Source organism: Bufo bufo, chromosome 2 (genome assembly GCF_905171765.1).
Source record: "Bufo bufo chromosome 2, aBufBuf1.1, whole genome shotgun sequence".
In the NCBI taxonomy this organism is placed as follows: domain Eukaryota; kingdom Metazoa; phylum Chordata; class Amphibia; order Anura; family Bufonidae; genus Bufo; species Bufo bufo.
In genome coordinates this window covers 70,297,149-70,441,327 of record NC_053390.1, presented here as the reverse complement: position 1 = coordinate 70,441,327, position 144,179 = coordinate 70,297,149, and the positions used below count along the sequence as shown (strand labels likewise).

General features: G+C 44.6%; 1 protein-coding gene and 2 non-coding genes across 12 annotated transcripts; all 3 read left to right on the top strand.

The window, feature by feature from the left end:
- The first annotated feature begins 26,718 nt into the window (after window positions 1–26,718).
- Window positions 26,719–123,751, top strand: UBAP2 (ubiquitin associated protein 2). Of its 10 annotated transcripts, none has more exons than XM_040421168.1 (28): window positions 26,719–26,751; window positions 52,517–52,650; window positions 60,003–60,080; window positions 70,711–70,821; window positions 71,296–71,449; window positions 71,526–71,603; window positions 72,131–72,188; window positions 72,272–72,375; window positions 75,646–75,698; window positions 77,267–77,334; window positions 77,422–77,608; window positions 77,737–77,938; window positions 80,290–80,615; window positions 85,238–85,407; window positions 87,271–87,487; window positions 90,800–90,839; window positions 105,421–105,613; window positions 105,790–105,856; window positions 108,009–108,210; window positions 109,322–109,413; window positions 111,666–111,716; window positions 112,567–112,645; window positions 120,112–120,326; window positions 120,667–120,766; window positions 120,842–120,964; window positions 121,843–121,910; window positions 122,001–122,192; window positions 123,359–123,751. In XM_040421168.1, exons 2-28 carry the CDS (start codon window positions 52,558–52,560, stop codon window positions 123,452–123,454), a joined length of 3,417 nt encoding a protein of 1,138 aa, XP_040277102.1. In that variant the 5' UTR covers window positions 26,719–26,751; window positions 52,517–52,557; the 3' UTR covers window positions 123,455–123,751. The 10 variants fall into 10 exon arrangements, with proteins under 10 accessions (XP_040277102.1, XP_040277105.1, XP_040277109.1 ...); XM_040421171.1 differs by lacking the exon at window positions 26,719–26,751 and adding an exon at window positions 26,828–26,930 and having other exon boundaries at window positions 52,517–52,644; XM_040421175.1 differs by lacking the exon at window positions 26,719–26,751 and adding an exon at window positions 26,828–26,930 and having other exon boundaries at window positions 80,290–80,564; window positions 111,669–111,716; window positions 120,857–120,964.
- LOC120992698 lies at window positions 80,979–81,059 on the top strand. Its single transcript, XR_005777087.1, has one exon. It is a non-coding gene; the product is annotated as a small nucleolar RNA SNORD121A (small nucleolar RNA).
- Window positions 91,002–91,081, top strand: LOC120992699. Its single transcript, XR_005777088.1, has one exon. It is a non-coding gene; the product is annotated as a small nucleolar RNA SNORD121A (small nucleolar RNA).
- Window positions 123,752–144,179: the final 20,428 nt, after the last annotated feature.

Sequence of the window (144,179 nt, the reverse complement as noted above, 5' to 3'; positions counted from 1 at the left end):
TGGCATCTTTCGTCCACCTGAAAGGTAAGGAGCCCGCCAGTTCCGTCTCTAGGGAGTTTGGAATGGGATATATTAAGAGCCTTGGATTTTTGTAAGTTAATTTTCAGATTGGACAAGTTGTGGAACTTCTGAAATTCCGCAATAAGGTTGGGGAAGGTGATCCTGGGATTTGTAATCATAACATCAGATCATCTGCGTAAGCTGCTATTTTAATTTCCTGACTCCCCACTACCAGACCAGAGATGTCAGGGTTTTCCTAATTGATCTCAGAAGGGGTTCTAAAGTAAGGATGAAAATTAAGGGTGATAGGGGGGCAACCTTGACGGGTGCCATTTCCTAATTTCAAAGGGAGGCGAGAGCACTCATTCACCTTTGTGGACGCCGAGGGGGAGGTGTAAAGAGAAGCGTATCCATGATAACAAGGACCCTTGATTCCACATGGCTAAGTACTTGGCATATAACCAAGGCCAACCCACACTGTGAAATGCCTTTTCGGCGTCAGTAGATAGGAGACATAGGGGGGAGCGTTGTAATTTGGCATGATGGATCAAGTTCAGCACTTTCGTGGTATTGTCTCTCGCCTCCCTTAAAGGGATAAATCCAACTTGATCCGTATGTATGAGATCAGATAGGAAAGGGGACAAACGTGTAGCCAAAACTTTTGCAAATAGCTTGATGTCCACATTAAGCAGAGATATAGGGCGGTAACTAGCGCAGGCGGTCGGGTCCTTACCTTCCTTGTGGATCACTGTAATGTGAGCGTGCGACATATCCCTAGGGAGGGGAGTACCTGAGCTCACACTGTTCAGGGCATTAGTAAGAGGTGTTTGAAGAAGGGGAAGATATCTCTTATAGTATGAGGCCGGAAGGCCATCAGGACCCGGAGCCTTACTAGGTTGCATTGACTTTAGGGCTACACCTATCTCCTCAGTAGTAATCGGGCTACTCAAACCCTCAAGGGCCTCACTCGGTAGTTTAGGTAAACTGAAGCAGACAGATATGTACTCATGACTGAATCCAAGGATGAACTAGCTTTGGGTTAGACTGTGGGAGATTATAAAGGTTTTGATAAAAGTGGGCAAAAGCCTCCGTTATGGAGTTAGATTACTCAGGGCGTGACCTCGTGGAGGAGTGATACGGGGGATGTAATTCCTAGCTCTCTGTTCTCTCAATGATCTGGCTAGTAATCTACCACATTTATTTCCATACTCGAAGAAATGTCTTCTACCCTTGGATAAAAGAAAGTTCGTACGGGTGTCTAACTTATCCTTGAGTTTACATCTGGCTAGTAAAAGAGCTGAACGAGCCGATTGCGCATGAGAGCGTTTATGCAACTGCTCCAGTTCCGAAATTTCCTTTAGGATTTGAGAAATTTCCATTGCCCTTTCCTTCTTACGTCGAGCTCCATGTCTAATGAACTCCCCTCTTATCACACACTTGTGGGGCGGCCCACACCGTCAGAGGTGAGGTGTCATTAACCTGGTTTTCCTCGAAATAGCGGGAGAGAGCCAGGTCAATGTCTTGTTAGATTACCAATCCTGCAATAACGACTCATTAAGGCGCCACTGCCACGATCTAGCCATAGGAAGAGGGGATTTCTAGAGTACACATCTCTAGGGGCCGAATAAAACGTATAATCCCTAGTTTCTGGATTAACTGTTTCGCCAAACATCCACCAACTGATGAGTATGGAGAAGGCTTCTAATGCGGCGGATATAGGAGTAGGCCAAGTGAGAGGAACCTTTAGAAACATCTACAAGTGGATCCAGTGCGACATTCAGATCTCCTCCGACCAATAGAGTGCCTTCCGCAAAATCATCTAATTTAGATAGAATTCCAGTCAAGGCTCTCAATTGTTTTGTGTTAGGAAGGTATATGTTAGCCAAAGTATAAGTAGATGGTTTTGTATGAGGGGGAGAGAGACCATGGGGTTTATGGTCATAACCATGACATCGTCAGCAAAGACCGCCAATTTATGTTCCTGTTCTCCCAGCTTAACGCCACTGATGTTGGTGTCATTTCTCAACAATACCAGAAGGGGCTCTAGAGCTAAAACAAATAGTAAGGGTGACAGGGGGCACCCCTGTCTAGTGCCATTGCAGATGCGAAGGGGGGAGGACAGGAACACCATTGACCATTACCTTAGCAGTAGCAAGAGAGTACATAGCAAAAATAGCTTGTACATAGAGACCAGGGAGTCCGAAACTCAGCAGAGCTTCTCTCAAATAAGTCCAATTGATCCTATCAAACGCTTTATCTGTGTCAGTACTTAAAAAGAGTAGAGGTTTTGAGGACGCTGAGGCATTGCATAATACATTTATGACTCTAGAAGTATTGTCTCTGTCTTCCCTATTGCGAACAAAACCCACCTGGTCTCTATGTATCAAAAGGGGGAGTAAATTGGCCAAACGGTTGGCCAACATTTTAGCCAGTAGCTTTAGGTCTAAGTTGAATAAAGAAATTGGCACATTGATTTGGATCCTTCCCCTCTTTAGCTATTTAAGTGATGTGTGCTACCGTCATGTCCCTGGAGAGAAGGCTACCCTTTAGGGTGAGATTGCAAACCTCCAGAAGATGGGGTAAGAGTTGGCTCTGAAAAGTTTATAATATGAGGCGGAAGACCGTCTGGGCCTGGGCATTTGCCCACTGGTAACTGATGGAGAGCAGCGGGCAGTTCCTCTAAGGTAAAGGGGAAGACCAAAACCAGTTTTTTGTGAATCTTTCAGAGATGGGAGGGTCATTGAGGCTAGAAAGGAAGAAATGAGAGACTTATGGGTGTCTGGATCATTGGTGGGGGGCAAGTTGTAGAGGGCTTCATAAAAATCTAGAAACTGAGCAGCAATTTGAGTGGAGGAAAACAATGAGTCACCTAAAGGGGAGGTTAACTGATGTATAGAATTGTTGGCTCTCCTGTTTTTTATTTTGTACATCATGAATTTAGAGGCCTTGTCCCCATGGGCAAAATATTTGTGTTGAGAGTTGAAATAATATTTGGCTACTTTGATTTGTAAGAGGGCTTTCAATTCTGCTCTTAGCTTCGACAATTCCTCAAGTTGTAGGTCGGAAAAGGAGCGTTTGTGAAGCGTCTCAAGGGCCTGGATTTTTTTGCTGGATAGACTCTATTTTTTCTCCTCTGATTTTCTTCAGGAACGCTCCTATACTAATAAAGTGTCCCCTAATGTATGGCTTGTGGGCATCCCAAAGAGATTGGGGTGACGTAGAGGGTTGTTTGTTTAATAGAAAGTATTCTTTCAGGAGGGCCTCAATTTAGTTTTTAGTTTCTGTGTTGCCCAGCAAGGATTCGTTGAGTCACCAGCTAAAGGCCCTCGGATGCTGTGAAGGTGCCAGGATGGAGAGAAAGATGAGGGCATGGTCGGATAGGTGGATGGATCCAATACTAGCTTCCGAACAAAGCTGGAGATGTTCATATAAGTTGATAAACGTGTATACTTGAGAGCCTATGTGACCCTTGACTAGAATGTACCTTCCCTCTGGGTCTTGGAGGTGACTAAGGTATTTAAAGGGGATTCTTTTCTGGAATCCTATGCTCACTCCCCCCGAGGCAGAAGAACTCCCCCCACAATGGTACCACTGAGGGTAATATGAGAAAGTCAGATTAGGGTAGTGATTAAATCTGAAATACTGTACGTCTCCTGGAGAAATAGAACGGTCACACCTGACTTGCGTATCAAGGAGAATATCTGACTACGTTTGGAAGGACAATTGAATCCTTTAACATTGTAGGAAGCTATATGTAAGTCAGCCATAATGGTTTGAATGTGTGGGGTTACCTTTATAAAGCTCTCGGATTCTCCAGCAAGAGGCACTAATCACAAGGAACATACTCTGCCACCTCGGGAGGGGGGCCAGGAGACCAGGAAAGTCCCGCCACATCTGAGTAAGCAAATGGATAAAAAACCTGTACCATAAGTATAACAAAATATAATAAGAAAGGCGGAAAAAGAAAATTAGAACATGAGGTAAACAAAACCTACGTAGTTCTGCATTAGGGTAGGAACAGAGGAAAGACATTTGGGGGAGAAAAGGTCTGTAGACCTGAGATTAGATCTCCAGCACTAATATATGCGAGCCTGAACATATGTAGAGATGACCTGGGTAGACATGAAGGTAAAAGGGGAACAGTAGCAACCCTATCAAGGTGAGGGAGAAGTTGGAAAGGACAGGAAGAGATAGGGTCTGTTACAAGTTAAAGAGCATCACAACCTCGGTTGAACTTTAAGCTAAATGTAGCATGGCAGACTCAATATACATGAAAGTAAGAGGGACACAACTAAAGAGGTGTCTCATGGAGCTTGAGCGAGTCTCTTCGGAGTTAGCTGTCGGCTTCTTTTCCCGGTTCTTTGTGCTTTAGGGGTCCGCTGGTAAGTAAACAGGATGACTGTTGGGACAGCTGGGAGGGCAGCAAGGTCCTGGTATAGTTCCCAGTTCTCCACTTTCAAGGGAGGGATTTGCAGCTGTTCATATAAATCTTCCAATTCCGAGTAAGCCTAAATGTTGAAGCCGCGTCCAGCCTGGGAGAAGGAAAGTCCAAAAGTTCCATTTATATTAAATCTTGTTGGATCTCAGCCATTCCGTCAGTTTTCATGGCTCTGCGTTTCCTGAGCGTGGACGGTGCTAGATCTTGGTAGATTGTAACTTGCGCCCCCTCATAAGAAAAATCAGGGCGATTTCTTGCAGCCTCTTGAACCGCAGCTTTAACCTGAAAGTTGAGGAACTTGCAGATCACGTCCCTGGGGGGTTCTTCTGGTTTGGGCTTAGGACGTAGAGCCCTGTGCGCTCGCTCTATGACTATATCAGGCTCATAATCTGGGCCTAGGAGCAAGGAGCAAATGGTTTTCACTGTAGAGGGGACCTCTCTGGGTTGTACGGATTCTGGGATCCCTCTGAGGCGCAGGTTGTTACGGCGCCCCCTGTTTTCCTGTTCTTCCAGGGCATTGTGCAGGTCATTAAGGTAAGCGCTGCATTTTTGAAGTTAGTTAGTGGTGGCCAACTGGTGATCCAGTATTAATGCCTGGTGAGTTTCAAGTGTCTCTACCCCGATCCCCCACTTGCCTCATCTCCTGACCGAGTGCAGATATTTTGTCGATGACCGGCTCCATGGCTTTGCAGAGGGCTTGCTTCAGGTAGTGCCTAGTGATGGGTAGCGCACCTTTACCCTGTGGCTCCTCTGCGTCGCTTTCTTCCTCCGATCTATCCATAGTGCGCTCAGAAGCCCTCTGTGAGTGAGCCGGCGCCATCTTGGATTCTCGCGCCACAAACGAGGAGGCAGCTTTTTTTATGAATTTATCCATTTCTCCGGTGGCAATTTGTGTTTTGTTGGTGGTCGGATGTTCTCCAGCCTTAGAGTTCCCGATTTTCAGCATTATCAGGCAGTTTCAGGCAGTTTGCTGACAGTAGCAGGTGCTAATGTAGATCTGTGTAGCGGAGCTCAAGAACGTGCAGCCCCCGTGTTTTGTGTTTTAATCTAGATTATGCACATGGAAAATTGCATTATTGCACTAACAATGAATTATTAATGGATATTTAACCACCTCCGGACCGCCTAACGCAGGATCGCGTTCCGGAGGTGGCAGCGCTGCGCACAGTCACGCATATACGCGTCATCTCGCGAGACGCGAGACTTCCTGTGAACGCGCGCCACAGGAACGGAAGGTAAGAGAGTTGATCTCCAGCCTGCCAGCGATCGTTCGCTGGCAGGCTGGAGATGTGTTTTTTTTAACCCCTAACAGGTATATTAGACGCTGTTTTGATAACAGCGTCTAATATACCTGCTACCTGGTCCTCTGGTGGTCCCCTTTGTTTGGATCGACCACCAGAGGACACAGGTAGCTCAGTAAAGTAGCACCAAGCACCACTACACTACACTACACCCCCCCCCCCCGTCACTTATTAACCCCTTATTAGCCCCTGATCACCCCTAATCACCCCTGATCACCCCATATAAACTCCCTGATCACCCCCCTGTCATTGATTTCCCCCCTGTCATTGATCAACCCCCTGTAAAGCTCCATTCAGACGTCCGCATGATTTTTACGGATCCACTGATAGATGGATCGGATCCGCAAAACGCATCCGGACGTCTGAATGAAGCCTTACAGGGGCGTGATCAATGACTGTGGTGATCACCCATATAGACTCCCTGATCACCCCCCTGTCATTGATTACCCCCCTGTCATTGATTACCCCCCTGTAAAGCTCCATTCAGATGTCCGCATGATTTTTACGGATGCACTGATACATGGATCGGATCCGCAAAACGCATCCGGACGTCTGAATGAAGCCTTACAGGGGCATGATCAATGACTGTGGTGATCACCCCCCTGTCATTGATTACCCCCCTGTAAAGCTCCATTCAGATGTCCGCATGATTTTTACGGATGCACTGATAGATGGATCGGATCCGCAAAACACATCCGGACGTCTGAATGAAGCCTTACAGGGGCATGATCAATGACTGTGGTGATCACCCCATATAGACTCCCTGATCACCCCCCTGTCATTGATTACCCCCTGTCATTGATTACCCCCCTGTAAAGCTCCATTCAGATGTCCGCATGATTTTTACGGATGCACTGATAGATGGATCGGATCCGCAAAACGCATCCGGACGTCTGAATGAAGCCTTACAGGGGCGTGATCAATGACTGTGGTGATCACCCCATATAGACTCCCTGATTACCCCCCTGTCATTGATTACCCCCCTGTAAAGCTCCATTCAGATGTCCGCATGATTTTTACGGATGCACTGATAGATGGATCGGATCCGCAAAACGCATCCGGACGTCTGAATGAAGCCTTACACGGGCGTGATCAATGACTGTGGTTATCACCCCATATAGACTCCCTGATCACCCCCCTGTCATTGATCACCCCCCTGTCATTGATCACCCCCCTGTCATTGATCACCACCCCTGTCATTAATCACCCCCCCTGTCATTGATCACCCCCCCTGTCATTGATCACCCCTCTGTAAGGCTCAATTCAGATATTTTTTTGGCCCAAGTTAGCGGAATTTTATTTTTTTTTTCTTACAAAGTCTCATATTCCACTAACTTGTGTCAAAAAATAAAATCTCACATGAACTCACCATACCCCTCACGGAATCCAAATGCGTAAAATTTTTTAGACATTTATATTCCAGACTTCTTCTCACGCTTTAGGGCCCCTAGAATGCCAGGGCAGTATAAATACCCCACATGTGACCCCATTTCGGAAAGAAGACACCCCCAGGTATTCCGTGAGGGGCATATTGAGTCCATGAAAGATTGAAATTTTTGTCCCAAGTTAGCGGAACGGGAGACTTTGTGAGAAAAAAATTAAAAATATCAATTTCCGCTAACTTGTGCCAAAAAAAAAAAATTTCTATGAACTCGCCATGCCCCTCATTGAATACCTTGGGGTGTCTTCTTTCCAAAATGGGGTCACATGTGGGGTATTTATACTGCCCTGGCATTCTAGGGGCCCCAAAGCGTGAGAAGAAGTCTGGTATCCAAATGTCTAAAAATGCCCTCCTAAAAGGAATTTGGGCACCTTTGCGCATCTAGGCTGCAAAAAAGTGTCACACATCTGGTATCGCCGTACTCAGGAGAGGTTGGGGAATGTGTTTTGGGGTGTCATTTTACATATACCCATGCTGGGTGAGAGAAATATCTTGGTCAAATGCCAACTTTGTATAAAAAAATGGGAAAAGTTGTCTTTTGCCAAGATATTTCTCTCACCCAGCATGGGTATATGTAAAATGACACCCCAAAACACATTCCCCAACTTCTCCTGAATACGGCGATACCACATGTGTGACACTTTTTTGCAGCCTAGGTGGGCAAAGGGGCCCATATTCCAAAGAGCACCTTTAGGATTTCACAGGTCATTTACCTACTTACCACACATTAGGGCCCCTGGAAAATGCCAGGGCAGTATAACTACCCCACAAGTGACCCCATTTTGGAAAGAAGACACCCCAAGGTATTCGCTGATGGGCATAGTGAGTTCCTAGAATTTTTTATTTTTTGTCACAAGTTAGTGGAAAATGCTTATTTTTTTTTTTTTTTTTTTTCATACAAAGTCTCATATTCCACTAACTTGTGACAAAAAATAAAAACTTCCATGAACTCACTATGCCCATCAGCGAATACCTTGGGGTCTCTTCTTTCCAAAATGGGGTCACTTGTGGGGTAGTTATACTGCCCTGGCATTCTAGGGGCCCAAATGTGTGGTAAGGAGTTTGAAATCAAATTCTGTAAAAAATGACCTGTGAATTCCGAAAGGTGCTCTTTTGAATATGGGCCCCTTTGCCCACCTCGGCTGCAAAAAAGTGTCACACATCTGGTATCTCCGTAATCGGGAGAAGTTGGGGAATGTGTTTTGGGGTGTCATTTTACATATACCCATGCTGGGTGAGAGAAATATCTTGGCAAAAGACAACTTTTCCCATTTTTTTATACAAAGTTGGCATTTGACCAAGATATTTATCTCTCCAGCATGGGTATATGTAAAAAGACACCCCAAAACACATTCCTCAACTTCTCCTGAATACAGAGATACCAGATGTGTGACACTTTTTTGCAGCCTAGGTGGGCAAAGGGGCCCACATTCCAAAGAGCACCTTTCGGATTTCACAGGTCATTTACCTACTTACCACACATTTGGGCCCCTAGAATGCCAGGGCAGTATAACTACCCCACAAGTGACCCCATTTTGGAAAGAAGAGACCCCAAGGTATTCGCTGATGGGCATAGTGAGTTCATGGAAGTTTTTATTTTTTGTCACAAGTTTGTGGAATATGAGACTTTGTTTGAAAAAAAAAAAAAAAAAAAAAATCATCATTTTCCACTAACTTGTGACAAAAAATAAAAAATTCTAGGAACTCGCCATGCCCCTCACGGAATACCTTGGGGTGTCTTCTTTCCAAAATGGGGTCACTTGTGGGGTAGTTATACTGCCCTGGTATTCTAGGGGCCCAAATGTGTGGTAAGGAGTTTGAAATCAAATTCAGGAAAAAATGAGGAGTGAAATCCGAAAGGTGCTCTTTGGAATATGGGCCCCTTTGCCCACCTAGGCTGCAAAAAAGTGTCACACATCTGGTATCCCCGTACTCAGGAGAAGTTGAGGAATGTGTTTTGGGGTGTCTTTTTACATATACCCATGCTGGGTGAGATAAATATCTTGGTCAAATGACAACTTTGTATAAAAAAATGGGAAAAGTTGTCTTTTGCCAAGATATTTCTCTCACCCAGCATGGGTATATATAAAATGACACCCCAAAACACATCCCCCACCTTCTCCTGAGTACGGAGATACCAGATGTGTGACACTTTTTTGCAGCCTAGGTGGGCAAAGGGGCCCATATTCCAAAGAGCACCTTTCGGATTTCACAGGTCATTTTTTACAGAATTTGATTTCAAACTCTTTACCACACATTTGGGCCCCTAGAATGCCAGGGCAGTATAACTACCCCACAAGTGACCCCATTTTGGAAAGAAGAGACCCCAAGGTATTCGCTGATGGGCATAGTGAGTTCATAGAACTTTTTATTTTTTGTCACAAGTTAGTGGAATATGAGACTTTGTAAGAAAAAAAAAAAAAAGAAAAAAAATCATCATTTTCCGCTAACTTGTGACAAAAAATAAAAAGTTCTATGAACTCACTATGCCCATCAGCGAATACCTTAGGGTGTGTACTTTCAGAAATGGGGTCATTTGTGGGGTGTTTGTACTGTCTGGGCATTGTAGAACCTCAGGAAACATGACAGGTGCTCAGAAAGTCAGAGCTGCTTCAAAAAGCGGAAATTCACATTTTTGTACCATAGTTTGTAAACGCTATAACTTTTACCCAAACCATTTTTTTTTTACCCAAACATTTTTTTTTTATCAAAGACATGTAGAACTATAAATTTAGAGCAAAATTTCTATATGGATGTCGTTTTTTTTTGCAAAATTTTACAACTGAAAGTGAAAAATGTCATTTTTTTGCAAAAAAATCGTTAAATTTCGATTAATAACAAAAAAAGTAAAAATGTCAGCAGCAATGAAATACCACCAAATGAAAGCTCTATTAGTGAGAAGAAAAGGAGGTAAAATTCATTTGGGTGGTAAGTTGCATGACCGAGCAATAAACGGTGAAAGTAGTGTAGGTCAGAAGTGTAAAAAGTGGCCTGGTCTTTCAGGGTGTTTAAGCTATAGGGGCTGAAGTGGTTAATTTAGTTTAGTATAGCACGTTTAGCACTTTAACACTATTAATGCACTTTAGAAGGTATAAACCCCTTTCACAGAGATATCTATATATATATATATATATATTTTTCTTTTTAAAATGAACTTGAGGATAATATATATAGTTTTAATAACTGTTTTCTTTTTTAGGCCTCTTTCACACAAGCGTGACGGATTAGGTCCAGATGTGTTCAGGGTGTGTTCAGTGATAATTGTGCGATTTTGCTTGCGTGTGCAGTCCGTTTTGTATGCGATTGCTTTGCGTTATTGCGTTTTTTTACATGCGGGTGACATGCGAATTGCATGAGTTTTTCATGTGCATGAAAAAAAAAAGATCCATCCTCTAGATTTGCCTTTTACTGTAAACACATATACAGTCAGGTCCATAAATATTGGGACATCAACACAATTCGAACATTTTTGGCTCTATACACCACCACAATGGATTTGAAATGAAACGAACAAGATGTGCTTTAACTGCAGACTGTCAGCTTTAATTTGAGGGTATTTACATCCAAATCAGGTGAACGGTGTAGGAATTACAACAGTTTGCATATGTGCCTCCCACTTGTTAAGGAACCAAAAGTAATGGGACAGAATAATAATCATAAATCAAACTTTTACTTTTTAATACTTGGTTGCAAATCCTTTGCAGTCAATTACAGCCTGAAGTCTGGAACGCATAGACATCACCAGACGCTGGGTTTCATCCCTGGTGATGCTCTGCCAGGTCTCTACTGCAACTGTCTTCAGTTCCTGCTTGTTCTTGGGGCATTTTCCCTTCAGTTTTGTCTTCAGCAAGTGAAATGCATGCTCAATCGGATTCAGGTCAGGTGAGTGACTTGGCTATTGCATAACATTCCACTTCTTTCCCTTAAAAAACTCTTTGGTTGCTTTTGCAGTATTAAAATTTACAGTTATGGTGGCTCACTTCTAGTAGCAGAATTGAGGCTGTGCTCAGTCCGAAGAAGCTAACCCAAAGCTTCGGGGTAGTAGAATTAAAAATGGAATAAATGGACGGCACTCGCAACAAATGGGATCTATGGATATTATTTATTAGGTTATAAGGATAAGGGAGTTTAAAAATACCAGATGGTAATTAACATATAGTTGTATATCTATTCTGTATGGTTTTAGTAAAAGTTAGGATGTGCGCACTCCTTAGAGAATAAATAATTAGTAAATAGATAAATAAATATTGGTTCCTATAAAAGATGTTAATTTATGTCCATAAAAAGATGTAAATTAATGTCCATATAAAAGGAAGATAAATATTAATTAATGTCCATATGTGAATTTATGTCCATATAAGAATTCATATAGTCCATGTAAAAAAGTCCATATAATCGAGAATTCATAAAATCAGGAGTTCATATAATCAAAAAAGGGACCTTAAAAAAATTCATAAAAAATTCATATAGTTAAAAAATTATAAAAAGTTCATATAGTTAAAAAATTATAAAGAGAAGCAAAATTGGATTAAATATATAAGAAAATCACGAAAGGCAGTTCATATAAATGGTTGGATGGTCCCAATATTGGTCTCTTTGAATATAAAATGATTGGTGATCCCTTATAATAAAAGGGTGAATAGGAGTAGTTGTAAATACAAGTAAATAGTTTCTGTATATGCTCCTATATGGGAGCTTGCATTTGTATTGAGGCCGGATCTCCACCTGGAAGATAAAGATTTCACATGGGTACGTTACCACTCCTATGTGCTTCTGCGGCCGTCCGGGTGGGTTTCACGAGTATCGCCGTTGCACTCTTTCTTTCTTTCAGTGACGTCACTTCCGGGTGATGAAGATTTTTGCGGTTGGCGTGTCACGTGTTCTGTTGAGTGGGATCTTTGAAAAAATTGAGTTTTTTTTCTATAATCCGCAATCCTTCAGTGTACTGGCCAGTATAATTAGAAATATGGGACTTATGGCTGCTCTCTCCCCATACGCGTTTCAGAGCCTTCAGCTCCTTCTCCTCCGAATGCAAGCTCCCATACAGAAACTATTTACTTGTATTTACAACTGCTCCTATTCACCCTTTTATTATAAGGGATCACCAATCATTTTATATTCAAAGAGACCAATATTGGGACATCCAACAATTTATATGAACTGCCTTTCGTGATTTTCTTATATATTTAATCCAGTTTTGCTTCTCTTTATAATTCTTGAACTATATAAATTTTTTATGAATTTTTTTAAGGTCCCTTTTTTGATTATATTAACTCCTGATTTTATGAATTCTCGATTATATGGACTTTTTTACATGGACTATATGAATTCTTATATGGACATAAATTCACATATGGACATTAATTAATATTTATCTTCCTTTTATATGGACATTAATTTACATCTTTTTATGGACATAAATTAACATCTTTTATGGGAACCAATATTTATTTATTTATTTACTAATTATTTATTCTCTAAGGAGTGCGCACATCCTAACTTTTACTAAAACCATACAGAATAGATATACAACTATATGTTAATTACCATCTGGTATTTTTAAACTCCCTTATCCTTATAACCTAATAAATAATATCCATAGATCCCATTTGTTGCGAGTGCCGTCCATTTATTCCATTTTTTATTCTGCTTTTGCAGTATGCTTTGGGTCATTGTCCATCTGCACTGTGAAGCGCCGTCCAATGAGTTCTGAAGCATTTGGCTGAATATGAGCAGATAATATTGCCCGAAACACTTCAGAATTCATCCTGCTGCTTTTGTCAGCAGTCACATCATCAATAAATACAAGAGAACCAGTTCCATTGGCAGCCATACATTCCCACGCCATGACACTACCACCAGCATGCTTCACTGATGAAGAGATATGCTTAGGATCATGAGCAGTTGGCTTTCTTCTCCATACTCTTCTCTTCCCATCTCTCTGGTACAAGTTGATCTTGATCTCATCTGTCCATAGAATGTTGTTCCAGAACTGTGAAGGCTTTTTTAGATGTCGTTTGGCAAACTCTAATCTGGCCTTTCTGTTTTTGAGGCTCACCAATGGTTTACATCTTGTGGTGAACCCTCTGTATTCACTCTGGTGAAGTCTTCTCTTGATTGTTGACTTTGACACACATACACCTACCTCCTGGAGAGTGTTCTTGATCTGACCAACTGTTGTGAAGGGTGTTTTCTTCACCAGGGAAAGAATTCTTCAGTCATCCACCACAGTTGTTTTCCGTGTCTTTTGGTGTTGCTTAGCTCACCTTCTTTTTAAGAATGTTCCAAACTGTTGTTTTGGCCACGCCTAATGTTTTTTCTATCTCTCTGATGGGTTTGTTTTGTTTTTTTTCAGCCTAATGATGGCTTGCTTCACTGATAGTGACAGCTCTTTGGATCTCATCTTGAGAGTTGACAGCAACAGATTCCAAATGCAAATAGCAAACTTGAAATGAACTCTGGACCTTTTATCTGCTCATTGTAATTGGGATAATGAGGGAATAACACACACCTGGCCATGGAACAGCTGAGAAGCCAATTGTCCCATTACTTTTGGTTCCTTAACAAGTGGGAGGCACATATGCAAACTGTTGTAATTCCTACACCGTTCACCCGATTTGGATGTAAATACCCTCAAATTAAAGCTGACAGTCTGCAGTTAAAGCACATCTTGTTCGTTTCATTTCAAATCCATTGTGGTCGTGTATAGAGCCAAAAATGTTACAATTGTGTCGATGTCCCAATATTTATGGACCTAACTGTAAATACCCCCAGCATACATAGGTTTTTCGGACAGGTCTATTTTTTTTTTATGGAGAGTAGGTAGTTTGGCTGGTTTTTGTGTTAGGTATTTGGATTTTTTATATATAGATAATGAGGACCCTTGAAGTGGGTTGTGAGCTTACATATTTTGAACGATCTGGGAAATACCGGTATGTACTAATACCTCATTAAGATGTAGTATCTAGCACTAAATGTATGCATTTTTCACCATAATCATTAATAAAGATGGCCTGATTATGACTTACGGTAATAAAAACTATCATTACAGGTATCATGTCACTAAACTCCATCTGTATTGTGTTTAATATCGTGTGCTTAATGGACATTATATTTTTTTACCTTTTTGTTGGTAGATATGCATTATAAATAAAAATATGTTGAATAAAGTTTTTAAATTTGTTGATATAGTTTATAACCAAATACATTTTCGTGTGTGTAAAGGTTAGAGAAATCATGTTTATATAGTATAAGTGTATTTGGCTTTTATTAATGTATATTAACCCTTTTAGGCCCAGGCCATTTTGCGTTTTCGTTTTTCACTCCCCGTCTCCCCATAGTCCTAACTTTTTTATTTTTCCATTCACATATCTATATGAGGGCTTATTTTTTGAGGGACAAGTTGTACTTTCTAATGGCGCCATTTACGGTTGCATACCATGTAGTGGTAAGCGGAAACTTTTTTCCAAATGGGGTAGAATTAGGAAAAAACACAATTCTGATAAAGATTTATATTTTTTATTACACTGTACACTACGCGGTAAAATTGACCTGTTATCTTCATTCTCCAGGTCAGTAAGGTTCCAACGATACCATACTTGTATAATTTTTCTTGCGTTTTAATACAGATTTTTTTTTTAAACCTTTGAGGAAAAAAAAACGAAACATTTTATAACCATATTCTGACCCCTATAACTTTTTTGTAGTTATGTGTACGGGGCTGTTCTTTTCAGTGATACCTATTTGAAGTGTGCGACTTTTTGATCACTTTTTGTAAAAAAATTATTGGGTAGTTGAAGTGACAAAAAATGGCAAATTGGCTATTTTTTTTTCCCGTTACGCCATTTGCCTTTAATATTGTTATATTTTAATAGTATTGGCATTTTCGCACGCGACGATGCCCATGATGTTTATTTTTTTTATTGGTATTTTTATTTTTATTTTAAAGGGCTTCTGTCACCCCCCTACAGTCATTTTTGGGCTACTTAAAATCCTTATACTGCGATTTATCAATATATAGTGCTCTTACTCTTTTTCATTCAATGGACTTTTATAATATGTAAATTACCCCTCTACCGGCAAGTAGGGCGGCTACTTGCTGGTAGCAGCCGCATCCTCCTTTCATAAAGACGCCCCCTCCTCATGTTGATTGACAGGGCAAGCGAGCGCTCTCGTCCTCTGGCTGGCCCAGTCTGCATTCTAAATCTCGCGCCTGTGCCGTACCGGTCTTCAGTTGGCGCAGGCGCACTGAGAGGAGGACGCTCGCTCGGCCGCTCCTTCCTCAATGCGCCTGCGCCGATGACGTCACATCTACACCCGGCGCAGGCGCACTGTGGAAGGAGCGGCCGAGCAAGCGTCCTCCTATCAGTGCGCCTGCGCCGACTAATGACCGGTACTGAGAAGGCGCGAGATTTAAAACGCAGACAGGGCCTGCCAGAGGATGAGAGCGCTCGCTGGCCCTGTCAATCAACATGAGGAGGGGGCGTCATTATGAAAGGAGGATGCGGCTGCTACCAGCAAGTAGCCGCCCTACTTGCTGGTAGAGAGGTAATTTACATATTATAAAAGTCAGTTTTTTTAAGAAACTACTGAACGAAAAAGAGTAAGAGCACTATATATTGATAAATCGCAGTATAAGGATTTTAAGTAGCCAAAAAATGAAAAATGACTGCAGGGGGGTGACAGAAGCCCTTTAAGGAAAGGGGGGAGATTTGAACTTTTATGTTTTTTTTTATATTTGTAAAAACTTTTTTTTTATTTTTTTTAAGTCACCTTGGGTGACAATAACTGGCAATCATTAGATTGCCCATTGTGTTCATTGATGGCTATATAGCCATCATTGAAGACTTCATTTGAACTATACCAATACAATGTTGCCACCTAGTGGCCTGTATTGGTATAGTCCTGAAATAAGCTCCGAAGCCTCATAGATATAACAGGTTCCCCAATCTCAGTCGGGGAACTCTGTTACCGGAGCGAAAGTGCACAACTTCCGCTTCCGGACTGCGAAAATGCCGTGGTCACATTTGACCGCAGCATCTGAAGGGGAAAATGTATGCGATCAGCCTTATGGCTGATCACATACATGTGCCGTGGGTCTCTGCTATTTAAAATAGCAGAAACCCAGCAGTTATAGCGCCCGCCGCGCGTGCGAGCTGGCGCCATGTTTAAAGACCGTGAAAGGGTTAGACGTTTACAATTAGTAATGTGGTCTATGAGTTTGTGCTACATAAATATCATTATGCACTGTATATAATAAAGACAACAAACAAGAAAATGCATCAAAATAAAACTCTGTTTAATAAAACACAGATGAGTCAACTCGAAAAAGTGCACACAATGGCCAGCCTGGAATGAGGAGGGGACAGGCTGCCCATAGGAAGTCTGGGCCTGATATGGTTGGCCATATGGCCAACTTGGTAGGCCATAATGTCTTACTACTGGGGAAATGTGGCGGACCCTGTGAACCCTGTGGAATGGTTATTGGGCGGGGGCCAGACACGTGCCCATGGGTGCACCAATTTTTCAGAGCCACAAAAATGTCTGTCGGATCATTTGGCGGAGTGGCTGCCTCCAGAACGATTCCGAGAGCCACTTTGGTTCTCAGCAATCGTTCTGGAGACAAACTCTGCAAATCCAGGACCTGGCTATTGACCAGAGCTTCGGCAGGAGGCATAGGGCGTCTCCTTTTCCGGCTGGGTAGGAGCTGGGTAGTGCAAAGTGGGAGGGAATCGACCCCCGAAGCAGCGGGATGCCAGGTGCCGGGTCTTTCTGCACTCTCTGAAGGAGGTGGGCCAGAGGGAGTCTCCTCCTCCCAGGTGCTGGAGTGCTGGGGAGCCAACTAGTCTGCTTCCTCCTCAAGGCTGTCCTCCGTTCTTCACAATGTAAAACAATAGAACATGTTAATTATTATATGAACACACTTTTTTTTACAACAATAGTAAAGTCACATATTACTATCATCAGCATAAGACAATGAACACATAGTACTACATTAAGGAGAACCTTTCACCACTCCTGACATGTCTTCTTTATTTACTTAATGTATTTCCCATGTACTAACAATTCTGGAGCATCAATTCTTATGTCTCTATGTTGTACAATTCCTTTATATTATTTCTACTAGAAGTTATGAATGAATTGCTATGAGCCTTCTGTAAGTAGGGGTATAGAGGGGTTTAGAAACGTTGGGGGATGTACCTGCACACATAAACATGGCAGCACTGATTGGATTGAATGAGTCTGTGCATATAAATGTTAAAAAGTATAAATCTGAAGGTGTCGGCCCTTTAAAGAGTAATGAGGGGGGAGTCGCAGAGAGCGACGAGGAGAAAGCAAAGCTGTTAAATATTTTTTTCTCCAATGTATTCACGGAGGAAAATAAACTGTCAGATGAAATGCTGAATGTAAAAATAAATTCCCCATTAAAAGTGTCCTGTCTGACCCAGGAAGAAGTACAACAGCGACTTAAAAAGATTAAAATAGACAAATCGCCAGGACCAGATGGCATACACCCCCTGTTTCCTAAGGGAATTAAGTAATGTCATAGCCAGACCCTTATTTCTGATATTTGCGGACTCTATACTGACAGGGAATGTCCCACAGGATTGGCGCATAGCAAATGTGGTGCCAATATTCAAAAAGGGTCCAAAAACAGAGCCTGGAAACTATAGGCCGGTAAGTTTAACATCAGTTGTGGGTAAACTGTTTGAAGGTTTTCTAAGAGATGTTATCTTAGAGCATCTCAACGGAAATAAGCAAATAACGCCATATTAGCATGGCTTCATGAGGGATCGGTCATGCCAAACTAATTTAATCAGTTTCTATGAGGAGGTAAGTTCTAGACTTAACAGCGGTGAATCAATGGATGTCGTATATCTGGACTTCTCCAAAGCATTTGACACTGTACCGTATAAAAGGTTAGTATATAAAAGGAGAATGCTCGGACTGGGAGAAAACGTCTGTATGTGGGTAAGTAACTGGCTCAGTGATAGAAAACAGAGGGTAGTTATTAATGGTACACACTCAGATTGGGTCACTGTCACTAGTGGAGTACCTCAGGGGTCAGTATTGGGCCCTATTCTCTTTAATATATTTATTAATGATCTTGTAGAAGGCTTGCATAGTAAAGTATCAATTTTCGCAGATGACACTAAACTGTGTAAAGTAATTAACACTGAAGAGGACAGTATACTACTACAGAGGATCTGGATAGATTGGAGGCTTGGGCAGATAAGTGGCAGATGAGGTTTAACACTGATAAATGTAAGGTTATGCACATGGGATGGAATAATGCAAGTCACCCGTACATACTAAATGGTAAAACACTCGGTAACACTGACATGGAAAAGGATCTAGGAATTTTAATAAACAGCAAACTAAGCAGCAAAAACCAGTGTCAGGCAGCTGCTGCCAAGGCCAATAAGATAATGGGTTGCATCAAAAGGGGTATAGATGCCCGTGATGAGAACATATTCCTACCACTTTACGAATCGCTAGTCAGACCACACATGGAGTACTGTGTACAGTTCTGGGCTCCTGTAAACAAGGCAGACATAGCAGAGCTCGAGAGGGTCCAGAGGAGGGCAACTAAAGTAATAACTGGAATGGGGCAACTACAGTACCCTGAAAGATTATCAAAATTAGGGTTATTCACTTTAGAAAAAAGATGACTGAGGGGAGATCTAATTAATATGTATAAATATATCAGGGGTACAGAGATCTGATGTCCCTAGGACTGCCTTACACCTGTTAATCCTCCACCTACCTATATCCTAAAACTTAACCTTTGATGGTATGCTCATAATATACTACTAATAACTAACTATGTGTTTAAAATTTCCAGTACATCCCAGCCATTATGGTATGTCTGATTTTCCCATTAGGAGTCACCTAACTAGGATTGCTCATCCAGGGTGAAACACTATTGCCTTCCTGGCTGCGCGCTGCCAATATAATATGGGCACTGTGTTTCAATTGTCCCTGTATTGTTAGCTGCAACAATGTGCTGTATTAAAACTAGAGCTTCACGCTGCGTGAAGGACCCCTCTCTAGTAGCTATAGCCTGTAATATTATTACACTCCAGAAATACATCCAGGCCCCTCTTGAATTCCTTTATTGTACTCACCATCACCACCTCCTCAGGCAGAGAGTCCATAGTCTCACTGCTCTTACCGTAAAGAATCCTCTTCTATGTTTGTGTACAAACCATCTTTCCTCCAGACGCAGAGGATGTCCCCTCGCCACAGTCACAGTCCTGGGGATAAATAGATGATGGGATAGATCTCTGTACTTCAAAACCTAAACTTTCCCTTATAGTGGTAGGATGCGGTGTTTTATACAATAAACCATAAAAACTGATGTCCCTAGGACTGCCTTACACCTGTTAATCCTCCACCTACCTATATGATCCAAGGAGTTATTCTGATTGCCTTATTGGAGTCGGGAAGGAATTTTTTATTCCCCTAAAGTGGGGAAAATTGGCTTCTACCTCACAGGTTTTTTTTTTGCCTTCCTCTGGATCAACTTGCAGGATGACAGGCCGAACTGGATGGACAAATGTCTTTTTTCGGCCTTATGTACTATGTTACTAGGTACAGTCGTGGCCAAAGGTTTTGAGAATTACATAAATATTGGAAATTGGAAAAGTTGCTGCTTAAGTTTTTATAATAGCAATTTGCATATACTCCAGAATGTTATGAAGAGTGATCAGATGAATTGCATAATCCTTCTTTGCCATGAAAATTAACTTAATCCCCAAAAAACTTTTCCACTGCATTTCATTGCTGTCATTAAAGGACCTGCTGAGATCATTTCAGTAATCGTCTTGTTAACTCAGGTGAGAATGTTGACGAGCACAAGGCTGGAGATCATTATGTCAGGCTGATTGGGTTAAAATGGCAGACTTGACATGTTAAAAGGAGGGTGATGCTTGAAATCATTGTTCTTCCATTGTTAACCATGGTGACCTGCAAAGAAACGCGTGCAGCCATCATTGCGTTGCATAAAAATTGCTTCACAGGCAAGGATATTGTGGCTACTAAGATTGCACCTCAATCAACAATTTATAGGATCATCAAGAACTTCAAGGAAAGAGGTTAAATTCTTGTTAAGAAGGCTTCAGGGCATCCAAGAAAGTCCAGCAAGCGCCAGGATCGTCTCCTAAAGAGGATTCAGCTGCGGGATCGTAGTGCCACCAGTGCAGAGCTTGCTCAGGAATGGCAGCAGGCAGGTGTGAGCGCATCTGCACGCACAGTGAGGCGAAGACTTTTGGAAGATGGCCTAGTGTCAAGAAGGGCAGCAAAGAAGCCACTTCTCTCCAAAAAAAACATCAGGGACAGATTGATCTTCTGCAGAAAGTATGGTGAATGGACTGCTGAGGACTGGGGCAAAGTCATATTCTCCGATGAAGCCTCTTTCCGATTGTTTGGGGCATCTGGAAAAAGGCTTGTCCGGAGAAGAAAAGGTGAGCGCTACCATCCTGTGTCATGCCAACAGTAAAGCATCCTGAGACCATTCATGTGTGGGGTTGCTTCTCATCCAAGGGAGTGGGCTCACTCACAATTTTTTCCCAAAAACACAGCCATGAATAAAGAATGGTACCAAAACACCCTCCAACAGCAACTTCTTCCAACAATCCAACAACAGTTTGGTGAAGAACACGATGGAGCACCGTGCCATAAGGCAAAAGTGATAACTAAGTGGCTCGGGGACCAAAACGTTGACATTTTGGGTCCATGGCCTGGAAACTCCCCAGATCTTAATCCCATTGAGAACTTGTGGTCAATCCTCAAGAGGCGGGTGGACAAACAAAAACCCACTAATTCTGACAAACTCCAAGAAGTGATTATGAAAGAATGGGTTGCTATCAGTCAGGAATTGGCCCAGAAGTTGATTGAGAGCATGCCCAGTGGAATTGCAGAGGTCCTGAAAAAGAAGGGCCAACACTGCAAATACTGACTCTTTGCATAAATGTCATGTAATTGTCGATAAAAGCCTTTGAAACGTATGAAGTGCGTGTAATTATATTTCACTACATCACGGAAACAACTGAAACAAAGATCTAAAAGCAGTTTAGCAGCAAACTTTGTGAAAACTAATATTTGTGTCATTCTCAAAACTTTTGGCCACGACTGTACACACACCCAAATTGTTAACATCCCTCTGTACCCTTTTATTGTAGGCTAATAGCAATTCCATTCTAGCAGGAATAATAAAGGAACAGCATAACATACAGTAAAAATAATAGATGTTTCTTGATTGTTATTACATGGGGAATGCATGAAACTAGTAAAACATGCATGTCAGGATTGGCGAAAGGTCCTCTTTAAGTAACCTACATAATACATATGTGGTCATGTACCAACATTAAGGAAAATAGAAGTAGCATAGCTGGCAATAGCAAATAACCCGATTCCACTTGTAATGTTGTTCACCTACTTTTGCAAATGAAAGGAGGATTCGGCTTGGTTGCTATCGCCAACAATGACATTTTTCATTTACAGATTGTTACTAATTACATTACACACATAGTCAACATACAGTGTGTATTGATAAACATGTAGTGCTCATTGTTTATTATTCACTTATGGACGCAGTTCCATGACCGGACGCAGGAACATCAGCTGCCCCCGAAACATATAGGGCCTTTTCTTGGATTGGCCTGACCCACTGCGGCCTTGATGCTGCATTTCCTTCCGGAATTGGTCCCTGCAGCTCCGCCACTGATTCTTGACTTTATCAACTTTGTAAGAAAAATACCAGAAAAAAATGTTACCAAACAATACAATCCTACAGAGGACAACGTATGCCATGTGCTATGCTAGGGAGGACAGCTAGGAATACACATGTATAGATTGGCCACTTACCATAACTCTGGCCTTTAGTTTTATCCCATATAGCTGTGAACAACTCCTGGGCTATGTCCACCCATGCTGCCTCCTTCTTGTACCGGTCGTGGTACTCCCCCGACCTTGTGTCCCAAATGCAGGGCCTCTCCAGGACAAGGAGAATGAGCGTCTCCACATCCATTGCTTTGGGTGCCTTCGGCATGGCCCAAATTGCTCCGCAAGGGCAGTAATCTTCTCCAAACTCTCCTCTCCCATGCACTGCCGGGAGCCACACGCTGTGAAACACAACTTCCTGTCTTTAAATCCCTTCACTGTTGCTAAGTTACTTGCGTTTACAACGCAACGCAGTGCATTCGGATGTGATGCGTTTTTCACTTAGCCCCATTCACTTCTATGGGGCCAGGGCTGCGTGAAAAACGCAGAATATAGAACATGCTGCGATGTTCACGCAACACACAAGTGATGCGAGAAAAACAACGCTCATGTACACATTGCCATTGAAATGTATGGGTCCGGATTTAGTGCGGGTGCAATGCGTTCACGTCATGCATTGCACCCGCGTGGAAAACTCGCTTGTGTGAAAGGGGCCTTAGAAGTTCTTTCCCAATATGTTAATAAATAAGGCTATGTGCGCATGGTGAGTCACGTAGCCACAGCACTTCGGCCAGTCTCCAAGGAGATGAGACGCCAACGTCAACCTACGTCACCTTGGTGCGGGAGGTTGCCCTTCTTGGCGTAGTTCTCAGGGGAAGGGCGGAAGTAGCATATACGTGGCGGACAGTGATTGGCCATGCGCCGATAAGACGGCTGTAATGATAGACTGATCACATGTAGAAATACGTAGCTTATGATAGGCCATTACCACTTTAAAACCATACCCCGGCATCCCCTAATGCCTCTCCTCCTGTAGAAGCAATAACGCGAAAAGCGCATTGAGGAGACGTCGTCTTTCTCATTTTCTAAGTTCAGGTATGTCACTTATAAGAAGGTCCTAGTACAACCGTATTTGTTTATACAGTACAGACCAAAAGTTTGGACACACCTTCTCATTCAAAGAGTTTTCTTTATTTTCATGACTATGAAAATTGTAGATTCACACTGAAGGCATCAAAACTATGAATTAACACATGTGGTATTATATACATAACAAACAAGTGTGAAACAACTGAAAATATGTCATATTCTAGGTTCTTCAAAGTAGCCACCTTTTGCTTTGATTACTGCTTTGCACACTCTTGGCATTCTCTTGATGAGCTTCAAGAGGTAGTCCCCTGAAATGGTTTTCACTTCACAGGTGTGCCCTGTCAGGTTTAATAAGTGAGATTTCTTGCCTTATAAATGGGGTTGGGACCATCAGTTGCGTTGAGGAGAAGTCAGGTGGATACACAGCTGATAGTTCTACTGAATAGACTGTTAGAATTTGTATTATGGCAAGAAAAAAGCAGCTAAGTAAATAAAAACGAGTGGCCATCATTACTTTAAGAAATGAAGGTCAGTCAGTCAGCCGAAAAATTGGGAAAACTTTGAAAGTAAGGGCTATTTGACCATGAAGGAGAGTGATGGGGTGCTGCGCCAGATGACCTGGCCTCCACAGTCACCGGACCTGAACCCAATTGAGATGGTTTGGGGTGATCTGGACCGCAGAGTGAAGGCAAAAGGGCCAACAAGTGCTAAGCATCTCTGGGAACTCCTTCAAGGCTGTTGGAAGACCATTTCAGGGGACTACCTCTTGAAGCTCATCAAGAGAATGCCAAGAGTGTGCAAAGCAGTAATCAAAGCAAAAGGTGGCTACTTTGGAGAACCTAGAATATGACATATTTTCAGTTGTTTCACACTTGTTTGTTATGTATATAATTCCACATGTGTTAATTCATAGTTTTGATTCCTTCATAGTCATGAAAATAAAGAAAACTCTTTGAATAAGAAGGTGTGTCCAAACTTTTGGTCTGTACTGTATTTATATTATTGACTGGTGGCTGAGACGGCTGGCACTGACTGGTCGCTGAGACTGCGGGCACTGACTGGTGGTGCTGAGACTGCGGCTGTGACTGTTGAGTGCGGCCAATTGTTGAGACTTCTGTCACTATAACTGGTGGTTGAGATGGCTGGCACTGACTGGTGGCTAAGTCTGTGGGCACTGACTGATGGCTGATACAACTGGCACTGACTAGTGGCTGAAACTGTGGGCACTGTGACTGGTGGCTGGCACTAACTGGTGACTGAAACTGCGGGCACTGTGATTGGTGTCTGAGACGGCTGGCACTGACTGGTGCTGCTGAGAATGCAGCTGTGGCTGAGACTGTGGCTAATTGCTGAGACGGCTGGCACTGACTGGTGCTGCTGAGACTGCTGGCACTGACTGATGGCTAAGACGACTGGCACTGACTGGTGGCTGAGAAAGCTGGCACTGACTGGTGGTGCTGAGACTGCTGGCACTGTGACTGGTGGCTGAGACGACTGACACTGACTGGTGGCTGAGACTGGGGGCACTGTGACTGTTGGCTGAGACAGCTGGCACTGACTGGTGGTGCTGAGACTGCTGGCACTGTGACTGGTGGCTGAGACGGCTGGCACTGTGACTGGTGGTGCTGAGACGGTTGGCACTGTGACTGGTGGTGCTGAGACTGTTGGCACTGTGACTGGTGGCAATCACTGATGGCTGAGATGGCTGGCACTGACTGGTGGTGCTCAGACCATGGAAGCAACCAGCGACTGTAATGGTGGCGCTTGTGGGAGATCCGGGAGGCTGTGTGGTGCGCTGCGATCCTATTGGCTGGCGCGCATGCGCATTTAACTCGGCGCATGCATTTAAATTGGCCCATCGCGCATGCGCATTTAACTTTGGCACACATGCATGGACACATCGCAGGTATATGTCCCTTCACCATAGCCACCAAACAGGTATATAAGAGGAAGTTTGTTATACTTCACAAGAATTAAACAGATGTAGGATATTTATTATTTTTTCTGGTACTAATGGCAGGTATCTCAAGTCTCCCGGAGGTTCAGGGAGTCTCCCGCTATTAGATAGCGGCTCCCTGACACCCGCCCGCATGTGAGACAATATATCGGTTCACTGATAGCAGAGCAGAGAGATAAGAGAAGTGACAGGACACCGAGTTTAGATTACAGGTTGAATTAACCCTTTAGGGTCAAATTGGCTTCTCAAGGAGATCTATATGTTAAAGACATCCCTTCTTCTGTCTCATTCAGTATCTATAGAACTATTGAGAGAGATCTATTTTTTTAAATACATTTACACATTTAACCCTCCATTTTAATTATATTATTTACCCCAGTGTTAAATCCTCACCCCCTGGATGCTTGTTTTTTTCCTACAGTGGGGTAGATAATTACACACAGGGTTTTAAAGAATAAACTTCCTGACTCAGACCAAGAGCCGACTCAGCGAGTCAGCAAGTGAATCGAAGCATCCGCGCATGCGCATTGCGCAACCTAAGCTTCGGTTCACTTGCTTCTTGTCAGCTCAGTGAATGAACCGAAGATTTGATTCATGATTCGGTTCATTTGAATGAACTGATTGAAATGAACCGATTCATGTGAAAGATCCGAACTTCCAATCTCTAGTTTACTCGCAGTAAACCTTTCCGGCAACCTGTAGCGGTGTCCCCTTCTCGGCGCGTGCGCACAGTGCAAGAAGCCGCCGATGCCAGCAGTCCGCAACGGCACATCAGGCTGAGCCTGTGCGCACGCGCGGGGTCTCAAAGCGGGAGGAGGGGGAGGGAGGGAGAGGCGGTACTGAGGAGTAGAAGGCGGCGCTGGGCACGAACGGCGATGCGTGCGGCCGGACACCATGCATCCACAGACCTCCCCTGCTTGGGCACCTTAATTCAATGATTGACAGGTTAGTAAAACCTGTTTTTCCGCAGAATAAAGCCACAAATAGCTTTTATAAGGCCACCTTAGAAATCAGAATGCTACCCTGGACATGAGCAGATGTTTAGCTCACAGGGCTTATAGGTGCTGACAGAATCCCTTTAATCATATACATAAATATGATAATTTGGGGCAGGGTAATGAGCCCGGTCCTCCACACCATAGAGCAAAGTGTGCAGATACTGCATATGTCTGGAAAATGTAATAAAAAGTTTGTGAAAGAAAAAAAAGAAAAGAAAACCTCCCTGAAATGAGTTTTTGCAGGTTGGGATGTCTGTAATGGACTATTTTATGAATTAAGTACAGAAGATGAGATACGACGTTGTATATTTGCATCCCTACTGTAATTATAATATAATCTTTTAAAAATGTGTTTAATAAAAAGAGAATTTTTTAAGGAACTCATTTGTTTTTGAGTTTATAGTATTTCATTGAGTATTCCGGTCAGGTGTAGATGTAGTCAAATTGTGGATCTAATATAGTGTGAATCATCATAAAATAAAGACTTTAAACAAGTGACTATTTGGGGAACTATAAGTCCCAGCACACCCAGCCACAGCATGCTGAGACTTCTAGTTCCACAACCCACTTCTGAGCACGTTACTGTGTTGTGCAGGGACACAAAGGGGGGGAGGGAGGCAGGCATTGGCCGGCTCCCCGCACAATCACCCCTAGCAACCAGCACAGCGCAGTCGCTGACGTCATCAGGACGCGCCTCCCCTTTTTCCTCAAACGAGACAGACTGAGAGAAAAAAGGGGGCGGAGCATTGCCGCGACATTTAGTGTTGACTAGAGAAGGCTGAGGACGCGGAGGGACCGGCTCGGTGAGTAGTAACATGGGGGAGGTAAATGTATCCGAAGGCTGTGAGGCGGTTGTCGCCTGCGGATGCCGTCACGGCAGGGAAGATGTCGTCGCAGCCGGGTGACGCTGGGGGAGGAGTCAGGTGACGGCGCCCGTTGCTGCTGCTAGTGCTGCTGCTTTGTGAGGCGCATTGTGCTGCAGGTAAGAGGCGGCGGCGGTGGAGGAAGTCGGCAAGTCACCGGGGGCGTCGTGCACAGGGTTAGTGGTCGGTTTTTATCACCCGCCGGGCGCTGTGGTTATCGTTTCCGCGCTCACCCGGTCGTCTTCCCATCGGGGGGGGAGGGGGGTGGTCACACCGGGCGTGGGGCCGGTGGGGGGGGGGAGCGCGAGGGCCGCATTAGGGTGGGTGGTCTGTCTGCGGCCTAGTGATGGCGGCTGCTCGTCCCTCCCCCGGTCTCTGGACAAAGGGAGCAGGCCGGGGCGGCGCAGTGTGGTCGCCGGAGGGTGGGGGCGCCCCGCATTGTGCCGCATTCCTGCCCGCCGGGCTCTGCCATCCTCTCTGCCTCTTCTTAGAGGTCAGCCAGGAGGAAGAAGCCCTTCAGCGGTGCCCCGGGTGTGATGCGACTGCTGCACTGCAGGGGCCCCTACACCCGCCGGGGGCCACCATCCGACACTATATTGAGCCTCTGGTAATCCTCCAGTCTAAATCCAGGGGCCCCGTGCCTGTCCTTCTATAATGAGGCCTCTGTTACCATGTAACCGACATAGAGGGGCCCCAGAAGCGTTGTGTGGCTGCTAGGTAAGGGGCCACAGTTGCATTTGTAATCTACAGGGGTCACTGTGCTAAATGTCTATGTGGCCCTTTTTGTATTGGCTTTATTTTACATTGGGGCCACAGTTTTTTAGTCTTGTGTGGGATTTCTATGAAGATGACCATTAGGAGCACAGCTGGTAGGTTAAACGTAAAGGGGAACGCAGCACTAAAGGCCCCTTTACACTGCCTGATATCCGGGATGATTATTGCTAATGACTGTTTGTATGAACGCTCGTTACCGAAAATGTCGGTGTAAAGGTGCCGCCGATTACCTGATGAACGAGCCAAACGATCGGTAATAGTATTGCTGGTACAGACACCTAAATCGGCAGCACAATCGAGCCGTCTAAACAGCCTCTGCTGCCTGGAAATAATGGTTCAGTATGGGGACGAGCGATTACATCAGTGTCACAGCCCCCCATACTGTGGAGGAGATGGCTGCATGTAACTGTGTCCCCTCCACTGACGAGCAGGTGATTGTTGGAAAAGAATGCTTCCATCACGACCATCAATGGCAACATAAAGGGTATTCCGGTTGTTCCCTACCCACAGGATAGGAGATAAATATTAGATCGGGACCCCTTACCCCCTGCGGCCCCCTTGAAATGAACATGCGCTTGTTTGCTTTATTCATTTCTATGGGAGTTTCGTAGATAGCGGAGTACAGTGTCAACTGTCTTCAGAGTTCCCATAGAAATGAATGGAGCGGCCGCACGCATGCCCAACCGGCTGCTCTGTTTATTTCTGGTGGGGCCGCAGGGGGTACCGGGCTCTTGTGATCGATTGGTGGGGGTCCCAGCAGAAGGACCCCCACCGATCTAAGGCCTCATGCACGATGTAGGCCGATGCCTGTATTGTGGCCTGCCAACAGCGGATCCACAATATACGGGCCCCTGGAAAGGGTCTGCAATCTGGAGGGCGCGGTGCGGAACAGAGGCATGGAAACCCACAGAAGCACTACATTCTCTACTTTTTCTGCAATGCGCCCATATCATGGACCCGTTCAAGTTGATCCATCTGTGACAGCAGAACAGAAGGTGCCTGCGCAATCAGGACCACAAATTGCGGTACTCAGTGCATGGAACGGTCGTGTTCAGGAGGCCTAATAGTGATCCCCTTTCCTGTGTCATAGATACATGTGCATTTTACAGGTAGAATTTGACTGTGGCCTCTAAATAGGTGAAGGTAACTGGAAGTGGTACAGCAAGCATTCACATTTCACAAACTGTAACGTAAATTATTTTACGGATATGGACTCCTTTTCCGGAATGACGTCTCAGGTGGTTTAGATCCTGGGGCTGGGGAAAGGGGGTTCTTCATGTAGCCTCACAGAAAGAAGTAACATGGTGTTAGAACTGGTGATCTTGGAGACCAGCGCCAGTTGACGAATCGTTTATTCTGGTGCCGCCGCTTCATCCTTCAGGTAGAGTTTCATTCAGGTATAATCAAACATCCAGGGGGAAATGAGGTGCACCATCCTGCTGATAGACTTCGTTCGGCAGATCTGTCCCTAAAGGCTCATGCAGTTGGATTGTCAGTGTTTTGTGGTCAGCAAAACACGGATACCGGCCGAGTGGAACGGACATACAGATGCGGGCAGGACACGGTGTGCAGTTTGCATCTTTTGTGGCCCCATTCAAATGAATTGGTCCAAATCCGATCTGCAAAAAATGCGGATCAGATGCGGACAAAAAACACTGCCATGTGCATGAGCATATTACAAAAAAAGGTGAATCACGCAGTTTTTATTTGTTTATTTTTCTTTCTCGCCTATGACAGCACCCCTGGAGAGACCGCCTCCTCCTCAGGACAGGAACCGGAACCGCCTTTTAAAGGAGGGATCATCCCCTCTATCTCCAGTTCTGTTTCCTAAGAGGCAGGAGGGAATTGGATCTGCCGATAGATTAGGATTAGAGCCCCGGCTATTGTAAATAGTGTGTAGAGTGTTACCTCGTGCGGTGTAAGCCTCCTCCGCTGCAGAAGTCTGGGCTCCCTTCTCTATCCTTACCCCTTCCGTCCTCCTTCCCTGTTCCTGAGACAAGCTTGTCCTTCTGGGGCTCCTGCAAACCTCTGTGGTCGTGTTCGCATGTTCGGCCGCCGATCTGCGCAAAGAAATTGCTGGTTTCGGCCGTGGGAGGAAGCTGACGCTGCAGACCAGAAGGGGAGGAATGCCTGCTAGCGCACAGAGGAGAAAAGCCCAGCCGGCTCACCTGCATGCTGGGTGAAACAAACGAGGCAGGTCCTCCATTAGGCTGGTGTGTGCCGTATGAAATGTGGAGCAGACTCGGCGTGTTGCACCCACTGAGACCACCAATGATGCATCGGTACCAGGGTGGGGTAAGAGGGGTTATACCCCAGCATGAAATCCTCATCTTATGTGCTCATGCGTTCATTTCTTGTGGCTTAGGCTTCAAAGGAGTCTTCTAGGAAGACCTCCAGAGTAAAAGAGAAGGGATGTGCTGTGTGTAAGAAGAAACTTCCTTCTGCCTAGGCAAAGCCCCTATGTCAAGGGTGTATCAGATGGAGGAGGAAGCCCCGTCTTTTATGGGCAGCATTAAACAGATGATATGTGAAGAGGTCAGAGAGTCGGTTAGCGGTTTGATAAAGCATTGTCCCAGTACTTCTTTTGCTGCCGCTACTAAGGACTCCCCCCTCCAGTGACGGATATACTTTCCGGTTTGGAGGAAGGAGGAGAATGGGGGTCATCTGAAGAGTGTTTTGCGAACGAGGCCGCAGAGAGACCATTATTTAATGTGGAGAATACCAACACCCTAGTAAAGGCGTTAGGGCTACTATGGAGTTGGAGGAGCAGAAGCCACAGCATTCTATCCAGGACTCTGTTTGTTTGAGGGTTTAGGCCCCAAAAAGAGAAAAGTGTTTGATGTACATAGGAACATTCAGGAACTAATTGCCAGGGAATGGAAAAGACTGGATAGGATTTTTTTTTTTTTCGTTCCTCCTTCGGTGAAGCGAAAGTATTCGTTTGATGGGGGATTGTTTGCTCCTTGGGATAGGGCCCCAAAACTTGATGCCCCGATAGCAAAAATGTCCAGAAAAACCGCTCTCCCCTTTGATATCGGTTAGCTCAAGCTCCCAATGGACAAGAGGGCACAGGTTTTAAAACCTGCTATTGCTGCTACGTCTGGGGCCAGGTCCATAAAAGTTTGTATGGGAGAGCTAGAAGATTACATTAAAGGGGGTACCCCTAGGGAGCAGTTACTTTCCTCCTTCCCCACTATAAACAATGCCTTGGATTTCTTAGCTGACGCTTTTGCGGATACCTTTAAGATTTTCCGCTAGGGCTTCTCCTTTATCCAACTCTGCCTGGTGGGCTATTTGGTTAAAAGGCTGGAGTGGGGATGCTAGTTCCAAGGCAAAACTTTGTGCTATCCCTTGTCAGACAGAATTTTTGTTTGGGCCTGTACTTGATTTACTAGAAAAGGCCTCGGACAAAAAGAAGGGCTTTCCTTCCGTTAGTCAGGCACCTAAAAAGTCTTTCCGTCCTAGAGTTAATAAAGGAGTCTTTTACCACTTCACATCCAGGCCATTTACCCCATTCCTGACAGAGCCTAATTTTGCAAATCTGGTATGTGTCACTTTATGTGGTAATAAATTTGGAACGCTTTTACTTATCCAAGCCATTCAGAGATTTTCTCGTGACACATTGTACTTCATGACAGTGGTTAATTTGAGTCAATATATTTTACCTTTATGTATAAAATAATCCCAAATTTACCAAACATTTAGAAAAATTCAGAATTAAATTTTTTTTAATTTCTCTGCTTTTAAAACCTAAAGTGATACCTCATAAAATAACATTCCCCTTTATGTCTATTTTTATGTTGGAGTCATTTTGTAAATGTCATTATTTTTTTTTGGATGTTAGATGGCTTAGAATTTTAGAAGCAATTATATTTCAGAATTTCCAAAACCCACTTTTTAAGGGCCATTTCAGGTCTGAAGTCACTTTGTGGGGCTTACATAGTGGAAACCGCCGCCCCCACCTCCATAAATGACCTGGAGATGACATTTCTAAATTACACTTTTTTGGCAGATTTTCCATTTTATTTATTTTTTCTTTAACACATCGAGGGTTAACAGCCAAACAAAACTCAATATTTATTACCCTGATTCTGCGGTTTACAGAAACACCCCACATCTGGTCGTAAACTGCTGTACGGGCACACGGCAGGGCGCAGAAGAGAAGGAATGCCATATGGTTTTTGGAAGGCAGATTTACCTGAACTGGTTTTTAGATGCCATGTCCCATTTGAAGCTCCCCCAATGCACCTTTACAGTAGAAACTCCCAAAAAGTGAGCCTATTTTGGAAACTAGGGGATAAGGTGCCAGTTTTAGTGGTACTATTTTGGGGTACATATAATCTTTAATTGCTCTATATTATGTTTTTTTGTGAGGCAAGATAACCAAAAAATGGCTGTTTTGGCACTTTTTTTTTTTCCAACATTCATCTGACAGGGTAGATCATGTGTTTTTTTTTTTTTTTTTTTTATAGAGCAGATTGTTAAAGATGCAATTATATCAAATATGGCTACTTTATTTCTTTGTTTCAGTTTTACATAATAAAGCATTTTTGAGGGGGGAAAAAGTTGTCTCCATTTTTTGAACGCCATATTTTTTTTTTATTTTCTGTCAATCGTCTTGTGCAGGGGCTCGTTTTTTGCAGAAAGAGTTGATGTTTTTATTGGTACCATATTTGAGTACATATATTATATTTATTTTTATTTTTTTATCTTTCATTATTACACTTTATGGGGCAAGGTGACCAAACAATTGGTTGTTTTAGCACAGTATTTATTTTCACAGCGTTCACTTGAGGGGTTAGGTCATGTGACATTTTTATAGAGCAGGTCGTTAGACATGGCAATACCTAATATGTATACTTTTTATTAAGTTTTACACAATAATAGCATTTAAAAAAAAAAGATGTTTTAGTGTGTCCAGGCTTATTTATCCGGGCTTAGGGTCTCAATTTTTTTTTATTTTTTTTGCAGGATGAGGTGGCGGTTTGGTACTATTTTGGGGGGGGGGGGGTGGCATACGCCTTTTTGATCGCTTCGTTGCAATACCTAATATGTAAAATTTTATTTTACTTTAACACAATAATAGCATTTTTGAAACAATTTTTTTTTGTCTCCATGTTCTGATTTTTTCTTGGTGTTTATTGGGCGGATCATGTGATATATTTATAGAGCCTGTCGTTATGGACGCGGCAATACTTTAAGTTTTTTATTTTACACTTTGCGTCCTCCATAAGGTCATAGAAGACATTTTAACTCTCCCCCACTATTTATTTCTCCTGTGGCTGACATAGTAGCCCCAGTTACAGGGGAAATACACCCCCCCACCTAGAGGCTGTACAGCATAATACAGCGCAGGGCTGATCGAGGTCTGTGGATAACCCGATAGATAGCTCTTGCGATACCGCTTCCTGCTCTGTATACACATCGCTTATTGAGCGCTGTGTATATAGCTATCTAGAAGGCAGGGACACCTGGGAACTGTCCCTGCCTTCTCTCTGGGTTGCTCTGCTGTCACTGACAGCGGGTTCCCCCCTCAGCAAGTGCCATCTCTGAATGGACATTCCAGAACGTCTATTCAGAGATTAACATCCACCCATAGGACTTTTATATCCTATGGGTGGTTGTGAAGTGGTCTGGGTAGGAATAGTAAAGGATTTATTTTCGCTTTCACCCTCCATGACGGCATACCATGAGAGATGACCCACCTTCAACCAGGTAGGGACAGGAAGTATAAAATAGACCCTCCTCCAGGATATCCTCGGTGTCTTCCTGTCCCTCCAGGTGGGAGATGGGTTAACACTCATGGCATTTTCTGTGGGTCCACTTCTGTGTAGGCAGGCAGAGGTGGGGAAGAGTCGAGGATGCCTTATTGCACATGAGGGGGCAGGCAGCACCAACCTCCTATATTGGAGTTGTATTGGTGCTGAAAAGTGGGAGTAAATATCCTGCTCCTTACCTCCTTGCTTGCGCCGGCTTGGAGGGGCCATGTGCTGACCGGACACTTAGTTCCTCCGGTCTCAGAAAGACGTTCCTCATCACAGCGCTTCCTCGGGTGCATAGTGATGACATCACAGGAAGTGCCGATGCGTTCCACAGGGACTCCCAGTTTGCGTGACAGCCGTAAGGGGGCGGAGCTTAATTTGGCGCGGCAGATCAAGACTGAGGTCGTCCACTGATCTGAGGTCTGCAGGTAAGGAGATTTAAAAGAGGGCATGCAGAGCAGCAATATGTCAGATATAGCGACAGGACAGATGGAGACTTCTGGAGGTTCAGCTGCAGTAAGTCACATCCAGTGGGGGAAGACTATGGAATTATATTACCTTACTAATGTCTTCCTCCCTTATTGTGTGTGTCTCTCCCTCTCTTTCCTGTGTGCCTGTAGAGTGAAAAAGATGGGGTTAAAAAAACAAAATCCTCTCAATACAAAAAAATGCGTGAGTTGTTTGACAAAACTGTCAGAAGGGTGCAAAAAACTCTGTAAAACTTGCACGGCTAACATGGCCAAAGATTTAGTTCTATCCATTAGAGATGAACTAAGGGATGTGATTAGAGAGGAGATGCGGTCAGTTTTTGCGGAACAGTCCACATCTAACCCGACAATACATAAAACTAAGTCGCAGGGTAAAAGTTACGAATCTTTTTCCTCAAACCCAGATCAGGATTCAGACTCAGACAGTGATGATTCCATTGATTCTTCAGGCTCAGACACAGAATTTAGAAGCTTTCTATTTTCTTCAGAAGATACAAACGAGCTGATAAAAGCAATTAGGACGACTATGGATCTGTCCGATGAAAAAATTCATAGGTCAGTTCAAGATGAAATGTACGGGGGTCTCGAGCACAGGAAAAAACGGGTCTTCCCAGTACATAAAAATGTTAGAAATGATTAAAAAAGAATGGAAATCTCCTGATGGGAAAATTTTTATTTCCAGAACCATGAGGTGTAGATTTCCCTTTAATGATGAGGATGAAACTCTGTTAACGTCTTGCCCTAAAGTCGGTTTCCCTTTCAGAATTAGTTAACGGATCCAATTCTCTTCCCTTTGAAGATATGGGATCATTAAAAGATCCTATGGACAAGAAAGTAGATTCCACACAACAAAAAAGTATGGGAAGCTGCTACGGCCATATTTAAACCCAATTTAGCTGCAACTTCAGTTTCACGTTCTCTAAAAAAGTGGTTACAGCAGTTAGAAGTCCTGCTTAAAGGGGTATCTTAATGATCACTGTTAAATCTGTCAATGATTTAACAGTGATGATTTTTTTAAATATATTTAATTAACGAATTCCCACCCCTTAGAAGAAAAGAAACCTATACTTACCTGACTGTTGTCTTCCGCCTCCCCTGGTTACAGCCATCTTCTCCCGGCCGCGCGCTGTACTAAACGCGCACGCCAAGACCGCACGTGCGCTATGGTGATTTCTGCCTGGCCAGTATAGTATACTTGCCAGGAAGGAGTCACCAGGGTGCGTGCGCGTTCAGTACAGCGTGCGGCCCGGCCAGGAGAAGACATCAATCAAGATGGAACCCGCCCCGTGCAGAAACCAGGAACTGGACAGCGTGCCGGGAGCAGGTAAGTATTAAACAGCGTGTTGAGAATACCCCTTTAAGGAAGGGAGACCTTACAATACCCTAGAAGATTCCTTTCCCCTTTTATTAAAAGCGGTAGACTTCTTATCTGATGCGACAGCGGAGTCGGTTAGGATAGCTGCCAGAACCTCTAGTCTATCAGTAGTAGCAAGGAGGGCCCTATGGTTAAAATCCTGGACGGGGGATGTTGCATCAAAAATAAAATTGTGTAATTTGCCTTTTCATGGCAGCTTGATGTTCGGGCAGGATTTGGAAACTATATTGGAGAAAGCAGCGGATTCAAAAAAAGTCCTTTCCAAAGGAAACAAAAGAGAATTTCTGTTTTCTAAGGCAAAGAAAAGGGCTCCATTTCAGTCTAAAAGAACAGATAGAGGAGGACAGTGGTCAAAAGGGAAAAATCTAAATATGGGAAGTAACAGAGGTTTCATGTTCACCCCCAAAAATACGGAAGCTTCTAAACAATGACGCCAAGATTCAAGTGGGGGGGGGAGGCTACAATTTTTTTCTAAAAAAACTGGGAAAATATCACCCAAAATGCATGGGTGCTAAACATCATAGCAGAAGGTCTCGATTTATTTCTTTCAGTCTTCTTCCCCCAGAATTTTTTTTCAGGGTAACAGTAACACCCATCCAAAAGACATTCCTCCTTCAGGAATCTCTCGAGGAGGGTATCCGGAATCTTCTGTCTCAAAGAGCCATTATTCCAGTACCCTATTCTCAACAAGAGAAAGGATACTACTCACCAGTGTTTTTGGTGAGAAAACCCAGTGGGCAGTTCCGGTTGATCCTAAATTTAAAAAAATTGAACAAATTCATAAAATACAAAAGGTTCAAGATGGAAACCCTAAGGTCAACCATAAACTTATTGAAAAAAGGCGATTTCTTAGCATCCATAGATCTAAGAGACGCATATTACCATGTACCAATATGCAAAGAAGCTCAGAGATATCTGCGGTTTGAGGTATTTCTGGGGAAGAGGTTGTATCATTTTCGGCTTCTTCCCTTCGGGATCACCTCCGCGCCGAGAGTGTTCACGAAGGTGATGACAGAGGTCATGGCACATTTAAGAAGACAAAATATCTTAATACCCTACTTAGACGACCTTCTTGTGGTAGGGAACTCAAAGGAAGATCTAGAGATAAATATCAAAAACATGTCAGATTCTGTCCCAATTAGGGTGGATCGTAAACTGGGAAAAGTCAAAACTCTCCCCTTCACAGAGACTAATCTTTAGGCGTATGTCTAGACTCCATACTTCAAAAGACGTTTCTCCCGGACAAGAAAGTATCAGAAACAATAAAAAGAGTATCAAGATTCACAGAAATGGCAAGTTGTTGAGTCAGGGAAAGCATGAGACTGTTAGGCTTCCTAACATCGTGCATCCCTGCAGTAAAATGGGCCCAATTCCACACTCGCACTCTGCAACAGTGGTTACTCGTATGTTGGAACAGAAGGCAAGAGGCCTTAGATCTAATAATTCTTATTCCTCCTTGGGTAAAAAACTCACTCCAGTGGTGGTTAAACCCGGACCACCTAAGAGAAGGAGTAGATTGGTTTCCCGATAAGATTCAAACAATCGCCACCGACGCAAGTCTGTGGGGGTGGGGAGCTTACTGCTCCCTCCATACCTGCCAAGGACGATGGTCCATGGATCAGATGAGTCAATCCTCAAATTAGAGGGAACTCTGGGCAGTTTGGGAAGCATTAAAACTCTGTCTCAGGATATAATAGGGAAAGATATACAAATAAGATCCGACAATACAACGGTAGTAGCCTACCTAAATAATCAGGGAGGAACAAGGAGAGAGTCTGGGCCAATTGGCGGAAATTTTTTTCTCGTGGGCAGAACATCACGTAAATTCCTTATCAGCAGTACATCTCAAGGGATCCTTAAACGTAAAAGCGGACTTCTTGAGTCGGGTTCCTCTAAAATCCACAGAATTGAGTCTGGAGAAGCAGGTCTTTACACAAATAACCTCAATGTGGGGGATTCCTCAAGTATACCTTTTTGCCACAGCACAAAATACAAAACTCGAAGTTCTTCTCTTTAAATCCGTTCGACGGAAACATAGGGGTGGATGCGCTAGCACAAAAGTGGGATTTCCGCCTAGCATATGCGTTTCCTCCCCTAGCATTAATTCCTAGATTATTGAGGAAGATCAGACAAGAAAGGGCTCATGTAATACTGATAGCCCCACTATGGCCAAAAAAATCATGGTTCCCTCTGTTGACTCTCTAATGACAGAATTTTCCATGGATTCTTCCCTGGACAAAGAACCTACTAGTCCAAGGTCCAATCTGTCACCCCCGAGTAGAGAAACTACACCTGGCTGCCTGGAATCTGAAAGGTTAACTTTAAAAGCCAAGGGACTTTCAGATCTAATAAATACAATGGCGGCTAGCAGGAAGGTGGTGACCTCAAAGATTTATTCCAGATTCTGGTCAAAATTTTGTGCTTGGTGTTCTCAATCTAAAAATTCATGCCAGTTTTTTTCCATTCAGACGGTATTAGGATTCTTACAATCTGGTTTTGATAAAGGGTTATGTCCTAATACTTTAAGGGTGCATGTAACAGCACTGAGCTCAGTTTTTTTTATATAAAAATCACAGACCACCCTTGGATTATCAGGTTTTTGAAAAGAGCGGATAGATTGAAACCCTTTACTGGACCTTATGTCTCTCCTTGGGATCTTAATCTGGTCCTTTCAGGGTTAACGATGGCACCCTTTGAACCATTGTCAGATGTGTTCTTAAAATATATCACACTAAAGGTCTTGTGTTTAGTGGCTATCACATCAGCCCGTAGGATATGTGAGATTCAGGCACTGAAGATAGTGGAGCCCTTTCTCATTATTTTTCCAGACAGAATGGTGTTTAGGTTGGATGCCTCCTTTCTACCTAAAGTGATTACAAATTTTCATAGACAGGAGGAGATTGTGGTTCCTTCCTTTTTGTCCCAATCCAAAAACTAAAGGTGAAGAAAAATTTCACAAACTGGATGTGTGCAGAGCCATCTCAGTTTATTTGGAGGCCACAAAGGATTTCAGAAAATCAGACTATTTGTTTGTCCAGTTCCAGGGAAAATGTAAAGGCCATAGAGCCACAAAAGACTCCTTAGCCAAGTGGATCAAGTCGGCAATACTAGAAACACAACTCTATGGGGGCTTCTCCGCCAAAAAATTTCAAAGCCCACTCCACAAGATCGATTTCCACTTCATGGGCAGAAAAGGCTAATGTTTCAATAGAACAGATCTGTAGGGCAGCAACATGGTCCAACCCTCACACCATTTAGGCCTCGTTCACACTTCAGTGATTCGTGAGCCAAAACCAGGTGCTGCTCTAAACACAGAACAGGAGCAGATCTTTCCCTTCTACCTCATGTCTGTGGAGGCTCCACTTCTGGTTTTGGCTCACAAATCATTGATGGAAATCACTGACCAAACACTGAAGTGTGAACAAGGCCTTTATAAAGCATTATAGGGTAGATACGCGGTCAAAGCAGGAGCTTTCCTTGGGTAGGAGAATTTTAGAAGCCATCGTCCCTCCCTAGGATAATATTGATCTGATATATCTCATGGTATGCCGTCATGGTGGATATTACTTACCGGTAATTTCCTTTTCAGGAATCCTCCATGACGGCAGGGATTCTCCCCCCCCCCCCCCCCCCCAAAAAAAAAAAACAACTAATACCCTGTTTTCTAGAACGAAGAAAAATCTTTCCTTTAAAGGGGTTGTCCAAGTTTCTAACTAAGCAAATATAAAGGATTTTCGATTCACTTCATTTACAGCGGCCCCTTTCTCCTAGTTAGCTGATGTTACGTGACCTGTGATGTCAGCTTCTTTCCCTGCTCTGATGATCTGTGCACAAGCCTGAGGGAGCAGCTCTGCCTCTGTGCACGGAACGTCACTGTGAAGGCTGTGCTGGTTGGAGCAACACGCACTGCTTAAACTGCTGTCCACACCCCATGCACTGCCCTCTGCTGGCTGAGCGGTCTGCCCTGTGTCTTCCCTCCCACTGGATTCTTCAGGAAAGTTGAATCCCTTCTGCCATCAGCAGCCCAGACTCGGGGTTGGAGGCTCTGCCTCAGGTACTAAGCAGCTACAGGGTTCTTCTCCAGGCAGTGAGGAGACAAATGCTGTACACAGGATCTTCCCTCACCCTGCAGACACAGAGATGACAGAGACTGGAGGAGTTCTCTCCTCTGTACTCTTCTGCTGGCTGTGAAGTGTCTGCAGAGCATTGCACAAGAACAGGTAGGGGTTAAGATCCTGTGTATCAACAGTGTGACTGTACTGTACAGAAGGGACTCTTAGTCTCCCAGAAAGCATTAATTTCCCAGCAGTCAGATTGCAAACAGGGCAGCGCTTTTATTCACTCTTTTCAGAGCAGAGGGAGGGAAGCTCTGCAACTGCATGTAAACAAAGGGGCCAGAACAGAACTAGGTAAATAAGTAAATATATATGTGTATATATATTTAATTTTTTCCCTAACACTAGCATACATATTGTATATATTGCTGACCATCAGATTTAGTGTTTTTATTTAATTTTTTATATAACTGTCAGCCACTTTAATAAAGTATATTACAACATGTTTAAGGCCTCTTTCACACTTGCGTTGTCCGGATCCGGCGTGCACTCCACTTGCCGGAATTACACTCCGGATCCGGAAAAACGCAAGTGTACTAAAAGCATTTGAAGACGGAACCGTCTTCAAAATGCTTTCAGTGTTACTATGGCACCCAGGACGCTATTAAAGTCCTGGTTGCCATAGTAGGAGCGGGGGAGCAGTGTACTTACAGTCCGTGCGGCTCCCGGGGCGCTCCAGAGTGACGTCAGAGCGCCCCATGCGCATGGATGACGTGTCCAATGCGATCACATGATCCATGCGCTTGGGGCGCCCTGACGTCACTCGGGAGCCGCACGGACTGTAAGTATACTGCTCCCCGCTACACTTTACCATGGCTGTCAGGACTTTAGCGTCCCGGCAGCCATGGTAACCATTCAGAAAAAGCTAAATGTCGGCTCCGGCAATGCGCCGAAACGACGTTTAGCCTAAGGCCGGATCCGAATCAATGCCTTTCAATGGGCATTAATTCCAGATCCGGCCTTGCGGCAAGTGTTCCGGATTTTTGGCCGGAGCAAAAAGCGCAGCATGCTGCGGTATTTTCTCCGGCCAAAAAACGTTCCGTTCCGAAACTGAAGACATCCTGATGCATCCTGAACGGATTTCTCTCCATTCAGAATGCATTGGGATAATCCTGATCAGGATTCTTCCGGCATAGAGCCCCGACGACGGAACTCTATGCCGGAAGACAATAACGCAAGTGTGAAAGAGCCCTAACATCCCTGTCCCTATACTGTATTAAAAATAAACTGATATAACCGGTAGACTACAACAATACTTTATGTATTTGCTCTTTGATCAGTTGTTAGGTTAGTAGGCTTCTAGGGGGAGATTTTATCTTTGCTCCTGTAAGGTGGCTTTAAAAAGTTGCAGGTACGACGATCGTCTTTTTACGCCACCTCGCTATTTCTGCTAAAGGGGCATTACTAGACACCCCAACAAATTTATCGTCCTTTACGCCATTTCTATCACAAATAAAGATAAGATAATAAGTTAATTCTGGTATTGAAGATCGGATAGAAGATCTTTATGCCGTAATTAAAAGGATCTGTTTTGATTTTGCACATGAGGCATTCCTTCCATTAGGCTCCATTCACACGTCTGCAAAATGGGTCCACATCCATTCCGCAATTTTGTGGACCCATTCATTTTCAATCGGGCCGGAATGTGCTGTCCAAATCCGCATTTGCGGATACGCACTTCCGTTCCGCCCAAAAAATTAAATTTCCTCTTGTCCGCAATTGCGGACAAGAAAAGGTATTTTCTATCAGTGCCGGCGATGTGCGGTCCGCAAAATGTGGAACGCAAAACGCATACGGGCGTGTGAATGGACCTTAGGATGCGGTTGTGTGAAATCAAAACGGAAAAAATGGATCCGTCACTAAATACATTGAAAGTCAATTGATGACAGATGGCTTTTTTATTTTTAGGCTCCTAAAAAATTGATCCGTCACCATTGACATTGTTTTCAGTGCCAGATCAGTTTTTATGACCGGACACAAAACCGCAGCTTTCAGCGGTTTTGTGTCCGGTCACAAAAAGGCAATGTTGCCGGAACAGAAGATGTCCCGTTGCATCCTGAACGGATCTCTTTCCGTACAGAATGCATGAGCGCCAAATGGAACCGTTTTTTTTTTCCCGGTATTGAGATCCTTCGTGGGATCTCAGTACCGGAAAACAACAACACAAGTGTGAAAGTAGCTTTAGTGTTTTAGCTTTTGATCTGATTTATGTACTTTCCAGTGACTGTCCAGTAATCTAGAATTTTTGATAATCCAGCAGCTGTTAGGTCCCATTAATGCCATGGCTGTAGCAGTTGGGCATCCTTTTGTGTTTGCCGCTTCTGGTTGTCATTCCATGGGCAGATGTCTCACCCACCCTGATGGGCAATGTGACTTCATGTGACCCAAGTGTTCACAGAGAAGGTGGCAGACCCTAGTTCACTTCATGTCGACTTTCAATCATAATTATGTCTTGGGTTTGGTCAGGCGACAGATATATTCTTAGCAGGGCTTTGCGAGATGACATGTAGTGGGTGAGATGTGAAAATCGCATCTGTAAAAAATAAAATAAAAAAGCATGTTTTTTGCTGCAGATTTTATAGATGAGGCTCATTTATTTCATAGTCTTTGGTCATAAAAATGTCAACTGCTTTAAAAACTGTCATGTTCTTTTCACTGGGGCACTTTTTATGTGGTTTTAACCACATCTCAACTGCTACATGTGACTATACCCTTCGGTGTGGTTGTGACACAGCAGAGTACCACGTGGCTGTACAAGCGCTGCAGGATCACATCAACTGATTAGAATCCAATTGTTTATTTGCCGTCCGTTGTTAATGACTGCATGATAATCTGCAGGTCTGCGCTGCCATTTACAGTGACCACCGAATAAATCGGTTCTGCTTAAAGGACATCTGTCAGCAGATATGCACCTATGACACTGGCTGATCTGTTACATGTGCGCTTGGCAGCTGAAGGCATCTGTGTTGGTCCCATGTTCATATGTGACTTCATTGCGGATAAAAATGATGTTTTAATATATGCAAATGAGACTCTAGGAGCAATGGGGGCGTTGCTGTTACACCTAGAGGCTCTGCTCTCTCTGCAACTAGTGCTTCCTCTGCACTTTCAGACAGTGTAAGCATTGTAATGCCTGGCCCTGTCAGTCAGAGTGGAGAGGACGCAGCAGTTACAGAAAGGGCAATGCGGGCACATATGAACATGGGGCCAACACAGATGCCTTCAGCTGCCAAGTGCACATGTAACAGGTCAGCCAGTATCAGGCTCCAGTCACACATCCCTATGTGTTTTTCGGATCCGCAAAATACGGACACCGGCAATGTGCGTTCCGCATTTTGCGAACTGCACATCGCCTGCACTATAATAGAACATGCCTAATCTTGTCCGCAATTGCGGACAAAAATAGGACATGTTCTATTTTTTTTTTTGGGAACGGAAGTGCGGATCCGGACAGCATAGTGTGGCCCTATAGAAATGAACGGGTCCGCAATTCCATTCCACAAAATGTGATACAGAATTGCGGACGTGTGAATGGACCCTCATGGGTTCAAATCTGCTGACAGATGCCCTTTAATTTCATCCCGGTGCAGCTTGTATGGCGATGTGGTGTTCAGCTGCAAGGTACTGCGTCCTAACCATAGCCTGTCTGTGTGACCATACCTTTATAGTTGGAGCAGTAATCTCCATATGTCCAATGAACTATTTATGAATAAGCAATACAATGCCCAGCGTACAGTAGTCCTCACCACTCTATAGTCATGTGCCCGAATAGAAGAGCTATACATTACAATGTATAGAACACCCTTATATACTGGCTGTGTAGAGTCAGAATCTCCTACATAGTGCCCCCTGTAAATGTGCATTAGGTCCAGACTCTTGCCTTGTGTCCTGGGTTACAGGATGGCTAATGTCTATTGCAGCCAGCTCCCAAACTGGGAATTCCAGGAAGTGACTGCTGTGAGGGCCCCAGATCCCTGGAATCTGTCCGCCACCCCAGTTACTGATGATGAGTGCACATAACCTGCACATGTGGCACGCTTTGTGCTTTCAGTTGCTGCTCACACGGTGTGGCTGTGGGGGTCTCCGTCTGGGAGTGAAGTCAGCCTGGGTGGGGTAACAGCTGCGGAGAAATTAGAGCTGAGCGGCAGCAACCAGGAGAAGGATTTTTCCGCTTAAACATATGTGAACAGTCACTTATGAAACCCATGCTCAGATTTCGGCCTTCTGAGACGTGGGGGTGGGGTTATTCCCTTCCTATTGGAGGAGCTGCAATCCCATGTTCTGTGAGGTATATTTTTACCCCCGCACTGAACAAGGCCCTTCAAAGGGGAGGCCAGAACTGACTCCTATGAACAAGCAGGATTTTTTTTTTTTATTGCACCCTGTGCTTTAGTAAATGACAGGCAAGCTGACCCTTGAATTAGTGCAAATTGCTCTTAAAGGGCTTGTGCAGAGCTTTTATATTGTTGACCTATTCTCAGGATGGATCATCAATATCTGATCCGCAGGGGTCCGACACCACTGCCGATCAGCAGTTTAAAGAGGAGGCATTGCTCTGTGCAAGCGCAGCTTCTTTTATTACACTGTCCATCTCCGAAGCGAGTGTGATTACAAGAACTCTGCGCCACCGCTGCACGGGAGACAACGGGCAGTGTAACGGAGAGGAAGCAGCGCTCGCATGGAGTGCCACCTCCTTGCCAAACAGCTGATTGGCTGGGGTGTCGGACCCTTACCTATCAGATATTGATGACCTTTCCTGAGGAGAGGTCATCAGTATAAAAATCTCTTAAAACCCCTTTTAACCAGGACATGGGCATATATCCTTATGAAAATTACTGGAAAAGCCACATCACTGGATAGGTCATCAGTATCTGATGGGTAGGGGGTCAGACACCGTGGACCCCCGTGATCAGCTGTTTAAAAGGGCATTGAAGCTCCTGTGAGCGCCGTGGCCTTTTCCCTGCTCGCTGTACATTGTATAGCGGTTGTGCTGGTATCGCTCTCAGCCCCATTCACTTGTAGGGGGCTGAGCTGCTGCTATGTGTCGTCACTGGACCTAGGAAAAGCTGCCAGAAGGCCACAGCGAATACCCGTGTAGGCTCCTAAAAGGTGTTTGGCCTATGTAAACAATCCCTTTTAAAGCTGTTGGGTTGTTGCAGGGTGGATAAAAATAAAAGAAAGATTTTTTTTTTTTTTTTTTTTTTTTAAATCTGATTATTTTTTATATTTAAAATGCTTTTTGAGGAAAATATATTACCATCCAAAGGTTATTCCATCATGAAATAAAGATTAGTTTTTTTAATTATGTAGAATAAGGCTGTATATATGTTTAATTTTTTTGGTAAATAAATTCCATTAAACCATTCACAATGTCATGCTCTTCCAGAGGTTTTTGTAAGATTATTGGGCAGTTTCTCTGCCTACAAGATATTATCGCAGATGCTTGGTTTACTTTTGCAGTTCTCAAAACTGAATTTGACTCGGCAGAGATCACATGCCGCCTCTTCTTCACAGCAAAAATGTTATAACATGAACAGAGTTGAGAAAAAGACCTTTAATCCTAACTTCTACAAACCTATGAATATAGAATCAAACTAATAAGAAAAGTTGTTCTAAAAATCTTCATCTACTTGCATATTAGAAGTTATACCAGCAAGAATGAGTCTATGTAGAAAACTATGATTTAAATCAAGCCTTAGTGACTAGTGATTTAAATTAAATCCACCCTGGGTTGTTATGAGCTGGGCAGAATTGACAGTGAGGAATATGCCACCCAAACTACACTGCTCAAAAAAATAAAGGGAACTCTTAAACACCACAATGTAACTCCAAGTCAATCGCACTTCTGTGAAATCAAACTGTCCACTTAGGAATCAACACTGAGTGACAATCAATTTCACATGCTGTTGTGCAAATGGGATAGACAACAGGTGGAAATTATAGGCAATTAGCAAGACACCCCCCAATAAAGGAGTGGTTCTGCAGGTGGTGACCTGACCACTTCTCAGTTCCTATGCTTCCTGGCTGATGTTTTGGTCACTTTTGAATGCTGCCGGAGCTTTCACTCTAGTGGTAGCATGAGACGGAGTCTAGAACCCACACAAGTGTCTCAGGTAGTGCAGCTTATCCAGGATGGCACATCAATGCGAGCTGTGGCAAGAAGGTTTGCTGTGTCTGTCAGCGTAGTGTCCAGAGCATGGAGGCGCTACCAGGAGACGTGGAGGAGGCCGTAGGAGGGCAACAACCCAGCAGCAGGACCGCTACCTCCGCCTTTGTGCAAGGAGGAACAGGAGGAGCACTGCCAGAGCCCTGCAAAATGACCTCCAGCAGGCCACAAATGTGCATGTGTCTGCTCAAACGGTCAGAAACAGACTCCATGAGGGTGATATGAGGGCCCGACGTCCACAGGTGGGGGTTGTGCTTACAGCCCAACACCGTGCAGGACGTTTGGCATTTGCCAGAAAACACCAAGATTGGCAAATTCGCCACTGGCGCCCTGTGCTCTTCACAGATGAAAGCAGGTTCACACTGAGCACATGTGACAGACGTGACAGATTCTTGAGACGCCGTGGAGAACGTTCTGCTGCCTGCGACATCCTCCAGCATGACCGGTTTGGCATTGGGTCAGTAATGGTGTGGGGGGGCATTTCTTTGGAGGGCCGCACAGCCCTCCATGTGCTCGCCAGAGGTAGCCTGACTGCCATTAGATACCGAGATGAGCTCCTCAGACCCCTTGTGAGACCATATGCTGGTGCGGTTGGCCCTGGGTTCCTCCTAATGCAAGACAATGCTAGACCTCATGTGGCTGGAGTGTGTCAGCAGTTCCTGCAAGACGAAGGCATTGATGCTATGGACTGGCCCGCCCGTTCCCCAGACCTGAATCCAATTGAGCACATCTGGGACATCATGTCTCGCTCTATCCACCAACGTCACGTTGCACCACAGACTGTCCAGGAGTTGGCAGATGCTTTAGTCCAGGTCTGGGAAGAGATCCCTCAGGAGACCGTCCGCCACCTCATCAGGAGCATGCACAGGCGTTGTAGGGAGGTCATACAGGCACGTGGAGGCCACACACACTACTGAGCCTCATTTTGACTTGTTTTAAGGACATTACATCAAAGTTGGATCAGCCTGTAGTGTGTTTTTCCACTTTAATTTCGAGGGTGACTCCAAATCCAGAACTCCATGGGTTAAACAATTTGATTTCCATTTTTTTTTTTGTGTGATTTTGTTGTCAGCACATTCAACTATGTAAAGAACAAAGTATTTCAGAAGAATGTTTAATTAAATTCAGATCTAGGATGTGTTATTTTTGTGTTCCCTTTATTTTTTTGAGCAGTGTATTTGGGCACACCTACGGCATATGTGCATGGTCATATTGTTTGGTTTTCTATGGAGCCGTAAAGGATATTCAAGTTATGCCCATTGCACAAGATAACGAGTAGATTGGTGGGGTATGAACACTGGGACTGATCGCGAGAATGGGGCCCCATGAATGGAGCAGCAGATTAAGCACGTGGACTGCTGCTCTATGCATCTCTATGGGACAGCCGGAAATAGCTGAGCGCTGCACTCTGCCTTCTCCGGCAGTCTCATAGGGAATGAATGGATTGGCAGTCTACATGATCAACCTGCCACTTTGTTTGTTTTGGGGGGGGGGGGGGGGTGTCCCTTTTTTTTGTGGCTCCGAGCAATCGGACCACCACCAATCTAATGGTTATCCCCTAGTTATAACTGAAATACCCCTTTAGCCGGGATGCCATAGAGGGGCACGAGTCCTGTTCTGTAGTGCTTCCTCTTTTAGGATACATTCACACGACCGTGTGTGTAATCCTTTCTGATTTGTGGTCCACAAATAACGGAACAGTGTGTCCGCAAAAATTTCGCGGACAAATGACTTTCGTATGTCCTTTTTTACGGTCTGCAAAAAATGGAAGGGAAAAGAGGAAAAAATTTTTTTTTAAGGCCTTAAAAAAAACAGAAACTGATCCGCAAAAAACAGATTACATACAGAAACCATTCCGTATGTCATCCGCAATTTGAGGATCCATTGACTTGAATGGTGCTGCGGACCGATCTGTACGGACAATAGTAGGACATGCTTCATATTTTTGCGGAATAGAAATGCGGACAACATACTGAATCTTGTCCGCACATTTTATTCACCTATAGTAATGAATGGGTCCGCTTCTATTCCACAAAATGCGGATCGGACGCAGAAAAAATGTGATTGTACCCTTATATGGTAGAAATGACCCAGTGCACTCTGTGTAGAGGGATACTCTCCCTTAAATGCGATTAGTATCGGAGGCGGTCTGCCGGCACCTGTGCGGAGGCAGTCAGGAGCCACCGTCATGGATGATGGCTGTTTTATCAGTCAGATATAGGTCTTACTTCTGTACTGACGTCTAATGAGAAACATTTGTTCTGCCTGGATGGAAATCACGTATGCATTAGCTTGTCAGTGCCGGGTGTAGGAAGCCATTGGGCTGGTTATTTTGGGATGTCGCCTGTATGTGCCAAGCATTTTATTTCCTGCTTGGGTGAGGACGGGGGAGCTGAGCGGCCTGCACTCATGTGTCACCACAGAGAGGAGTGTATAATGTGGTTTTTAAAGCTGTACCGTATGAATGTGATTTTCTGGGTTTACCATGTCTAACATGATGGCTGAAATCTGCAGCATGTCCATAAATCAGTATGTGTGGACCATTGGATCAAGGGTTAGGGGCCCCTTGTTCTGCTGGTATGATGTGGATCCAGGCTTAAAGGGGTTGTCTCACCTCAAACATTTGTGACATATTGCTAGCATATGCCGCCACCCTTGTGCCCCAAACCTGTCTCTAGATCAGGGCTCCCAAAGTGAAGGCGAGGGCACCATGCATGCTCTGCCCTCCAGTAGCTTCTATGGTGATTCCTCCGAATATAGCTGAGCAACGAGCTCCGCTATTTTTAAAAGTCCCATAGAGATTAATGGAGACAACCCCTAGAATTTCCACCTTTTAGGACTTCTGGCATGCATAGTGTTATTACTATGAATTTCCCCCGCTTTTAGGCCCCTTTCACACGGGCGAGTTTTCCCGCACGGGCGCAATGCGTGACGTGAACGCATTGCACCCGCACTGAATTCTGACCCATTCATTTCAATGGGGCTGTGCACACGAGCAATGTTTTTCACGCATCACTTGCATTGCGTGAAAATCTCAGCATGTTCTATAGGCCTCTTTCACACGGGCGCTGCGGGTGAGGGCCGGATGCGTTCAGGGTGCATTGCGAGTAGGTACGTAATTTCAGTCAGTTTTGTCTGCGATTGCATTCCATTCAGTTTTTTTTCCGTGCGAGTGCAATGCGTTTTGCACGTGCGTGATAAAAAACTGAATGTGGTTCCCAGATCTGAACCCGGACTCTCGCGAGTTTCCCGCACCCTGGATGCATACGGCCCTCACCCGCAACTCCCGTGTGAATTTTGCGAAACAGGTGCGGACCCATTCATTTTCAATGGGGCAGGAATGCGTTATCTGCATTTGTGGATCCGCACTTCCGTTCTGCTAAAAAAATATAACATGTCCTATTGTCCGCAATTGCGGACAAGAAAAGGCATTTTCTATGAGAGTGCCGGCGATGTGCAGTCCGCAACATGCAGAACGCACATTGCCGGTGTCCGTGTTTTGCAGATCCGCAAAACATACGGATGTGCGGTCGACTAAGCTACACAGAGCAGCTGATCGGTGAGTGACCCCCGCCGACCAGCTGGTATTAGCCTATCATTGTGTCAGCAGGGTCTGTGGGCAGCAGATACCATTTGTGTGTGGTTAATTTTTCACTGATTTATTGCGGAGAAATTGATAAAATGCACGGTGCGGTGCCACAGACCCTGGATTTCCAACTCTTAACTCAATTTACGCAAGAGTTTTTGCGCAAATGCAGTTACTACGCTGCCCTCGCCACTTTCTGAAGAGGGGTGGCGTGGGCAGTGCCAAGGTGCCCCAGCAGATCTTTTACACCAGTTTTCTACCTACAAGCTGGTATAGATTTCATTCTAGGCGGAGTACTTACGGTAATTTATGACACGGTGTATGCTTTATCATATATTTAGCGCATCTTCTGGTGGTGCCAGGGATAGCATGTTCTTCATGCTGTTTTTTTTTTTCCTGTATAGTTGATCAAATTTCCTGGGGGAAAAATGGCAAAAGCTACCACATGCTGTTTCTGAAAAGAAGTAAATAGAAAAAACATGACTTAATGAACACCAGGAGCAAAAAAAATAATAAAAAAAATATGGTGCTTGTTTGCCCTTTTTCATACAGTCCTTCCGTTAACGTCAGGAGCTGGCATTTACAGCTGAAAATGCACCATAAAATGCAAAATTGCAAAAAAAAAAGCCAGAAAAAAAACTTGTATGAGCAATTACGCTTCGAGCATTAGCCTCAGTCTTACGTGCTGCTGTGTTTTCTTCCTGCATTTGTGGTGCGTCCATTTCTCTTTGTGTACGGATCAGCCATTGCCTCTAGATTTCCTCCCATAGCAGCTGTCTGAGATCTGATCAGCGCCTTCCATTGAGGTCGCTCACCTGGTTTCTCTGGCTCTCATTAGTAAGACCCTGGGGGGGGGGGGTGTTGACTCAGACATTTAAGTAAAAACGTGAATCCGTCAAAGATCATCAAAAACTCTTCTGTTCTGATAATACAACGGATATGAACGGATCCGGTTGTATTATCTTTAAAATGGCCATGACGAACACAGTTGAAAGTCAATAGGGGATGGATCAGTTTTCAATTGTCTGAGAAAAAAACAGATCCGTCCCCATTGACTTAAATTGTGAGTCCTGACGGATCCGTCATGCTCCCCACCACATCGCGGACAGAAAAACACTGCTTGCAGCGCTATTCTGTCCGCGATGGGGATGCAACCGAACGGAATGCATTCTGGTGCGTTCCGTTGAGTTTTTTTCCTCATTGACAATGAATGGGGACAAAATGGAAGCGGTTTCCTCCGCTATTGAGATACTATGACCTATATCAATAGCAGAAAGGGAAAGCGCAGGTGTGAAAGTAGCCTTAGCTGTTTCACCTGTAAAAACTGCATAACCATTTACTACATTGCAAACCAGTGCCAAATCCCAGTAAACCCACATAGGGTTTTCCAATGTGCCTTTTGGTGTGTTTTTCATTGCAGCATCTGAATGTACCCTTACATTTAGGCTCCATTCACACATCCGCAATTCCATTCCGCATTTTGCGGAACGAAATTGCGGACCCATACATTTCTATGGGGCCGCACGACGTGAGGCCCCGATCCGGAATTGCGGGCCCACACTTCCGGGTCCGCAATTCCGATCCTGAAAAAAATAGAACATGTCCTATTCTTGTCCGCAATAGCAGACAAGAATAGGGCATATTCTAAGTGCCGGCAATGTGCGGTCCGCAAAATGCGGAACACACGTTGCCACTGCCCCTGTTTTGCGGATCCGCAAAACACACACGGATGTGTGAATGGACCCTAAGGGCTCATGCACACGACACTATGGCTTTTTCAGTGTTTTGCGGTCCGTTTTTTTACAGATCCGTTCGTTTTTTTTGTTTCCGTTGTGTTTCCGTTCCGTTTTTCCGTATGCCATATACAGTAATTACATAGAAATTGGGCTGGGCATAACATTTTCAATAGATGGTTCAGCAAGAACGGATACGCAAGACATACGGATGCATTTCCGTATTTGTTCCGTTTTTTTTTTTTGTGGACCCATTGACTTGAATGGAGCCAAGCACCGTGATTTGCGGACAAGAATAGGACATGTTCTATCTTTTCACGGTACGGAAATATGGAAATACTGAAACGGAATGCACACGGAGACACTTCAGTATTTTTTGCTGAACCATTGAAATGAATGGTTCAGTATATGTTCCGTATACTGAACGCAAAATACTGTCATGTGCATGAGCCCTTACAGTGCTGAGGGTTTGTGATTCTCATCAAAGCTGTAAAAAAATAAAAATAAAAAATTCATTGCAGGTGAGTGCTGCAGTCGTGATTTGCATTGTGTGGATTGCAGGCTGGCTCCTGAGAAACTGGTGGACACTTAAGGGCTCATGCACATGACTGTATGTATTTTGCGCTCCGCAAAATGCAGATACACAAAAAATATGGATGACATCTGTGTGACCTTGTTGCATCTGTTTTTTTTTATTTTTTTTATTTTTTTTTGCGAATCCATTGTAACAGTATAGAATAGGACATGTTCGTAGTGGACATACGGACACAGAATGTACACGTCATTGGAAATGGTAAAATCCTCAGCAGAAATCGTTACCATGATCCGCACAGCAGGACAATTTCTGCACGAAAGGAAACGACAAAGTGTACATGAGATTTGTCTGTCGTACAGTTTGCTGCTACTGTATTATACTGCGGTTTTTCTGCACGAAAACCCATGCGTAATCCTCAACTTGTGCAGGTACCTTAAGGGCTTATTTCCAAGACGGTAAAAAACGGCTGTTTTTTTTTCAGAAGCAATTGCAGTCTATGGGGCTATTCACTTAGCATTTATTTTTTTTTTTTTACAACGTTTAATAGCAGTCGTCAAAAAATAGTCCTATTTTTGGCTGTTTTCACTGGTAGATGGACCTCGTTAAAATCAATAGTGCCATTTGGATGTGCAAGAGGCACAATGGGGGGGCATTCTGCATGCTGAGGGAACTGCATGGGTTGGAATTTCTAACCAAAATCCTATGAAATTTATCAATAATTTTTTTTTTTTTTTTTATGGCAGTTAAAAACGGATAAACAGCCAGTAAAAAGGATGCACGCACTGATGCAAAATGGCCATGAAACACTATTTGTTTTTAATGGGTGTTTTAAGTATGTGAGTCCTCCTGTAGTGGACACAGAGTACCTGTTTAATTGAAACCGTAGATGGCACTATAAAGTACTCCTGGAATATCTGCAAAAAAAGGGTACAACTACACTGACAGTCAATCGTGTCCTACTGCATCGCAACAGTTGCACAAAAGTCCAATTTGAACAAAGAAAACCGGTTAAGCGTGATCCCATGGTTGGTCTGTTCCCGGTGTGGAATGGCAAATGGGGGACAATAGGTTTCATTCCTATTAGTACTTTCTTGTATGAATGATATGTTTTGAGCTGGTTTAGTTATTGGACCTTAGGGTAATATCCTCTTTTATCCTTTTCTTTTTGCAGATTTTCTATTTTGTACATACATTGTTTTGTATATACTGTATATGATGACTTCGGTGGGAAATGAACGTACCCGGGGCACTCGGGAAAAAACACAGATTTCAACTCCACAGACGCAACCACAGAAACAGGTACAGGTAAGCTTCCACCGACAGGTTGTTTCTATGCATGATTTCTGTTTTATTCTTAGTAGTAACATTACATTATCTGGTATGAGTGGGTTTATTGAGTATTCTGGGATATGAAAGCATTATAGAAATTACATGTCAATGTGAACCTTCAGGTAGACCAGGATCCAAAGATATATGAAGAATTTCCTTATTTGTTCTCTTATTCCTATTAGGTTTTGATTGGTGGGCATCAAAGTGCTGAGACTGCCACTGATCACTAGAACAAGGCAGAAGAGGGCGTTCTCTCCTTGCAGCAGGGGGTGGGCTCAAAGTTTCTGTTGAGACCCTCTTCTGCAGCAAGTACAGTATCCTGCTTGAGCAACTCTTTCTAGCAATCCGTGGTGGCCCCAACACTTGGACCTGCAACAGTCAATATCTTTGATCTGTCACTATGACATATCAAGTCATTTAAAAAATATATTTAAGTACAGAACATTTTAGACTAGTTTAAAACCTGCGGCTGCCTCTTTATTCTCTGCAGGGACAGCCTACTGGAGTTCTCCACATCTGGCATTGCCGTATACTGCGGCTTGCCCACCGAACCCCATTGACTATAACTGGGTCCAGTGGAGATCCTGCCGTTGCCTGGCAAATATGCTGGAAATCGGGATTATTATTATTATTATTATTTTTTTTTCGTGTCTGGCCGAACACATATGAAACTAGCCTTAAAGTGGTTGTCTAGCCTGTAATCTTGATTACATGTTGTCAATATCTGATCGGCAGGCGTCTGACACCCGGCACCCCTGCTTATCAGCTGTGAGACGAGGAGGTGGCGCTCCATGCCATGTGGAGCGGTGACGTACTGTAATTACAAGCACTTTATTTACTTGAATGGAGTAGGTACTTGTACTGCACTGCATTTCCAAGACGAAGTGCAGTGTAATGAAGAGGAAGCACTGCTCGCATGGTGCACCATCTCCTAGTTTCACAGCTGATCGGCAGGGTTGCCAGATGTCTTTAACCCCTTCAGGACCCTGCAATCTTTCACCTTAAAGGGAACCTGTCACCTGGATTTTGGGTATAAAGCTGAGGACATGGGTTGCTAGATCGCTGCTGGCACATTCACAATATCCAGTCCCCATAGCTCTCCGTGCTTTTATTGTGTCATATGTAAATGAGGCTACTAACGTTTCTGGAGCCCAGCACAGCTCCGCATACTCCGAATCTCCCTGCACCCCGACGTCACAAAGCTAGAGCGCTGTAATCTCGCGATACACGAACTAGCAAATGCGCAGTCTCGGCATATTGTTCCTTCTCTGTGCTGGCATCAGCCTCAGGGAACGAACTGCGCATGCTCTAGCTCGCGCATCGCGAGATTACAGCACTCTAGCTTTGTGACGTCGGGGAGCAAGGATGAGATTCGGAGGATGCGGGGCGGTGCTGGGCTCAGTCAGAACGCTGGACTCCTCTCTCAAGCATGGAGGAGACGGGACTCATCTAAGGTTCATTTACATAATCTATAAAATCGTTTTTTTAACATGATAAAAGCACGGAGAGCTATGGGGACTGGGTATTGCGGATGTGCTAGCGGCCATCTAGCAACCCATGTCCTCAGCTCTATACCCAAAATCCAGGTGACAGGTTCCCTTTAACCTCTTCAGGACACTGGTGCTGTACGCCCTGTGTATTTTTGTTCACCATGGGCGGGCGGAGATCGGAAGCCGGTGCCTTCTCAAATCATTCCCGTGACAAACGTGACATCGCGCTGCCTTCCGGTGACGAGCCTGTGAGATCCAGCCCCCTGGATCTCACACGCCGGAAGCTGTATGAGTAATACACACAGTATTACTCATACAGCCAATGCATTCCAATACAGAAGTATTGGAATGCATTGTAAAGGAATATACCCCCAAAAGTTCAAGTCCCAAAGTGGGACAAAAAATAAAGTGAAAAAAAAAAGTTTAAAAAATTAAGTTTTCCCCAAATAAAGTTAAAAAAAATAGGGGGGGGGGGGGGGGGGGGAGGAGTATACATATTGGGTATCGCCGCGTCCGTATCGACCGGCTCTATAAACATATCATATACATAACCTAACCCCTCAGATAAACACCGTAAAAAATAACTGTGCTAAATATACCATTTTTTTGTCACCTTACATCACAAAAAGTACAACAGGAAGCGATCAAAAAGGCGTTTGCCCACCAAAATAGTACCACTCTAACCGTCACCTCATCCCGCAAAAATCATACTCATAATCGCCCAAAAACTGAAAAAATTATGGCTCTCAGACTATGGAAACACTAAAACATGATTTTTTTTTTGCTTCAAAAATGAAATCCTTGTGTAAAACTCACATAAATAAAAAAAAGTATACATATTAGGTATCGCCGCGTCCGTGACAACCTGGTCTATAAAAATACCACATGATCTAACCTGTCAGATGAATGTTGTAAATAACAAAAAATAAAAACGGTGCCAAAACAGCTATTTCTTGTTATCTTGACTCACAAAAGTGTAATATAGAGCAACCAAAAATCATATTTCCCCTAAACTAGTACCAACAAAACTTCCACCCTATCCCGTAGTTTCTAAAACGGGGTAACTTTTTTGGAGTTTCTACTCTAGGGGTGCATCAGGGGGGCTTCAAATGGGACATTGTGTCAAAAAAAAACTGTCCAGCAAAATCTGCCTTCCAAAAACCGTATGGCATTCCTTTCCTTCTGCGCCCTGCCGTGTGCCCGTACAGCGGTTTACGACCACATATGGGGTGTTTCTGTAAACTACAGAATCAGCCATAAATATGGAGATTGGTTTGGCTGTTAACCCTTGCTTTGTAACTGAAAAAAAATTATTAAATTGGAAAATCTGCCAAAAAAAGTGAGATTTTGAAATTGTATTTCTATTTTCCATTAATTCTTGTGGAACACCTAAAGGGTTAACGACATTTGTAAAATCAGTTTTGAATACCTTGAGGGGTGGTTTCTATTATGTAAGCCTCGCAAAGTGACTTCAGACCTTAACTGGTCCCTAAAAATTGGGTTTTGAAAAAATTTCAAGATTTGCTTCTAAACTTCTAAGCCTTGTAACATCCCCAAAAAATAAAATATCATTCCCAAAATGATCCAAATATGAATTGGACATATGGGGAATGTAAAGTAATAACTATTTTTGGAGGTATTACTATGTATAATAGAAGTAGAGAAATTGAAACTTGGAAATTTGCAATTTCTTACAAATTTTTGCTAAACTTTGGTATTTTTTTATAAATAAAATGATTTTATTTTTTTTACTTCATTTTACCAGTGTCATGAAGTACAATATGTGACGAAAAACAATCTCAGAATGCTCTGGATAAGTCAAAGCGTTTTAAAGTTATCACCACTTAGTGACACTGGTCAGATTTGCAAAAAATGGCCTGGTCCTTAACTCCTTAAGGACACAGCCTTATTTCACCGTCTGCACAGACGGATCCGCACCGATAATGCAAACGCTTGTATCCGTTCAGAACGAATCCGTTTGCATTATTCTTAAAAAAAAAAAAAAAAAGTCAAAACGGATCTGTCCGGACTTACAATGTAAGTCAATGGGGACGAATCCGTTTTCACTGACACGATATGGTGCAGTTGAAAACTGATCAGTCTGTGCAAGCAGCGTTTTGGTGTCTGCCTCCAGAGCAAAATACAGGCACAACGGATAGTTGTGAATGCATTGGGGCTGAAATGATCCTTTTTGGGCTGCTTGTGAGGGCTCTGAAACTGATCTCACAAGCGGACCCAGAAACTCCAGTGTGAAAGTAGCCTTAAAGGAAAATGTAGATAAAATTTCAGAATTTCAGTTTTTTGGCAGATTTTCCATTTTTTCCAGTAACAAAGCAATGGTTAACAGCCAAACAAAACAATATTTATTGCCCTGATTCTGTAGTTTACAGAAACGCCCCATATGTGGTCGTAAACTGCTGTACGGGCACACGGCAGGGCGCAGAAGGAAAGGAACGCCATATGGTTTTTGGAAGGCAGGTTTCACTGTGATAATTTTAAGTTGCCATGTCACATTTGAAGCCACCCTAATGCACCCCTAGAGTCGAATCTCCCCCAAAAAATGGGAACTACAGGAAAAGGTGGCAGTTTTGTTGGTACTATTTTAGGGTACATATGATTTTTGGTTGCTCTATATTACACTTTTTGTGAGCGGACAAAAAATGGCTTTTTCGTTTTTATTTTATCTTTTTTAAACTGTTCACCTGAGGGGTTAGTTCATGTGATATTTTTATACAGCAGGTTATTACGGACGCAGCAATATCTAATTTGTCAACTTTTTTTTTATTTATTTAAGTTTTACACAATAACAGCATTTTTTTTTTAACAAAAATCATTTTTTAGTGTCTCCATATTCTGAGAGCCATAGTTTTATTTTTTGGGCGATTGTCTTAGGGTCTCATTTTTGCTGGATGATATGAAGGTTTGATTGGCACTATTTTGGGGTGCATATGAATTTTTGATTGCTATTACACTTTTTGTGATGTAAGGTGACAAAAAATGGCTTTTTGACACCGTTTTTTATCTTTTTTACGGTGTTCACCTGAGGGGTTAGGTCATATAGTATTTTTATAGAGCAGTTTGTTACAGACGCGGCGATACCTAATGTCTACTTTTTTATTTTTTTACATTTAACACTAAAACCATTTTTGAAACCAAAAATCATATTTTAGTGTCTCCATATTCTGAGAGCCATAGTATTTTTATTTTTTGCGCGATTGTCTTAGGTAGGGGCTCATTTTTTGCAGTATGAGGGGACTGTTAGATTGGTACTGTTTTGGGGGGCATACGCCTTTTTGATCGCTTGGTGTTGCACTTTTAGTGATGTAAGGTGACAATGTTTTTTCGCAGTTTTTATTTTTATTTTTTTTACAGTGTTCACCTGAGTGGTTAAGTCATGTGATATTTTTATAGAGACGGTTGACACTGACGCGGCTATTTTATTTTTATTTTTTTCACTTTGTTTTTTGTCCCACCCTGGGACTTCAACTTTTGGGGGTCTGATACCCCTTACAATGAATCACAATACTACTGTATTGTAATGCATTGGCTGTAAGTGTATTACACAGTGTTATACACTTGCAGATTCCTGCCTGTGATCTCACAGGCTGTCACGTAATGCTGCTGTGACAGGGACCCGATGGCCACCCTGCACCCGGCAGGATCCCGCATGTGCCACGGTCAGCGCTGACCACGGCAGTGCGAGGGTTAAAGCGCCGGCATCTGTGTTTTCACCGATGCCGGTGCATATAGCAGGGGTCCAGCTACCAGTGACTGCTGGACCCCTACCGCTGATCGGTCGGGCACAGCTCCTGCACCCGCCCGATCAGCCTGCCTTACATGTACGGCACTGGTCCTTAAGTCACATCCACCAGCGCCGTACATGTACGGACGGGTCCTTAAGGGGTTAAAGACAATTTGTCACCTCTCCAGACATGTCAGTTTTGTATACTACTTGCATTCTGTATGTAATAATTCTGGAGCATCTCTTCTTATGACTCTGTTGTACCATTCCTTTATTATTCCTGCTAGACGTTTACAAATTGCCAGCAATCTGCAGTAAATGTACAGAAACAAGTCTGACTCTGCACTATATTTTGACGTACTAATAAAGGGTGGTCCCCGCCCCCAACAGACATACCTCCCCTGAGGACACCGGGAGGCAGTGTCTGTGTGAGTGGTTTAATAGCGGTAGTAGACGCAGACAGTTCCTTTCACAGAACAAATAGGGCATCAGCAGATACTCGGTAAGCAATATGTAGCCAGCTCCAGCGCACATTTAGCTGGCTACATTGTTACATAAGCATGGCGTGTATCTGTGGAGAAACAAACAGTGACCCAGCTTGGGCTACTTTGACACCTGCGTTCGGTGCGGATCCGTCTTGTATCTGCACAGACGGATCCGCACCGATAATGCAAACACTTGTATCCGTTCAGAACGGATCCGTTTGCATTATTCTTTTTAAAAAAAAGTCGAAGTCAAAACGGATCCGTCCTGACTTACATTGAAAGTCAATGGGGGACAGATCCGTTTTCAGTTGCACCAGATTGTCAGTGAAAACGGTTCCCCATTGACTTGCATTGTAAGTCAGGACGGACCAGTTTGGCTCCGTATCGTCAGGCGGACACCAAAACGCTGCAAGCAGCGTTTTGGTGTCCGCCTCTAGAGCGGAACACAGGCTCAACGGAGCCAAACTGATGCATTCTGAACAGATCCTTATCCATTCAGAATGCATTAGGGCTGAACGGATTCGTTTGGACCGCTTGTGAGAGCCCTGAAACGGATCTCACAAGCGGACTCAAACGCCAGTGTGAAAGTAGCCTTATCCCTGATATATCAAAAGGAATATATGGCAGAACTCTGCTGACTACTGAGATTTTTAAACAGCCTCACCGTTTATTTAGATGCTTCCATTATGATTTAGAATTAAAGGTTAAGTTTTAAACATTAGAGCCCGTGTAAAGGGACGTCATCTGACTATTATTGTAAACGTAATTCACGAGCCGAGGTGTCTCACTTGTAATTAAGACTGTACAGGGACATGCCCCCATCTGTACATTTACTGTAAGCTGCAGGCAATTCATACAGAACTTCTAGTAGGAAAGATAAAGGAATGACGCAACATAGAGCCTTAATAGATGCTCAACAGACATGTCTGGAGAGGGGACAGCTCCTCTTTAAGCAAAATATCATTATCTTGTATATCTCCAGTGCAGTAATCCAGAGTATCTGCTAATTCAGATATTGTTTTCTAGACTAAGGTGTAAGACTTGAAGCAAAAGTATAAGAAAATAAATGAGGAGATTCTTCAAATCTTGGACTTCTGGTCCTCCCGCAGGGTCTCTGACCACACAAGTCATTCACGTGTGTTTCTATAGCTGTTTGATTATCCAGAGTGTTGAATACTTTAACACTTTCTGTCTTTTGGTTCTGGAAATGCTGCGCAAAGTGGATGGGGTTTTAATGAACTGCAATGCATAGATAGAAATACACAATACATCCATGTAAAAAAAATCCAACAAAATTGTACAGATTTTGCGATGGAATTTGTGGTACAGTTTTTGCGTCCCACGTGGACATTGTGCACTTAGACAAATGTTATATTCACAAGCTGTTGTCTGGCAGCAACTGCAGTATGGCTGTTTGCCTCACGTTCTACAGTTTTCTATCTTTAGAGTGTGCTCTATACGGACGCTCTATAACATGGAGTAAACACTACCAGTTGACTTCTCACTCCGACAGCTGAGATATTTACAGCCTGCTACGGTGTCATCCATGCTTGTGGAGAGGCTGCTAATCTTAATTCGCCTTGGGTAAATTTTGACAGTCCTGTTTTCCAGGCAACAGCTGAGCAGATCCGCCTCGCACAGATGATCTACGACAAAAATGATGCAGACTTTGAGGATAAAGTGAAACAAGTAAGTTGAAGGCTTCTTCAGTTGTAGGCCATTTTACGAAGAGTTTGACCTCCCAGCACTGCCGGGGTCGCATAGCGTTATATTGGTTTATGATGCTATGTAACCCTTACAGTTCTGGAATGTATTGGATAACACGGACAGCATTATGTCAGTGTTAGCCAGTATATTCCAGACCCCTAAGGGTTACATAGCATCATAAATCAAGACATTTTTATAGAAATGGATAACCTTTTTAAAAAAAATTTTTTTTAAATATTATAGCTGTCTTCTAATTGCACAAAAAGATCTAAGATGTCCTGTGAAAAATATCAAATACATGTAGGTTGGCTCAGAACGGAGTTATTTGAAGTTAAGTAAGGGCTCTTTCACACTTGCGTTGTCCGGATCCGGCGTGTACTCCACTTGCCGGAATTACACGCCGGATCCGGAAAAACGCAAGTGTACTGAAAGCATTTAAAGACGGAGCCGTCTTCAAAATGCGTTCAGTGTTACTATGGCACCCAGGACGCTATTAAAGTCCTGGCTGCCATAGTAGTAGTGGGGAGCGGTATACTTACAGTCCGTGCGGCTCCCTGAACGCTCCAGAATGACGTCAGAGCGCCCCATGCGCATGCATGATGTGATCACATGATCCATGCGCTTGGGGCGCCCTGACGTCACAACAGTCGTGTCATGCGGCAGCACCCTCAATGGCTTTTCCTTTTATTAGACCTAAAATGTAAAGGTGTTTCCCCCCTTTTAGCATGTCTAAATGAGTGAAAGTCACAGCGACATGCTGGCCAGTTTAGTAAAGGCTGGATGAATTGCGTTACCTTGATCTGCATGTTTTAACGCTTTCTGTAAGCCTTTGGCCTCCCTCGCTGTTTTGACACTACAGCTAGAGAAGCGTGAGGTGACAGAGGCTGTCTCATTACGTTTGTGATCAGGCTGACCATCAGCCCAAGTTCTCCCACTACCTGCTGGACATTTTATGTCTTTTTGTGAATAGCGCATAAGACCATGTGTTCGTCAGGCACCGGACGTCTTCCACTTCTCCCCAATGCTTTCATCTGCCAGGCCCATAGGTTATTATATTGCCAGTGGATCTCATTGACGCGGGTGAGATCAGCGAGTCTAATGTTTTGCATGTTGTCTTCTGGGAATTTTTTTATTTTTATTTTTTGTCAATTTATTCAGGGCTGTGGAGTCGGTAGATAAATGCACTGACTCCTCAGTTTTTGGTACCTCCGACTTAGGGGTGGGCGATATAGGCGATATGCGATATAAATTTAAGCCACGATATGGGTTTTCGCCGGACCGCGATATGATCGCGCGCTCTGCGCGCACCATTTTCTCCTGAGCCGGCCGGCACAGTGGAGGGAGAAGGAGGGAGTCCCTCCCTCCCCACTGTGCGCGGCTGCCGCTGAACACCAATGAGGACAGAGTAGGAGGAGGAGGGGAGGGACTGTGGCCACTGCACCACCGATGAATGTGCCGGCCATATCCCACAGGGTCCCCCTCCTCCCCCCCCCATCATTAGTGGCAGTGTAATGCTGGGGCTCCGATCGGTTACCATAGCAGCCAGGAGTCACGCTACTGAAGTCCTGGCTGCCATGGTATGTTAGTGAGCAGCATTATACTTACGTGTGCCGTGGCCGCCGGGCGCTCCTTCTTCTCATAGGTCTGTGCGGCGCATTGCTAATGCTATAAGCATTAGCAATGAGCCGCACAGACAGAAGAAAAAGCGCACGGCGGCCACGGCGCACGTGAGTATAATGCTGCTCACTAACATACCATCGCAGCCAGGACTTCAGTAGCGTCCTGGCTGCCATGGTAACCGATCGGAGCCCCAGCATTACACTGCTGGGACTCCGATCGGAACTGCCCACTGCCACCAATGATGGGGGGGTGGGGGGGGACCCTGTGGCCACTGCCACCAATGATTTAATACTAGGGAGGGGGGTGGGTTTGAGTTACCAGAGGGGGCACATCAGAGGCTGGGGGGGGGGGCACATCAGAGGCTGGCTGCCATGGTCAGCTCCCTGCTGTTGTGTGCACAAAGCACATGGCAGCAGAGAGAGTGTAAAGTCCTATTCACCCTAATAGAGCTCTATTAGGGTGAATATGACAAGGGTTCTAGCCCTTAAGGAGGCTAATGGTTATTAAATAAAAAGTAAAAAAAATAAAAAAGTTTAACCCCCCCCCCCCCCCAATATAGAAAACAATATATCGCAATATATATCGCATATCGCACATGCTTAAAATTATATCGCAATATAGATTTTAGGCCATATCGCTCACCCCTACTCCGACTCCTCTGTATTTAATATGCAAATGTATTTTATACATTCCTTGAAGGAAAGAAAGGCAACATACATGTCATTACCACAGAACTACTGGCTAGGAAGCCGCTGCCTTCTCCTTTGTGTGCTGATCTTCTGCTGAAGATCGGGCAGTGGGAGGATCCAGGACGGGGAAGGGGCATTTATTTTAAAACATGATTTCCCTAGTAGAATCCCATAGTCATGTTTAACGTTTAAGCTAACAATCTGAGTTTACAAGTTTTTATAGCCTTAGCTGAATGACAGCAGTTTTTCATGGTTTACAGCTTCAGTCTTGAACTATTGACTATCCATTCCCTTCACTTATACAAGTGTCTCTAGTCCTGCAAAAAACATATTTACTTAATCAGTTATCAGTGAGAGACTAGGTTAACCATGGGCGATGCGTTCCCTGTAACAGCGGAACACAACACAATGGAAAGTATAAGTATTGCCGCTCCTGAACTGTGCGTTGCGTGCCATATAATGAAGCATATGAAAAGCATGCTTCTTCATGGTCACTTAACGTGTTCGTTTTGCAGTAGCGTGACGCACTGCATGCATTGGCCTTTATTCTTAGAGTAGTGAAGTACCGTATTTTTCGCAAAAGTGGGGGGAAAATAGCAGTGCGTCTTATGGGGCGAATGCTGCGACCGTCCGGTGAATAGGCTGAGAGGGAGGAGGGGCTGGGGGCCGGCATCTGTTTCTGTAATGGCAGCGGGGCCCGGTGCAGCCACTGTATTCTACTACACCGGGCCCCGCTCACTGTAGTATACGGTAATCATATCTAACTTGTGGGTATTGTTCAAGTAGTCCAATAATCTTAAATCTAGCGCTGTACTACTTACTACTAACTTCTTGGCAGTCAGGAGGCCGGGTGGGCGCTCGTAGCGTAGCTCACTACACAGGGACACTGTTATGGGGGGGATCTGTGGATGACACCTAAGATCAGATGCCCCATAACAGTGCAATCCACAGATGCCCCCACAATGATCCCCCATAACAGAGCCATCCACAGATTGCCCCCCCCCATAACAGTGCCATCCACAGATGCCCCCCCCATAACAGTGCCATCCACAGATCCCCCCCCCCCCCCCCCCAATTACAGAGCCATCCACAGATGGGGCCCCCCCCCCCCCCCATAACAGTGCCATCCACAGATCGCCCCCAGTTCAAAACCACACCTTTTTGTTCAAAATATTTTTTTTCTTATTTTTCTCCTCAAAAACCTAGGTGCGTCTTATGGGCCGGTGCGTCTTATAGGGCGAAAAATACGGTAATTAATTATAACTTTTTGTGAATTGGGACATTTAAACTTTTTTTTTATTCCAATTTAAATCTAGTAGGAGCCGGTTCATTTTTTTCCGACTCCAGGTACCCAAAATTGCCTCCGACTCCACAGCCCTGAATTTATTATTGCAGCTTGTATTGAACTGAGCAACTCGGCATGTAAATATTGCATGGGGCTAGGTTTGTACATGTGCTCCCTGTTCCTCCTCCTGTCACATGCCTTTCTGTGCAACAAATGGATGACCCCACCGTAGATCTGCAGTAATCAAAACACTTTTTTTTTTGTAAGTTTTGGTCATCTTTCAGTTTTTACGCTGGCTATTGAGCCTCACATTAGGTCGAGACTTGTGTTCTGTGGAGATCCCTTCTCTGCAATTATCTCTGGAGGTACCCTTACAGCATAATGTTTAATTAAGGTGACTAGGCCTCTGTCCTCAGGTGTTTGGGCTATCATGCAGTTCCATGCACAGCAACTGGCTGGGAGCAGTGCTGTCCAGGTAAAAACTTTGAGGGAGGGCGTGGCCTGAGAGCGCATGGAGTAGGTCGCACCGCACTGAGCTCCTGCAGACATCCTGATTTTAGAGTGGTAGCAACCCCCTATTTCGCAGATCCTTGCCTACCTGGTGGTTGAGAGGAGTCAGGAGAGTGTGGTGCTGATCTTTTGAGTCCCGACATGCCTAGAAAGTCCGGTAAAGGGCCGCGCTGTGACAGGCCAGAGGAGAGTCGGCATGGCGCCGAGGAAGAAGAGGGGCCGGCCTTACAGCCCAAGACGAGACAGACGGCTGCCGCAAAGCTGAGCAGGTTTGCTCGCACGGAGAGTGCTGGGGGAGACTGGGCTGAGGAGAAGGAGATGGACGCTCAGGTTTCCTCTGGACAAGAGGATGAATCCACCGACGGGGAGACCCTGGACGCGGTAAATTGGCCGCCATTAACCCCTGCACGGCCGGCAAAAGACGCGGTAGGCCCTAAAGTTGTGGATGGAGCAGAGCCTACTCTAAAAGATATTATGGCCGCTGTGGCCAGTTGTAACAGCACACTGAAGGTGCTTACAGTACAGGTTGGCAGTCTGAGGTCAGACGTGTCTTTAATTAGGCATGACTTACATAAAATCACAGAACGCACCTCTGAATTGGAGAAGAGGGTGTCCACTATTGAGGACGTTATCCAGCCTATGCAAATGGCGGCAAAATCATCTGCTAAAGATATAGCGGCGTTATACGCCAAAACAGATGACCTGGAGAACAGGTCCAGAAGGAATAACCTGCGGATTGTGGGTGTGCCAGAGAAGACGGAGGGGGATAATGCCACCGAATTTGTGGAAAAATGGCTGCACCAATTATTTCATGGAAAAGGTCTATCCTCATTATATGCGGTGGAGCGGGCGCACAGAGTCCCCATGCGGCCGCTTCCGCCTGGCAGACCTCCCCGTCCCATACTGGCGAAGATACTCCATTTTAAAGACCGGGACACTATCCTGCGACAATCTAGGGACAATGAGGAGATGGTCCTGAATGGGGTGAAAGTATCCATATTTCCGGATTATTCCAACGAAGTGCAGCGGAGGAGAAGCAGATTTATGGATATAAAGAAAAGGCTGAGAGCTCTACAAGTCCAGTACGCTATGCTGTTTCCTGCTAAACTGCGTGTGGTGGCATTGGGATCCACCAGATTTTTTGAAGATCCGGAGGAGGCGACGCAGTGGCTGGACGTCCACGAGCGACAATTGAGAAGTGGGGCCCTGGACACTTGAAGGAGGCAGATATACGTTTCTTATGTTCAAGTTATATATGCATTTACACTCTAGGATTGCTTTAAATGTTGCACCAGTTAGGGAGTGTATTATGTAATGCTACCAAATGGTAGTTCCTGAGGAGGGAGCAGGCGGTAATGATAGTAAAATGTATTTCTCAGTTGTGGGGAGGATTCTCTACCTGAGGAAAAGTGTTATAAATTGTTATGCTTATTGTAGGTTGAAGGGCATGTTGCTCTCGGATTGCCTTGTTTTAATGTGGGAAGTGGATAAGGAAGGGAAAGGTTTCCCCAGCTACAGTAACCTGAGTATGAGAGGGAGGGAGGGGGGTGGGGGGGTAGGGAAAAGGTTGGGGGGGAAGGTTAGGGTCTTGAACTATGAGCGAGTGTTATCTGAATGGGGTGTGAGATTCAAATATGGTCAAAAATTTTACCATGTCACAGGCGATTAGAATCTTAAGCTGGAATGTGAGAGGGATGGCTGAAGCACGGAAAAGACAGTGTATTTTTCAGTATCTGGGGCGGTTTCAGCCGGCTATATGTTGTCTTCAGGAAACGCATTTGACAGGAGAAAATTTACACTGGATGAATAAAAATTGGGTGATCCATGCGTTACATTCAACTCATTCCTCTCATTCTAGAGGTGTAAGTATGATTGTGCATAGGAGTATCAGGTATGAACATATGCAGGAGTGTGTGGACGCTGAGGGCAGGTATGTGTGTGTGGTGTGTAAGGTGGATGGAATACAGCTGGTGCTGGTGTCTGTGTATGTGCCTCCACCGTTTGCTTCCCCATTAATAAGAGAGATCATGGGCTTTGTGGCGGACTTCCCTGGGATGCCGTGGCTGTTGGTTGGGGACTTTAATTGCACGATGAATGACTCCCTAGATAGATGCCGGGTGGAGGGAGCAGGTGGTTCACCGGGGAGTGCGGCTCTCAGGAATATTTTGGGTGAGGTAGGAGTGCAAGATGTATGGAGACGGCGTAACCCGGATAAGCGTGAATATTCATGTAGATCCGCCACGCACCATTCACTATCGCGTATAGATCTGGCCCTTGTTAACGACATAATGCTACCACTAGTTAGGGATGTTGTTTATCATCCTCGGTCGTTGTCTGACCATTCTCTGGTGCAGATTGACTTGTGCCTGGGGGTGCTCAGACAGGGACCGAGGCTGTGGAAGTGTAATCCTCATTGGTTGAATGTGTTGGGTGACCTATCTGGGATTTCTATGGAAATTAAGGAATTTTTTGATATCAATACAGGGTCGGCTTCGATACCAGGTGTATGGGACGCCATGAAAGCATTTCTGAGGGGAGTTCTGATGAAAGAAATCAACAAACATAAATCCAGGACCAGAGAGGCGGATGTCAAGGCGCATGTACTAGTGTCCGAGGCTGAGAGAGAGTTTAGTAGATCCCCCACCATGGTTAGTAGTGAGGCGCTGGAGGTTGCTCAGGAGCAGCTGAGATGTCATCTGGTACAGGCCGCAGATAGAAAGAGAAGCTTTTACCGTCAGAGATCTTTTGAGGAAGGAGAGAAGGTGGGTCATTTGTTGTCAGTGGTCTCGCAGGCTCAGAGAGGCTCCTCTTGTATTCAGGAGTTGAGAGATGACAGGGGGAACAGTTGTCAGGACACAAAAGGAATATTAGGAATTTTAAAAAGCTTCTATGTATCTCTATATACTTCCACTGGATCTAGTTCTGATGAGGCCCTGAAGGATTTCCTAGAGGAGGCGCAGTTATCGGTGCTGTCAGAAGAAGATAGAGAGAGGCTAGAGGAGCCGATTACACTAGAGGAACTGGAAGCTGCACTTGGGGACATGGCAAGTGGTAAGGCCCCTGGAGCTGATGGTCTCCCAGTAGAGATATACAAAAAACTACAGGGGATATTACTCCCTGAATTACTTAAGGTGTTTGAGCACTCATTGGAGGCAGGTTCGTTACCACATTCGATGCAGGAAGCTATAATTGTGGTTTTGCCTAAGCCTGGGAAGGATCCTAAAATACCGGATTCCTACAGGCCAATTTCACTTCTCACGGCTGATGTTAAGCTACTGGCGAAGGTGTTGGCGAACAGGCTGTCCAAGGTAATTCTGACCATAGTACATCCGGATCAGACGGGATTTATGCCAGGAAAATCAACGGCTATTAACCTTCGTAGGCTGTACACTAGCTTAAATATTCCGGCGGATAATGGTGGTGACAGGGCCTTGCTTGCGCTTGACGCCGCTAAGGCGTTTGATAGTGTGGAATGGAGGTATTTGTGGGGGGTCCTGAGAATTATGGGCTTTGGTGAACGGTTCATTCAGTGGGTACAGGTTCTGTATTCTAGCCCTAAGGCGAGAATTAGAGCTAATGGAGGATTATCAGACTGTTTTCCCCTCGCCAGGGGTTCCAGACAGGGATGCCCACTGTCGCCCTTATTGTTTGCTCTTGCAATAGAGCCGTTGGCGGCGCATATTCGCTTATCTACAAGTATAGAGGGGTTTAGATATGGTGAACTGCATAATAAAGTGGCTATGTACGCTGATGATACCCTACTTTTCTTGGGCGATACTGGTGCGTCCCTGGATGCGGCCATGGCATTGATTGACAGATTTGGTAGCTTTTCCGGACTACGGATAAACTGGCAGAAATCCTCTTTGATGCCAATTGACGGGCAGGCCCTGGTAGGCAGACAAGTAGATAGTTTGGTGCCCTGGGTGGATAAATTTAAATATCTGGGATTACATATAACACCGAGACTAGCGGATTTTGAAGAACTAAATCTATCCCCTTTGCTAGCTACTTTTAGGCTTAAAGTGAGGTCATGGTGTAGGCTCTTTCTTTCGGTGGTAGGTAGAGTTAACCTTTTAAAAATGGTTATGATGCCCCAACTGATATATATACTGAATAATGCTCCAGTTTGGATCCCTCTGGATAGATTTAAGAAAATTCACTCTATATTTAGAGATCTTACTTGGAAGTATGGACAGGCTAGGATCAAACTGGAGACATTGCAGTATTCTAAGTCGGAAGGGGGCCTAGCTGTCCCTAACGCATGGATTTATTTTTTGGCTTCCCAATGTCAGCATTTTAAGGGATGGATTGATCTACAAGCACCAGATATGACTGGGCAGATATTGCAGCATTGGCTGGGCAGTCGTGACCTCATGGGCATTCTGGAAGGTTTAGGAATGCATGCAGGGAGGGAAAAACTTCCTCTGATTGAACTCATGAAAAAAGTTTGGGCAAAAGTGAAGCTGCTAAGAGGAGTGGGAGGTATTAGTGAACTTTCACCTATTGGAAAGAACCACTTGTTGCCAGAACTATTGGCCATACCAGGACTTAGGAACTGGGAAACTTATGGAGTGACGAGAATTGGACAATTAATTAAGGACAAGACATGTAAGTCATTTCAAAGCCTGCAGCAGGAATTTAATATCCCCAAGGAGTGGTTTTATAAATATCTTCAAATAAGACATGCCCTTGGGGTCACGATGCGGAAGGGATGTGTGATAGCTCAAATGGAGGTGGTCCATAAGCTTGTTCTTCCGTCGGGAGGGGGAAAAAGAGGGTTAATATCACAGGTGTACGCTCTTCTAATGGAAAAATTCTTAGAGGGATATCCGCTTTCAAGAATGAAAAAGTGGGAGGCTGACGTGGGGGATATGTCTAAGGATATGTGGGAAGATATTTTAGAAGCAGTCCCCAAGGTGTCTCTAAGTGAACAGGGCAAACTGTCCCAACTATTTATTATACACAGAGTGTACAAAACACCGGTGTTCCTGAAAAAGATAGGAGTAAGAGGTGATGACAAGTGCCCAAAGTGTATGGAAGATGGTGCAGACTTGTTACATATGTTGTGGTCTTGTCCAGTAGTTGCTAATTATTGGGAGGAAGTTGTAGAGATGATTAATAGTAAATTGACATTAAGAATTCAAAAAGATCCTAAGGTGTGTATTCTGGGGTATGTGTCTGAAATTGGAGGAAATGAACCGGTTAGGGTAGCTGCGGGGAGATTGCTATATGTGGCCAGGAAACTGATCGCTATGAGGTGGATCCAGGGGAGTCCGCCCACACTGAGTGAGTTTGAACGGAAGGTGCATGACATGCTGGTACTCGAAAAAGGGGTGTTTGTGAAGAGAGGGTGCCCTCAGAAGTTTGAAAAAATGTGGACTGAATGGTTATCTCATACCCACGTGGTTATATAGTCATGTGATGGTCAAGACCATTGTTAGGGTTGGGGGGTTAGGGTAGGGTAAGGGGGGGAGGGAGTTTGGAAAGGTCAAGTTTCTGGTAATTTTTTTTTTTTTTTTTTTTTGCCCATAATATGTTTTAGCAAAGGTATATGTAGTGTATGGATTCATGTTAATACTGAGTGGTGATATACTTATGAGTATTGTTGTTCACTGAATCTGCATCGTGGATAATTTAAAGAAGAAAAAGTCAACATATTGTATTATGTTATAATATGTATTTATTGTTTAATAAAAACGATTTGATTCAAAAAAAAAAAACTTTGAGGGAGCCCCATCATTCTGAAGACTGGTGAGAGCCATGGGAGTCTAAGTACTGCCGAACAATAAGTGGTTGTGTATATGAGCCATCAGTAGGCAAACTCCTGTAAAGGGGTTGTCCCACTACAGCAAATGGCATTCCTGATGTAGAGAAAGTTAATACCAGGCACTTACTAATGTATTGTGATTTTCCATATTCACTCCTTTGCTGGCTTCATTCATTTTTCCGTCACATTAAACACTGCCTGTATCCAGGAGTTACGACCACCCTGCAATCCAGCAGCGGTGGCCATGTTTGCATATTATAGGAAATTTCTCTAGCCTCCCTGGTGTCTGGGACTGTGGAAGTGTGCTTAGGCTTTTTTCCTGTGGTATGCGAGCATGACCACCACTGCTGGATTACAGTGTGGCTGTAACCCCTGAATACGAGCTGTGTATAATGTGATGGAAAAATGAATCCAGCCAGCAAAGGAGACAATATGGACAATCACAATACATTAGTAAGTGCCTGCTATTCACTTTCTCTACATAATGGTGTTTGCTGAAGTTAATTTACCCGTTTAAGAGCCTAGAGTCTCCATTTCTGGTGCCAACTTCCTACTCTAGTCACCATATGTCTGTTTTTTAGTGTCTTTGTCATGAAGGATCAGAAAGGAATTATTTTTACATGGAAATGACCTTTAATTTTATTTTAGAAATAGCCATGTGGAAAACTGTAAAAAAATAATCTATACATTAGAAAAAAGATGCAGTTGCTGCTAGCATTTTTATTTTATTTTTTTGTGTAGCTAATGGAAGTGACAGGAAAGAACCAGGATGAGTGCATAGTGGCGCTTCATGACTGCAACGGAGATGTGAACAGGGCGATTAATATACTTCTGGAAGGAAACTCTGACACGGTGAGACTGACTGCATTATTGCATGCTTTTTCTCTCTCTCTCTGTCTCTCTCTCTGTCTCTGTCTCTCTGTCTCTGTCTCTCTCGGTCTCTCTCTCGGATCCGTTCTTGCAATGCATTTGTGAGACTGGTCCGCATCCGGATCTGTCTACAAATGCTGTCCGTTTGCATGCAGATTGCCGAATCTGGCAGGCAGTTCCGGCGATGGAACAGCTTGCCGATTCACTCTGCTGCAAGTGTGAAAGTAGCCTAAATCAGTGGAGGCTTGTTCCTTAGGTCATAACAGATTTTATCATATGAGAAAATATTAGAGGACCAGTGGATACGTATTTGTAGCTCTGTTCCTCTGGGGAAAACAATTATTGTAGAAACTCTGGTTAGATCACCTTCAGATATTTATCTGCGGTCAGTTTTAGAACTTTCCCTTGTGACCAGAGAGTGATTTTAATCGACTTGTCCTTTTTTTGTCCTTATAGACGTCCTGGGAGACTGTTGGTTGCAAAAAGAAGAGCATTGGAAAAGAGAGCTCTGAAAACAAAGAAAACAGGGAGAAGAGAGGCGACAGAGAAGCAAGCCGTGGCCGTGGAACATCCAGCAGGCGTGGCCGAGGAGGAAGTCGTGGTAGAGAGTGTATGCTGCCAGTTATCATCCTGTATTGTAGGGTGGCACAGTAGATGGGGGGTCTAATATAGTTTCTTTCATGCAGTTAGAGCAGAAGAAAATGGCGTAGACAATGGCCCTGGAGACAGACCTACTGACCGTGGCAGACGTGGTCGTGGCAGAGGTACCGTAGTTTTCTCTCTGCTGGTTTTCACTCTCCTGTTTGTCAGATTTATATAATTATCTTGGGCATTTTGCACTTTATTAAATTCAGTGTATATGCATTTTTCTTTTCTTGGATTTATTAAACGCCCAAACGGGGCATCGGTTTACTGGGTGCAATGCTCTGGATTGGCAGTGGACTGCTTCTACTGTTGATCATTTGCCTTCTCACTTTGACGCTTGTCACGTAGTGGTTAGATCTTAGTACAAATGTTTTTCTTGCTTTTTTAACCCTTTTCCCCTTCCCTTGATTTGTACATCAGTATCTAATAATACCGTAATTCTTGGCTTATGACCTCTCTGTGGCTATTTTTAGCTTCAGTGTCTTGGTGTCACTTTTACGTAATGGGAGATTCTACATATTTTTATGGCAAACTACTGTGCAACTTTGGAACCTTTTAAATCAAAGGTCTGTTGTGCACACGCAGAAATATGTACACTTCTCTTTGACATAAGCAATATTCATTTTCCAACATCTTTTCTCCACAGGATTTGGAGGGCGCGGACGAGGTAGGGGAGCAGGAAGGTTTTCAGCACAGGGCATGGGGTAGGTCTTCAGCATGCACCTTGTCACGTGAACAGCTTTCATTATTGTTCCATCAGCTAACATGATTGTGTTCTTTGTTATAGGACATTTAATCCTGCAGACTACACTGAGTCCAGCACTAATGATGGCTTTGGTGTAAAACCAGAGGTATGGGAGACGGGTCAGAGTGACGGAGATGATGGGAATGGTAAGCGTTGTTCAATCTCAGCAATTCCTTTTCTTTTATAGATGTTGTCACTTCAGAAAATAGAATTTATCATGTAGAGAAAGTTAATGCAAGGCACTTACTAATGTATTGTGATTGTCCATATTTCTTTGTTTGCTGGCCAGATTCATTTTTTTTATCGCATTATACACTGCTTGTTTCCTTGGTCACAACCATGTTCTAAACACAACCATGGTATAAATGGTACCTGAGCTGTTGAAAGTTGAAAATTAGATAATACAAAATGATTAACCTTCTTAATGCATAACTTTTATTAAATACTTGATATAAAATAGTAGCCCATAATAAGGTATCAAATAAAATAAGTGTTGCATGATGTGCAGTGATTATCAGTGCTCAGAATAAAAAGCAAAGGTCTTACCAAGGGTCGTCCTGAAGTCTAGTGGTGGCTGAAGGAATGGGAGGGTGAGGAGGGGGGGGGGAGGGATCCAATACTGGGTCTCTTCCCTATATTTCCCTACTTGGCCTGAGCGAAATTGTAGTGCCCACGGAGTAATATGCTCACTCTAAAAAGAGCGACCCCACTGAGCCTTGCCTGACTACCTAGGTGTCCCTGATTGTCCGTATGCAGCTTTGTGACTGCCCAGCTTCGTCAGGGGACAAACTTATAAATCCTAGTATGAATATATGTCAACGTTCCAACGCGTTTCATTGGCCTAGGACCAAATTATCAGGGGAACCTACTGTAGATGGACTCAGCAGTATTCATAAGCTAGAGTCCATACAATAAGAACAGGGACCGAGCGCTGGTCATTCGCTCCAGTCCGGTCATAATAGTGTGCCCTTACTACCAGTAAGCATGTAGCGGAAGATCCTGGTAAACATGCGGTTTGACCTCCATCATGGTGCGTGTGGCAGCAAACTGGTCGGCGTTCCAGGTAGCCCACTTTAACATGTCTGGACCGCCGATAATCCCACCCCCTGTGGACACGTGACTGGTAATGTGATCCGACCAGTCACGTGTCATGTACTGCGCGCCCGCCCCTCCAGTTAACGCTCTAAGGAGATGTGGTTAGGTGAGCGCTCACGGAGAGGCCCTGGGCAAATTAGCTATGCCCTCTGGAGCTCTCACTATGGTTTAATGTGGTAGCTTAACATGCCAATTTCCATACACCTGTGCAGTTTGGTGAGTTCGAACAGCGCAAGTTAAAGCTTAAAGCTACAGGCTCACAAAACCAACTGGTGACAGTATATTATATGTTACATAACAAATACTGAGCAAACGTGTTTTTTTTTTATTTATTTTTTTACTTTTTATTTAATAACTATTAGCTATAAATAATAACTATTAGCCTCCTTAGGGGCTAGAACCCTTGTCGTATTCAACCTAATAGAGCTCTATTAGGGTAAATAGGACTTCACACTCTCCCTGCTGCCCTGTGTATAGTACACACAGCAGCAGGGAGTTGACTATGGCCGCCAGGCTTCAGTAGCGTCCTGGATGCCATGGTAACAGATCGGAGCCCCGCGATTTACACTGCTGGGGCTCCGATCAGAAGCTGCCACCCTGGGGCCACTTCCACCAATGATTTTATCATGTGGAGGGGGGCTGCAATTAATATAATACTTAGAAGAGGGGGAGTAGAAGGGAGGGGCTGTGGCCAAAACGTAGCCTGCATGTGCCGGCCATATCCCATACCTGGCCTCTATTACTGCGCGCCGTGATCCGCCGCAATTAACCCCTCAGGTCATGAGGGGTTAATTGCGGCGGATCACTGCGCGCAGTAATAGAGGCCAGGTATGGGATATGGCCGGCACATGCAGGCTACGTTTGTATTCAGGCATATTAACTATATTCATTGGTGGCGCAGTGGCCACAGTCCCTCCCCCTCCTCCTCCTCTGTGTTCTCATTGGTGGCGCAGTGGCCACAGTCCCCCCCCCCCCCCCTCCTCCTCCTCCTGTGTTCTCATTGGTGGCGCAGTGGCCACAGTCCCTCCCCTCCTCCTCTGTGTTCTCATTGGTGGCGCAGTGGCCACAGTCCCTCCCCTCCTCCTCTGTGTTCTCATTGGTGGCGCAGTGGCCACAGTCCCTCCCCTCCTCCTCTGTGTTCTCATTGGTGGCGCAGTGGCCACAGTCCCTCCCCTCCTCCTCTGTGTTCTCATTGGTGGCGCAGTGGCCACAGTCCCTCCCCTCCTCCTCTGTGTTCTCATTGGTGGCGCAGTGGCCACAGTCCCTCCCCTCCTCCTCTGTGTTCTCATTGGTGGCGCAGTGGCCACAGTCCCTCCCCTCCTCCTCTGTGTTCTCATTGGTGGCGCAGTGGCCACAGTCCCTCCCCTCCCCCTCTGTGTTCTCATTGGTGGCGCAGTGGCCACAGTCCCTCCCCTCCCCCTCTGTGTTCTCATTGGTGGCGCAGTGGCCACAGTCCCTCCCCTCCCCCTCTGTGTTCTCATTGGTGGCGCAGTGGCCACAGTCCCTCCCCTCCTCCTCTGTGTTCTCATTGGTGGTCAGCGGCAGCTGCACACAGTGGGGAGGCATGGACTCCCTCCTTCTCCACTGTGTCGGCTCAGGATAACATGGTGTGTGCCGAGAGCGGGGCATGCCATGTTATACCATGATATAAACAAAATCTCAATCGTTGGCCAAATTTATATAGTTTATATCGCATATAGTCTATATCGCCCACCCCTAGTCATCGCCCACCCCTAGTCCTCTCCCACCAGCCCAGGAACAAATTGGCATACGATGGGGCACAAGGACTCCCCATCGCATTGCGTCTGAGCTGGTGGTAGAAGCTGCCGTTAAATAGTAATTCCGCCCTACAATTTAGCTCAGGGTAAGTAGGGGAATAGACCCAGCATTGAATCCCTGGGTCACGACCACCCTGCAATCCTGCCGTGGTTGTCGTTTTTGCACACTAGAAAAAAAGCGCCATCCTGTGTGAGCTCTCATGCTCCTGGCCACCAGAGTGGCCAGTGCTTTTTCCTATATTGTGCAAGACTGAACACCGCTGCTGGTTTGCAGGGTGGTCGTAACCCCTGGATATGAGCAGTGTATAAATGTAATAAAAAAAGAATCAAGCCATCAAAGGAGGCAATACGGACAATCGCAATATATTAGTAAGTGGCTTGTATTAACTTTCTCTACATGATAAATGCCACTTACTGAATTTCTTTTTGACTTTGACGTTTAGCAGGAGGTGGCAGTGCTGGCTTGCATCATTCTGTTTGTAACTTTTTTTCTGAGGAGCATCCTATACTTACTGTCCACCTGTTTTTGTTTTTTTTTACAAGGAGCATGGAGAAATTCTATTGAAGAGTGGACAGCAGAAGACTGGAATGAAGATGTGAGTGCTTCTTGTTGCTTTTCAGAGAGCAATTGTGTGTCTTTTATTTTTATTTTTTTACTGCTTGAAGTCCCAGTAAGAGGACTGAAATGTCACTTCTGGTACGGTAATTAAAGAACACTACTTTTAATTTACTTTTTTGGGTGTGTGTATGTTAGATATATATATATATATATATATATAGATAGAGAGATATAGAGAGATATGGATATAGAGAGATATGGATATAGAGAGATATGGATATAGAGAGATATAGATATAGAGAGATATAGATATAGAGAGATATAGATATAGATATAGAGAGATATAGATATAGATATAGAGAGATATAGATATAGATATAGAGAGATATAGATATAGAGAGATATAGATATATAATTATATTTGTCCCTACCTTGCCGCTGCATATCCCTCACTGACCTCTATATCTTGGCTTTGAAGCGATGACCTTTTCATATGGACATATAACCCCTGCAGCCAATTAGTGGCTGCAGCGAACGCATGTCCATATCAAAACGTCATCACTGGAGGTCAAGATACAGAGATTGACGAGTGACCTGGGAAGATACTGCACGGGAGGAGTGAGTAATTGGTAAGGTGAGTATTACTCAGTTTGTCTTTTTATACTATTATTAGATTTAGGAAAAAATTGTAGTGGCTGAACTATGCCTTTTAAAGGGGTTGTCCCATCTTGTAAAGTTGCATTCATTGTGTTCCTTTAAGCATAATAACAGACTTACCCTGTGCATTTAATCATCATTATCGGTCTTTTTTGTGTAGTTAGCTGGTTGTCATTGGTTATGGCCATCGCTGATATACTGTAGCTGTGGCCATGCTTGCTCGGTGTCCTCCTCTGCCTGCCTTGAACTGTGCTGGCCGGGGCGTGCATAATCTCTTTCAGCAACTGCACTTAACATGGCTGGGGCTCAGAATACTGTAAAACTCCCTCACTGAAGAAGCTGCTATTAGACACTGCTAGCAGCAGCACTGGGAGCGCGTATAAGTAAGTGGTGCGATGAGATCACCAGAGCACGGCTTTCCTGTACTGTCAATCAAGCGCGATGGTACCGCCCCTGGCAGATACAGGAAGAGGGGCCCTGTGGAAGGTTAGTGAAGAGCACAGATGGGATAACCCCTTTAAAGTCCTACCTTTTATTATTAAAACTGAAGTAAATCCATGCCGTTTTATAGAATGTATCTAATTCTGATCCTGAGGTACAATCCAGAGCAGTCTTAATAATTCTGCAGGCTCCAGATCCAAAATCTTTAAGCGTTCCTTGCTTTTGCAACGTGTGCACAAAAGTAGCACTGCTGATTTGCATTCTGAGAAGTGTCCTCTTTACACCAGGCACTGTAGTCATCTGGTGTAGGGGATAAAAACTACTCTTCTCTCCTCATGTTAATTGTGTCTGTTGGCAACAAGTAGAATTATAAATGCAGCTCTAGAGTAGAATACAGGCTGTAACACAGGATCAGTACAAACAAATGTATTTACATATTGATTCAATTTTGGATTAAGTATTTAAGTGATGTATCAGTTTCATCACCTTTTGGCTTCTCCCTTGCAGCTTTCTGAAACAAAGGTCTTCACTGCATCTTCTGTTCCACCAGAAAATCAGATTACGGCTGGGCAAAGGTATGTATTATACGTCTACATAATATTAGCTTCCTTATATACTTATATTGGTTTTAGTAGTGTTTGACTTATATCATTTGTTTTTAGCATCGACCTGGTGACCCTGCTCCAGAAACCACAGCAAAACACTGAGCCTGGTTCTGTAGGCTTTGAGTCTTCTCAACAGCAGAATTTTGGTCAGGCACTGGTGTTCACAAATTCTCAGCACAGCTCTCAGATTCCATCTGCAACCACCGGCTCCAATGCTGTCAACAGCTTCACTCAACCAAGTCTGGTAGGTCTTTTTTTTTTTTTTTCTTCCTGTCTTAATCCAGTTGTTTGACCAGGTATAGATATTCGTTAGCTTTGCTGACCCTTTTGTGTGCCTGAGTATTATATATATATTTTTATTTTTTTGTGTAGTCTTCTGTGCTTGGTTCTGGGTTTGGAGAGATTGGGTCTTCAAAACTTACAAATTCTGCTGGCTCCCAGATACTGGAACAACTGAAAAACCCCAGTCTGGGGCAGTTCACAACTCCAAACGCTCAACAGAGTGGCAGTACCTCCACCGCTTCTTCATGGGACATAAAGCCTGTGCCGCAGGCGTCGGTCCTCGCTCAGTTTGGTAAGAACCACCTATTAAAATAAACCTATGATGTAAGAAGTATTATCACAAGCTTAAAGAGGTATTTCACATAATCACTGTCATGTTGTTCCTCCCTGCTACATTTTTTGGCCCTGTATTTCATACCCCCAGAAGTTTTTAGGTTTTTTATACAAATGATCGACAGTGGATATCAGTCCTCAAAAATGTTGATAATTTTCATGAGCCTTTTTCATTGCTTAAGATGCTGTCCTAAATTTGCAACTTCTTAATCCTTTCGGTTTAAACCTCGGGGTTCAGTATGTTACTTGTTTAGTTCATATTACTTGAGGATGCAATGAGCCCTCCCCATCTGTTAATGACAGCTGCAGTTGTAGGTTCGCTATATTAAGCACTGATTTCATTTTGTACTGCTGGCACAGGCAATTCTTTAAAGGGATATCCCTGTTGGAAAAAAAAAAGTTATCCCCCACAGTTTATGGGAACTGGCATCCTGTGCCTCGTTATGAGTGGCGTGGCAGGTTGAGCATGCACACTACTGCTCCATTCATCTGGCCTGGCCATCTCCATCAGTTCTAGAGATGGAATGGGCTGTTTTGACTTGCCTCTCCATTCATGCAGGGACACAGGGCCCCTATTCTTGTCGTCTTAGGGTCACTTCATTCGGACTTCTATCCAGTGTATAGTTTATAATTTGTTATAATCCTGTGAGGGCATTGTATCTTCTGTCCAGTACAGTGACAGAAATGGGCATTGTTAATGCAGGACTGTTCTTATACCAAGCCAGATGGCTGCTGTTATAGACTCTTGTCATACTGCCTGCATTGTTTCCTATGGCTGAACTATTCAGGTATGACAAGCATTCCTTTTACTCTAGACCAGCTGCTGTGGAACTACAACTCCCAGCATGCAAACCTGTTTGGCTGTTCCTTTAACTCCCATAGAAGTGAATGAAGCATTCTGGGACTTGTAGTTTAGGAAAAGATGGAGTGCCTGAGGTTGCTGATCCCTGCTCTAGACTTTAAAGCAGCTTTCCTCTATTTTAAGATTACTGACCTATCCTGAGGATAGATCATCAATATCAGGTTGGCTGAAGTCCGACTCCTGGCACCCCCATAATCAGCTGTATGAAGAGACTGCAGCGCTCTTGCAAGCGCTGCATTCTCTTCACTGTTTACCTGCTCAGTGTCGACATAGCTCCTGCATCTCATTTACTTTAATAGAGATCAGTTGTAGTTACACTCCTTCCCATTCAAGTAAATGGGACAGACACTGCTGCAATATTGATGGTGAGCAGGTAAACTGTGAAGCACTTGTATTGTGCCTCCACATAATACATGGACTTTAGCTTCTTGTAGCTTTGCAGGAAGCTTGAAGATAATAAATGTCTTCCATTCCACTTTCCAGCAGTTTACAGTAAGTAGAGGTGGAAATGCACATTGCTTTCATCCGTTCTTCCTGTACACTACAGAGGAACTGTAGTGCAAGGAAAGTGTAGTCCAATGTTCATACAGGAATACATTGTAGCTGAGCTGACTTGTGTTCTTCTATTTGTATCCTTGTATGTGCTTTATGGTGTTAATGGTGCTAATGCCCCCATCAGACAACCACTTGCTACCTCTGGGTGTTCCAGTATGTTTATGGTATATGTAATGTTATCTATATTATATGAATAGAAGCCTATAACACAAAACAAATCTCCTGGCAAAACTGATGTGTTAAAGACAGCAGAGGATCTGATTCAGGTGGCATGTAACACGGGGATTCAAAGTATAACTGTGTCATGCACTCCTCTCCCTCTGTATGTATACACATACATATACTTCAGGCGCCTATTGCGCTGGTAAAGGGTTTATGAGAATAAAAAAATATTATTATTATTATTATTTTTATTATTATTATTATTTTTATTTATTTTTTTCTCATAAAACTTTTACCAGCGCAATAGGCGCCTGAAGTTCAGATGTCTGTTGTGTTCTAGGATCCATACTCCTATACAGCGCTGTGTATGGATTTACTGAGTCCTGTACAGCATCGCTGCTTTGCTAAAGACTGGCATAACTTGGCTATGTCGGCGTGAAATGCTTACTCCTGCCCAGCGGGGAGCGAACTGAGCGGGCGCTGGGCAGGAGCTCGCATCCTTTGCCTATTGCAATTCAGATTTTTTGTTTTATTTTTTTCAGAACAGGTTATTAGTAAAGTAGAAGTGGATCAGTACTCGCCCTTTTAAGCTAATAACTCTTCACTTTATCGCCATAAACAGAAATGTGCAAATGTGACTCGTTTCGGCTAAACAGACTTGTTTAAACAAGCATCAGGTTAATAGAAAGTGTCAATAGGCCAAATTCTTTAATCTTTCTTTGTTTATTCAGACTTCAAATCGCAGCCAGAGCCGTCACCAGTGCTGAGTCAGCTCGCACAACGGCAGCATCAGATACAGACTGTCACAGCGCCACCTCCAGGTTTGGAGACCTTCTCATCACAGGTCAAACTGAGGGAGACTTCTCCAGTGAAAAGCTCCCCCAACATCAACAAAATGATTCAGCTTCCCAACTTGTCCCTGGATTCCCAAGCAATGTCTGTACAACAGACTCAGCATCAGAAGCACTTAAAACCCCAGAAACGGAGGATACCTCCCACTTCAAAGGTCAGCATCCTGGAGAGCAGTCCTTTTTATTCCGCAAGCTACAGTTTATTGGTCAGTGCATGGTTTGTGTTCGTGTTTTTTTTTTTTTCTCTTTATCACTTTTATTGTTCTATAAAGAGATCTCAAGTAACATAAATCAAGCCCTCAATTTTCTGTTCCTTCATTTTCACTATGCCAGGTTTTCGCAGCGAAGTGCTTTGGGAATGATTTAAAATGGTTTATTGGTTAGTGTTCCTGTCAGGCTGCTCAGCTGTGATGGCATATCATAGGCGGAATGGCATTATCATCTGTTTTAGAGCAGTGTAGGGAGGTTCTATCCTCTCTCCTTTCCCCAAGCTGGTAACCAGTCCTCACATTCTAGGACAGGTTGCTGGCGACCATTTTAAATGATTCCTAGAAAACACCTTTAAGAGCTATCAGAGCACAATGATGTTTATCTTTCCAAGCACATATCTGAATTATGTGTAGAGAACAATAATTCTGAGTGATCTGGTTGACTCCATTTTTTTATTATAGGAATACCCTGTATACTTTGTGGCATCTAGCTTAGTTAAAGTGTACCTGAGTTAAAAAAAAAAAAATTCATAGTGGCTGTGCAATCATAACTGTGAAGCTGTAGGCTTTTTTTTGGGGGTTTCCCTAATGTCTTCCTCAGCCAAATAATTCCCCTCTTGACCTGTACTGCAAAATGTATTTCACTCAGAAGCAGTGGGTGTCTTCCGTCTGTGGAAGTCTGCCAGTACTAAACTGGCAGTGACTTCTATACCATTACTTCCCATGTATGTATGTTTTCTTTTGGGGAGCTCACACAGCGGATGAGCGAGGGAAAACAGTCAGGATGCTCCTCTGCTTCTGAAAAGCTGTGAAGTGACAGGACTAAAATCAGGCTCAGGTGGTAACTGACACGCGCCAATTTTTTGAGGGCGCCCCCCCCCCCCCCATTTCATCTTTCTGTTGTTGGAGACATATCTAACGTAACAGGCAGTGGACTGCAAATTTGGTGGCAGCCGGACATCTAGTGGCCATGACTTTGCGGCTTTTTTTTATTTTTATATTTCAGGTTGATGCAGGCAGATTTTTTTAAATTAAGTGATTTTGACATTTGCTCATAACACCATTCTCAATTAAATTGTGTGAAAGTACGGAGTCTCTGCCTACAGCGGTGTATATTAAAGGGAACCTGTCATCACCTTTATGCTGCCCATACTAACAGCAGAATAAAGTGGAGACAGGTGAGTTGATTTCAGACGTCTGTCATTTTATAAGTTAAAAGTAAGTGGTTGCCGAGAACCAACATCTCAATCATTGCAGACTGGGCCTGGAAAAGAGTCCCAGCCACCTGAGAACAGTCCTGGTTATTCATGTATTCTTGCTCTCCCTGCCCACCATGTCTTCTACATAGAGAGAAAGGGGGAAAACTAGGTAGAACTGCCAATCAGCAGATGGGCGGGAGACAGGAGATTATGTATAACCATGACTCTTCTCAGGTAGATTTGACTTTTTCAAGGCCTGTGCTGCAATGATTATGATGCTGGTTCTCAGCAGCCACTTACTTAGTGGCACACCGCTGAAATCAGCATTTCTGTATTTCTGTCACTAATTTATGCTGCCCTCAGTGAAGTCAGCATAAAGTTGATGACTGGTTCCCTTTTTAAAGAGGACCTTTCACTAGAATAAAAAATGTAAACTAAGCATACAGACATGGAGAGGGAGAGGTATAAGCAGTAGAAAGAGGGAAAGGTATAAGCAGTAGAAAGAGTGAAGTGCTTATGCCGCTGTACAGAACACTGGTGAGACCTCACTTGGAGTATTGTGCGCAGTACTGGAGGCCATATCTCCAGAGGGATATAGATACTCTAGAGAGAGTTCAGAGAAGAGCTACTAAACTAGTACATGGATTGCAGGATAAAACTTACCAGGAAAGGTTAAAGGACCTTAATATGTATAGCTTGGAAGAAAGAAGAGACAGAGGGGATATGATAGAAACTTTTAAATACATAAAGGGAATCAACTCGGTAAAGGAGGAGAGAATATTTAATAGAAGAAAAACTACCACAAGAGGACACAGTTTTAAATTAGAGGGGCAAAGGTTTAAAAGTAATATCAGGAAGTATTACTTTACTGAGAGAGTAGTGGATGCATGGAATAGCCTTCCTGCAGAAGTGGTAGCTGCAAATACAGTGAAGGAGTTTAAGCATGCATGGGATAGGCATAGGGCTATCCTTCATATAAGATAGGGCCGGGGGCTATTCATAGGATTCAGTATATTGGGCAGACTAGATGGGCCAAATGGTTCTTATCTGCCGACACATTCTATGTTTCTATGAGAGCGGCGCCCAGGGATCTCCCTGCACTTACTATTATCCCTGGGCGCCGCTCCGTTCTCCCGGTATAGGCTCCGGTAGCTTCATATGTTCAGTTCAACTGGGTGGAGCCTGACGGCGTCTCCTTCTCCCAGGCTGTAGCGCTGGCCAATCGCAGCGCTCAACTCATAGCCTGAGAGTTGTTTTTTTTTCTCTCAGACTTTGAGCTGAGCGCTGCGATTGGCCAGCGCTACAGCCTGGGAGAAGGAGACGCCGTCAGGCTCCACCCAGTTGAACTGAACATATGAAGATACCGGAGCCTATACCGGGAGAACGGAGCGGCGCCCAGGGATAATAGTAAGTGCAGGGAGATCCCTGGGCGCCGCTCTCCATGTCTGTATGCTTAGCTTACATTTTTTATTCTAGTGAAAGGTCCTCTTTAAGTAAACTTTCCTGTTTTCAAGAGAATTCCCCCTCCCCAGTGCAAATTTTTGTCCCTCTTCAGTTTATTTTATATGTTGAATGGTCCATAACCCCATATGTCGCATGTGCTGTGGGTGTAGAGCTCAGTCTATGCACTCAAGATATACCTACCGTTCGCTGTCACCAACTACCAATTTCTGGACACTCCAGCAGTCAGAGGGTTAATCTAATAAAGGCTGAGAGTTCTTTAAAGCATACAAGAACTACATTTGTACCTCTCTGGTTCACAATACAGGGATATTAGGAGAGAAAGTAGTTGGCTGACTTGTCTTGTGTATGGCTGGCTTAACACTGAGGAATGAGGGATGCATACCTTAGACTTTGGTTTGGCTCTCTACTTGAACCACTTTTTATTGTAAATGTCATATTATTAAACCCAAGTTTTCTTTTAAGTCCAGCAATAGAAAATAGAGCTTTTTCTTTCATCTTCACTGTTATTCCCCAGTGTGGATGAGATATTTGCAGTTTTCACAGACCAGCACTAGGTGTGCAGCACTACAATGTTGCTCACCTGTCCTCAGGAAAGGTCATCAATATCCTATGGGCTCTGGACACCCCTGCCGATTTGATATTGCTGACCTATCTTGACGATGGGTCATGACTTTTGTAGCGCTGTACAACCCCTCTAAGGGTCCATTCACACATCCGCAGAATGGGTCTGCATCCGTTCCGCAAATTGCGGAACGGGTGCGGACCCATTCATTCTCTATGGGGCAGGAATAGATGCGGACAGCACACAGTGTGCTATCCGCATTTCTGGAGCGTGCCCCCGATCTTCTGGTCCCCGGCTCAGGAAAAAAATAGAACATGTCCTATTCTTGTACACAATTGCGGACTAGAATAGGCAGTTCTATGGGGGTTCTATTGCGGATCCGCAATACACTACGGACGTGTGAATGAACCCTTAGCCTGTTCCCCTCTCCCTGTCGTTTGCCATATCTGGCAGGCTATTATCTATGTGCCAGAGGTAGCAGAGTCCTGTACTGTTGCCAGCAGTGAGAATGAATGAAGTGACAGAGTGCATCTGAGGTTGGTGGGGTTCCAGCAGGTGGACCCCAAGGGATAACTTTTAATTGGAATATCCCTGTATAGTCCCAAAGCTCTCATCACTGCTATGAACTGTGCCATAGTGGACATATTGTACCAATCAAGTTCCTGTATGTATGTGTTTGTGTATATATAATACACACTCTCATCTCCCGGATATCTAGGTGGTTTTAAAATTGGGCACATATTGTCTGTTGTATAATAAAATGGCATAGAGATGGGGGAAATAAGGAAGATCTTTTAAATTGTCACTAGACTTTCAGCTTAGCATAAATCAGTAGTACAGGCAATTATTAGAAACTTTGTAATATATCTTATTAGAGACGTGCCCTGTTATGGAATTATCAACCGTTTTCATCCCCCATCTGCCACTTTCCCTTTTTCTAAACTTATTTCTGAGAGGTATGTGAGAAGTCAGTGTGAGTCTTCCTGTCTGCGGTATCGGATTATATCGTCCCGTAGAAAGGGGGAATGAGAAGGGAGGAAGTGCGGAAAGAAACAAAGACACATAATAGGGGAAGGCCGATTCAGAAGCTAATAACAGTGAGTTGGGGACAGAATCTGCTGTTTCCATAGGTAGTCTATGGGGAGCAGCTTGTGTCCACCCTCCACTCAGAAGTAACTGAGAATTAGAGATTCAGCATGCCACAAGTTATATAGTGATTTGATATGGTGATATTACCTACGTGCACACGCCAGCTTATTCTGAGAAATCTTCTGGAACAACGGGTACATTTTTAAGCCAATGATATTGAGGATTGAATTCCTTGTGGCTACAGCTGGTGCAAACCCACTGTTGCCCTTAGGATTAATGTGTGAAACCTTGTCATTTCCCCTCAGATCCCCTCATCTGCAGTAGAGATGCCAGGATCAGCCGACGTCACAGGATTAAATGTTCAGTTTGGAGCCCTGGAGTTTGGATCTGAGCCCTCCTTGCCGGAGTTTGGATCAAACACAAGTCCGGATAATGCAAGTCAGACAACAAACAACCTATATTCAAAAAGCATAAGGTGAGGAAGTTGTCTTAATTTCAAAACTTAATTTTCCATTGTGAGTCATTATTCTCCAAAATAAAAGCATTAACCCCTTAACGCCCACGGACTTAAGGTCCGCGGGGCTCTGGGGAACGATCGGGGGGCAGTCGTGGCACCATGCTTGCTCTTACTGGCAGGCAGCCATGAGACCGGCACATCGCAGCGCAGGAAGCTGTCAGAGGCGTCGGGGGGTGGCAGGTGCTGAACAAGTCAGCACCGGTCACCTCAGAGGTGAGACAGAGGGGACACCAGTGTTTTGGGTCCCCTGCCAGCGCTGCTCTTGGCTGGAACAACGCTCCAGCCAATGGTAGCGCTATAGCTGCACAGGAAGAGGCAGAACTTCCCTGCATGCAGCCATTCTAGCTGGTGGCTGCATGCAGTGAGGTTATGTGCTGCTTGTTGGCTTGCTGGGACGTGTGGTGCACACCACCGGGATTTAACCCCTTTCCTGCTGAAAAGAAAAACATCTGGAATTTTTTATTTTTCATTTGCAGCTGTTCCAGATCCCTAAACCATTCTCTGTCCCTCAATATATCATTGACCACTTCAGCACTAAGTTTGCTGAGGTGTACAACCCCGATAAAAAGTGAATGGGTCCGGATTCAGTTCGGGTGCAATGTGTTCAACTCACGCATTGTACCCGCGCGGAATACTCGCCCGTGTGAAAGGGGCCTTACTGTTCAAAGGGAGGATTAGATATATCGCGATATATTGTTTTCTATATTGGGGGGGGGGGGGGTGTTTAAACTTATTATTTTTTTTTTTTACTTTTATTTAATAACTATTAGCCTCCTTAAAGGGAGTCTGTCACCAGATTGTGACCTTATAGACCGCTTACATAGTGCTCTAGCATAGCAGTCTATGATTCTAATGGTACCTTTGATGTTTTCTTGTGAAGTTCCCCCAAGGCAAAAACTTTTATTCATATGTAAATTAGGGCTCGCAAGTGCCCAGGGTGGCGTTCACCTCGTTGGTGCCCAGGCTGTTCTGCCTCTTTTCGTCATATCCCCGCCCCAGCCTCTTCCTGCCCCTCCTTTGCGTCCTTCTCTGCAGCGAGATCCCGCGCCTACGCTATCCATTGCTTGGCCGGGGCATGCGCACTGCGATGCCCATTGTGGGCACTGCATCGCAGTAGCTACTGCGCATGCACCAGCCAACGGCGAGGAGGCGGACCAGAGACACCCACAATGGGCATCGCAGTGCGCATGCCCCGGCCAAGCAATGGATAGCGTAGGTGCGGGATCTCGCTGCAGAGAAGGACGCAAAGGAGGGGCAGGAAGAGGCTGGGGCGGGGATATGACGAAAAGAGGCAGAACAGCCTGGGCTCCAACGAGGTGAACGCCACCCTGGGCACTTGCGAGCCCTAATTTACATATGAACTGGCAGAGGGGCCATCTTGAGAAGGTCGTCCTATTGTAAATGTTTAAACAGCCGTAACTAATAAACAGTGGTATGTGAAGAAACTAAAGATTGCTTTATGCATAATGCTGCTGCAGCAGTAACATATGCTAAAATAGATTTTTTGATGAAAACATGACAGCTACCCTTTAATGTCAGTGCTCGCTTTGAAATATCTTTTTGGGCCAGTGAACTGGCACCATCACTAATGATAAAATGACGAGCCCTCCAATCCAGTTTGGTCAGTGGGTTCCCCATAGAAATCTAATTGAGACAACTGTTTAGTACCACCACTGTAAACATCTTGTCCATTAAGCCTATTAAAACTGAAGTTTTTTTGTTTTTTCTCTCCTTGAAGGAAGCACATTTAATACAAATTAAGTTGTGCTATTACTAAATGTAGTAATCGTATTTCATACTCTTCCACGTTTCTCTTCCTAGTGACTCCCTGAATACCTCTTTGCCAATATCAAGTTCTGTGCCGGAGCCAAGCTACACCTCGCCAGTAATCACAACTTCCAGTCACAGTAACTCTACGCAGAGCACCAGTCCAGTCACAATCTCCTCTTCTTCCTCCTCCTCTTACGACCAGACATCTGTGCACAACAGAATAGGATACCAAAGCTCCATGTCGACCCCCGAGGTGGTACCTGTCACTGTAAGCTCCTTATTCAAATTGCAGTTTATATGTTGTTTAAAGGGGTTGTCCGGGTTTACAGCTGACCCCGGATATATCCCCATCTTCACCTCCGACCAGCAGTGTGCCGATGTAAAAAAAGAGCCCTTTCCTTGCGCGATGCAGGGTAAGAAAGCATCGAAGCATGAAATACTCCGATGCTCATATCTGAGGGGATGTGGATATGTCCGGGTTAAGCTCTGAATCCGACAACCCCTTTAACAAAGAATGTGATGCAGTTACTATATACCTCCAACCTCTCCCTTTTTGTATGATTTTTTTTTTCTACTGCCTTATGTATCGAATATACAAAGCGGTGTTTATCTATGTGTTTATGTCCGCTAAAGGAATCTGCACCGTCGCATTTACAATCGCGTTAGGTGTCCGGAAAGGTTTTAACCTCGGTCTCTGCTCTCTAGGACGTATCGTTCCTGAGATATAAAAATGCAAATGTGTCACCTCACATGACCTACATTAGCCAATAGAAGCCTGCAGGTCTTTCTCCTTATATCCCAACTGCCATACACAGTCCGATGACCCTTATCAGCCAATATAAGCTCGCAGGCCCTTAGTCTCCCACTCCGCAGCAGACGGGGATTGAAGAAATGAAGGTAAAAATCAACTTCTGTCAGCTGCAGGGGTGGGAGGGAGGGTGACTTTCTCCCTGCAGCTCATGCTCAGACAGCACAGTGCTGCTGTCTGAGAGTGAGCTGTTCAGAAGGACATTCCTTTGTCCGTCCAGGCTCTGCTCCAGACGGAGGGCAAGGGAGTCTGAAAGCCGGACTGTCTGGCCTAAAACTGGACCTCTGGCTACCCTAGGGGCAGGCTTCTGTGGAGGTCACAGTTAAGAGCGACTGTCCGCTATGGAGGTTAGTGTTAAGGGGCGGATTGCTGTAGAGGCCACTGTTAAGGGGGCGGGGTGTTGTGGAAATCACTGTTAAGGAGATGGGGTACTGTGGAGGTCACTAATAAAGGGACGGCCGCTGTGAAGATCACTGTTAAGGGGGCGGAATGCTGTGAAGATCATTGTTTAAGGGGCGGGAGCTGTGTAGATCTCTGTTAAGGGGGCAGGGAACGGTGGAGGTCACAGTTATGACTTATTCACACAACCGTGGTTTGGTTCCGCATCAGAGCTGCATTTTTGCGCCTTAGATGCGGACCCGTTGACTTTTTTGCAGATCCGCAATTTGTGGACCGCAAAACATGGCACGTTCGTGTGAAGAAGCCCTTAAGGGGACGGTCCGCTATGGAGGTAACTGTTAAAGGGGGGGTGAGGTCACATTTTAAGGGAACGGAGCTCTGTAGAGGTCACTGTTAAGAGGGTGGGTTATTGTAGAAATCACTATTATAGAGCCTGGGTGCTGTGAAGGTCACTAAAAAAGGTGCGGCCACTTTGGAGGTCACTGTTAAATGGGAGGGCGCTGTGGATGTTACTGTTAAGGGGGCAGGCCGCTGTGGAGGTCACTGTTAAGGGAGGAGGGGACTGTGGAGGTCTCTGTTAAGGGGGTTGGGAATGGTGGAGGTCAGTTAAGTGGACTGTAACCTATGGTCAGTGTTAAGGGGCGTGTGCTGTAGAGGTCACATAAGGGGGCGGGCCTCTGGAGGTCACTGTCAAGGTTGTGTGGTTCTGTGGAACTCGCTGTTAAAGGGGCAGGCTGCTGTAAAGGTCAAAGTTAAGGGGTTGGGCTGCTGTGGATGTCCCATTTTAAGGAGATGGGGCATTGTGGGGGGGAGCGGTCAGTGTTAAGGGGCAGGGTGCTGTAGATGTCACTGGTATAGTGGATACTGTATCTTTTAACGACACACTCAACCATTAAGTGAAATAGATGAATTATACCCGTGCGAAGACGGGTCCTTCTGCTAGTTGTATTATAATTGTATGGTGATTTGATGTTTTCTGGCACTGTCTAATGTATAAATGAGCTTCAGATTTGTTTAAATTTTCTGGCGCAAGAAACCAGGGATAGGAAAGGGTCTTCTTTTATTTTCTTAGTTAAATAAAATAAAATTCAAATATAAAATACATTTCAGGGATCAGCAGGTCCCTTTCATCAGCTCAGGATTGCATACAAAACAATATATGGATTGTGGATTTATATACCCTTGTGCAGAAAGCGCCAAAATTAAAGGGGATGTGTCCATGTGGGAAAAGAAAATGGTCCATTTGATGGTAAAATTAAAGATTTTATGATAAAATAGAATGATAAAAGAGGAACTTAATAAGTGTGAGGAATCTCTAATATATAAAACCTTAATTAAAGATAAAGGATCGCGTCTGTGCTATCGTGAACCTTATATCAGACTCTACACTCTAACCATAGGAGGTTCCCATGGAGCTAGGAACGCTCATCAGGGAGGAGTGTAGCCTAATCTCAATGTAAGGGACTCTGGGAGGCCAGGAAGAGCCCTGAGGACACCGTAACTACAAATGTCCCGCCCCTCAGAGCCGACTGTACACTTTACACACGGGAGGTTCCCATGGCGATTGGGAACTATTCCAGTGTGAAAGTTGAAAGGAAGCCTCTGAGTGACTGTGGGGGAAGGGGTGCACTGGATTACTGTGTGCATGATAATGACATTCGAGAATTGATTCATTTAGAATACAAATGAATACCTGAATTAATTGCATATATAGTTAAATTAATTTCTGAAAGGTAACTGATAAAATAAATTAAATTAAAAAATTTTTAAGAAATAACACATTGACCCTTTGCCTGCATTGGATATAATGTACAAATGAAGCACATTTCTCATGTCACAAATCTCGATCTTCCTGACACTGGGCATGGACAACGTCTTATGCACTTGCTACAAACCTACCGTAATTAATACACTAATGGAGAATGACCCTTTGTGAACCCTTAAGAATTTTCCATATTTCAACATAAATTTGAATTAAAACTACACCAGGTTTTAAAGCAAATCTGAAAAGTAGGTAAAGATAAGAAAATCAAACAAATGAGTCAGAAACATTAGACTTGATCATGTATTTAGTGGGTTAAATGGTCCAATATCAGTTAAGTGTTTTCAATCAATAGGATGACAATCAGGTGTGAGCAGGCCATCTGACTGATCTTCATAACACGTTTGTGGATATGTGTCGTGATATGATCAAAGGAGGCCTTACGCACTCGACTGTATCATCTTGAAAGATCCACATCTTCCCGTTCCACATACCCTGCCCTATGTTAAAAATGCCTATTCTTGGTGGGGGGGCGCATTTCTAGCCGATTACTTAAGGCAAGGCTTCACAAACCCTTCATTGTATTAAGCTTTCATTTATTTTGATTTTAGAACGGACACAATGGAATTCGGGCACAAGTGTCTTTGAACAGTAAGTACAGTTTTTGTGAACATTACCATTGTTTGCGTTCTCCTGACTTATGCAGCAGTAACATAAAACTGGAGTCGTTAAGAAGTTTTCTCTATAACTGTAGCCTTTATTATGGCTATCAACTTTCCCCAGAATCGTGCCCCTGTTGCGAGGGCAGAGCTACTGAACAAGACAATGATGGTTCATTCCAAGCACATATCCTAATTATTGTGTGGACAACAACTTGCTGAGTCTTGTGCCAGTCTCAGATTGACGTCATCTCTTAATCCATAGCAAACTGTCTCTCTATTAGAATCCTCTTTAGCACACAGCTGGCACATGGCATTGGAGATGCTGCCAAGCTCTTAATGTTTAATTCGTTTTCCCCTGGTACTCTGCACAGTTTCCAGGACTGATGCTATAAGTAATTTTTTTTTTTTAAATCAGAAACCTCCTTTAGTGTGTTTTACGTATAAACTTGGCTTTATCCCTGGACATAAATGATGAAGTCCTAAATCTTTTTTTTTTTTTTTTTGTCTTTACATATACTCTCTGGAGCAAGGGTCAGCAACCTTCGTCACTCCAGCTGCTGTGAACCAATTCCTGGCATGCTCCATTCATTTCTGTGGGAGTTAGGAGAAGAGCAGAATAAGCATGCATGCTGGAAGTTGTAGTTTCACGACAGCTGGAGTGCCAGAGGTTGCTTACCCCTGGTCTCATGATTTAAATACAGTGTGTTCTCAGCATGCGCTTGCGTCTGACTATGGCAAGGGATGGGAAGTATTTTACAGATGGGTCTGTGGAGAGGTGAATTATATGTCTCTCTATAGCTAGGTTATGACTAGGGATGAGCGAATTGACTTCAGATGAAACATCCGGAGTTGATTCGCATAATACTTTGAATACTGTACAGAGTGAGTGCTCCGTACAGTATTAGAATGTATTGGCTCCTATGAGCCGAAGTTATTACTTTGCGAAGTTTCGCGAGACTTCGCATAATTTCATTAATTTCAACTGTAAAAAACAATTTCCCGATCTCTGGTTCGGTTCCAAGTAATAAATTCAGCTCATAGGAGCCAATACATTCTTAGAATGTATGGAGCACTCGCTCCGTATAGTATTCAAATGAAGTATTATGCAAATCAACTTCGGATGTTTCATCCGAAGTCTATTCGCTCATCCTGAGTTATGACCACAGAGCTTGCATAAACAAAAGGTGTGACTATTCAGTGCTCCAGACCAAAAAAAAAATAATCAAGGAGCCGTTGGCACCTAAACTGAAAAATTTAAGAGCCAAATAAAATTTTTAGTCGCCAAATTTAAAATACATATAATTACGGTATAATAAAAGACATGTCTTACCTAGGGTTGTCACGATACCAAAATTTTGATTAGATTTCGATACCATAAAAAAATAGTGATGCTCGATAGCACATGAAAAAAGAAAACGCCAAAAAAAGCTGTGTGCATTCCACATTTTATGTTTTAGTTTTTTTCCCGTTAGGGTGCTCACTGCATAGGAGATATTTTTAAATATTTTAATAGTTCGCACTTTAAAACTGTAATATGTTTATTTTTTATATATATGTTAATGTAAAAATGGGAAAAAGGGTGATTCAAACTTTTTAGTATTCTGTTTTTTTTGTTTTTTTTTTGCTTTTACTTACTTACTATTAGCCCCTTTAGGGGCTAGAACCTGGGATCTTTTCATCCCTTGTCCTATTCACCCTAAAAGAGCTCTATTAGGGTGAATAGGATCTCGCACTACCTGCTGCCCTGGGCATAGTGCACACTGCACCAGGGAGATTACCATGGCAGCCAGGGCTTCAGTAGCGTCCTGGCTGCCATGGTGCCCGATCTGAGCCCCACGTTTACACTGGTGGGGCTCAGATCAAAAGCTGCCACTGCTCCACCAATGAGGAGGAGGGGAGGGGACCCTGTGGCCACTGCGCCACCAATGATTATAATAGTTATAATACGGGCTGGGGGGGGGGGGGGGCGCCCCCTGCGCCACCAATGAATATAATTAACACATTCATTTAAGTGAATATAGTTTATGCCTGAATACAAACGCAGGCTGCGGGTGCCTGCCATATCCCATACCCAGCCTCTATGACTGCCCTCTGCGATCCGCTGCAATTTACCCCTCAGGTGCCGCACCTGATGGGGTTAATTGCGGCAGATCGCGGCGCGCAGTCAAAGGCTGGGTGTCAGGTATGGGATATGGCCGTCACCTGCAGCCTGCGTTTGTATTCAGGCATAAACTATATTCATTGGTGGTGCAGTGGCCACAGCCCCTCTTCCTCCCTGCTATCAGTCCATTGGTGGCAGGGGCACAGGGAGGAGGGACGGACTCCTTCTCCCCTGTGCTGCTGAGGTGAACATGGCGCATGCTGAGAGCGGCACGTTCCATGTCGGTGCAACTCGCCTGTGTCTCCTGAATGAAAGCCCAGCGGAGGGTCTACAAAGTCTTGTCGCCATTTTGATATTCTCAATTCACGGATTATATAAATGATAAGGATATTAGGTCTCTGATATAAAACTAATCACGGGTGAATAAATAGAGGCGCTAAAACTGCAACGTTTGATATGCACGCTGGTGGGACAGCTGATGCTCTGTACTTTTTTAACCACGTCCCATCTGGGCCATTTGCCCCCTTCTGACCAGGCCTAATTTTGCAAATCTGACATATCTCACTTTATGTGGTAATAACTTTGGAACATCTTTACTTATCCAAGTCATTCAGAGATTGTTTTCTCGTGACACATTGTACTTCATGATAGGCATAAATTTGAGTCAATATATTTCACCTTTTTATTTATGTAAAAATTCGCAATTTTTTAAATTTCAATTACTTTGCTTTTAAAACAGAAAGTGATACCTTATAAAAGATTTATTTCTTAACATTCCCCATATGTCTACTTAATGTTGGCATCATTTTGTAAATGTCATTTTATTTTTTTAGGACGTTAGAAGGCTTAGAAGCAATTCTTCCAATTTTTAAGAAAATTGCCAAAACCCACTTTTTAAGGACCAGTTCAGGTCTGAAGTCACTTTGTGGGGCCTACATAGTGGATACCCCCATAAATGACCCCATTGTAGAAACTACACCCCTCAAGTTACTTAAAACTCTCAGAAGCGTATTAGAGTAGAGCGAGCCTCCTCCTCTGAGGCCTCACTCTCTCCGCCACGCGTGCGCACCCAGACGGGCCTCTCCTCTCCAAAGGATTCGCTCTCTGAAGGTGAATTGGCGGTTTCAGATTTGGAAATGGACTCGGCCCTGCCGTCCAAGCTAGCCTCAGCGATGGGCCAACTCATCTCTGATATTCGTGACACCTTTAAGGTGCAGGGATGACCCCCCCTAGCTCGGACGCAGCTAGCGTCTCCTTTATCAGACCCAGGCAGGCCTCAAAAGTCTTTCCAATCCACTCTGATTTCTCCTCCGTGGTGTCTAAGGCTTGGGCTCGCCCGGACGCCCGTTTTGTCAACCCAAAGAAGCTGGACATTTGCTATCCTTTTCCAGCTGATGTCGTGGCCACCTGGTCTTCCCCACCCAAGGTGGACCCCCCTGTGGCTCGGCTGTCAAAGAACACGGCCATCCCTGTTCCCGACGGGTCCTCTCTTCAGTCCAGCGGAGGACCGTCGCATGGAGACCCTTTCCAAGGGCATTTTTGCTGCCTCCGGTTCTGCTCTCAGACCGGTTTTTGCCTCTGCTTGGGCAGGGAAAGCAATCTCTGCTTGGGGTGCGCAGCTGGAACAGGAGTTGGACCTCAGACGTCCCCATCCAGACCTACGTTCCTTGGCCCAGCTTATTATTCGGGCCGGGAATTTTGTCTGTGAGGCCTCCCTTGATGCGGGAGCCCTTATTGCACGCTCCTCCGCCCTGGCAGTTGCCGTCAGGAGGGAGCTCTGGCTGAAGGTCTGGAAAGCGGACGCTGCCTCCAAACGTTCCTTGGCGGGGCTACCGTTTGCGGGTTCCCGCCTTTTCGGGGTCCGCTTAGACTAACTTATTTCAGAGGCCACGGGTGGTAAAAGCACCCATCTTCCTCAACCCCAAGCAGGGGCGCCCCCCGCGGAAGCCCTGGTTGCGTCTCGTTTTCGGTCCTCCCGCAGGGCCTCTGGGGCTCCCACCACAGCTGCCGCTTCGGCTCCTCCCCAGGACAAGCGTAGGAAGCCGTTTTTTCGGGCGCAGCCATCCTGGCGCAAGCCGCAGGCTGCCCGCACACCGCCAGCAAAACAGTCCTCTGCCTGAAGGCGCGCCCCCACCCACCCGGGTGGGGGGCCGGCTCCTCCTTTTCAAGGACGTCTGGATGGCTCACGTCTCCGACGCCTGGGCCCTCGAAATTGTGTCCTCCGGATACAAAATCGAATTTGCATCCTTCCCTCCGGATCGGTTCTTTCGCTCCCGCCCGCCGCGGGACCCGAAAGGCGCGGCTGCGTTCTCCGCGGCCGTTCAGGCCTTACTGGACAGGGGGGTGATTACCCCCGTTCCTCCAGTGGAAAGATTCCAAGGGTTCTACTCGAACCTCTTTGTAGTTCCCAAGAAGGGAGGTTCGGTGCGGCCCATTTTGGACCTCAAAAAGCTCAACCGTTTTCTCCTCCTTCGACGGTTTCGGATGGAGTCCCTCCGCTCCGCGGTGGCTTCCCTGGAGCAGGGAGATTTCATGTCTTCCATCGATATACAGGATGCCTACCTCCATGTTCCGGTAGCCCGGTGTCACCATCGCTTCCTTCGATTCGCCGTGGGGGACCTCCACTTCCAATTTGTCGCCCTTCCCTTTGGGCTGGCAACAGCCCCCCGGGTGTTCACCAAGGTCCTGGCCCCGGTTTTAGCCTTACTCCGTTCCAGGGGTGTTTTTCTGCTACCGTACTTGGACGATATCCTCATCAAGGCTCCGTCCCTTTCTCAAGCGGTTGCCAGCGTGGATCTCACTCTAGAGACTCTGGCGAGGTTCGGTTGGGTCATCAACTTCCCCAAGTCCTCCCTTCCCCCCTCCAGACAACTCGTCTTCCTGGGAATGCTTTTAGACACGGGAGCGGCGGAGGTACGTCTTCCCTCGGGAAAACGTCTGACCCTCCGTGGGGCGGTTCGGGGTCTCCTTCTCCACCGTCGACCGTCTTTCCGCTTCTGCATGCGGGTATTGGGGCAGATGGTTGCCTGCTTCGAGGCGATCCCATTTGCGCAGTTTCACTCCCGCCCTCTCCAACGGGCGATCCTCTCCTCCTGGGACAAATCACCGCAGTCTCTGGATCATCCCTTCCATCTTTCGCCTCCGGTGCGGTCATCTCTCCGCTGGTGGTTACAGTCCCCTCTTCTGGGCAGGTCCTTTCTGCCACTCAACTGGTTGGTGGTTACAACCGATGCCAGTCTCTCGGGCTGGGGAGGCGTGTTTCCTCCCCGATCCGTCCAGGGCATTTGGTCTCCATCGGAGTCCAAACTCTCGATCAATGTCCTGGAACTGAGAGCGGCCCTTCTGTCTCTACGACACTGGACTCATCTGCTGAAGGGTCATCCAGTTCGTGTACAATCAGACAACGCCACGGCTGTGGCGTACATAAACCACCAGGGGGGCACTCGCAGCGCTGCTGCGATGCGGGAGGTCTCCAGCATTCTCCGTTGGGCGGAAGCCCACGTCCCGGCCCTATCTGCAATTTTTATTCCAGGGGTGGACAATTGGGCGGCGGACTTCCTCAGTCGCACCACCGTCGACCCCGGCGAGTGGTCTCTTCACCCGGAGGTATTCGAGGCCATTTGCCTTCGTTGGGGCATACCGGACGTGGACCTCATGGCCTCAAAATTCAATCACAAGGTCCCTGCCTATCTGTCCAGGGGCCAGGGATCCGGAGCTTGCGGAGCCGACGCCCTCGTTCTTCCTTGGCGAGGCTTCGCGCGCCCATACATATTCCCTCCCATCCCTCTCCTGCCCAAGGTCCTTCGGAAGATCGCGGCGGAAGGCGTCTCGGTGATTCTGGTCGCTCCAGACTGGCCCCGCCGGTCTTGGTATGCCGACCTCATGCTGCTCCTGGCAGACGCGCCCTGGCCGCTGCCCGCCAGGGAAGATCTTCTCTCTCAGGGACCGATCTTCCACCCGCGTTTAGGGTCCCTACGTTTGACGGCGTGGTTGTTGAGACCACCGTCCTGACACGTAGGGGTTTTTCTGCGGACGTCGTCCGCACCATGATCCGCGCCCGTAAGCCGTCCTCTTCTAGGATCTATTATAGGACCTGGAGGACCTTTTTGGGGTTCTGTGCCGATCTGGGGATTCCTCCGCTCCGCTTTTCTCTCCCCACCGTTTTGTCCTTCCTGCAGAGCGGACTGGCCCAAGGTCTAGGCCTTAGTTCTTTGAAGGGTCAGGTATCTGCGCTGTCCATTTTGTTTCAGCGCCCACTGGCCCCCCCTTGGTCCTGTCAAGACCTTCCTTCAGGGCGTGGCTCACGCGGTTCCCCCGTATCGCCCTGTCGGTACCCGCCCTGGGACCTGAACCTGGTTCTCTCAGCGCTCCAGGCTTCTCCTTTCGAGCCTCTGCGGACGGTTTCCTTGCGACTTCTGTCCTGCAAGGTTATTTTCCTTGTAGCCATCACCTCTCTTCGGAGGGTGTCCGAATTGGCTGCACTCCTCCTGTCTGGAACCTTTCCTAGTGTTCCACCAGGACAAGGTGGTTCTTCGTCCGGTCCCTTCCTTCCTTCCTAAGGTGGTCTCCGCCTTTCATCTGAACGAGGACATCGTTCTCCCCTCTTTGTGTCCTTCCCCTTCCCATCCGCGGGAGAGGAAGCTTCATCGCCTGGACGTTGTCAGGGCGCTCAAGATTTACCTGGAAGTAACCAGCTCTTTCAGGCATACTGACTCGCTCTTTGTGGTCCCGGAAGGGTCGCGCAGAGGGATGGCGGCATCAAAGTTGCTATCGCCCGTTTTGTCAAGATGGCTGTTACTGAGGCTTATCTCGCCAAGGGCAGGGTTCCTCCCCTTGGTGTTACCGCTCACTCCACTAGAGCGGTCCGGGGCTTCCTGGGCTCAGAGAAATCGGGCTTCTTCGGAGCAGATTTGCAAGGCGGCCACTTGGTCCTCCTTGCACACCTTCACCAAGTTCTACAGGGTGCATACTCATGCGTCGGCTGACGCTGCTTTAGCCGTCTGTGTTGCAGGCGGCAGTTGATTGATGCCTCTGTGTTGGTCTAGTTTTTCTGGTCCCTCCCTTCTGGGACTGCTCTGGAACGTCCCATGGTTTCCTGTGTCCCCCAAGGAATATGGGCGAGAAAAGGAGACTTTTGTATTACTTACCAGTAAAGTCTCTTTCTCGCTCTTCCTTGGGGGACACAGCACCCGCCCTTCATTGGGTTACAGGTGTGGTTCCGGCTTGGTTGCCCCGTTGGGGCTCGACAGTTCTTTTCCGGTTGGTGGTTATCTTTCACTACTTGGACACGCAACTGGCAGTCTCTTCTCCAGGCTGAAGGGTATAGCTGATGGAGGAGGGGCTTACAGCTTTCGCTTAGTGTCACGCCTCCTAGGGAGCAGAGCTATACCCATGGTTTCCTGTGTCCCCCAAGGAAGAGCGAGAAAGAGACTTTACTGGTAAGTAATACAAAAGTCTCCTTTTTATTTTATACAAGACCTCTGGGGGACATTTACTTCACTTTTTTTTCACTGTTGATTTCTCCTGTAACTGGGTTGACATAGTAGCCCCGGTTACAGGAGAAATGCACCCCCCAGAGAGGCAGTACAGCGCTGTACAGCCTCAGAGCAGGGCTGATCGAGGTCTCTGAAAGACCTCACACAGCTCCTGCACTCTCCGGTCCCGGCGATCACAGGACCGCCGGGCCGGAACAGAAGCGCATAACGGGCAACCCGATCAGCAGCTGCACGATTAGCGTGCAGCTGCAGTTTCTGAATGGACGTTCTGCAACGTCCATTCAGAAATAGAGAACCACCTCCCGGACGTTTATAGTCAACGTACGGACGGGAGGTGGTTAAGCAGCTAAAATAGCTCCTGATGAACTATTATTAGAGGAAACACATCGAGCCATGACACGCTGTTTTAGTCAGTAGATTTAGAGCCTTGAAGTAGTTGGTAGCCCTATTAGTATAGCGGAGCAGTCCCCTCATCTGTTATACAAATCGGTTATCACACAGATGAATGAGGGTCCCCTCCGCAATCTCTACACTTGGGATCTGCATGAATCTTTTATCAGATACCCTTGCGATCTATACTAATATGGTCTCAAAGCTAAGAGCGACACAGACCTAAGTGGACTGGTGTATTTATACACCGTTGCGTGCCTCTCCTCCCCCATATCCAAGGGGCTGTGAGCAGCTTGGGTCTCAGCTAAGTGCGGCAATTGGCTGTCTATTCTTTCATTCACTGTACCGGCATATAGAGTGTTAAAATTATGATACACTCCAGGCTCAGTGGTTTGAAAAGTCAATAGCCTACAATACATATTCCCCCTGTGGCACTAACATGTGGGTGGTGACATAATAGGCACATATAGTTCACCTGATACACTCAAGACCTATGTATTTAAGTCCTTTGAGTGAGTGTAGTTTCTGGGAATTTTAAGAGGATTCATGAATCCCCGTCTCTTTTTTTTTTTTTTTAGTGCCTATCAATAAACGTTGCAGTTTAAGGTCCTCTATTTATTCACCCGTGATTCGTTTTGCAATTCTAAGTCGCATTGGCGACCATGGAATGCTCGCCATCTGGAGCCCTGCTATTGTGGGAACCGTGAGCAGGAAATTTGTTCAGACCCTTACCCAGCCATTTTTTGTTTTGCCTTCTCCTTTTTAGCATATACTTAGCTTTAGATCAGTCTTCCATGTCGTCGTCATATCCGCCTCATCTTTATACACATAGAAGTTACTATGGCAGACAGCTGGCACGTGTCCACCTAACCATCATGTGAATTTCCTACTTTCGAAATGCTTCTGGGAAAAGCCAACCAAGGAAATGTGTCGCCAAAATTTTTATCTGCCAGTTAAAATCTGATAGTAACAAGTTTTTTTATTATGATTATAATTTCTAGAACATTATTATGTGGGTGGCCATCTTGCCTGAGCTGTTCTCAACAGCATATACAAAGCATTAAAACAAAAATTTCTTTACAGCAGCCCGATGGGCCATAGACACAATGGTCAGGAGGGTATGCTCTGTGCCCTGCACAGGGGTTGTTGTACAAGGAAAAAAATAGTTAAGCTCTGACAATCGCCCATTGCAAATGGTGAATCCTGTTTTATCTATACATTTCAGGCAGGATTAGAATGAGTTAACTGCAGTAAAGTAATCTGTAAACCAATAAGTCGTGCCAATTATTAGACATAGTGGCCAGTGTGAAAACTGCAGGATTTTTGGTTTTAGTTTAACTATAAATGGTGACATGGAAATTTTTTAAAAATCATTGAAAATTATTTAAAGAGGACCTGTCACCCCTCCTGACATGTCTGTTTTAATAGCTACATGCATTTCCCATGTAATAACAATTTTGGAGAATCTGTTCTTATGTCTCTGTTATTTCTACTATAAGTTATGAATGAATTGCTATTAGTGTTCAGTAAGGGTACATAGGGTAAACCAGTTGGGAGTGTATACCTGCACAGACTCACTATCCAATCAGTGCTGCCATTCTCATACTGGGCAGGGCCAACAAACCCCCCCAACTGGTTACCACCCATCTGTACCCTTACTGCAGACTGCTAGCAATTCATTCATAACTTCTAGTAGAAATAATAGAGGAATGGGACAACATAAAAATAGAAAGTCATTGGGTCCGTAAAAAACGGATAGCACACGGAAATGCATCCGTATGTCATCCGTTTTTTGCGGACGCCTGGACTGAAAACATTATAGGAAACCCCATTTCAGTTTTTTGCGGACCGTAAAAAACGGATGACACACGGAAGCACCACTTCCGTATTATACGGACTTACGGAACGGAAAGATAACTGAAGACATACGGAACACACGGATCCGTGATTTGCGGACCGCAAAACAAACACGGTCGTGTGTATGCTCCCTTAAAGATATGTTAAACATAAAAAAGTGATTTAAACAGCAGGTCATTTTTCTGATGACACATTTCTTTTAACCCCTTTAGGACACAGCCTTATTTCACCTTAAGGACCAGGCCATTTTTTGCAAATCTGATCAGTGTCACTTTAAGTGGTGATGACTTTAAAACGCTTGGACTTATCCAGGCCATTCTGAGATTGTTTTTTCGTCACATATTGTACTTCATGACACTGGTAAAATTAAGTAAAAAAAATACCAAATTTCGAAGTTTCAATTTCTCTACTTCTAAAATAGTTATTACTTTACATTCCCCATATGTCTACTTCATGTGTGGATCATTTTGGGAATGATTTTATTTTTTGGGGATGTTACAAGGCTTAGAAGTTTAGAAGCAAATCTTGAAATTTTTCAGAAATTTTCAAAAACCCAATTTTTATGGACCAGTTAAGGTCTGAAGTCACTTTGTGAGGCTTACATAATAGAAACCACCCAAAAATGACCCCATTTTAGAAACTACACCCCTCAAGGTATTCAAAACTGATATTATAAACTTTGTTAACCCTTTAAGTGTTCCACAAGAATTAATGGAAAATATACTATTTCAAAATTTCACTATTTTGGCAGATTTTCCTTTTTAATTTTTTTCCAGTTACAAAGCAAGGGTTAACAGCCAAACCAAACTCAATATTTATGGCTCTGATTCTGTAGTTTACAGAAACACCCCATATGTGGTCGTAAACCGCTGTACGGGCACACGGCAGGGCGCAGAAGGAAAGGAATGCCATACGGTTCTTGGAAGGCAGGTTTTGCTGGACTGTTTTTTTTTTTTTTTTTTTTTTTTTTTACACCATGTCCCATTTGAAGCCCCCCTGATGCACCCCTAGAGTAGAAACTCCAAAAAAGTGACCCCATTTTAGAAACTACGGGATAGGGTGGAAGTTTTGTTGGTACTAGTTTAGGGTACATATGATTTTTGGTTGCTCTATATTACACTTTTTGTGAGGCAAGGCAACAAGAAATAGCTGTTTTGGCACCGTTTTTTTGTTATTTACAACATTCATCTGACAGGTTAGATCATGTGGTATTTTTATAGACCAGGTTGTCACGGAGGCGGCGATACCTAAAATGTATACTTTTTTTATTTTTTTTATTTATGTAAGTTTTTAGTGTTTCCATAGTCTGAGAGACATAATTTTTTTCAGTTTTTGGGCGATTACTTTGGGTAGGGTATGATTTTTGCGGGGTGAAATGACTGTTTTATTGGCACTATTTTGGGGTGCGTGTGACTTTTTGATCGCTTGCTATTACGCTTATTGTGATGTAAGGTGACAAAAAAATTGTTTTTTTTAGCACAGTTTTTATTTTTTACGGTGTTTATCTGAGGGGTTAGGTCATGTGATATTTTTATAGAGGCGGTCGATACGGACGTGGCAATACCTAATATGTATACTCTTCCCCCTTTCCCCATTTTTTTTAACTAATGACATTTTTGTTTATTTTTACTTGAAACTTTTAATTTTTTGGGGGGGAAAACCTTTATTTTTTTAAACTTCTTTTTTTTTTTTTTTTTTACTTTTTTTTTTGTCCCATTTTGGGACTTGATATTTTGGGGGTCTAATCACTTTACAATTACATTGGCTGTATGAGTAATACAGTGAGTATTACTCATACAGCTTCCGGCCTGTGAGATCCAGGGGGCTGGATCTTTAAGGCTCGTCACTGGAAGGCAGCGCGCTGCCTTCCATGCCATCGCGCTGCCTTCCATGCCATCGGGTCCCCCCTACAGACGCATGGGGACCCAATGGCACCACCTTTCGCCACCGCAAATCGCACATTTAGCCAAGGTGCCTGCTCAATGATTGGATCAGGCACCGGGTTCCGATCACCGCCCGCCGGGCGGCGGTGGTGGTGGTGATCGGAAATACACATGACTTAAGTACCAGGACAGCATGCCGTACCGGTATGTCATGTGTCCTGAAGAGGTTAAAGGACTTGTTTAGGAGTTGTTGTTTTTGGAAGAGTGCGTGCGCTTGTGCTAGCGCTGCCTCCTCTTCCTTGTTTACCTGCTTGCCGTCGCAGGCATGAACAGGTGTAATTTAATTACAAAAAGCTGTCCCATTCACTTCAATAGGACGGCTCCTTCCTGTTCAAGTGTATAGGAACGAGCTGTCCCATTGAAGTGAATGGGATGGCTTCTTGTAATTACACCTGCTTACCGCTACTGTTGCGACAGGTAAACAGTGAAGAGGCAGCGCACTCGCATTCTCTTCAGTCAGCTGATCGGTGGGGGTGCCGGGTGTTGTACCCCTGTCCATCTGATATTGATGACCTATACTGAGGATTTAAATAGGTCATCAATAAAAATAACTTTAACAACCCGTGTAAGAATATTTTGTACAATTTTATTTATTTTTTACATCCCCCCCCCCTTTACAGGGTTTATCCAATGATTAATATAAAAAATGAAAATCAGACATCATATAGCAAATTACAATATTTCAAAGAAAACTAGAACCAGCCCTGTACCTCACATGGATCCAGAGACCTCACCATTCATTTCCAGCTGACTGCTTAGTGGGTGTGTCTTTTCTGCGGCAGCTCTCTCTGTATAACTTGAACACTAGAGATATATGGTCTACACCAAGCATGTCAAACTCAAAGGCTAACATGGGCCAAAAAAACAAAATTTAAGTTTGTGGGCCGCATCAAAAAAAAAATAAAAAATCGTACATTTTCATAGAACAACATTGTTTCATGACTGCTGACCCCCAACATCCCGTTGCCCAATAACACAAGTGAGACCTAATATAAATATATATATATATATATATATATATATATATATATATATATATATATATATATATATATATATATATTTTACACAAATATTAAACTTCGCTATAAGACGCACCTAGGTTTTTGAGGAAAATAAGAAAAAAATATTTTTAACCAAAAGTTGTGCTTTTGGTGGGCTTTGAATTAATGGTGGTCTGTGCATGAGACTATTATGGGGGATCTGTGGATGACGCACTGTCATGTGGGGGACCTGTGGATGGCGCTGTTATGGGGGACCTGTGGATGGCGCTGTTATGGGGGACCTGTGGATGGCGCTGTTATGGGGGACCTGTGGATGGCGCTTTTATGGGGGATCTGTGGATGGCGCTGTTATGGGGGATCTGTGGATGGCGCTGTTATGGGGGATCTGTGGATGGCACTGTTATGGGGGATCTGTGGATGGCACTGTTATGGGGGATCTGTGGATGGCACTGTTATGGGGGATCTGTGGATGGCACTGTTATGGGGGATCTGTGGATGGCACTGTTATGGGGGGATCTGTGGATGGCACTGTTATGGGGGATCTGTGGATGGCACTGTTATGGGGGATCTGTGGATGGCACTGTTATGGGGGATCTGTGGATGGCACTGTTATGGGGTGGGATATCTGTGGATGGCACTGCTATGGGGTGGGATATCTGTGGATGGCACTGCTATGGGGTGGGATATCTGTGGATGGCACTGCTATGGGGTGGGATATCTGTGGATGGCACTGCTATGGGGTGGGATATCTGTGGATGGCACTGCTATGGGGTGGGATATCTGTGGATGGCACTGCTATGGGGTGGGATATCTGTGGATGGCACTGCTATGGGGTGGGATATCTGTGGATGGCATTGTTATGGGGTGGGGGAACTGTGGATGGAACTGTTATGAGGGGGATCTGTGGATGACACTGCTATATGTCATCCACAGATCCCCCTCATAAGTGTCCCCCAATACACCGGGCCCTGCCGCTCACCGAAGTATTTATAAACGTGAATCCTTATCCTGTTAAGTTGAACTAACGCTGCCCTCTTCCATGTTCCCCTGTATCCCCATAGCACTTACTTAAGCTTCAATAGCAGGCAGAGCGGACGGCACCAGTAACGTCACTCACTGACGTCGCGCGCCTGCTCCGCCTGCTTCATTCATAAAGTGGGCGGAGCAGGCGCTCGACGTCAGTGAGTGACGTTACTGCTGCCGTCCGCTCTGCCTGCTATGGAAGCTTAAGTAAGTGCTGTGGGGATACAGGGGAACATGGGAGAGGGCAGCGTTAGTTCAACTTAATAACAGGATAAGGATTCACGTTTATAAATACTGCGGTGAGCGGCGGGGCCCGGTGTAAGAGTACAGTGACTGCACCGGGCCCCGCCCCTAGTTACGGACTCCAGCCCCTCCTCTCTCCCGGCTCATACATAGCAGTGCATCTTTGCCGGGCCGCAAAGATATTCATTGCGGGCCGCATGTTTGACACCCATGGTCTACACTCAGTCACTTTGCTCAGTGGTAGGGATTTCCCCAAAGTCACTTGTATATAACACCACGGCACTTAGAAAGTTATAATTTTTGCTCTCTTTATTATTCCATCCAGCATAAATTGAAACATGGCCAACATTTCGGTCCCGTCCCGGGACCTCGTTCTTGGCCAAGAGTGAAGGAGATGTAGATAGTAGCGATTCCGCTGCTGGATATGGCTGAATGGAGTCCTAACTAAAAATTAACATGGAAATGAATTGCTGTCTGTGGGTAAGGTTGTCTTATGAGTGTCCTCTGGTTCCAGCTGCTTCCTCCGTACAATCAGTGAAGTCTGAGAGCTCGCAGAACCTGGCTTCTGTAGTGTCCCTGTCCAGTCCGGCCTCCACCGCCTCCTCTCTCCTTCCAGCAGTCTCGCAGCAGCACACGTCTGCGGTGTCACTCTCCAGCTTGCCGCAGCCCAACGACCTCTCAAACAGCTCTCTATCCCAACTTAGCAGGTATGAAACCATGAAGCTAGTCTCGCTGTAAGCGCATCAGACAGTGATGGTAAACCAAACACATATCTGAATGTATATGTGGAGATCTCTTTTGCTCAGTATATTCTTGTGCAGCCAGTTCACTTGTCTTACTGCTGCAAATTGTCCTTCTAATGTAGTGTCTATTCTCCTCCTAGCACTTTGTCTGGGCACCAGAGCAGCCTTCCTGCAGCATCTGTATTGTCCTCAGCAGTTTCCCACACAGTAAGTTCTTCCATTCCTGGTTTACCTGACTTTTTTAAAGAGTTCTAAACCTTTCTGTAAAATTTTAATAAGATGTTTCTAATGCCCTTATAAAAGTTTTTCTAATTAATTTTGTATGTTTATTAGACTTTTCCCTACCCAACGCGCAATATGCGCTCCTGCCTGTACTCCCTGCTTTGCGGCCTGTTGGGGATATAAAGCAAAAGGCTTAATATAAAAAATATAGGATCAAAGGAAAAATTGGAAGTTGATCCTCGAGGTAGACATATAAAACACCTCAAAAAGAGATTGTTGTTAATTTAATTATGTTGTGCAATCAGTAAATAAGGTACACGTGTCTAGGCAAAAATATAAATGATTTATTATACAATAATGTAAAATCCCATCAAAGCTTAATCAGTATAAGTCAATAATATGCAATAACAGTGATATGCAGTACCCAAAATTTGCCACTAGATGGCTCTAACACGAAGACCAACGTATACACAATACCTCTAAAACATAAAAATGTAATACAACCATCTCGACAACAATTGTTAGATATAAAACAATGATAAGGACAGATACGAACCCTTGCTAAAACTATGACAAATCTCGGATACCGGTAGTATTGTGACACAACTTATAAATTATCAAGCCTGATATGGCTATGGAATGAATATTCCAATCAGATTCCCTTTGATATCAATATTAGGTCTCTTATTCAGTAATATGCATCTTTACTGAATAGCGATAATATTGATGTAGTACATCTAACATACATATGCAATAAAGCAGGGATTTTTCTAAATATCAGGCAAATTCAATCAATACTACATATAATTAAATTATACGTTACCCGAGAGTTCAGTTGATAAGCATAGTCTAAGGGGAGTCAGCTCTAAAGTCTGTTCTCATCATTGGATTTGTCTCCTAGGGTGTGCTTCTTTTCTTTGTTTCTCAGTGTTTGTGTCATCTGTTGCTCCCTGTTCTTTCCTGTTGCTGTTCTGTTTTTTTTGTTTTTTTTCTCGTGTGTGGGGTTTATGATCACAAACTTATCAGACACGTCTTCCTAACTAGGAATTTTCCAATCCTTGTCGGCTAGGTGTGTACATATGATAATGACTGTGATGTCATTGTATTACCCAAAATGCATTTCTGCTGTTGGTGTAATGTTACTCATTTACCCCTAGATGACACTATTACCCAAGCTATTAGTATCATTCTAGTAAGGGTTAAATATCCAAGCCTGACTTTATCTAACATTTTTTACACATGACCTTTGGAACCTTTTAAATTAGAGCTGAGGGATTAATTTTGACACGTATACAAATTAAAACAGATGTTTGTGTACCATTTAGACTTTCCCATACTCTGATTTACGTTACACATCTGTGAGTACAATGTTCATTATATTATCTGTATCTCTCCTTGGTTACTCCAATGGGTGATTGATGGTTAGTTAAAATCACACACCTTCCCTGAACGAGAACTCATTAACACAGTCTACACTTTAAATTCTTCTCACCATGCTTTAGGAGTATATGCGTTCCTAGTGAGAAATATATAAGATAATAGATACATAAATGTCCTTCATAATATTCAGTATAAAACAATACATAGGTCCTATTGATTTTCTTATACAAAAACTAAGGTTGATTATACGTGTATATAGAGATTACTGATTTTCTGCTTCATTAATGGATACCAAACTGTAGAGGTAATTGGCACCAGCTGTGTCTATCCTCATCTCAGTCATAAATCTAAAAGGAGACCAGAATGACTTTTCTCAGACTGGTACATCTATGAGAGAATAAACCTTATGAACAGTGTCCTTTCCATGGACTTCTTTCGGCTATCTTTAAAATACATTACATAATGGTGAATATAACACACACTGCTTATTATATATCAAATCCACTATAATAAGATATTTTGATATAGATATTATATACTTAAAAGGCACAACAGGCCCCATTCTCAAACCTCACAGTTTGTACACCGCTGAGCGGTCAGCGCTGTACAGAGAACTGCATTTTAGGCACACAAGGAATAGTGCGCTTTAGGTAGGGAAAAGTCTAAGTATATTAGAAAAACTTTTACTCAAAGGTTTAGTTACTTTTTAAGGACATGGCTATTTTTCCAATAATGTAAACCTTTTTATTTTCTGTAGCATACCAGTGTAGAAAACACAGTATCCCTCCAGCCCAGCACAACCTTCTCTACAGCCCCCACATCGGCATCGAGCACCACCTCTTCAGTCATCAGCCTGGCCAGCAGTATGAACACTACAAACAGCTTGGGCCTGAGCGTTCCCAGTGTTAGCGTGCCAATAGCTGCTGCTTCCACGCGAACTGCTCCTCTGGTTTCTTCCGGTAAGAGGCAATAGCTATGAACAAATGTTATGGTTACGTTTCTGCCAACAGTCGCTTACCATGTCCATGTTTCATACTTCCACCAGCATAGTCAATATAAATGCCTTGTCAACTGCCACACCTTTGCTATCTGATGATCCTTGTCCGGCAGCTAACAAGACCATTTTCTCAGGATTAGTGCTCATGCACGAAGTCGTAGTTTCGGTCCTCATCCAATTTGCGTTTTTTTTTTGGTTTTTTTTGAGGAACTGATGCGGACTCATTCATATCAATGGGGCCGCAAGAGAAGCAGACAGCAAATACTTCTTGCGGATCCAAGATTTGTGGACCGCAAAACAGTCGTGTGCCTTAGTCAGGGTCGTAGTTGGAGCAGGCTGTACATACAGCTTTGTGCAGAATGTTTTATAGTGATGGTGTACGGCCCACCCAAATAAATGCAAAGTCTTGGATCATTAGAGGATACAAGACCTTGTTGACTGGAAAGTATCTGTGTAAGCACCAGTAGACCTGATCAGCTATGGAGATGATGTCCCCTGTAATGCTTATTATCATAGCTTATAACTTGTTTGGTTATTATTGAAAAGTCAGTAGAAATTTCAGTATGTTTCAGGTGCTTGTCTAGAGGTTGCATAACATGTAAGGCTACTTTCACACTCGCGTTTGGTGCATATCTGCATCCGTTTAGAACGGATCAGTTTGTATTATCTTTAACATGGCCAAGACAGATCAGTCTTGAACACCATTGAAAGTCAATGGAGGACGGATCAGTTTTCTATTGTGTCATAGAAAACGGATCCGCCCCCATTGACTTACAATGCGTGTCAGAACGGATCCGTTTGGCTTAGTTTCGTCAGACGGACACCAAAATGCTGCAAGCAAAGCGGAATGAAGACAGAACGGAGGCAAACTGATGCATTCTGAGCGGATCCTGTTCCATTCAGAATGCATTAGGGCAAAACTGATCAGTTTTGGACCGCTTGTGAGATCCCTGAACGGATCTCACAAATGGAAAGCCAAAACGCCAGTGTGAAAGTAGCCTTACATTGGGGTCAGATACATGTTTGTAATTTAATTTTTTTTTTCTTTTCTTTTTTTTTTTTTTGCTTTCCAGGAAAAGCTCCCCCCAACCTGCCGCAGGGTGTCCCCCCTTTGTTACACAATCAGTACATAGTAGGACCTGGTGGTCTCCTCCCAGCATACCCAGTAAGCCCAGTCGTTGTGTGTTGAAAGGGGTGATGAAAGCATTGGATGCAGAGTTTTCTCTTGGGTTTGGATGTAGGCAGTGAGGACAGTGGTTATGGGTTGTGGTAGCTGTGTGTGAGAGCGTGAGTTTTCTTTCATTTACGACTACTATGCCTGAATGACAGGATCATTAAAACCTAAAAATGAATGATGCAAAAAATATATTTGCCCCCACTGTTTGTCATGTTATCCAGAAAATGCTCAGGCTGACAGGTGTTAAGCTGGCCATACACATTAACTAAATGTCAGGTGATTGATTTTCAGTTGGATCACCCTACTTTTTCCCTGATGGCAGATGTCAGGGGGATAAGAAATTGGGAGTAGGATTTCAACTGACTTGTTCTTTTGTTTATGGGGTGATAATCTGCTGCAAAATGTGTCCGGCTTTCTCCCCTCAGGACACTTGCCCCTGTGTGCCTGAAGTGGTAAGGAGTTATTGACTGAACAATCGATCTAATATGTCTGGCCAGCTGTAACTCAAGCCTGTCAAATTACTGTATATGGCCATCAAACCACCTCCAGTACCTGACTGTTCTACATTGTCTTCTGTTCTACTGTCTTCAGTGATGGTGCTTCATTATGATGAAATACAAAAAATTGCTTACCTTTGATGCCTCCTTGTTGCATGTAAATTAGGTCCCTAAAGTCGAGGAGGTTCCTTGAACGTCCTGGGGGACATCAGTCAAGCAAGAAGGGACTGGCTTTGGTTATAGAGACCTTGACTTGTTTTGGCTGCCTTTCCACTCCATGACTTCAGGGACCTGATTTGCATACAGTGCTTGGAGATATCAAAGTTTTATAATATGAAGGACCTATTTTGGTTAACAATGACCTAGTTGGAGATTAGATGACCAGAACTGTCAGGTACTGGTGGAGATTTGGAGCACACATACCTTCTGACAGTTTGCCATCTATCTCCTGCTGATCTGCACCATCCTGGACTGAGGAGGGTGCTGCTTATGAGGTGGTGGGGCACAACTTTTTGTTCTACTGCAACAGTTCTCCTTGTCCAACCAGACACAGTACAGCAATGAGGAGAAGGGGGAGACATAGTTGAGGTCCTGAGACGCAGATTTCTTATATACTTTTCAGTTTTCCAGCGGAGACTAAATTGGTGTCAGTGGGCTAAGATTGGTTTAAAGGGTATCGGTCATAACAGAAGTGCATTTCAAACTACAGTACACAGTGAATAATGTTGGCGAGGCTGAAGCGGAACCCGTAATTCTGTGATTCTTATCTTGATACTCTCTCCTGGTCTTTTTCTATGCACCTGCACACTGGACCTGTGGTTGAGAAGACTGCAGAACGAATCTTCTCAATGCAGTACAGTGCCATTTGGCAAGTGCACAATATGATAGCAGAGTTCAGTCTAGAGATAAGAGTTAGAGATTTTGATTCAGCCTCAATAACACTATTTACTGTAGTTTGAAAGGTATTGCTGTGCTTGATAGTCTTTTTATTAAAAAAATAAACAAAAATGCACACCTCACCTAGCCCCACCTATTTTTCCAACGCTGTCTGTGTATCGGATATCTTTCTGGTCCTTTTTTTAACACATAGGAATTCCTGCTTAGACTACTTTTACACAAGCGTTTTCTATTCCGCTATTGAGATCCGTCATAATATTTCAATAGTGGAAGAAAACGCTTCAGTTTTGTCCCCATTCATTGTCAATGGGGAGGACAAAACTAAACTGAAAAAACGGAATGCACCAAAATGCAAGCAGCGTTTTTCTGTTCGTGATGTGGTGCGGAGCAAGACGGATCCGTCTGACACACAATGTAAGTCAATGGAGACGGATCAATTTTTTCTGACACAATAGAAAACTGATCCGTCCACTTTGACTTTCAATGGTGGTCATGACGGATCCATCATGGCTATAGAAGATATAATACAACCGGATCCGTTCATGGCGGATGCATGCGATTGTATTATTGTAACTGAAGCGTTTTTGCAGATCCATATGTGGCAAGACAGGACTGGGAGTTGGCGATCAGTGAGTGTTTGCCACCAATTTTATTCATGTTGTAGAATGCCTTTAGGCTGAATTTATACACCGGTTTCTTTATGGCATTTATGATGTTGTTTTTTTTTTTTTTTTGGTGGGATAAGAAAATGCCTTATAGCGTCATTGCACTCGTTTTAGTAAATATGCAATAAGTAATGCATGTAACTTTAATTACTGATTATAACCCTGTCTTGTTACTTTTAAGCAGATCTATGGATATGATGATCTCCAAATGCTTCAATCCAGATTGCCAATGGTGAGTAGTGTTGTGGAGTGTAGTTTCCTCCAAGAATAGAATTCAATTATGTAAGGGTACTTTCACACTAGCGTTAGTTTTCCGTTATTGAATTCAGTCATAGGGGCTCAATACCGGAAAAAAAGGCTTCAGTTTTGTCCCAATACATTCTGAATGGAGAGCAATCCGTTCAGTATGCATCAGGATGTCTTCAGTTCAGTTCCTTTTACAGGCTGCAGTATTTACTCCGGCCAAAACTTCGGAACATTTGCCGGATCCGGCATTAATTTCCATTGAAATGTATTAATGCCTGATCCGGTACCAAGTGTTCCAGAAAAATGGATCCGGTTTCCCGGTCTGCGCATGCGCAGAACTTTTAATCCGTTAAAAAGATAAATACTGGATCAGTTTTTCCGGATTACATCGGAGAGACGGATTCAGTATTGCAATGCATTTGTCAGACTGATCCGCATCCGGAAACAAATGATAACCGTTTGCATACGGATTTCCGGATCCTACAGGCAGTTCCGGCAACGGAACTGCCTGCCGGATTCTTCTAACTCTAGTGTGCAAGTAGCCTAAAACTTGCTTTTTTTAAATAAGATTGCAGAGGGTTATCTTGTTAGGCCTCTTTTCAACATGCACCAATAGAAAATGGACATCCTCAAGAACCCTCCACCAGTTTGGAGTACTGAGGGGTTAGAGCAGCTCTCACTGTGGCGGACTTGGCATCACCTTGTAGCACATGATTTTTCTGAGCCCCCTGGTTTACTACATCATGTAATGTGTTTTTGGCGCCAGCAACCTCCAATAGCGGTTATCTCACTGGATTGGCACCCCTTTTAAATATTGTCTATTTTGTTTTCGGTAGGACTACTATGGAATCACATTCCCTGCCCCAGCAACGCTTACTGGAAGAGATGGAGGACTTGCAAGCAACCCATACTCAGGTTGGTTGACAGCACGCCTAGATACAGAATAATCCGTTGGTCCTGACCTATTCTTTCAATTAGTAGAATGTATGTTGTGTAGAATATTGGGTTCTGCTTTGAGCATAGACCAGTCAAGCAGTTTTTTGACCCCTGGTAGCAGACGACAATATCTCATAATTTTAACCCTTAGAGGATTGTCACGATCTTGCTTGATCCCCCAGGTCGCAGTACCTGATCAGACCGGGATCCAGTACCAGCGGTCAATCGGGACAAGTACTCACACTTCACACGACTTTGATCACCCTGCTTCCTACAATCTACCAGATTGCACGGGAGATCAAATTGTTGCCGGTTCCTTCTAACTACTAAACTTCTGAGATTCACATTTTAAAGCAAACAAATAGCTGAAATTTAGGAACTCTAATTGACTTTAAAAAATATTGCCCATTATAGGTTAAATAATTGGTTTTAATAAAAATTGAAAGATGTAAAAAAACAGAAGCATACAAATATACACAGAACAGTTTTTAAAATAAAAAGGATGAAAGAAAACTACTTTACTCACAAAGAGACTTTCAGCTATAAGGTCCTGAGGCAAGACGGAAAGGCACAGATCCTCATTCAATCAGATTGGCCTCAAAATGGGGAACCCGGTACAATCTGCTCTGTCTATATGGGTGACATATGTGTTGGCTATGAATTTTATGACCGGTCAGTCATGCTGACCTCTGGTCTAAAATGGATTTCTGCCCATAACTCTACACAGGAGAATGCCCGCCCGATAATTGTGGGCTTGTTTTTTCAGCGCTCAGTATTGGGGTCACAGGGGTACCAAACAAGGGGTGTCAACGTGACCCCAATCAGAGCAACTGATTTTCTGAGCCAGGATTCAACATAAGTGGGTGTTTTTTGGTATGTGCGGTGTACCTCAATCTCTATTGAGCTGTATTTTCGAGTTATGACCGGAGTAAGATTTTTGGATTTTGCCGCTGACTGAGGTGTGCACCCACCCTCCAGAATGCAACTTAGCGTGCCCCTATCATAAAGTAATAAACCCCTTTGAAGCTGTCCACTATACAGGCATGTTTATATAAAGTGTCCTGGAGGCCAGTGATCGTTGTCACCTCTGGGTCAGGGGCCAGGGACTAAGAAGTTTATGGCGGTGGTCTGGTTTTGGAGGTGGGGGATGAGGGAGAGAAGGGACAGTTATTAGTTTGAATAAAGGGGAGCTCCGAGTCCCCAGAACACAGGCCAGGCACTAATGCTCGGTGTGCCACAAGGACCCTGAGATTTTCCATTTTTGCCTTTTCGTTCTTCACTCCCCGCCTTCCCATAGTCTTAACTCTTTTTATTTTTCCGTTCACATAACCTTATGAGGGCTTATTTTTTGCGAGACAAGTTGTACATTCTAATGGCGCCATTTACGATTGCATTACCATGTAGTGGGAAGCAGGGAAAAAATTCCAAATGGGGTAGAATTGGGATAAAACACAATTCTGACAGGTTTTTATTTATTAATAATTTTTTTTACACGTTACACTATGCGGTAAAATTGACCTTGTTACCGTCATTCTCCAGGTCAGTACGGTCACAACGATACCACACTTTATCACCATATTCTGACCCCCTATAACTTTTTTTTTTTTTTTTTTGTAGTTATATTTATGGGGTGAGAGCTAATTTTTTGCTGGTGATCTGTACTTTTCAGTGATACCAATTTGAAGTGTGTGCAACTTTTTGATCACTTTTTACAAAAAAATAATAATTGGTGAGTTGAAGTGACGAAAAATGGCGACTTGGTTGTTTTTATTTACCGTATTCCATTAATATTGTTATATTTTAATTGTATGGGCATTTTTGCATGTGGTGATGCCCATGTTTATTTTTTAAGTATTTTTATTTTAAGGAAAGGGGGATGATTTGAACTTTATTTTTATATATATATATATATATATATATATATATATATATATATATATATAGATAGTAAAATCTAACTTTTTTTTTGTTTTTACTTTTTTTTAAGTCGCCTTGGGTGACTATAACTAGCAATCAGTAGATTGCCCATTGTGTTCATTGATGTCTATATAGCCATCATTGTACACTTAATTTTCAATATAACAATACAGTGCTGCCATCTAGTGGTCTGTATTGGTATATTCCTCTAGGAGACTCCGAAGCATTTTTGAGGCTTCGGCATCTGAAGAGTAAAATGTATGCGATCAGCCGGGTGATGTGCCGTGGATGTCTGCTATTTAAAATAGCAGAAACCTGGCAGCTATGGCGCCTGCTGCATTTGTGAGCGGGCGCCATGTTTAAAGACCAAACTTCAAAGGGTTAAACAAGGAAGGTTGTAGTTATATGAAGGAGGCTTAATACAGTCAATTGCACAGATTTATTTATTTTCCCCCGTTCATTTCAATGGGAAGCAACACTTTTTTTTTTCTTTCTTTTTTTTTATTTCATGTGGAAAAAAGCAGCATGCCCTATCTTAGGGCAGAATCCGTGCTAAATCTTCCATTGATCAGTAGATCCGTGCGAAAAAACACAAGCTATGGTATTTTGAATTAGTATCGCACACAAACTCTCTCAATGGAGGATAATATAGAATTAATAATACAAATGTATGCATAAGTATATATCCACATATAAAACACCTGTGCAAACTAGGGCTGCACGATATGGGAATTTTGTGCGATGCGATATTTTAAGGGAATTGTGCTAGAGGTCTATTTGCTTGTATTTTCCCATATGAGCCGCTGACGCGGCTGGGTATGACATAGTTATAGGGCATCTGTGGATGATGCACTGTTGTGGGGGATCTGTGGAGGACGCTGTGTTGTGGGGGGGATCTGTGGAGGACGCTGTGTTGTGGGGGGGATCTGTGGAGGACGCTGTGTTGTGGGGGGGATCTGTGGAGGACGCTGTGTTGTGGGGGGGATCTGTGGAGGACGCTGTGTTGTGGGGGGGATCTGTGGAGGACGCTGTGTTGTGGGGGGGATCTGTGGAGGACGCTGTGTTGTGGGGGGGATCTGTGGAGGACGCTGTGTTGTGGGGGGGATCTGTGGAGGACGCTGTGTTGTGGGGGGGATCTGTGGAGGACGCTGTGTTGTGGGGGGGATCTGTGGAGGACGCTGTGTTGTGGGAGGGATCTGTGGAGGACGCTGTTATGGGGGGGGGGGAGATCTGTGGAGGACGCTGTTATGGGGGATGTGTGCTATGACACATAGGGCCATGAGGGGGGGGGGGGGGAGCATAAGACATATAGCATCTTATGCTGGTCCCCCTCATGGCCTTATGTGTCCCCTCGTGTACTAAACTGCGCACATAACTGGCTTTGTGTGTAAAGTATTTTACTAGTGTGTAAAACAAGCTCTCTCCTATTGATAACAGGTCCAGCCTCTGTACTCACTGTCACTATGAATGCACTACAGCGAGCTGGCCGGCCGGCGCGTCACTGACGTCACTTAGTAACGCTCCTCCCACTTCAGGAAGCAGGAGCGTTACTAAGTGACGTCAGTCACACGCTGGCCGGCCCGCTAGCTGCCGTTCGCTGCAGTGCATTCATCGTGAAAGTGAGTACAGAGGCTGGACCTGTTATCAAAAGGAGATTGTTTGTTTCACACACTAGTAAAATACTTTACACACAAAGCCAGTTATGTGCGCGGGGCCCCTTCATATATAATCGCTGCATTTTTGGGTCGGCCAAATCGCCATATCGCATTTGCCGATTATCGCAATTCGATTATTTTTTCGATTTATCGTGCAGCCCTAGTGCAAACTAACAGGTAATCCTAAGCACAGCAACAAATTCTTTACCTAGGACAAACTATCTGATACATGTACTATTGGCACAGATAAACAAGCGTGTATTTCCCCTTAGTGGTCTCCTGGTGTTACCTCTGGATAGGAGACCACTATGGTAATACATGCTTGTTTATTTGATACACGTTTTATTGGCACAGATATTTTGTTCTTAGTAGATAGTTTGACTTATGATTAGGATTACCTGCTGAGTTTGCATCGGGGTTCTTATATGTGTATATAATTTGTGTGCATTTCTAATTATTAAATGTATGGTGGATGTCGGGTCTTTAAATGCCGGGTGCCTGCTAATTCATACAGCAGACACCCGGAGGCGTTGTTTGTTATTGGGTTACAAACCTTAAAACCACTCATGCCATGGTCAGTTGTTTCCACAGTACCTGAGAGTACTTTTCTCAGGGGTTCAAACTGCTCCCCTGTGCAGAGATTGAAGGAGCCGTTTGGTTGCTATGGCAACCTCGGCCCTTCTGAATGCTCCAAGGCCTGCCACAGCAGGGCTCCATAGGAACAAAGCCAATCTTCCATAGGATTCAATCTCAGGATAGGTCATCGGTATCTCATCGGTGCCCACCGATCAGTTGTTTGAGAAAGCACTGGTGCTCCTGTGAGTGCCACGGCCTTTCAAGCACAGCGCTGTGCATTGTATAGGACATGTTCTATTTATTTATTTTTTGAAGAATGGACATATGAAAACGGAATGCACACAGAGTAACTCCCGTTGTTTTTGTTTTTTTGCGGACCCATTGAAACGAATGGTTTTGCATACGGTCCTCCAAAAAAAAAAAAAAAAACAGAATGGACACAACGAAAATACGTTCGTGTGCATGAGCCCTTAGTAGGTGATAGTGGGAGGTAGGGGGTGAGCGATATGGCCTAAAATCTATATTGCGATATACTTTGAAGTAGGGTTGTTGCGGGTATCGAAATTTCGATACCCAATCGATACTTTTGTCTTTTGATTTCCGTTTTTTTCGATACTGGGCTGCGCTTCTGCGCAGTCTAGTATCTCTGAACATGAGCGCGCTGCTATCGGCGCGCTCATGTTCTCTCTCAGCAGCACGGGGAGAAGGAAGCTGTCCTCCCTCCCCCTGTGCTGCTGCCGCTGCCACCAATGAGAAGAGAGGGGCGGAGGAGGGGCGGCAATGAGAAGAGAGGGGCGGAGGAGGGGCGGCAATGAGAAGAGAGGGGGTGGAGGAGGGGCGGCAATGAGAAGAGAGGGGCGGGCGCACTGCGCCCCCAATGATAGGATTACTATCGGAGCGATGGGAGGAGACATCAGCTTCACTAGTGGGCGTTCCTTTTCCCTGCGCTGCGATTGGACAGCGCTACAGCCAGGGAGAAGGAACGCCCACTAGTGAAGCTGATGTCTCCTCCCATCGCTCCGATAGTAATCAGCAGCATGTGGAGCAGGAGAGGAGACAGTAATGGGGCACTGCGGGCGAACGGAGCGGCGCCCAGGACTAAATGGTGAGTGCTGAGACATCGCTGGGCGCCGCTCTGTGTGGCCTAATAGTGAAAGTCTGGACTCATATACAGTAGTCAGTCTTTAACACATACAGGAGGCGGGTGCCGGCAGCAGAATCGCATTGCCGGCACCCTGCCCCTGACAGGGAGCTGCGATCAGCGGCAGTTAACTGCCGCTGATCTGCTAGTACCCGCCTCCTGTATAAAGGGGTAAAATCATTGGTGGTGCAGTGTGCCCCCCCCCCCTCAATCCCCCCATCCCATTAAAATCATTGGTGGCACAGTGCGCCGGCCCCTCTCAACCCTCCAGTATTAAAATCATTGGTGGCAGTGGCCACAGGGACCTCTCCACTCCCCCTCATTGGTGGTGCAGTGGCAGCTTCTGATCGGAGCCCCAGCTGTGTAAGCCTGGGGCTCCGATCGGTTACCATGGCAGCCAGGACGCTACAGAAGCCCTGGTTGCCATGGTAACATCCCTGATGCTGTGTGCACAAAGCACAGAGCAGCAGGGACAGTGTGGAGTCCTATTCACCCTGATAGAGATCTATCAGGGTGAATAGGAAAAGGGATGAAAGATCCCAGGTTCTAGCCCCTAAGGGGGGAAATAGTTATTAAATAAAAAGTGAAAAAAAAAAAACACTAAAATATGAAGTATAAATCACCCCCCTTTTCCCAATTTCACATATAAAATATATAAATAAACATATTACATCGCCACGTCAGAAAAGTCCAAACTATTAAAATATAAAAAAAAAATCTAGGTGGTGAATGCCGGAACAGAAAAAATAAAATAAAAACTGCGCGATTCGCCATTTTTAAAAATGAGGAATGCACGTGGCTTTTTTTGTTTATTTTTTTCGCGTGGTATCGAATGGTATCGAGTATCGCAATACTTTTTCATGGTATCGAAACCGAATCAAAAATTTGGTATCGCAACAACTCTACTTTGAAGCATATGCGATATATATAGCGATATATTGTTTTCTATATTGGGGGGGGGGGGTGTTTAAACTTTTTTTTTTTTTTTTTTTTACTTTTTATTCAATAACCATAAGCCTCCTTAAGGGCAGGAACCCTTGTCATAGTCACCCTAATAGAGCTCTATTAGGGTGAATAGGACTTTACACTCTCCCTGCTGCCCTGTGCTTTGTCCACACAACAGCAGGGAGCTGACCATGGCAGCCAGCCTCTCATGTGCCCCCCAGCCTCTCCCTCTTATCAGCCCCCTCTGGTAGCAAACCCACCCCCCCACCCTCCCTCCCCAGTATTAATCATTGGTGGCAGTGGCCACAGGGTCGCCCCCCCCCCCCCCCTTTCCATCATTGGTGGCAGTGGGCAGTTCCGATCGGAGTCCCAGCAGTGTAATGCTGGGGCTCTGATCAGTTACCATGGCAGCCAGGATGATACTGAAGTCCTGGCTGCGATGGTATGTTAGTGAGCAGCATTATACTCACGTGCGCCGTGGCCGCCGGGCGCTCCTTCTCATAGGTCTGTGCGGCGCATTGCTAATGCTATAAGCATTAGCAATGCGCCGCACAGACAGAAGGAGCGACCGGTGGCCACGGCGCAAGTGAGTATAATGCTGCTCACTAACATACCAAAGCAGCCAGGACTTCAGTAGCGTGACTCCTGGCCGCTATGGTAACCGATCGGAGCCCCAGCATTACACTGCAGGGACTCCGATCGGAACTGCCCACTGCCACCAATGCAGACAAACATTCCCGGCACCTCAGGAAACCATGGTGCGTGCCGAGAGCGCGATCATATCGCGGTCCGGCGATATGCGCAAAATCCATATCGTGGCACAAATTTATATCGCCCACCCCTAGTGGGAGGCTCAACCCAGTGAGGGAGATTTATCAAACTGGCGTGAAGTAGAACTGGCTTAGTTGTCCATAGCAGCCAATCAGATCCCACATTTCATTTATTACAGCTTGTTTGGAAAATGAAAGGTGGATTCTGATTGGTTGCTATGGGCAACTAAGCCAGTTCTACTTTACGCCAGTTTGATAAATCTCTCCCAGTGACTTTTTGTTGAGAATGTGTTTGTCCACCAGTGTTTCGTTTGGTCTAATGGTGCTGCTTTATAATGTATAAATGCCCATTTACTAGTATTAATGCAAGTAACACTGTTGCAGTATACATTTATTTTATTTTTATTTTTTTTGTTTGCTATGTTGGTTTTTCCTTTGAAGGTGATGTAGCAAAGTTTGGCCGTGGTGACTCTGCTTCTCCTGCGCCCGCCACAACATTAGCCCAACCTCAGCAGAATCAGACGCAAACACACCATACGGCACAGCAGCCGTTCTTGAACGCAACGCTCCCACCTGGCTACAGTTACACAGGATTACCTTATTATGCTGGAGTACCAGGAGTGCCGAGTGCTTTTCAGTATGGACCCACCATGTTTGTAAGTAAGGGTTGGGCGATGAGCGAATCAAAGGGGTGAGCGAATCGACTTTGGATGAAATATCCGAAGTTAATTTGCATAAAACTTTGTTTGAATACTGTACAGAGTTGTTATTTTGCGCAGTCTCGCGAGACTTCGTGTAATAACTTCAAAAATTAATTTCTACTGTTAAAAACTGTTTCCCGAACTCTGGTTCAGTTTGCCATATTTGTTGCCATAGTTTATATAACTGCATAAAGCTTTATTAGAATCAAGCAGCGGTTGTGGATATAGGGCACCCCTTAAGATTGCTGGGGGTGGATTTTACTTCTTAAAATAAATAATAATTTCCCTCACTTAGGTACCTCCTGCATCAGCCAAGCAACATGGGGTTAATCTAAACACAGCATCTACACCTTTCCAGCAGGCCGGAGGGTATGGTCAGCACAGTTACAGTACAGGTAACGATCTATCAGTAATCCGGCCCTGGCTTCAGTTTCTTACAGATCCTTCCACATCATGTGTGTGTGATTTAGTCCATTTTCCTGCAGGTTATGATGACTTGGCCCAGGGAACAACGGCTGCCGATTACAGCAAAGGTGGTTACAGTGCGTCAGCGCAAGCACAAAGCAAGTCTGCAGGTGCCGGACCGGGCAAAGGTTAGTAATTGTTGTGACCATAGCCGGGTGCAGCGTGGTACAAACCGGCGGGTGACCACGGAGCGGTGAGTAATAGCAAGCGCTTCACTCCCGCTTCGTGGTCACATGAAACAAATGAATCCTCGATGCAAAAAATTTGCATTGAGGATTTTTTTTGTGTCTAATTACTCTATTCAATTGAGTAATCGTTTCAGCCCTAGTGCACACTCTTGCTTCAGCTGATGCAGCCTTGGGTTCTCCAGGCAGCAGTCCGCTAACCGCACTTTTATCAGAGCACATTATTTTTCCTACCCTGGCCACTGCTTTGGAATGTCCCAAGGTCTCTGTGTTCCCTAGTTAACGGAAGAGAAAAGGAGTTTAGTTTAAGTGACAATCCAAGTGCAAAATGGAGTGAATTTTTTTGTTAATTTGTAAAATATAAAATTTTTGAAAACGCTATTAGATTTTTTTTCAGTTTTGTTAGGGAACCTGCAGTCAACAACACTTCCCATCCCTGTCACTGCAGGCTTGATGTCAGCTGACAACTGCTGTGTATGAATCAGTTGCAGATCATGAGCCAGCTCCACAAACCTCTTCCTCCATTATGATGTATATGTACATCAAATGTCTGGAAGAGGTAAAGGGTGTTTTTTTTAGGATTTTTTTTTAAGAGCTATGTAGGAGATCTAATATAAAGAAAAACTAGTACCCCTGCATCCTAGAAATCATAGGGGTTTCACTGACTCATGGCTTAGATCTCAGTTCATTTTCTACTGATGTATCTGCTATAACCCACATTAAAAAGCAAATAGAACTGCTGCCTGCAACATAGTTATTAGAGCGCAAGAAGGGTTTCAGGCTAAACTTTTTTGCACTAACCATGTTGATCTCTGATACAGGTGTGTCTGTGAGCTCCACTAACGCCGGAGTGCCCGATATCAGTGGCTCCGTCTATAACAAGACTCAGGTGTGTATCGGTTATGGGATCTGTAGATAACTGCACCATTGGCACCTTGTTAACAGAAGAATGATTCCATTATCCCATTGTATCTGGCAGACATTTGACAAGCAGGGATTCCATGCGGCCACACCACCGCCTTTCACTCTCCCCTCTGCTCTTGGATCAACTGGGCCCTTAAATCCTGGGGCTGCTGCAGGTTATGCACCAGCTCCTTTCTTGCATATTCTACCTGCTCATCAACAGCCTCACTCTCAGCTGCTACATCACCATCTCCAGCAGGATGGACAGGTGAGAATTTCATAGTACTTTGCAAAAAAAAAGTACTTTTGTACTTGCTGGACACCTTTTCTGTCTGCCAGAGAAATATCACTTTTAAGGGCTCATGCACACAAGTGTACTTGCCCGTATTGCAGACCATAAACGGCTGGTCCAATATGTGGGCACTGGCCGTGTGCACGCTTTATCATGAATGCAGATCCATTGACTTAAATGGGTGCGCATCCTCAAGATACAACCAAAGTTAGGACTTCACCTATCTTTTTGCGATGCAGAGGCACGGATCGGAAGCACTACAAAATCTGTGGAATTTCGGTCCGTCCCTCCGCACTGCAGAAAAAAAAAAAAAATAGAACATGGTTTTGTTTTTTGCGGTGCAGACTCTCTATATTGTGAATTATGGATTCATTTAAGTCTATGGGTCTACAGCCACAAACTGAGTGCACTGCTGATTTTTATTTGCGGTCCGCAGCATGGGGCACACGCTCATGTGCTTGAGCCCTAAAGAGGAGCTGTTGCCACAAAATGAACTGCAATCTGCAGGCAGAATGTTATAGAGCATGAGAGGCTCTGCAGATTGATAACCTATCCTTGATGGCCTATCCTCAGGGATTACAAGGCACTTGCTAATGTATTGCAATTGTCCATATTGCCTCCTTTACTGGCCTGATTAATTTTACCATCACATTATACACTGCTCATTTCCAGGGGTTACAAGCAATCCAGCAGCGGTGGCAGTGCTTGCACACTATAAGAAAAAGCGCTGGCCTCTCTGCTGGATGGGGCCATGGAAGCGCTTTTTATAGTGCTTTTTTTCTTTTGTCTAGAAAAGCTAGTTCAGTGTTCCTACTCTACTTTGCTACTGGAGTGATATTTCGATTTACTTTCTCAAAAAAGTAATGATTAATTTAGTGAAACTCATTAACTTCACTGACCACGCCCACCTTCCCACCCATATATCAAAACTGGAGTGGGTGGTGTAAAAAATACAAAAATTTGCTAATTTTTTGAGCAAGCAAGTTGGGAAAGCCTTGTTTTGCGACTTTTTCAAGCCAGAATTCTGGAGCGACGGCATGACAAATCGGGCAGGGCCAAGGAGTTGTAGGCAAAGCCCAGGCAGTAAGGTTGACCTTCCCTCTAATCTTATTCTGTTCTTTTCCTTTTATCCTCATTATCAGGGTGGATCCGGTCAACGAAGCCAACCAAACTCCATGCAGCAGAAGACTCAGGCAAACAAGACAGCCTACACCAGTTCCCCATACTGGACAAACTGATGCGTTTCATGGCAGCCCGGAAGAAGAGTATGCTACTGCGCATTCCTGGACCCCACCATTAATTTGAATACTTTACAGAAGAGACAACTGTGATCAGCCAAAATACCTGTGCGGGAGCAGTCTGCGAACATGTCCGTAGCACGACACTTACCCGCTTTATTTTTGGTTTGCTGGTGTATGTAATATATTTATGTATGTATTTGTAAATGTAATAGAGCCTAAATGTGTTTTTCTGCATTTTGCAGGGTTTTTTTTTCTTTGTTTTTTTTCTTTCTTTTTAGGGGGCATTCAAATTAACATCCTCATCTGTGCAAAAATATATAATATATATTTTTTTGTTTTAAGCTCATTGGTTTGTAAGAAAAGTGCCATTTTAAAAGAAAAAAAAACTGAAAAGCCCCTCCTATTTAAGTCTGATAAATGTTACTGTTCTGACAGAAAAGATGAATCGCTAAGTTTCTGCCTCATATTTGCGTTTCAGCCCCTCCTTCACCCAAGTTATTTTATTATTCATCTCTCCTCAACTAAAAAAAAAAAATAATCATTTGCAACCAGAATGTTTATATTAAAGAATGGTGGACTCCATACAGTTCTGTTCGTCACTATCATGACATAAATTTTTTTGTTTTGTTATTTTAATAAAACCTAAGCATCATCTGCAAGTCCTCTGTACGTTTAATTCTGGTATTGATCACTACATGAACATTGCACGTTGTCTTTTCATAGAAATGCAGCTGGGAACAGCGGACGCCACCTCTTCTTAGTTCATCCTCGTCTTCCTGATGTCTCCTTGAGGGCCTTTTATTGCCCTTCACATAGTCTTGGTCTGATGAGATTTTATTTCTCCTCTGTATTATTGGGGGGGACACAGCAAAGATGTATGGCTGCTGCCACCAGAAGGCAAACACTAAGCAAAAAGTGTTAACTTTTCCTCTCGGCTATACCCCTCCAGTGGACATTGAGCTAATCCGTTTTAGTTTAGTGTCCGTAGGAGACAGACATCTGCTCTGCAGGCCTGGGTTTTACTCACACTAACATCCCCGGTAGATAGGACAGAAGAATTGCACCTGCATACACCCTTCGGCTGGCACATCTGTGGGCTTCCCTCGGTCCCCATTCAGAGGTCCATGCTCCTGTGTTCTTCTTGCACTCCGTTCCAGCCGGAAGTCCTTCCCGTTGGCCCTGGTCCTACTCGAGGTCCTGGCTTTGTGGCCTACTAGGCCGCACCTTCCAGCCTGCGGGGTTCCAGTGAACCCCTGGTGTGTCACTCCTTCCACAGGTGGAGTAATTACACCACCTCTGGATATTTATCCTGTCACATTAACCCTTTCCAGGTGGAGTATATGCACTAAAACTAGATTTGGTACATGCTGTTGCATTATCCCTTCCAAAGGCAGAGTAATACCACTCCCACCGAATACTGTACAGCCTGTCGCATTGCCCCCTTCCACAGACTGTTATTGCACTTCCACCGGATACTATATGTGCCGTCACATTACTCCCGATCAGAGACTGAGTCATTGCAATTCCACGGATACTGTACAGCCCGTCACATTACCCCTTCTTCAGGCAGAGTAATCGTGCTACCACTGGACGCGGTACACAACGACTCCTTACCCCCCCCCCCACACATCCTTTCCACAGGTGGAGTAATTGCACTACCGCTGGATGCTGTACATGCAGTAGCCTTACCCTCCTTCCGCAAGTGATGTAATCTCCCTACCACTGGATGCGGTACATGACACAAATTGGTCAGGTAATCTGTTGGTGTCGTACACCCCTTACGGTAGCTCACCACCATAAACTGCCTAAAGGCCCCTTTACACAGGCCAATTTTGCAGGCGATTGTCAGGCAGGAAGTGTTACTGGCAAGCACCTGCTCGTCAGTGGAGGAGTTTGCTACATTTACTTGCAGTGATCTCCACAGTATGGGGAAGAGCAATCGCTAATGCCATCTTATCTCTCTATACAGACTTGTCTGCTGGCAGCAAATGCTGTTTACACAACACGATCTGCTGCTGGCAGTGATTTTTGTGACTGCATGAATGATGCAATTATCCAATGAATGAGCGTTTCACTCACTCATCGGGTAATTGCCAGCACATTTATACTGCCTGATCGCTAATGAGGGTTCCTATGAGCACTTAGTGTAAAAGGCCTTAATATACACTCGCCTAAAGAATTATTAGGAACACCTGTTCTATTTCTCATGAATGCAATTATCTAGTCAACCAATCACATGGCAGTTGCTTCAATGCATTTAGGGGGGTGGTCCTGGTCAAGACAATCTCCTGAACTCCAAACTGAATGTCAGAATGGGAAAGAAATGTGATTTAAGCAATTTTGAGCGTGGCATGGTTGTTGGTGCCAGACAGGCCGGTCTGAGTATTTCACAATCTGCTCAGTTACTGGGATTTTCACGCACAACCATTTCTAGGGTTTACAAAGAATGGTGTGAAAAGGGAAAAACATCCAGTATGCGGCAGTCCTGTGGGCAGAAATGCCTTGTGGATGCTAGAGGTCAGAGGAGAATGGGCCGACTGATTCAAGCTGATAGAAGAGCAACGTTGACTGAAATAACCACTCGTTACAACCGAGGTATGCAGCAAAGCATTTGTGAAGCCACAACACGCACAACCTTGAGGCGGATGGGCTACAACAGCAGAAGACCCCACCGGGTACCACTCATCTCCACTACAAATAGGAAAAAGAGGCTACAATTTGCACGAGCTCACCAAAATTGGACTGTTAAAGACTGGAAAAATGTTGCCTGGTCTGATGAGTCTCGATTTCTGTTGAGACATTCAAATGGTAGAGTCCAAATTTGGCGTAAACAGAATGAGAACATGTATCCATCCTCTGATGGCTACTTCCAGCAGGATAATGCACCATGTCTCAAATCTCGAATCATTTCAAATTGGTTTCTTGAACATGACAATGAGTTCACTGTACTAAAATGGCCCCACAGTCACCAGATCTCAACCCAATAGAGCATCTGCAATATTTCAAGCTTGTATTCCACACTTGCAGATGCAGCCAAGGCCGTAAATTTATTAATTTGCCCAAAATGGGTGTTTTCCTAATAACAGAATATAACAGCAGTATCTAACGCTTGTATTTCACACTGGCGGATGCAGCAAAGGACGCAAATTAAGGCTACTTTCACACCTGCGTTTAGGTCGGATCCGTCTGGTATGTGCCCAGACGGATCCGCACCCATAATGCAAACGTTTAGATCTGTTCAGAACGGATCCGTTTGCATTACCATGAACAAAAAAAGAAAATTTTTTTTTTTTTTTTTTTTTTTTTGGTTCATGATAATGCAAACGGATCCGTTTTGACTTTACATTGAAAGTCAATGGGAGACGGATCCGTTTGAAAATTGAGCCATACTGTGTCAACTTCAAACGGATCCGTCCCCATTGACTTACATTGTAAGTCTGGACGGATCCGTTTGCCTCCGCACGGCCAGGCGGACACCTGAACGCTGCAAGCTGCGTTCAGGTGTCCGCCTGCTGAGCGGAGCGGAGGACAAACGGAGCCAGACTGATGCATTCTGAGCGGATCCGCATCCATTCAGAATGCATTAGGGCTGGACGGATCCGTTCGGGGCCGCTTGTGAGCCCCTTCAAACGGAACTCACAAGCGGAGCCCCGAACGCTAGTGTGAAAGTAGCCTTATTATTTTGCCCAAAATGGGTGTTTTTTTAATAGCAGGATATAATTGCAGTAATTCAAGCTTGTATTTCACACTGACAGATGCAGCAAAGGACACAAATTAAGTATTTTGCCCAAAATGGGTGTTTTTTTTAATAGCAGGATATAATTGCAGTAATTCAAGCTTGTATTTCACACTGACAAATGCAGCAAAGGCCCCAGATGTAGGGTATTGCCAAAAATGGGTGTTTTTTTAAACCCAGAATATTATGGCAGTATTTTAAGCTTTTATTTGACTGTCACAAAAGCACATATGCTGTTCTGGTGCACTGAACTTGCATAAAATGGCCGCCGACGCCCACCTAACTAACAGATGGCGAAAAGTTCTTTTTCTGTGTCACTGGGCCCAGGGCAGGGTAAAAAAAAAATTGTGCACTGCACCCGTAAAACAAAATTGCTGTAGATCGCCGAGTTAAACAAGCATGTCTAATAAAAGATTCTTTCCTATTCTCTCTCTCACAGCAGCAGCATCCTATCCCTACACTAAGCACAGCAGAGTGACGTGCAGTGCTACGTGACTCCAGCTTATATAGAGGCTGGGTCACATGCTGCACTGGCCAATCACAGCCATGCTATTAGTAGGCATGGATGTGATGGCTTTTAAGGGCACACGAGTTAAACGTTTGTTGATTGGCTGCTCTGCAGCCTTTCAAAAAGCGCCATTAACTCGTCAAACACTGAACCCGAACCTTTACTGAAAAGTTCGGGTCCGGGTTCCAAAAATCCTTTACAGTTCGGGTTCGCTCAACACTAGTCCAGACCTCAACGGCCAAGTCCAATGAGGAATACAAAGCAGGAGGAAGATATGCTACATTTCGTCCTACCCAAGCCACTAATTTGGTGAACTCACTCTCGGACCCAGAGCAGCAGCCTATGCCTTTCTACAGAGCAATAGAGCAGATAAGGAAGACACATTCAGCTGCATGGAGGGACTTGTCTGGGCTGGTACAAATCAAAGCAGGGGACTCTTTCTGGCCCACCATGCAGCGAGAATTAAACCTCCCAGTGTATGCATCAGAAGAACACCTAAGGACATATGAGTCAGGGGAGGAATTTAGTCAGAAGTTGGAGGAATGGGCAAGGGCAAAATTGGCTGATCAAGCTACTCAGATACAAGACATGAAGCAGGACAAAAATGAATCTGTAGAAAAATTTGCTAACAAGATGGAACAGATGTTCAAGCAAGAATGTTGTCTAGTGCCTTCATGGATGTGTTAAAACCACCCATCCAAAAAGCCTTAAAAGTTGCCTGCCCAGAGTATCGGACTGTCAACCTGGAAACACCTGTACTAATAGCAAAAAGCATTGAGACAGCCCCTTGAGCTCACCTTGTTATGGTTAGCTGGGAAGGGCCCAGGGGAAAAGGAAGATTTCAGGATTCGGCGCAGAGAGCCTCTATCACCTTCTATGGATGTGGACAACAGGGACATTACAAATGGGAACCTGAAGTGATTGAGAGTGATCAAGAGACTGCTTTCACTGCAGACATCGCACAGGAAATATGGACAGCTCTGCAGATGCACTTGGCCTTTCATACACCATACAAACCACAGAGCAGCGGAAAAGTCGAAAGAATGAGAGGCACGCTGAAACTACAGAAGCTGAAGATGGCCCAAGAGACTGGCAAACCATGGCCAGAAACCCTCCCAATTGCCTTGGCCAGTGTACGTCATACACCAAAGGGTAAAGAGAAGCTATCCCCCTTTGAGATCCTCTTTGGCAGTGACCCTAAGGTAGGACAGTATTTTACAGAAGAGCTTGCATTTCAGTATGACTGTCTAGTTGATTATGTGACTGCTCTATGTAAACATTTGACTGATCTACATTTTCGAGTTTTTTCTTCAATTCTAGATCCTGAACAGATTCCTGGAAGCCACAAGTTGCAGCCCGGAGACTGGGTCCTGGTAAAGAAACATGTCAGAAAGAAACTGGAACCCAGATTTGAGAGGCCTTACCAAGTACTTCTCACCACCACCCCCTCAGTGAAACTAGAGGGAAAGAAGACTTGGATACACACATCCCACTGCAAAAGAATCACGAATCCTGACCCGCCTCCTGAAAAAGGATGATATCCTTTTTCATTCTATGCATCATATGGGAGGGGGGGGGGGGGGTTATGTAAGCTCAGATAAATGCTTCTGGAATTATGGGTGCCCAAAACCTCCTCTGAAATGTCATTATTGGGAACCATATTCAGATAGAGAGCCTTTGGTCGTCTTGGTCAATTTTACCAAAGAGCTCCAAGTATATGACTTTGATTACTGTGATATTGCTGATTGCAGATGTTATGATTTGATGATGTGGGATTATCAGCGGTTCCAGTTTTATGTTTGTGGTACTGAAACAAGTAACACTTACTGTTCCTCCTGGTCTAATGTCATCACTAACACAGGGGTAGATTGGGGGTATAGGCCCAAGAAGGCCCTAAAAAGTAAGGACAAACAGGGAAAGAACCTACTACAAAGAATGCATCTATTTGACTGGAATGTGGGGAAAACCCGGCTTAGAAGTTGTCAGCCATATCCAAATGCTATAACCTGCAAGGGTCCCCAAAAAATGCTACCCTCTGACCCTAACATTGCAGAACCCACAACGGACAGACCTGGGCATATATGCACTCAGAAGATACCCATCAAACTATAGAGGGTATAAACCTTGGGGACAGTTCTACTTAAAGGATTTGGCAATTAAGTTCACTTGCCCCACTCCAACCCCTGGAAATCCCCTGCTACCCCTTGTTCGCAGTCAGGAGGTAAGAAAACCCTACACTGTGAAAGAAACCTTAGTCACAGAAACTGGGTTTACAGATCATAATGTGTGGCTTGCAGGGCTTTTTTTCTGGCGGAACGCACCGGAACGGCGTTCCGCCACCTTTTGACATCGCAAGCTGCGATGTATCAGCGGGGAGGGACTGGGAGGAGGAGCTGGGGGCCGGTGCGTTCACTGTGCTCCGGCCCCGCAGCTCCAGTAGAGACTTATAAAATGTTTAATGAAATGAATAATGATTCCTGCTGCCCCTCAGTAGTATAACATTCAATGTATTTGTACTCACAGCCGGCTACTGACATCGTAATCCAGGCCGGCCGGGCAGACGAGCGGCAGCGTCACTGACTGACGTCACCTGCCTGGGCCGCCTGCTTCATTCATAAAGTAGGCGGCGCACTCACGTGACGTCAGTCAGTGACGCTGCCGCTCGTCTACCCGGCCGGCCTGGATTACGATGTCAGTAGCCGGCTGTGAGTACAAATACATTGAATGTTATACTACTGAGGGGCAGGGGTGGGGGGGTCTGTGAATGGCACTGTTATGGGGTGGGGGGGGGGGGGGGTCTGTGGATGGCACTGTTATGGGGTGGGGGGGGGTCTATGGATGGCACTGTTATGGGGTGGGGGGGGTCTGTGGATGGCACTGTTATGGGGTGGGGGTGTCTGTGGATGGCACTGTTATGGGGTGGGGGGGTTTGTGGATGGCACTGTTATGGGGTGGGGGGGTCTCTGGATGGCACTGTTATGGGGTGGGGGGGTCTGTGGATGGCACTGTTATGGGGTGGGGGTGTCTGTGGATGGCACTGTTATGGGGTGGGGGGGTTTGTGGATGGCACTGTTATGGGGTGGGGGGGTCTCTGGATGGCACTGTTATGGGGTGGGGGTGTCTGTGGATGGCACTGTTATGGGGTGGGGGGGGGGGTCTGTGGATGGCACTGTTATGGGGTGGGGGGGTTTGTGGATGGCACTGTTATCAGATCACCCCATTAACAGTGCCATCCCCAGATCCAGTGCCATCCCCATCTGGGGGGTTTCTTTGCTGGGCTGGACTTTTATAGCCCCCCCCCCCCCCCCCCCAAATTTTACTTGCGGTCCTAGGGTTGGGTAGAGGGGGCGGTCCTAGGGGTGGGTAGGGGGCGGTCTTAGGGGCGGGGAGGGGGCGGTCCTAGGGTTGGGTAGGGGCGTGGCCAGGGGAGGGGGGGTGAGTTCCACCACCTTTTCTCTGAGAAAAAAAGCCCTGGTGGCTTGACTGGGTGAGATATACTACAGCCCAGGACAATAGGAGTGCATGCATCACTTGTGCTGCAGCCAGGCCCCACCTGGGTACGGTTCCTCTGCATCTCCCTCTTGGTCTATACACCAACTCCACATCTAATGAGATAGCGTGCAAACAATGGAAAAGCCAGTACCCTCTTCTTAATAAAGGCCCCATGATGACTGGCATTAATATATACAATGGCAACTACACTTGTTTCGAGATAGAGGGTAAGGAAGGGAAAGAGATGGGAAAATTCCCAGAAGGATATTGTGGTGAGATAGTAAATACCACTGGACAGGAGTACAAAATCCATTTGGTAAATCAAATCCAGGCCCTAGGAGCAGTGATGGCCAGTTCGCAGTTCTCGGAACTGCCTGCTCCCGGTGACCGCATGTTTTTCAGAGCGGCTCACGGCGCAGGCACAGGTAAGGACTTACCTCTGCATCGCCGGACTTGGGAGTGAAGATGGCAGATCGCATGTGTTCGTCGGCGAACACTGCGAACTGGCCATCACTGCCTAGGAGATATAATATGGATATGTGCAGACATGAAATTGAGAACAAAAATTGAGGTAGAATGGCATGGTCAGTGTTCCATGGTCATTAGCCATGGTATTGATGCCCTCCCATATTTTTGACACCCCTGAAAAGGTCATAAGTCATATACAGCAGTCTCCAAAATCCCAAGGGCAGATAGGGACAAGGAAAAAGCTGGAGACTATTCCAGGTGGTAGTTTGGACACCCATGTATATATAAATGTCATTGGAGTCCCAAGTGGGGGTCCCTGAATAATTTTAAGCACAGAATCAAGTTGCAGCAGGTTTCGAATCTATATTTCCAATAATTGTGGTAAGCAAAAGTAAATATTGGATAAATTATATCTGCTATAACCAGTAACGCTTTGTGAATTACACTCGGGATGCCCTAAAAGGTATAATAGTACTGGTGGGACCCAATTGTTCTATGGCATTCCAGAACAGGATGGCTTTGGACATGTTGCTGGCGAAAAAAGGAGTTTGCAAAATGATAGGAGAATCCTGCTGTACTGTCATACCCGATAATCTAGGGCCCAAGGGCAGGTCATGAATGCTTTAAAGGGATTGATCTCCCTATCTGAAGAATTAAAAAGGGTATAGACAATTCGTGGACAGGAGGGCTAGAGAAGTGGTTTAAAAATTGGAAGCAGATGTTGTTGCAAATTGGTATCATCATCATCATGGTTTTAATTTTGCTTGTACTAATTATCTCCTGTGTTATTCCCTGTGTAAAGAAATTGTTCAGCAAGGCAGTTGACGAGGCCACACCAGAGATGATGATGGGAAAGTTGTATGAAGACTTCGATCCAGAAAAATCAGGAGCACTGATGACGTCCAGTCTCCCCCCATATGACGTCAGGGCAAATTAGGGAAAGATCATCTGACTTCCCCATGATTAAGTCCAGTGTCATGGGAGCCTATTCATTAAGAATAGGTTATCATGGAAGCTGGTGAAGATGAGTCGGAGCATTAGGATAGATGTTTAGGTTTAGGGAAAGAATGAGATTCAAGTGGGACTGATAGAGAAGTGTGAATATCTTTCTTTCATTTTTTTATGTAACTAGATTGATTTTCTTATGTAGTTACTTTAAGCTGCTTCTTCCTTATCTAAGCAGTGCCTTCCCCTTTTCTCCGAGCTGTCTGTATCTCAGCAGTGAGGAGGGGGGGGGGGGGCATGTGAAGAAGGATGTATAGACTGTAGAAGAATGCTTGAGCCAATTATTTAGCTAGATGATTCACATATACACTCACCTAAAGAATTATTAGGAACACCATACTAATATGGTGTTGGACCCCCTTTTGCCTTCAGAACTGCCTTAATTCTACGTGGCATTGATTCCACAAGGTGCTGATAGCATTCTTTAGAAATGTTGGCCCATATTGATAGGATAGCATCTTGCAGTTGATGGAGATTTGAGGGATGCACATCCAGGGCACGTCATGTAGAGGGATTCTTCCTGTTCCCTCTACTCCTCCAGAGTTGCCATTGGCTGAGATAGTATACCAGTTAATCGCAGGGTTGACAGGGGACACCAAATACTGGTGTCCGCTGTCTAACCTCACGGGTGATTGGTGCTATTCTCACACCCTCCTGCAGCCCCGTCACTAGTTTTTACAGTGCAGGAGCTGCAATTGCCTGGTGTGCACTGATTGGGGCTGCCGGGGGGGTCTAGGGCCTGGGCTAGGGCTGAAACGATTACTCGATTGAATCGAGTAACTCGACACAAAAAAATCCTCGATGCAAATTTTTGGCATCGTGGATTCGTTTGTGTCATGTGACCACTGAGCGGGAGTGAAGCGCTTGCTGTTACTCACATCTCCGAGGTCACCCGCCGGCCCGCACCGCGCTGCACTGTATCCTGACACATTGTCAGGTCATAGTACACGTAAGCGCACACTATGACCCGACGCTGTGTGACGTCAGGATGACAGTGCAGTGCGCGGAGAAGAAGATGGAGGAGCTGTGGAGTGGCTCCCCTACAGGAAAGGTAAGTACTGGCGCTGGGGACATGGCTAGGAGGGCGAGCTGGTGACACTGGGGGGCAAGCGGGTGGCAAGGGGCAGCTAATGGCACTGAGAGGAAGCTAATGGCACTGGGGGGGGTCAGCTGATGGCACTAGAGGGGAACCTGATGGCATGGGGGGCAGCTGAAGGCACGGGGGGCTGATGAGTTTTTATAAAGAAAAACATTATTTTAATTAGTTTTTTGTTATTAGAGTACTCGATTAATCGTTGGATTAATCAATAGAATACTCAATTAGAAAAATAGTCGAAGGGCTGCAGCCCTAGCCTGGGCCCTTAGTTAAGATGGCTGCCTGCCAGGCAAAGCAGCCATCTTACCCTAGTCACCGTGCAATTAGATTAATACAAGCCACTTACTAATGTATTCTGATTTTCCATATTGCTTCCTTTGATGGCTGGATTCATTTTTCCATCACTGCTCGTATCCAAGGGTCACGACCTCCCTCCAATTCAGTAACAGTGGTCGCGCCTGCACACTATAGAATAAAGCTCTGACCTCTCTGGTGGCTGGGACTGTGGCAGTCTGCAAAGGCGGTCCCTTTTCCTATAGTGTGCAAGCACGACCACCACTGCTGGATGCAGGGTGGTCATAATCATGGAAACAAGCTGTGTATAATGTGATGGAAAAATGAATCCACCCAGCAAAGGAGACAATATGGACAATCACAATACATTAGTAAGTGCCTGGTATTTACTTTCTCTACATGATAAATGCCATTTGCTGAAGTGAGACGGACAACCCCTTTTAAGCTAAAATTGATTAGCTCACTGCCTGTAGACTCGGTACAACCTGCGTAGGAGGAGGAGATAACGCCTCCTTGTGGCAACTCCCTATACCCACGGTTTCCCTTGTTCCCCAATGGCCCAAACAAGATGAAAACTACACTGCGTGCAGAATTATTAGGCGAGTATTTTGACCACATCATCCTCTTTATGCATGTTGTCTTACTCCAAGCTGTATAGGCTCGAAAGCCTACTACCAATTAAGCATATTAGGTGATGTGCATCTCTGTAATGAGAAGGGTTGTGGTCTAATGACATCAACACCCTATATTAGGGGTGCATAATTATTAGGCAACTTCCTTTCCTTTGGCAAAATGGGTCAAAAGAAGGACTTGACAGGCTCAGAAAAGTCAAAAGTAGAGAGATATCTTGCAGAGGGATGCAGCACTCTTAAAATTGCAAAGCTTCTGAAGCGTGATCATCGAACAATCAAGCGTTTCATTCAAAATAGTCAACAGGGTCGCAAGAAGCGTGTGGAAAAACCAAGGCGCAAAATAACTGCCCATGAACTGAGAAAAGTCAAGCGTGCAGCTGCCAAGATGCCACTTGCCACCAGTTTGGCCATATTTCAGAGCTGCAACATCACTGGAGTGCCCAAAAGCACAAGGTGTGCAATACTCAGAGACATGGCCAAGGTAAGAAAGGCTGAAAGACGACCACCACTGAACAAGACACACAAGCTGAAATGTCAAGACTGGGCCAAGAAATATCTCAAGACTGATTTTTCTAAGGTTTTATGGACTTATGAAATGAGAGTGAGTCTTGATGGGCCAGATGGATGGGCCCGTGGCTGGATTGGTAAAGGGCAGAGAGCTCCAGTCCGACTCAGACGCCAGCAAGGTGGAGGTGGAGTACTGGTTTGGGCTGGTATCATCAAAGATGAGCTTGTGGGGCCTTTTCGGGTTGAGGATGGAGTCAAGCTCAACTCCCAGTCCTACTGCCAGTTTCTGGAAGACACCTTCTTCAAGCAGTGGTACAGGAAGAAGTCTGCATCCTTCAAGAAAAACATGATTTTCATGCAGGACAATGCTCCATCACACGCGTCCAAGTACTCCACAGCGTGGCTGGCAAGAAAGGGTATAAAAGAAGAAAATCTAATGACATGGCCTCCTTGTTCACCTGATCTGAACCCCATTGAGAACCTGTGGTCCATCATCAAATGTGAGATTTACAAGGAGGGAAAACAGTACACCTCTCTGAACAGTGTCTGGGAGGCTGTGGTTGCTGCTGCACGCAATGTTGATGGCGAACAGATCAAAACACTGACAGAATCCATTGATGGCAGGCTTTTGAGTGTCCTTGCAAAGAAAGGTGGCTATATTAGTCACTGATTTGTTTTTGTTTTGTTTTTGAATGTCAGAAATGTATATTTGTGAATGTTGAGATGTTATATTGGTTTCACTGGTAAAAATAAATAATTGAAATGGGTATATATTTGTTTTTTGTTAAGTTGCCTAATAATTATGCACAGTAATAGTCACCTGCACACACAGATATCCCCCTAAAATAGCTAAAACTAAAAACAAACTAAAAACTACTTCCAAAAATATTCAGCTTTGATATTAATGAGTTTTTTGGGTTCATTGAGAACATGGTTGTTGTTCAATAATAAAATTAATCCTCAAAAATACAACTTGCCTAATAATTCTGCACTCCCTGTATACACACAAGCTCCCCTTGGTTACTCTCCATTGAATAGGGCAGAGTGACCATTAAAGGATATGTATGGTTTTAAGTGTTCGACTACTTTCACACTAGCGTTCGGGGTTCCGCTTGTGAGCTCCGTTTGAAGGCTCTCACAAGCGGCCCCGAACGGATCCGTCCAGCCCTAATGCATTCTGAGTGGACGTGGATCCGCTCAGAATGCATCAGTCTGGCTCCGTTTGTCCTCCGCTCCGCTCAGCAGGCGGACCCCTGAACGCAGCTTGCAGCGTTCGGGTGTCCGCCTGGCCGTGCGGAGGCAAACGGATCCGTCCAGACTTACAATGTAAGTCAATGGGGACGGATCCGTTTGAAGTTGACACAATATGGCTCAATTTTCAAACGGATCCGTCCCCCATTGACTTTCAATGTAAAGTCAAAACGGATCCGTTTGCATTATCATGAACAAAAAAAAAAATAACAATTTTTTTTTTTTTTTTTTTTTTTTTCATGGTAATGCAAACGGATCTAAGCGTTTGCATTATAGGTGCGGATCCGTCTGTGCAGATACCAGACGGATTCACACCTAATGCAGGGTACTTTCACACTTGCGTTCGGGGTTCCGCTTGTGAGCTCCGTTTGAAGGCTCTCACAAGCGGCCCCGAACGCATCCGTCCAGCCCCAATGCATTCTGAGTGGACGCGGATCCGCTCAGAATACATCAGTCTGGCCCCGCTTGGCCTCTGTTCCGCTCAGCAGGCGGACACCCGAACGCAGCTTGCAGCGTTCGGGTGTCCGCCTGGCCGTGTGGAGCCAAACGGATCTGTCCAGACTTACAATGTAAGTCAATGGGGACGGATCCGTTTGAAGTTGACACAATATGGTGCAATTGCAAACGGATCCGTCCCCCATTGACTTTCAATGTAAAGTCTGGACGGATCCGTCTGACTAACTTTCAGACTTAGAATTTTTTGTGAAATATAATGCAGACGGATCCGTTCTGAACGGATACCATCGTTTGCATTATAGGAGCGGATCCGTCTGTGCAGACACCAGACGGATCCGCTCCGAACGCTAGTGTGAAAGTAGCCTTATGCCTTTTACATGAAATTTCAGCTTGTGGACACTAGGTGGAACCATGTTACCAGCTGATAAGGTTTCTTTTGGAAAAACAAAGCGTATCTAACCGGTCATATGGAGACAATGTCCACAAAGGACTTTTTTAGACTTTCTGAGTGACTCGCTGTAATGTAAAATTACCCACTATGATGTGTTATTTTTTGGTTTTCCTTTACTTATGGCTGTATAGCAGCCCCAGTTAAAGGGGAAGAGTGCAGTGATAAATGACACCCTAAAATACGCAATCCTTTGTGTTTTAATATGTTTTCCTCCAACATCAATCGTCATGGAAGAGGGCTGGTAACATGAAGAAAAGTTTCTGTATCTTAACTGTGGGCCCGGTAAGCACTACAGCCCAAAATGTAACAATGGTAAGCGATAAAATAAAGAAACGTTCCTGTATTCTCTCCTGGGGCCACCAGCTGTACTGGGGGAGAGATAACAGTAAGGGCGCATTCACCCTGCATTTGTCAGTATGCTTTGGAGGATTTCCCTCCATACACCTCCGACATACACCTCCGACAAATGCCTATGACTACATCGTTCATCGACCTCAATGTTAAAAAAATAAAATAAAATACTATGGGAGAAACTTATCAAGCTCTGCTCCCCAGAATTCTGGCTTTAAAATCCAGGGTGCCTGGGGTCACTGTTGCCAAAATGTTGTGACTTTCTGCATTTTTACACCACTTACTACAGTTCTGAAAAGGGGGTGGGAAAGTCGGAATAATTAGATAGAGAAGGCACTTTTTTTTTTACTTTCACTTCGGCGAGGGGGCATATGAAAACTGCAAAAAAAATCTAGACAATAGCAATGTGTTTAAAAATGCAAAAAATTTTACAAATAGTGTGCGACGTTTGATAAATTATTCCAGCACAGACTCAAGCAAAACTGACTTCATATATCGCCCTCATGATAAAATCTCCCCTACATATTTTATATACTGCATATTGGTGGGGAAACCAAGGAAGCATCGGATCGGGAATGTCTGGGGGATTGGCAAGGTGAGTGTAAGGCCCCTTTCAGACGGGCATTGCGGGAAAATGTGCGGGTGCGTTACGGGAACACCCGCGATTTTTCCGCACGAGTGCAAAACATTGTAATGCGTTTTGCACTCGCGTGAGAAAAATCGCGCGTGTTTGGTACCCGAACTTCTTCACAGAAGTTCAGGCTTGGGATCGGCGTTCTGTAGATTGTATTATTTTCCCTTATAACATGGTTATAAGGGAACATAATAGCATTCTGAATACAGAATGCATAGTACAATAGCGCTGGAGGGGTTAAAAAAATAAAATATTTAACTTACCTTAGTCCACTTGATCCCGCAGCCCGGCATCTCCTTCTGTCTTCATCTGATCTCTGTGCAGCAACAGGACCTGTGGTGACGTCATTCCGGTCATCACATGATCCATCACCATGGTAAAAGATCATGTGATGATCAGAGTGACGTCACCACAGGTCCTGTTGCTGCACAGAGATCAGATGAAGACAGAAGGAGGGATGCCGGGCTGCGCGAGCAAGTGGACTAAGGTGAGTTAAATTATTATTTATTTATTTTTTAACCCCTCCAGCGATGTTTTACTATGCATTCTGTATTCAGAATGCTATTATTTTCCCTTATAACTATGTTATAAGGCAAAATAATAATGATCGGGTCTCCATCCCGATCGTCTCCTAGCAACCGTGCGTGAAAATCGCACTGCATCCGCACTTGCTTGCCGATGCTTGCGATTTTCACACAACCCCATTCACTTCTATGGGGCCTGCGTTGCATGAAAAACGCAGAATATAGAGCATGCTGCGATTTTCACGCAACGCTCAAGTGATGCGTGAAAATCACCGCTCATGTGAACAGCCCCATAGAAATGAATGGGTCGGTATTCAGTGCGGGTGCAATGCGTTCACCTCACGCATCACATCCGCGCGGAATACTCGCCCGTGTGAAAGGGGCCTTAGGGCTCATGCACACGGCCATTGCCTGTTCTGCAGTCCCTAAATTGCAGATCCACAAAACACAGATACCGGCTGTGTGCATTCTAAGGAACGGAACATCCAGCACATAACAGGACAGTCCTATCCTTGTCCGTAATGCAGATCACGCTGAAACGCCCCCTGCAGCCCCGATCGCTGCAAATGACTGGTTGGTGAAGACCAGCCCATCGCAGCGCCGGCAATGGTATGGTGCTGCAGGGGGGCTTGGCTAGAGGTGGAACAACGCTCCAGCCAATGGCAGCGCCATACAGTTGAAACGAACAGTTAGTGCCTCTCTGCAGGCAGCCATACTAGCTTGGTGACTGCTTGCAGAGAGGACCTGTGCACCTCTGTGCTGCTCGTTGTTGGCTAAGACTTGTGGTACTACCACATAAATCACTGCTTTTCACTGCTCTCAGAAGAAGAAGAAGAAGGACAGCATGTGGAACAGCTGCAGTGATTTTCCTTTGCTCATCTGCAGCAGTTTCAGATCCCCATTCCCTGTCCCTATCCCCCCCTCCCCTCCCCGGTGGACTCCAGTCTGTCCTTTTATATATTTTTTTTGCCTTTTATTTTTAATTTTTTTTCTTTTCTAGCTCTACACCACTTTTTCTGTGTGCGTGCTGTGACTGGCTGATCAGCACTTGTGTTTTTTAGTTAGATTTTTAGTTAGTGCCAGCTAGATATATATATATATATATATATATATATATATATATATATATCCAGAAAAACGGGCGGCACTCCAAAGGATAAAAGTAAGTGAACCTTTATTCACCCAGGTGGTGCAACGTTTCGGCTCTACACTTGAGCCTTTTTCAAGGCTTAAAAAAAGGCTCAAGTGTAGAGCCGACACGTTGCACCACCTGGGTGAATAAAGGTTCACTTACTTTTATCCTTTGGAGTGCCGCCCGTTTTTCTGGATCTATACATTGGGGTAAGAAGCCTATTCCCCTTGGGACGTGCGCCCTAACTTTACTTGATTTTGTACCAGTGCCGCCTTTTTTCCTTGAGCTATATATATATATATATATATATATATATATATATATATATACACATATCCATAAATATATATATATAAAAAGTAAATTTTAGTTAGTACTAGTGTAGATTTTCGAACCCACGCACGTGCCGTCTGCATGCGTGGTTCCTCCTGCACCTGCTGAGCGTTGGTCAGTACTGTAAATTACTGACAGCGTCTGCTCAGGTTTCTGTGCTGCTTTTTTTTTTTCTTTAAAAAAAAGAAATCAGTTACTGCTAGCTAGATTCTATATATATACACTGCGTGCAGAATTATTAGGCAAATGAGTATTTTGACCACATCATCCTCTTTATGCATGTTGTCTTACTCAAAGCTGTATAGGCTCGAAAGCCTACTACCAATTAAGCATATTAGGTGATGTGCATCTCTGTAATGAGAAGGGGTGTGGTCTAATGACATCAACACCCTATATTAGGTGTGCATAATTATTAGGCAACTTCCTTTCCTTTGGCAAAATGGGTCAAAAGAAGGACTTGACAGGCTCAGAAAAGTCAAAAATAGTGAGATATCTTGCAGAGGGATGCAGCACTCTTAAAATTGCAAAGCTTCTGAAGCGTAATCATCGAACAATCAAGCGTTTCATTCAAAATAGTCAACAGGGTCGCAAGAAGCGTGTGGAAAAACCAAGGCGCAAAATAACTGCCCATGAACTGAGAAAAGTCAAGCGTGCAGCTGCCAAGATGCCACTTGCCACCAGTTTGGCCATATTTCAGAGCTGCAACATCACTGGAGTGCCCAAAAGCACAAGGTGTGCAATACTCAGAGACATGGCCAAGGTAAGAAAGGCTGAAAGACGACCACCACTGAACAAGACACACAAGCTGAAACGTCAAGACTGGGCCAAGAAATATCTCAAGACTGATTTTTCTAAGGTTTTATGGACTGATGAAATGAGAGTGAGTCTTGATGGGCCAGATGGATGGGCCCGTGGCTGGATTGGTAAAGGGCAGAGAGCTCCAGTCCGACTCAGACGCCAGCAAGGTGGAGGTGGAGTACTGGTTTGGGCTGGTATCATCAAAGATGAGCTTGTGGGGCCTTTTCGGGTTGAGGATGGAGTCAAGCTCAACTCCCAGTCCTACTGCCAGTTTCTGGAAGACACCTTCTTCAAGCAGTGGTACAGGAAGAAGTCTGCATCCTTCAAGAAAAACATGATTTTCATGCAGGACAATGCTCCATCACACGCGTCCAAGTACTCCACAGCGTGGCTGGCAAGAAAGGGTATAAAAGAAGAAAATCTAATGACATGGCCTCCTTGTTCACCTGATCTGAACCCCATTGAGAACCTGTGGTCCATCATCAAATGTGAGATTTACAAGGAGGGAAAACAGTACACCTCTCTGAACAGTGTCTGGGAGGCTGTGGTTGCTGCTGCACGCAATGTTGATGGTGAACAGATCAAAACACTGACAGAATTCATGGATGGCAGGCTTTTGAGTGTCCTTGCAAAGAAAGGTGGCTATATTGGTCACTGATTTGTTTTTGTTTTGTTTTTGAATGTCAGAAATGTATATTTGTGAATGTTGAGATGTTATATTGGTTTCACTGGTAAAAATAAATAATTGAAATGGGTATATATTTGTTTTTTGTTAAGTTGCCTAATAATTATGCACAGTAATAGTCACCTGCACACACAGATATCCCCCTAAAATAGCTAAAACTAAAAACAAACTAAAAACTACTTCCAAAAATATTCAGCTTTGATATTAATGAGTTTTTTGGGTTCATTGAGAACATGGTTGTTGTTCAATAATAAAATTAATCCTCAAAAATACAACTTGCCTAATAATTCTGCACTCCCTGTATATATATATATATATATATATATATATATATACACTCACCTAAAGAATTATTAGGAACACCATACTAATACGGTGTTGGACCCCCTTTTGCCTTCAGAACTGCCTTAATTCTACGTGGCATTGATTCAACAAGGTGCTGATAGCATTCTTTAGAAATGTTGGCCCATATTGATAGGATAGCCTCTTGCAGTTGATGGAGATTTGAGGGATGCACATCCAGGGCACGAAGCTCCCGTTCCACCACATCCCAAAGATGCTCTATTGGGTTGAGATCTGGTGACTGTGGGGGCCATTTTAGTACAGTGAACTCATTGTCATGTTCAAGAAACCAATTTGAAATGATTCGAGCTTTGTGACATGGTGCATTATCCTGCTGGAAGTAGCCATCAGAGGATGGGTACATGTTCTCATTCTGTTTACGCCAAATTCGGACTCTACCATTTGAATGTCTCAACAGAAATCGAGACTCATCAGACCAGGCAACATTTTTCCAGTCTTCAACAGTCCAATTTTGGTGAGCTTGTGCAAATTGTAGCCTCTTTTTCCTATTTGTAGTGGAGATGAGTGGTACCCGGTGGGGTCTTCTCCTGTTGTAGCCCATCCGCCTCAAGGTTGTGCGTGTTGTGGCTTCACAAATGCTTTGCTGCATACCTCGGTTGTAACGAGTGGTTATTTCAGTCAACGTTGCTTATCTATCAGCTTGAATCAGTCGGCCCATTCTCCTCTGACCTCTAGCATCCACAAGGCATTTTTGCCCACAGGACTGCCGCATACTCGATGTTTTTCCCTTTTCACACCATTCTTTGTAAACCCTAGAAATGGTTGTGCGTGAAAATCCCAGTAACTGAGCATATTGTGAAATACTCAGACCGGCCCGTCTGGCACCAACAACCATGCCACGCTCAAAATTGCTTAAATCACCTTTCTTTCCCATTCTGACATTCAGTTTGGAGTTCAGGAGATTGTCTTGATCAGGACCACATCCCTAAATGCATTGAAGCAACTGCCATGTGATTGGTTGACTAGATAATTGCATTAATGAGAAATAGAACAGGTGTTCCTAATAATTCTTTAGGTGAGTGTATATACACAGTGGATATAAAAAAGTCTACACACCCCTGTTAAAATATCAGGTTTCTGTGATGTAAAAAAATGAGACAAAGATAAATCATTTCAGAACTTTTTTCACCTTTAATGTGACCTATAAACTGTACCAATAGAAAGACAAACATACAATGGAACCATCAAATAAAATCCACAAATATTTCACACAAAATAAAATAAAATCAGCCTCAAATGTTCACTATGCGATCCTATGTTTGAACAGAAGGTACAATAGAGGAGTGTCCAAATTATAGGTATCCTGGGGTCCTGTTTGGATGGTAGATAAGAGTCAGTGAATCAAGAGTCTTGATTAATCATTGGCTCTAAAATATCCAGGTCATCAGCTGCAAATGGTAGCCCTGTGAATCTTGGATAAGAAATAGATGTATAGTACAGGCTATATACCAACAGCATTGGCAAGTAAAAAAATATCACATCAATATAAATAAAATATTGGTGTGACAAAAAACGCTACTGCGGTTAAAAAGTATCCCTATTGCGTTTCTTGCATTTTCCATAGTGCCTTAATATAAATGCTATTGTGTCCTATCTAGAAAGTGGTTCCTTCGCTGATCTAGATAAGTACGAATACAGTGTGGAGAGACCATGTGGAAAATCACTGTCTGAAAGTCGCATGTATAATATAGTATCAGTAGTTTTTCTTGCACTGATGCGATTTCTTCTTGTCTAAATTTGTCTACTTCGCTAGCCCAGATATATGGTTTAGGAAAAGTGTAAATAATCTCTTTTTTAAAAATGCGCATGTGTCGCAACAGTGCCGTTCTGGTGCGTTTTATATGCGTATCTGGGAAAGAACCCTAGTGTTCCTTGCTTGAACTGGTGCAGATGTAATACTACAGTATAACAATATCAAGGTAGGATATAGAGATGTATAGAAAAATGTATTGTGACGGTGTCAATTTGATCGGAGGTTGAAGGGTGGTGGTCGGACGGGAAGGGGA

Coding starts and splice junctions, on each gene's coding strand:
- UBAP2 (XM_040421168.1), top strand. CDS start 52,558: ATGATGACTTCGGTGGGAAATGAACGTACCCGGGGCACTCGGGAAAAA. Junction 105,857..108,008: donor CCTCAGCAGTTTCCCACACA/GTAAGTTCTTCC, acceptor TATTTTCTGTAG/CATACCAGTGTAGAAAACAC. Junction 121,911..122,000: donor CCGTCTATAACAAGACTCAG/GTGTGTATCGGT, acceptor TGTATCTGGCAG/ACATTTGACAAGCAGGGATT.